The sequence below is a fragment of the Netta rufina genome (genome assembly GCF_964035555.1).
Source record: "Netta rufina genome assembly, chromosome: 1".
Classification (NCBI taxonomy): Eukaryota; Metazoa; Chordata; class Aves; order Anseriformes; family Anatidae; genus Netta; species Netta rufina.
The window spans coordinates 380,327-521,084 of record NC_140123.1 but is presented as its reverse complement, the minus strand read 5'-3'; the positions used below and the strand labels follow the sequence as shown (position 1 = coordinate 521,084).

The 140,758-nt window shown below is 49.2% G+C and overlaps 10 protein-coding genes across 10 annotated transcripts; 5 read left to right on the top strand and 5 right to left on the bottom strand.

The window, feature by feature from the left end:
- Nucleotides 1-11,941: 11,941 nt before the first annotated feature.
- Nucleotides 11,942-27,402, top strand: LOC311220421 (uncharacterized protein; the record flags this gene model as incomplete). The annotated part of the gene is made up of 2 exons (XM_084303941.1): nt 11,942-12,892; nt 26,434-27,402. The coding sequence occupies 2 exons, from the start codon at nt 11,942-11,944 to the stop codon at nt 27,400-27,402; spliced, it is 1,920 nt and encodes a 639-aa protein (XP_084160067.1).
- Nucleotides 27,403-34,023: 6,621 nt separating this feature from the next.
- LOC311220410 (uncharacterized protein) lies at nt 34,024-42,006 on the top strand (the record flags this gene model as incomplete). Its single annotated transcript, XM_084303928.1, has 3 exons — nt 34,024-34,976; nt 40,197-40,231; nt 41,039-42,006. The coding sequence occupies 3 exons, from the start codon at nt 34,024-34,026 to the stop codon at nt 42,004-42,006; spliced, it is 1,956 nt and encodes a 651-aa protein (XP_084160054.1).
- A 6,675-nt stretch (nt 42,007-48,681) lies between these two features.
- LOC311220404 (olfactory receptor OR51C1-like) lies at nt 48,682-49,641 on the bottom strand (the record flags this gene model as incomplete). Its single annotated transcript, XM_084303918.1, has 1 exon — nt 48,682-49,641. One exon carries the CDS (start codon nt 49,639-49,641, stop codon nt 48,682-48,684), a length of 960 nt encoding a protein of 319 aa, XP_084160044.1.
- A 7,755-nt stretch (nt 49,642-57,396) lies between these two features.
- On the bottom strand, nt 57,397-58,890 carry LOC311220497 (hemoglobin subunit epsilon; the record flags this gene model as incomplete). The annotated part of the gene is made up of 3 exons (XM_084304045.1): nt 58,770-58,890; nt 58,436-58,658; nt 57,397-57,525 (listed from the first exon to the last, which is right to left on the bottom strand). Exons 1-3 carry the CDS (start codon nt 58,859-58,861, stop codon nt 57,397-57,399), a joined length of 444 nt encoding a protein of 147 aa, XP_084160171.1. The 5' UTR covers nt 58,862-58,890.
- Nucleotides 58,891-61,447: 2,557 nt separating this feature from the next.
- On the bottom strand, nt 61,448-63,241 carry LOC311220470 (hemoglobin subunit beta). Its single transcript, XM_084304013.1, has 3 exons — nt 63,055-63,241; nt 62,720-62,942; nt 61,448-61,688 (listed from the first exon to the last, which is right to left on the bottom strand). Exons 1-3 carry the CDS (start codon nt 63,144-63,146, stop codon nt 61,560-61,562), a joined length of 444 nt encoding a protein of 147 aa, XP_084160139.1. The 5' UTR covers nt 63,147-63,241; the 3' UTR covers nt 61,448-61,559.
- A 1,792-nt stretch (nt 63,242-65,033) lies between these two features.
- LOC311220479 (hemoglobin subunit beta-like) lies at nt 65,034-66,502 on the bottom strand. Its single transcript, XM_084304024.1, has 3 exons — nt 66,320-66,502; nt 66,008-66,230; nt 65,034-65,260 (listed from the first exon to the last, which is right to left on the bottom strand). Exons 1-3 carry the CDS (start codon nt 66,409-66,411, stop codon nt 65,132-65,134), a joined length of 444 nt encoding a protein of 147 aa, XP_084160150.1. The 5' UTR covers nt 66,412-66,502; the 3' UTR covers nt 65,034-65,131.
- A 5,696-nt stretch (nt 66,503-72,198) lies between these two features.
- LOC311220490 (hemoglobin subunit rho) lies at nt 72,199-73,858 on the bottom strand (the record flags this gene model as incomplete). Its single annotated transcript, XM_084304032.1, has 3 exons — nt 73,740-73,858; nt 73,402-73,624; nt 72,199-72,327 (listed from the first exon to the last, which is right to left on the bottom strand). Exons 1-3 carry the CDS (start codon nt 73,829-73,831, stop codon nt 72,199-72,201), a joined length of 444 nt encoding a protein of 147 aa, XP_084160158.1. The 5' UTR covers nt 73,832-73,858.
- A 5,360-nt stretch (nt 73,859-79,218) lies between these two features.
- Nucleotides 79,219-87,508, top strand: LOC311220395 (olfactory receptor 51L1-like; the record flags this gene model as incomplete). The annotated part of the gene is made up of 2 exons (XM_084303903.1): nt 79,219-79,375; nt 86,496-87,508. The coding sequence occupies 2 exons, from the start codon at nt 79,219-79,221 to the stop codon at nt 87,506-87,508; spliced, it is 1,170 nt and encodes a 389-aa protein (XP_084160029.1).
- An 8,791-nt stretch (nt 87,509-96,299) lies between these two features.
- LOC311220453 (olfactory receptor 52B2-like) lies at nt 96,300-97,250 on the top strand (the record flags this gene model as incomplete). The annotated part of the gene is made up of 1 exon (XM_084303989.1): nt 96,300-97,250. One exon carries the CDS (start codon nt 96,300-96,302, stop codon nt 97,248-97,250), a length of 951 nt encoding a protein of 316 aa, XP_084160115.1.
- A 24,282-nt stretch (nt 97,251-121,532) lies between these two features.
- Nucleotides 121,533-124,215, top strand: LOC311220460 (folate receptor gamma-like; the record flags this gene model as incomplete). Its single annotated transcript, XM_084304002.1, has 4 exons — nt 121,533-121,670; nt 122,298-122,486; nt 123,435-123,570; nt 123,857-124,215. 4 exons carry the CDS (start codon nt 121,533-121,535, stop codon nt 124,213-124,215), a joined length of 822 nt encoding a protein of 273 aa, XP_084160128.1.
- Between the last annotated feature and the right edge of the window lie 16,543 nt (nt 124,216-140,758).

The following is a 140,758-nucleotide window of genomic DNA, read 5'->3' as shown; positions in this document are numbered from 1 at the left end:
CTTCTCTCCTCTCCTTGTTATCACCATAGCTTGCACTCAATCTCCTCAGCAAGGCAATGAGTGGTGCAGGTCAGGGTCAGTACAAGGTGGTTTCTCTCTGCTATTCCTTCTTTCTCACTCTTTTCCTCTGCTCCAGAGTGGGCTGATCCTTTCTGCAGTGTACCTGCTCCAACATGGGCTTACCCACAGGCTGCAGTCCCTTTGGGGGAATACCTGCTTCACCATGGGCTTACCTGCAGCCCATGGCTCCTCGGGGAAGCACCTGCTCTGACATGGTTTTACTCACAGCTTGCAGTCCCCTCAGGGCACACTTGCTCTGCTGTGGCTCCTCCACAGGCCACAGCCCGTTCTACTACCATGGAGCATCTCCTGTTTCTCTCACCTGGGTGTTCTCCGTGCTGTTCCTCACCCTTTTTGTTCTCATCTACCTGTCTCTGACATTTTCTGCCCTTTCTTAAGTATGTTTTCACAGAGGTGTGACAAACTCCTCCAATGGGCTCAGCTTTGGTGCAGGATGGGGCTGTTAGTGTCTTGCTGGACCCACCTGTGTCCAGCACAGGGAAGTCCCTGACATTCCCCTCACAGGGGCCATGCCTGCAGCCCCTTCCACCTCCCCTCTACCAAAACTTTACCACTTATACCCAGTACACCTCCCTGTAGTTATCTTGAGCTGGTATTTACAAGTATTGTTTGTGCTGTGTGGGTAAAAAAAGGAGACACAATGAAAAAACAGTATTAGGCAAAAGTGTTTTGTAACATCTGTCTGTTCTGGTGCTGTTCTAAGATGCACTGGGATGTACTGCAAGGAAGGGAACAAGTTCCAGCTAAATGTTACCTCCTGAAGGACTCTGGCTATAGCCATAAAGCCATCCACCTGATGGTCTGCATAGCCTTTTACTACAGTGCTAGCACTTATTGCACAAAGTATATTTGCTCTACAATTTCCAATCATAAATTATTATCTGTGTTATGATAGCGACTGAGAGCCAGCCAAGGGCTAAGGCAGCATGCTGCTTAGGAAAAAAGAGAAGCACATTCCTCATCCCCAAAGCTACCAACTTAAATCAAGAAAGATCAACAGCTGGGTGAAGTTCAATGGGCAGTTCTGTCATTGGAAATATTCATTAAAATTAGGAATCTCCTCTTTATCTGTTTGGTCAACAGATGATAGGGCACCAGGATGTACATGGGGACAGAGACCAGCTGAGCCAGGTCCTCCCCAAGCTTGTGCACCACAAACAGCCCAATCAGCAGCACACAAAAGGCCAGGACCACACAGATATGGGTAACGTAGGTGCTGGACACCTTGAGCCTCTCCTTCCATGATGACAACCACAAGACAGACTCGAGGATCAGGAGTTAGGAAAGGCAGATGAGGAGGGTGTCCACCCCATGACCAGCAGGATGGCGGTGGGACCAGTTACAGTCCTTTGCATTGCCCTGCAACGAGGGGGTAGTTCATACAGACTTCCTGCAATAATCCTGCTTTTGAGCAAAAGCCAAACATCACAGACGTGCTCTAATGCACACATTTTGTATGCAGATCAAGAAATGCAGACTGTGCTCCGAAATTCTGAAGAGGTTACAGCTCCATCATCCCTCTCTGGAGGTGTTCAAGGAAAGGTTGGACGTGGTGCTTAGGGACATGGTTTGGTGGGTGACATTCGTAGTAGGGGGGTGGTTGGACCAGATGATCTTTAAGGTCCAACCTTAATGATGCACCAGCTCCCAGCTTCTCTTGCCAGTGAGGATCCCCCTCTAGCCACCCCCCACTCCCCTGCACCTCTGACTTGGCTGCCATCACTCCCTGTCCCCCCTGCAGAGCATCCTGCACATTCACCTCCCCCTGGTGTCCCAGCCTGGGTCTGTGGCCCAGGGTAAGGACAAGCCCCCATGGAAGTGCTCTGTCATCACCAGTGCACATCACAGTGGGAATACAGTAAGGGGCTGAAGCTAATGTAGAGTAAATCAATCAATCAATCAATCAATCAATAAATAAAGCTGCTTCCCAGTTTTTGCTGCTTTGCCTCTTTGCAGTGTTTTAAGTATCCAGCCCAGGATACTTAAGTATCCAGGACTTTCAGGCAACTTTCCCTTCTGAAACAACAAGGACAGAAACACCAGTCCTGCCACTGTCACCCCTCAAGTAGTTAAAACTGATTTGTACTGCAGGAGGCTCTGTTTTGCCACAAAGCCACCTACATCCATCAGCAAGAGCGTAGGCATCTCCATGAGAAATGGTGAGGGGATGAGGAAAGTATGAGGGAAACAAGAACTGCAACTGATTTCTCTGTATTTAAACCAGAATATGCCCAGAACAGAGTCAGAGTCATGGACAAATGGCCAGGAAATAGCATTGGGCTTCAGTCCTGTCAGGTTGCATAAAGGATGAGGAGGTGTTGCCAAGAGTCACAGTGAAACAGATGGAGCAGAGGTGAGAAGTACCAACTCTGGGAAACCTGTCAGGGGGGAAAATGCAACCCCGGAGCTGATGTTCCTGAACACTGACATGAGCTCCATGCAGATTGGCTTGAGCTCCTAAGCCTTGAAGCAAAGAAAGATATTTATCAAATATGCTATTGCAACTGGCAACAAGAATTTCTGGGCTCCGTTGAAGCACAGAGAAGCATCACAATCCTGCTCTGAATTCCTGTGTTCAGACCCTGGTTGGCTCAGATGCGGCCCTACCTCACTGAATAAAAGTGGAAATATTTGCACTGACTTTTGCAAGAAAGAAAAACGACCTCTGTATTTCAAAATCCCAGTGCAACCCTTGAGAAACTTAGGCTGTTACCACTTGCAAGACTATTCACAGACTCATACTCCACTGTGCTGGGCAGTGAACAGCTTCCACTGCTGAAAACATCTGCGCTCCTGAAGGGCTCCTGATATGGTCTATCACAGACACAAACAGATGGTGTTTGTGGAGGAAGGAAGTGGCAATAAATAACTTTGTCCCATTGCAAGCAAAAGTTATCTTACACAGAACAGAAGTCTCAGGAAAGGATAAGGACCATAAATTTAAGTTCCATGGGGCTATGTAGGTAAGGATAAAAAATTGCCTTGCCAAGTCCAAAGTGAGCATGTTCCTGATTAGTCTAAATTTTGCAATTTTTCTGTTCGTAGTACAGCTTCTGCATTTGGACATCTCCACCCCCATGCTCTACAGCTACAGTACAAGTGTGTTATGCCACCAACAAGAAAATCTTAAACAGAAAATATATTCACAAAATGCTGTCTGGGAATAGCTTCTTTCCTCCCTGCTGAAGGCCCTTCCTCATGAGCAAAGTGGTCAGAGCCCTTCTCATACTATTATGCATCATCTGAGCTGCAGAAAATGTTGGAGAGCCTGCTCTAACCCCCAGAAAACACCAGGAACTTCTGCTCAGCTTCAGCTTTGCTTGCTGTGAGCTGAGCTACGTCATGTCTGTAAGGTGACACAACCCCTGAGGCACGGCCGTGCCCGTCTGACATCTCCGGCTTGTTAAGCTGCAGCAGCTCAATGCCTGAGCTCAGGCTCCTGCTGTTCAGAGACACTTCAGGGCAAGTCTGGGACAAAACCTGACAATGACAAGTAAAGTGCTGCAGGCAGCCGAGGGAATCACAGATAAAAACAGATTTCAGGAGCAGACAGCGGTCATGTGCTGGTGCTGGAGGAAATCCTGGACACCAAAACCCAACAGCTTCTCAAGGCACTGATAGACCTGCGCTGCCCAGGGTCAGCTCTGGCCACAGGATGGTGTCTTGGTGTATTCGGTTTACATGGCAAGGTTTTGGTAGCGGGGGGGCTGAGTCTGTTGTCATTTACACATGATGATAACCAGTGAGTGATCTCCTTGTTCTTATCTCAACCCTTTAGCCCTTTCCATCGTATTTTCTCCCTTTTTTGATTTGAGGAGGGGAAGTGAGATAGCAGCCGTGGTGGGTAAAACCCCTACACCTGGGTAGTCTCAGTGCTGCAGACATGGGACATGCCTCAGGCTGGCCTCTTTTATAGGACACCCCTACCTGTCCTCCAGGGCACCGCACCAAGCTGGAATAACTCTGCTGCTGCAGGTGATTTTATTCGTGTGCACAGCTCTGCAGTGTGCTCACCCCACCAAAATATTCACCTCCTGCACAGGATCCTTGAGTCCCAGGAGCGAGAAGTGGCTGAGCTGCCCAGCTCAAATGGCCAGGATCAGTGGCACAAGGTCCAGCTTGAACTCATTTAAGTAATTTGGATCTACAGAAACCTTCAGGAAGGAGTTCCTCTGGTTTACCAGACACTGTGCAAAGGCCTTGTTTGGTGTGAGCCTCCTTGTCACCATCTCAGACCCTAAAGGGTCACAGTAGCAGCAGTGGGTAGGAGGATTGGAAGGAATGAAACAGTAGATAGAAAGGGTTGGAAATATGAGAAATAATTATTCTTTGTGCTTCTAAAAAGGAATAGAGACTGTACAGCTGGAGGACAAGAAATTCTGTGGTAGCTAGTGGCATAGTTAGGGTTCGATGTGCAATAGCCCAGGGTAGGATGGAAAGGAGATGTTCTACCTTGGTAAATTAGACGACAAGCAGGGCCTTGGCAGCTGGGTCTTGGCCCAGCCAGCTATCGTGATGTGTGGTACTGTCACCATCATGCCAGTATGTTAAACCTGGGAAACCATGGAAAGCAGTAAGAGGAGTTCCTGGTGATGGGAGGATGGTTTCCACGCCCTCCTGGGCAAGAAGAGGACATAATTCCTCTCTTCTGAGCCACCTCGTTAAACAAGCACTCATAAAGATGTGTACAGAGCCTGGGAGCATGGAGCCCTCCCACTGCTATGCTATTCCCTCTTGTCCCCATCTATCTGGGGTTGAGGTAGAGATGTGAGAAGGTGGCTGGGTCCTGATGTTCATGCTGAGATGTGCTCAGCACCACCAGGCACTCATGGATGCAGGGGTTTGTCTATTTATCCTTCAGTTGCTCTCACGGAGGAAGGTGGAAGGCAGCAGCCGTGTCGCGGTGAGGTACCAGCCCTGATTTGTGGTGGCCACATCTCAGCGGGCGGCCACCAGCTCCTGTCACAGCCGTGTCACTGTGGGCAGGACTGGTGACACGCAGCCTGGGACGGTTATAAAAAGGGCGATGCTGGCCCAAGCTGGCAGTCGGGAAGGTGGGTAAACGAGGGCTGGGTTTGAGCAGGGAGGGAGCAGCAGACCTTGGTGGTGGACGGTGGCTGCTCCTTCCTCCCTTGGTTCTCCTCTGCCTTGCAGCCAGACAGGGACACCGCAGGACTGCGGGATGCTCCTGCCCTCACCCTGCTCCACCTCTCCACCAGGGAACGGTCAGTGCTTTACAGAACTGGTAAGACATTGCGAAGCACAGTCCTGTGGGACACTGGCAGCTCCCCACAGTTCCTTACCCTTTTCCCCTGCTTAGCTGAGCCCTGGCGATGCAGTGGCCGTGTCAGTGGGGTGGTGACAGGCACTGAAGGGACTGTGCCAGCCCATGCCAGCAGGGGAGCAGCTCAGTGAGCAGAGCCATGCAGAGAAGAGCAGGAGGAGGAACCAGGGAAGGCGGCTGCTCCTGGTTGCTTCCTCTGTGCATTACAGATGGGATGTCCAGACATGGATGGGACCAGACCACCGAGCACCCCCGTCCTCTGCCCCAGACAGTGGTCACTCTACAGGACAGATAAGAGCCGGGGAAGAGGGCTCCGTGCTTCCCTGGTGGCCCCACATGAGCTGGCACTGTCCCCAGGGATGCCGTGCCTGTGTCACCATCAGAATGCCAAGGGTCTGGGGGACATGGGGGGGCCCTGGGTGGCCAGCCTTGGCATGAGGCTGCTCCAGTGGTCAATTCCCCCTGTGCTTGGCAGACACAACCACACCACAGCCCTGCCAGTCAGCCGGAGTGTTGGACTTTGTGCGGCCGGCCTCAGGAGGAAGCCTGAGTGCACAGCCCCGGTCTGCACCGCACCGTACTTCTGCAGGATCCACACAACCACGGACAAAGGGAGCTCTGTGCCACCCACCACCTCCGTGTGAAACCTATCAGAGAATCTAAAAAATAAAAACGTTTCTTAAAGTTTCTGATTATGCATGCGTTGGCTGGCTCTTTGGGCTAGTGCTGTCTTTCTTGGGGATCTTTCGGGGATTTTGCTTATTGTCTATTTTCTTACTGTATCTGTCTAAATGTGCTATAACACACCTATAAAAATACATGCATAATGTGTGTCTTTGTACAAATGAGTGAGCTGCATGGAGCCAAGGGCTGAGCACTGCAGGGCTCCCCCAGGACCAGCTGCACGGGCCAGCAGAGAAGCCACCTCCTTTGCATTGCCCCAGCTGTTGATTTCCCCGTTGGCAGCAGGATTTCTTCCTGGCATCACAGGAGAAAACTATGTAAAGATCTGTAGCTTTTATAAGATCTGTAGCTTTTATAAACTCCTGCTGGATCAAAAGCAGCAGCCCTGACTTCAGGCTGCTCACCCCCCACGGGATGGCACCCACCCAGCAAACCCACTGCAAACATCCCGGGCTTTCCCACACGCGTACACCCCAGAGCGGGGCTTGTCGGGCCCCAGCCCCACGTCACGCTGCCGGGCTGCAAGGAGGCAATGTCCCCAGCATCCCTCTGAGCCTCCAGCTGCAGCACAGCTGCAGGAAGCAGGGCTTTCCTTTCTGTTTTAGTAAGCCTTGATCTAGCAAAAGGCAGGGAGCTATGCGCAGCTCGGTTGCCTGTAGATGAGGATGGGGAAGATGAAGATGTTACTTCCTCTGTCCCCAGACCTCTTGGGCTCATTCCAGGATCTCCAGAGCTCGTGGCCTGGCTGCCAGCAGCCCAGCAGCCAGCCCTGGTGTCTCAGGGCGCAGTGCCATGCCGTGCATGGCTACTTTCTGTAGGTTTCTGAGGGGTAATGCTGCCTCCTGAAACACAAGCAAGATCTTCAGGGCTTTGACGGCAGGATTTGTCTCCTTGTGGTCACATTCATTCCCCTTTAGCTTCTTTCTGTGAAGACTGCATTGCACAGAGAAGTTTTGAGGTGTGCTCTGTGCAATTGGGGAAGGGCTGGGAACATTTTATTTTTGGAAGCATGAGTTCATGCCTCATGTTGTGGTCTGCCACCCTTGAGCTGGTGCTGCTTTGCTGTTCTTGGGGCACAGAAATATGCAGGTATCAGAGTGGGGAAAGAGCCTCGGGGTCTTCTGGGCTCTGCTGCAGCATGTGGTAGGTAGGTGGAAGCTCAGGGTTGGGTGAGGAGCTTTGTGGTGGAGCTGAATCACACCGACGCTGTTCTTCATGTGCCGATGTGTGAAATAATGAGCTCTGTGCTAAAGCCATCAGGAGATTCAGGATGGTTGGCATGTTTTTGGACAGGCTGCGGTCTCCCTGAGAGGTTCTGGCCCCTCTCTGTGGGTGCTGTCCTTGCCTGGGTGCTTCATCCAGCGCAAAATACAGGCTGGCACTTTAGCACGTAGTTCTGCAAGAAGATGTTCCTAAGAGAAAGATCGTGCTTCCTCCCACCCGGGCTCTCCTCCTGCCACACCACGTGCCTGTTACAGAAACTTGGCTGCGTACCGGCACTTTTGGGTTTGGGCCCAGCTGGCAAGGAGCCAACAGGCTTGTTCAATTTGGAGATCTGGGCTCTGCACAGCGGGTCAGACACCTCCAATTTGTGGCAGCTCCGTGCACATCGGTGAAGCTCAGCTCTGAGCCCTGCAGAACAGCGTGAGGTGTAAGCCTGATGTTCTCTGCCTTGGAGGGTTGCCCAGGGTTAGCTCCAGTCTGGCTCCATCTGCTAGAAACCAGCCATTAGATCGGGATAAAGAAGATGTAAAAATATTTTATTGCTATGAAGCACATCTCTGCCCTCACCGACATCTTGGATAGGCTACTGTAAAATTGGCAGCCACAAATAATGCCCTACATACGAGGATTATCTGATCTCTCCGTCTTTTTAGACGATTGTTTTCTCTGAGTCTGGGAATAATCCTCCCAAAAGCGCAGTCCTGCAACTGTTAACCCAGCGCATGGCAATGCTGCCGGCCAGGAAAGGACGAAACGCCACACACCCTGCTGACATGAAGCAGCAGGGCTGTTAAAGGCAGGCTTCATCAAGGAGATGTTCGTGCTGGGGTGTCGCTTGAGACCTGAAGCTGGTGCCTGGTTTTGCTTGTCACTCCTCCGCCAGCAGTAGCAGGCTGTCCTTGCTCAGCGAAGTGTCAGGGTGGCAGGGTGTGCGGGTACACCTGTCTCCAAAGAAAACAATTGTGATCCAAATATTTAAAATCATGCAAAAAAAAAAAAAAATCCCCTAGAAATGGGGAATAGGTTAGGAAAAACTTTGTGCTTTGCAATACTTTTCATGTGCTTTCTCTGTTCCAGGTATTTCAGGATCCTGATATTTGAGTCTCTCTACAATGAAGACAAATAAAAGGATTTGTTTAATTGTCAACACTGAGGCAGAAAGGGATTGAAGGGAACCATCAGTTACAGCAGCTAATTGGCAAAATCATGATCTGGCCGGAGGGAACGTGTGTGCTGCTGGACCATTGAACAGCTCTATCATTTACCAGTGTGGAACAAAACTGATGCTCAAGCCCCAAATATTCAGGTGGGAGTGTTGTAAATGACTGTTAAAAATGACTGCTTTCCACACTGGCTGTGCCAGCGTGAGTGATGATGACTTTCTTTAAGTGGCTGCACTTGTTTGATTATGCATGTGCCTGCCCAGCCCTCCTCCCTTCCCTTAACTTTTGAACCATCGGCCAGATCTGTCCAGACTGGGCTGGAGGAGATGGGGCTGAGCCACTGCATTTCTAAAGGCTTCACGAGAGTCAGCAGCCAGGGGAAATCAGGCCTCCTGTTTGGTTTCCTTAACGGAGGGAACAGCTAACAAACTGTGGTCAATTGGAGGGCAGAGGGGCTGCGCCGACAAGGTGCATGGCAGGGGGTGACATCCCTGGGCCATTTGCTGCCGTTGGTTTGCTGATCAACCCCAGGCTGCTGGCAGCAGCTGGAGGGGTCAGCCCCAGCCAGAATTAAATGTGCCTTTATCTTCTCATGTGCAGGTTTCACCTGGTGTGGTGCAGGGGGCTGTCGTAGGGGAGCGATGCGTGGGACTGCTGAGGACTGATATGCTTACGGATGTGCATGGGCCACTGTGGGCTTCCACCAGGCAATGTCCCCAAGGGTCCCACAGACACAGCTGTGCCTTGCCCTCCACCATGAGCTGAGCTCCTGCTCCTGCTGGGGCACTGGGACATCGCTGCCTCCTGCGGCAAATGACGGGCAGGTGGTTGAGTCAGCCAGGGCAGCAGGAGGTCTCATCGCCCCTGCTCCGGGATTGCTCAAAGGACTTGAAGATGCTCATGTGGGCACAGTAGGGCATCCCAAATGTACAGAATGTGCTTGAAGTGATTTTTGCTAATGGGGGCACTGGTCACTTTGCAGAATGCACCAGGATGAAAATTTAGGGGAACATTTTATTTGTTCCTCAACGTGCTGGTAGATGGCCCTGTGCCACCCCCCAGCACATCTACGGACAAAGGGGGCGTCCATTCCCGTCCCTTTCACAGCACCTTGGCTCCCATTTTTCTAACATCCCTAGCTTCCATCCTCTATCACAACCAGAAGATGAGTCTCAGAAAGCTCTGCTTTTTGCTACCCCTCCCTGTGCCTGAAGACACAGATTTTCTCAAGGTAACCCAACTGGTGCAATTTCTGCTCACAGAAGAGGGACTGAAGCTATTCTATAGGGAGGAATACTTCAGAAAGGTTTCAGTGGACAAATACCCCTGGAAAACTGCTCATGCATGTACACACCTGAAGACAATTTTGCCTTCAACCTGCCTTTTTTACACTTCCTTTTCTTATATGAAGTGTGATACTTTTCCCAATTCAGAACCCCTGTTCTGATCCACACCAAGTGTCACCCTCTGGACCTGGTGCCCTTCCCTCCCCTTCACAGGGAGATTTGTCCATTGTTTTGCCTAGATAGTGGTGCTGACAGCCCCTGAAGGCAAGGAAACCATCTGGGAGTGTGTGGTGGGACCCATGGGGTTTGCTCCAGCTGGGCTAAGTACTCCTCACCTGCCTAAGTACCTGCCTGCAGCTGCTGCGTCTGCTCCTGGTGCCCACCCCACGTCCTCTGCTGTGTCTGGGGTAAGTGCGGGTGGGCAGCCTGCAGGGGAGTGGGACAGAGGCATTCCTCCCATGCAGGGCAGTGGGTTTGAGGGCTCGAGCCAAAGCAAGAAGTTACACAAGTCTCTGCTGGAAGAAACAAGCCAGCATATTAGAGAAGTGCAAAGACTTTGCTTTACCTGCTAAGCAATTGTTTTACTAAGCATTAGTTTTTTTTTTTTTTGTTTGTTTGTTTTGTTTTGTTTTTGTTTGCTTTGTTTTTTTCACCATGTATTCAGATGGGCTTGGTCTGAAAACCCGCTGTAAAAATTGGCTTTGGTGAATAGCTATAAATTTCCCTAATTTTCTCAGGTGTTATGTGACTAGGACAGGTAAGTTTATTTCCACAATGACTTTGCTCCCACCAGGGGCCAAGAAGGGGCTTCAGCTCCATGGCTTTAGGCCCTTTATGCCCTCAGCTGCCCTCACCCCCCCAGTTCTCCCTCTCCCGCACTGCTCAGTTTGGTTTCTGTCAGCTTTTTTCCTTCTTTCTGTGGGCAGCCAGCACTGACATCTGTCCCCGTGTCTCCACCTTAGCCAGGGTGGTTGAACAGCTCCTTTGGGGCTGCCCTTGTGCTGCTGGACGCCACCAGCACTGTGGTGTGCGGAGCTGTTTGCAGGCACAGCAGCTGTTCTTCAGGCCTGACCCTTTGTCCATGTGAAATCTTGATTTTTTTAAATTTTGTTTTTCTAATAGCAGATGAAGTCTCAGAGTGTGCTGGTGTGTGTGCAGACAAATTCTGGAATAAGTATTAATCATCAGCTCCTCGGTTACACAAAATGTATTTATTTCCAGCTGAATAGATGTGCATGGGTGAGGCTGTGCTGCTATGACCGCTGGCTGCTCAGCTGGTGCTTTTAAGATGCACTAAATTTAACTGCATTTGCTGAGAAGCCTGCTTGGAATTTTTCTCTGGAAATTTCCCCCACCTGGCCTTGCTTCATGCTGCTGAGCATCACCCGTGCCCCCGGGCTGTGACGCTGCCCCAGAAGGCAGGCTGCCTGGAGTGCTAAATGGGAACACAGTGTTTGCTGTCTGGTTTTGCACTGTTTGCCGTTGGGTTTCCTAATGGCCTCAGGCAGATGAAACACCACTTAGGGTTCTCGGTCAAAGCTGAGCCCCCGAATCTCTTCCTTTCCATTTAACCTTTTTGTCAGCTGTAAAGCACAAATTCATTTTCCTTCCATCAGGGTTAGTTTGGTTAATTGACCTGCAGGTTTAGCTGATAAAGCTCCCTAAAACATCATACATTTTGCCGTGATTAAACAAAAAGGGAAGAAATCAATACAGAGTCAATTATAATGGGGCTACTTCTCGTCTCAGAGTGAGATGTTATCTCTGGTGGCCTGGCTGCCTTCGGACCAGAACAAATGTTGGCTGCAGAGCCCTGCCCCAGCTGCCCCCAACACCCAGCTCTCACCCTGCCTGTGCTGTTGGGCAGCATCTGGGCACTTCTCAAAGGTCTGAGCACCTCCCAAAACCTGAGGTACTTAAAGGGTGGGGGCCACAACTGGGGTGGTGGTGGTGTGTGGGGTATGACACGCAGTAAATGCTGCGCTGCTCTCTCCTCACTTGCTGCTGTGCACAGCCCAGACAGCAGTCCTGTGGCTGGCCCACTGTGGCTCTGGTTGATGTGATGGATACGCACAAGGGCAACTGTGCAGATGTTTCTTGGCTTTTGGGGGCCCGTCTCCACTACACTGTTATAGCTGGGGAGTGTGGGCTGTCCCATAGCAGGGCTGTCATTCCAGAATGATCTGTTATTTCAGACCCGTGGACCCTCGGAGCACGAGATGTCGGCTTCCAATAGGACTGGGCCCAGTCCCCTGACCTTCATCCTCACTGGGATTCCTGGTCTGCCAATGAGCAGCTACTGGATGGCATTGCCTCTCTGCTGTCTGTATCTCCTCATGCTCCTGGGGAACTGCACCTTGCTCTGGATGATAAAGACCGACCACAGCCTCCACACACCCATGTACTACTTCCTCTCCATGCTGGCCATGGCAGACCTGGGCTTATCTCTCACCACCCTGCCCACCATGTTGGCTGTTTTCTGTTTTAAGTCCACCTCCTTCCACTTTGAGGCATGCATTGTCCAGATGTACTTCATCCACTCCTTCTCTGAAATCGAGTCTGGGGTCCTGGTGGCCATGGCCTTCGACCGCTTCATTGCTATTTGCTACCCTTTGCGCTATGCCTCTGTCCTGACCAGCACCCTGATAATGAAGGCAGGAGCAGCGATCTTCGTGCGGGGCATCTGTGTGGTGCTCCCTGTTGCTGTCCTCATAAAGAAGATGCCTTTTTGCAGGTCCCATGTCCTGTCTCACTCCTTCTGCCTGCACCAGGACCTGCTGAGGCTGGTTTGTGGGGATGTCAGGGTCAACAGCGTGTATGGGCTGACCATGGTGATGCTCACCAAGGGCCTGGACTCCCTGACTATCCTCCTGTCTTACACGATGATCATCAGGGCCATCTTGAGCATCATCTCCCAGGAAGCACGAGCCAAAGCCTTTAGCACGTGCATCTCCCACCTCTGCGCCATCCTGATCTTCTACATCCCACTCCTTGGCCTGTCTGTCATGCACAGGTTTGGGAAGCACCTGCCCCCCCTCACTCACGCACTCATGGCCGATGCCTATCTCCTGGTGCCGCCGGTCCTGAACCCCCTTGTGTACAGCTGGAAAACCAAGCAGATCCGCAGGAGGATCCTCATCCTCCTCTGTCAGAGAAGGAGCCAGCAGCATGCCTAGCCCTGGAGAGACAACGTGCCCAGGTCAGTCTCCCCCTCCCTTTCCTCTCCAGGTAGGTTGCTCTCAGGCAATTCCCTGTCTCAGAGAAAAGTCACTCACGTCGTGTCGCTCCCCAGGAGAAATCAGTTACCCTGTCTGCAGTACAGCTCTTTTCCTTCTCATGGAGGGATGGATTATGGCAATTCACTGTATTCCACCTCCCGTTTCGGGAGGCTCCACTTCTCAGCAGCTCTGCAAGAGGGCAGAGCTGGGGCGGACATGCGATGAAGCTGTCCCTGCTCTGCAGGCGGGGAGAGGGGACTGCTGAGAGCAGGCTCTGGTCAAGGCACTCGCTGCTAATGGCACCTTTGGTCCCTGAAGAAATACAGTGTTACCAGACTTGTGCTTTTAATTACAAACATCCCCACATCCTTCGATTGTATTAAACTCTCAGTTCCCAGGGTTGTGTGATCACACGAGACTCCTCAGCTTTTGCTATACAAATAACGTGATTCACTTCTTCACAGTAATGAAGTTTTAACTCCAACTGCTGCTTGTACGTCTGCTGGTGCGAGAATTACCAGGAGATAGAGCCTTCAGCTCTGGGAAGGTGGCCATGAGCATCAGCCAAGTTCTACCTTTCCTTTTTTCGCTTTGGTGCATCCCATTACTCACATGCAGCTTCTCTCCTCTTGGAGCCAGCAGTTCCAGCACAGCATGCAGCAGGGCCACGATACTGCACAATGGTCTGGTTAGCTTCAGCTCTGATGGCCAGGATTTGGGTGTCAAAAGAAGGTCAAGCCTTCACAATCAGTGTTCCCAAAGGGTTGACTGGCATCACCCAGACAAAACTATGAGCTGTAGATAGCGTGTTCCCACGTTCCTGCTGAAATAGGCAAGCTGCTTTGATCTGCCAGCAAGAGGTTGGAAGCTGGGGACCTAACCACAGAAACCTGAACTCTCAGCAGTGTTACACTGTGCAAACATCCCATGCAAGTTGTTTTGTGGCCACTAGAACAAGCACTTTAATGTGTGTTTGGGTGTTTTGCTGATTGCAGTGAGTGAGTCAGGCTGGGGATGCTGTGGGGAAGAGCAAACACTGCTGTAAGCAGCTTGTGGATGGTGCAGAGCAGTTCCTGTAGGTGCAGAATAATTCCCTAGGCTGCTTTGAGGTGAATGCATTTGATGCTTGTCAGCTGTCAACAAATCTGGTGGCTGTTTTGAACCTTTCACCGCACAGGGAAAATCCACAACTGGGCTAAACTAAGAGCACCTCATTTGTTTCAACCAAGCCGTGCTGACTGACACTGGGGCTCTGAGCCCAAAGCAGCGCACGCCTCTCCTTCCAAGGACAGGCGTGATACAGCAATTTGTCTGTCCTGTGTTAAATGGGACTTCCCAGCCCTCCTGGAGATGGCTTTTCACTCACGAACAGAGTGCAGCTAATGTACGGCAGTTCCGAAAGGTCTGTGTGCTGAGTACTGGGATTTGTAGTAATATTCATTCGTATTTATTCCATGTTTGTATTTATTCAAAAATCATCTCACTCACTTTCCGGAGTATCTGGGCCAGGTACCTTGCTACCCTGAGGCTTGCATTAGCAAAACAAGCAGCTCCCCTATGCCTGCTTGTTCTCCAGCTGGCTGTGAGTCACGGCGGTTTGCTGGCTTCATTTAATAATTGACAGGACCACGCGTCTTCCCTGCGTTCGCTGTTTGCTTTTCTCTGTTTGACTTTCCACTAATGGCGCCAAAAGTAATAATGTACATTCCATTTTTTCTACAAGTGCTTTCCACCTGTCGATCCCTTTCTCTTATCTGCATTTGCTCAGCCCTGTACTTACATATTTGTGAATATATATTATTCACAAAATTCTCTCCTGCCAGCAGAAGGTGTAAACTGTCATCTTCACACCAGCACCTCCAATGCCAGGTAAGTACAGTAGCTTTGATAATGCTATAAAGGGATGTGAAAATAAATCATGTCCAATTGCTGCCTCACTTGCTTCTTATTCTGGTCAACATCTGTGTTTTTTCCAGTCTCACATTTTAATTGGGTCAGCAAATTTCCTACAGAAACAGCTAACCACGCACAACCATTGCAGTGGATTCAGCTGGTTTTGTACCAACAAATTTCACAGAGGATTTCTTCCAGGAAAGGGTGAAGACTCTACAGCAGCACCCCTTTCTTGCTGGTACAACTTCATCTGCTCTGCAGGACACAAAAACAGGCCCCAGCTGAACTCAAAGGGGGCCATAAACAACCTCTGAAACTGGGGCAGTTCTGGGATACTCTAAAGCATACCAGTGAGACATTTGGGACATCGTTCATTTTATTATTTTTCGTAACAGCCATATAACTCTTCTGTTTATGTGTCAAGGGATTTCATGGTTCTGAGGTCCTGTTTAGTTTCAGGGAACATTGTAGTAAATCATGAATGGAGTGATCTTGAGAAGGGTTACATGTTCACTGGGAAGAAGTTTGGTTTTTCTTTGGAACTGGACATGGGCTCATCTTCTGATCTAGTTTTAAGCCACAAAGTCCTCTGTTTACACCTCTATATCCGTATGTTTGCACATTGCCAGACAGAGCAGCTTTTAGCTCCAGTAAACAGATTTCATACATCAATCCCAGCCTTGAGAATGAAGTACATCATGGTTGAAGCTAAAATGAATGGAACATTTTAAGTATACGACACAGGAGCACCATAAAAGGAAATGCAGATTTTCAAAGTGCTCAGGAAAAATTCTAAAAATCCAGTGAAGTTCCCCTAGATGCAGCTCTGCGTTCAGCGTCCCAGTGGTGCTGGGTGAGTCAATGCAGTCCGTGGAGCTGCAGAGTATCTCTGCTGTAAGGTGAGCTGAGCTGCTCAGTAAGGTCAGGCAAGAAAACCTCAAAGTAAATCTCACCCTTGAATCCACATCTGACACAGGGAACCCTTCATCTTATATTTCACCCTGTGCATCCGACCCACTGGGGTGCTGAGGAGCTCTCTAGGTCACGTATCAGCCCTCGATCCGCAGGTATCCCTCAAGAAGCTGAAGTCTGTTAGCTGCTGGTGGGCTGTGCTGGGCAAGCTTCAGGATTTGCAGAATAATCCTAATCTCCAGCTGTGGGAGGAGGTGAGGCAGCGTGGCTGCCAGTGTCCCTGGTTGTTACAGCCCTGGGCAGCCCGTGTCTGCTGCCTCCTCCTCCTCCTCTCGGCACCTCGTCTGCGTCTCTTGGCCGTACCACTGGGACAGGCTCTTGCAGAGAAAGGGAGTCAATCCCTCTCAAAGTTGATCGATTTTAAAAATCCTGCCTCAGTGACTAGACAGCCTCTACAAGTCCCTTTTGACCAAATTGTCTGTGACTTTTGTGACCAGCAGAGGATGGGCAGCGTAAAACTGGAGCATCGTGGCTTTGATGATCTTTAGAGCAGTTGATAGGTGTTCGTCTCTGCTTCAGCTGCAGGGCACTGCATTCCTGGCTCGGGGCTGTAGAAACGAGAGTCCAGAAAACAGCATATTTTTAATCATCAGACATCCATCCTGATGGGCAGGAAAAATAATTGCAAATGCATGACCAGCAACAAGATTCTGACTTCACTCAGCCTCAATAACTCAGATTTCAATTACGAAATCTGCTTGATTCTTATCCCAGTGCCTTTGGACAGCAGAGCCACCTGATAACATCTCTCACTTGCCAGACTGAATTTCCACTGGCTCGGTGATGTCACAGTGATTTAATTTGAGAAGTGATAGCAGTTAGCAACGTAACCTCGTTACTATCTCACCTCATAGCTCTGCTTTCATTTCCTCAGTGCTGTTACTGAGATACCAGTGGTGGTATCTTCTTAAAATCATGGCATAAATCTGACAGCTCTGCTTTTTAAGAGACAGTGTTAACCCAGCTGACCAGGTGCAGCCTTCCCCCCAGCACAGACACTGGGAGACACAACATTTTAGCATGAACCAGAAGACCCTGCTGTTGCTGTTGTGGTGCAGCCCAGTGCCCTGCTCTGTAATGCAGAGAAATTACAGCAGACTGATAAAGGTGAATCAACATATTCGACCTTATCAGAGTGGAACTCTTTCAACCTACAGAATACAAAATATGTCAGTGAGATCAGAACCTGAAAAATGTTCAACCTTTGGAAAATGGTATCAGAGAATTTTGGCCTATCTAAACCTTGCAAGACAAAGACAAATGGGAAATACCTGTGGCACACATGCACCTTGATCCAGATGGGGCCAGACAACCTGGAAACCTTCTGTGTTGATTAATTCGCACAACTCTTCTTTTTCACTCTTCTTTTTCTTCCTGAGAAGGAAGTGTTCATGCAGGGCAGGCCATGGCTGCTTCTGCCTCCAGCAAGCACTTGGATTTATTTAACCCCATTTTAGACACTTGGTAAAAGTTTCCCATAAGAGTGCAGGTGCCTGAGCCTCCCACTGTCACCTCTAGCAAGAGATGGGCAGCTCATACCTATGGGCAGGGGACGTTTTTTCTCTGCTGGTGACACCGGGGAAAAGGAAAGCTGCTCTTCTAATACAGGTGATGCTGCTATGTGTAACAAGCCTTTCTTTCCACACTGGTGTTTTCCCCTGGTTCTTTGAATTTTGCTGTCTGTAGGTGCTTTCTGGCAATCGAATGGTCTCTCATGCAGTGCCTCTCCTGCTGGCCATTCCTGCTGGAGCAGTGCTGCAGAAGAGGAGCATGAGAAAGTGGGAACTGTGCCTGTAAGGAGACCTCTAAGGAGCAACACTTGTCTGACAGCCGCAGCATGCACCGCTAAGATTTGGGAGCAGGCAATGCTGCTCTCTCTGGGGCAGCAAGTTTCTCAGTTTTGCCTCAAGATTCCTTCCAATCAGGGGAAACTCATTGCATCCCAGCTCTTATTTACAGCCCTCAGATATGTCAGTCTGCCGGTGGAGGTTTGCTGTCCACGATGCTGCTTTAGTTTGTCTTTCACCAAATTGTATGCAGGTCATGTTGGCCTACATTCACATCTCAGTTGCCTGTGAGTCACGTCTGTCCACCAGCTTCACTTAATATGGGAAAATGAGATACAGGGCTCTGCAGTGTTTGCAGATTTCTCTCAGACTGTTTGATTTTCCACCCCACACATTAAAAGCAGAGAGTTTGCCGTCTTTGTGACAGAACTCCCTGTCCTTTTCTGCATTTTCTGAATCCCCTCATTGTATTATTTACCTGATGTACCTAGTCAGGCATTAAATATGTCAATGTTTGCCCATACAAGAGCTCATTCATTTCTGCAGGATTGAGCACCAGTGACCAAGGATCTCTTGTGTGTCACTCGTGGCAGCACAGGAAATTGGTTTACACAACTCCAGTTTATCCAGGGCTTTTGTGATTATTTCAATTAAAAACACTGGTTTTGTGCTGAAACAGTCCAGGTGGTTTGGCCTCTGAAAAAATTGCAGTTGTACAGACTTAAAAGCACTTTGTGCAGGTTTAACTGCTCTGTTTCCTGTGTAAGACCCTGTTGGAAAGGCACCGTGTGCCTCTGTAATTCCTTCCAGGCTCTGTGTTGAGGTCACCCAGCTGCTCATAAGGCAGTGAAGTTAAAGGGGGCCAGGTTTAGGATGGATAATAGAGCTAGAGACTGTGATGCTCCAGCAGATAGCTGACTTTTATTAGCAGCTACTGAATGAGGATTTTCTTTGCATATATCTCAGGATTTCGCAGACACCAGCATGGCTTTCACTGCTTCCCAGAATTTATATTGTGGGTGCAAATTCACAGAAACCTATCAGTGTTTTGGAAAACTGTATGATCAACATGATAATGAACACTAAATACAGAAACACAGCTGTATTACAGACCCTGGGAGAGGTTGGGAGGTCTTTAATCACAGCTACTGCACAATGCTTTTCTGGCAGGGTATTCAGCACAGGGCCAGAGCCAGTAAGGGTTTCTGCAGTTCTGGAAGTTGCCCAGAAGCCCTGTGCTGAAATACCTGAACAGAGCCACAACTGTGCTTCACCTTCCCTCAATCCTGTATTTTGCAGTTCAGACTGCAAGAAGTCTTGCAGTCAGCTCAGGTATCTCAAACATAGCTTGCAGGAGACCCGCTGTGTGGAGCCCTTTGCATCGTATTTTCTCCCCCTTTCCCTTTGAGGAGGGGGAGTGAGAGAGTGGCTGTGGTGGAGCTCAGCTGCCCACCCGAGTAAAACCACCACAGCCTTTTAAGCCAGGACTGTAGTCCTGAGCCCACCAGTTCCACCACCTCCAGCCCTCAACATGCACACAGCAGGGACCAGCAACAACTGCTGGCTGCAAGGAGCTGCTGGATCCCCGGTGTTTAACCCACTGCACCTGCCCTGGATGGTTACCTGACCCTACCTGGTCATCCGCAGGGCTCAGCAGCAGAGGGATTCCCCCCTAGCACTATGGCCCAGGAGAGCTGCCAGGTCCTTTGGGGGATCCTTCTTTAGAGCAGTTGGGCTGAGTCCAGGTCCTGCCGAGCTCTTCTCTTCAGTGCTATCTTTGGGCCCCAGTAGATGTCTGACTTCAAAAAACGTTGCGTCACTGCTTGGAGCTGCTGGTGTGAGAGCAGTCAGCTGCTCCTTTTGGTGGCAAGCGAGAGGACAGCCTGCCAACAAGGAGAAGACATCCCTCTTGTGCCGCAATCATCCCTCCTTCCAGGCAGCTGGGATATTTTTGTCCAGCTCAACACAGCCGCTGTTGCCAAAGAAAGCAGTGTATGATCAAACAGACTGTATTTTTGAAGGTTTCCAAAGCAGAGAAGGTTGAAGGACATGCCCTGTCTTCCTTTCTCCCCCTCTGCAAGGGGATTTCCAAGGTCCGGAGCCACATTTGGGGACACTGCTGGTTTGGAGGGACAAGAAACCTCCACAGTAGCATAATTTTCTCTGGGTTTGAGCACTGCAGCCTCAGCTATCAGTTCAGATCTGTGCATGGGCAGGGCTCCCTCTCAGTTTGTGGCCGAGAAAATCACCATGGAAATCACCATGCTAACATGGTGATTTCAGGTAGCAATGGTGATTCTGTTCTCCTGGATCTTATTAAACCCTTTCCTTATTTTTTCTTTGCATATCTCCAATGAGCATTAGCTTCCCGAGTGTTACGAGTGTTAATCCTATGTTGAACAGGGTCTTCTAAAGGCTTTTGTGTGGGAGGGCCAAGCCCCCTCCTTTCCCTTCCCTCCTTGCCATCCCTTCTCAGAGTCCATCACTAATCAAAGACTGAACTCTGGCCTATACAGTAAATATGATTAGGGCTGGCTGAGGCTCAAACTGTAAACATTTCCAGCAAATAGATTGATGCTGTGCCAAGTGGTGGCTGTGTTCCCCCTCATCAGTGGTTCTGGGAAAGCTTTTTTTTGTTCTTGTTTTTAATGGGAAAATAGAAGAACATATCTTTACATCCTTTCCTATACACATTCAGTACCTATGCCGCTGGGAAAAGGAATTAAGCAGCAAACTGGCAAATACAGCTGGGTGATAGCACACTATACAAAGATCTTCAGGAAGCTTGGGGCACATGGGTGATTCTTGAGACACAAATCAGAGGGAATCAAGATTTTGAGTATATCTAGTGCAAGATGAATCAATCTTACACTGCACAATAAGCATGTGGTGGAGTTACTTCAAGTCTGGTGATTCAAACAATATCAGTGTTGGGTGTTTTACTGTGGCTGCTGTAAGCCTGAGCGCTTTTCCTCATTCAGCCCTGGGTCTGCTGGATAACCCTGAGCAGTCATTTTCAACTCCAAGCCATCTCCAGAAGACCCCGTGCAACCCTTCTTATTGTGCCAATGCTACCAAGCTGCCTGGCATGCAGGTCCTGAGAGGACTTTCAAGCCCTAAATTCATGTCAGAAGTAGGTCATCTATCAATATATGCAGGGTAGGCAACGAGGGGAAATTTTCTCCTTGGCAGTTCCTAGGGGTGATGCTGAAGCTTGCAAACTGGATCATTGCTTCCTCCTGCAAAGGAGGGCCTGCTCAACACAGTTTGTCTGCATCCTCCCAGTGAGGGAGGCTGAACTAACAGCACTGAAAATGGCCTGGCATGTACAGTAAATGATGGTAGAGTCCAGGGGAAAGAAACTAAAGGTGCTAAGGTGCATGAAAGACGAGTGTGTGCATGCAGCTGGGCTATAGGGAGAGAAGGGAAAGACATACCATGTCATTTCCACAGATTGGGTCAGTCCAAAGAGAGTCAAGGTCATGCTTTGTCTTGAGAGCTGTGGAGAAAAATTCTGGAAGGGCCCTTGTGAGAGTAGCTCATCTGCACCTTTGCCCAGAGACAGGATCAGCTCAGCTGAAACCATTACTGAAATGTATTCATGAAAACCTTTGTGGTGGTGACTCCATGCCCATGCCCACCTGTTTCAATGTCCACTCCTTGCCTAGCCTCGGGTTTTCCTGCCAGCTCAGCCCGTGACACTTTGCCCTGCAGGCATGGTTGTTCCCATCTCTTTGCAGCATCTTTTTCCACTGCTGCAGGACACTCTCCTCTCCCTGCTGCTCCAGGGTAGCCTCCTGCTTCCACTCTGCACGGTGGCATCTCAGCTGCTCTGAATCCCTCACACCATGTTTGAGTTTTGTGTTTGTTATGGCTGGCACCCATGCAGCTGTCATTTTCCAGTGTAAAGATGTTCTCTGGCTATAGCTGGTTTGCACTGCAAAATAAGAACTATTCTACTGGATGAAACTAAAGGTCCCTGCAGCCTTTATCCTGCCTTGAAGAATGGCCATTAATGGGCATTTAGGGAGGTTTTTTGCAGTTGGTCCTTCCCTTGGCACATAACGCAGTGTCTAGTAATCAGCGTAGAAGCTTCCCAGGAAGGCCCATCATGGTTAATAGAAATGAATGAATCTCTCATGCATTAATACTTTTAATACTTTTTTGAACACATCATCCAGTGTCAATGAATGGAATCATTCCAGATTTATTTTCTCTCCCCTTTTCATTATCTCATGGACCTTTCTTGTATTGCCTTGTTGTCTCTTCTCAAGGCTGAAGTGTCCTTGTCCAATAATCCTGTTTCTGGAGGGATCTATTCCACACCTCTAATCATGCTCATTCTAAGATGTGTTTAGCTTTCATAGCTCCTCTTCCTCTCTCTCTCTTTTTTTGAGATGCCAGAACCAGCTGGATGAGTGTCATGAAGACTCAGTGTATTCAGCCACAAGTCTGGCTGTGAGGTTTAACAACCAGATAGGAGCAGACAAGTGCCTTAAGCCTGTGCTTGTAAATTATCTGCTCTTTGGTGCTGGAGACAGCTGGCACCAGGAGGTCTGTGATCAGGCTAGCAAACCCCCCGGCCTCTAAAAAGAGGTGGCCACATGCAAACTGCCCATGGAGGTGCCTGAACCCCTGCCTGGGAGTTGCTGAAGTGCAGTTGGCTCAGGTCAGCACCATACCAGGGAGCACTACAAAAATTTACTGGTGTTGATAGTGGGCAGTGCCCCAGTATGGTCTAATTTCCTACTACAGAAGTATCTCCTAGGTCCAGTGACTGGATTTACCATAGAGAAGAATGGGGAAGACCACTAGGTTTGCCCTTGTATGCCTTGGTCTGGCAGCCACAGAAATAGGGGTTAATAGCAATTTCCACCTCACAGCTGAGGTGGTAAAGATAAATTTATTACCACGAGACATCTAGATACAACAGACTTCTGGGACATCTGAGAGGATATCTGCTAATGTGTCTGTGTTTGGCTTTGTAATATTGAGTTTATTTTTATTGTGCAACATATTATGATTTTAATTAAACATTTCATGTCTCACTGGTTATAAAGAGAGGACAGCCAGCACCATTTCACCTCTGTTATTCCCTTGGAGAAATGCTGCAAACACACTCCTTGCAAAATTTATTATTATTTGCATTACAGATCCATTCTCACAATAAAAATTGTGTGTATTGCCAGCATGCTGCAGCATTGCCAGCCATAAATCACAGGAGGCTATAAACCCGTCGCCCAATAAACCATCAGGAGAAAATCATGCCTGCTGGGAGAGCATCATAAATGGAAAAGATCATTTACTTCACACACTATTTTCACTCGTACGTCTCATGCTGTTTACGCACGGGGAGCTCGGGCTCCGGCGGCTCCCGATTGATTGGCTGCGAGGCCAGGACGGGCCAGTCCTCGGGGCGCCTTATAAGCGCTGCCCTCCCCACGCTGCGTGGACACGGGCTCTTCCTCTGCATCGCAGGTCGTAAGGCACACGGGCCTCGCCACCGCACCTGGTAAGTTCCCTGGGCAATTAGCATCCTCTTCATCACCAGCACATCGCGCTCCCTCTTTTCCTAGTGCAGCGGCTGTGGTTTATGGGGCAGGACCCCTCGTGGGTGGGGATGTGCGCCCCCAAAGCACTGCTGGGGATGTCCACAGCACTGCAGGGGTCCTGTGGGGCTGGGAGTGCTGAGTGGGGTGGGTGGCTGCAATGTCAGCACTGCCAGGGAGTGCTGGCATGCAGCAGAGCTGAGATACCACTGGGGATGACCCAGCCATTGTGGCACTGCTCACTGCTGCGTGATGGGCTTCGTGCACAGGTCAGGCTGTGCTCCCCCTGTCTGATGGCCCAGCTCAGCCGGTGGGAATGGCATGTTCCTGTTCTTGCCTTTAAAGTCAACAGGAATTTGGCTTTGTGGGTGCTGTGTCCCCAGAGTCCCTTTGCTAAGCGTCCTCTGCTGAGCGACTGACCCTCCATTCCATTCAGATGCTCAAAACCAGATGTCTTGGTCTCATCCTTCCCCAGCCCCCGCGCTTGCCTAGGCTGAGGAGATGTCCTTAAAACACCAAGACTTTGCTGAAGCTCCTGCATGAAAATCAAGGTCAGACACAGGCAAGAAGGTGGCCTTTGAGTGACGGAGAGTGAAGGAGGGTGGTGCAGCTGAATTGTGCCTTGAGCAGGAGTACAGTTTTCTGTTGCGCCTAGGCTGGCTACTAATGCTGCTCAGGTGCTGCCATTAATCTTTAAATTCATACCCTCTTGTATGGGCATAGGCTTCCTTGTTAGGGCTGCAGTGTGAAAAGTGTAATTGCCCCTGCAATAGTCAGCTGGGACATGTAACATATGTGTGTGTTATATGGTATCTATACAAGTAATATACATATTATATATGTAAATGTACATAAACATGCATATGTGCTTTTATATTTTACGTATTATAAGTATTTTATACATTTATACATATTTATTTACTTGTATACATACATATATACACACATAAGACATGGAGGGGAAAAAATGCTTGGAATGAGATTCCTCTCTGTAACCCGTAGGAGCACACAGCAAAGCAGACACAGCTCAGAGAATAGCAGAGCTGGTGAAGCCAATTTCTTTTAGTGTTGTGTAGCATGGTAGGAGTTTCCAGTATCAAAGTCAGTTCTGCATGGAGGCTTTCTTGCAGAAGAATCCCTGACAGGCCCATTTGGTCATGACCAAACCTGGTTGGCAACCCTGCCCAGAGCAGGGGGGTTGAAATTAGATGATCTTTAAGGTCCTTTTCAACCCAGACCGTTCTATGATTCAATGATTCATTCTATGATCAGTCCTTTCTTTCCCAGTGTGCACTGTCTCTCCTTTTTATCTACTTCCATAACCCTGGAAAACTGTTGAATTTCAGTATCTCTGAGAGTCCTGGATATCTACCATATGCTGCTGCAAAGGACACAGTTAGACAGACATAGATGCACGCGTACACTTTTATTTTTGATTTTTTTTTAACCTGGTCTCCAAATGAGACCGAATTGCACGAGTCTGCAGATTAATTCTCACTGATCGGATGCTGTGGCATCAGCAGAAAGAGACAGGTCTTACCTCAGGGGAGGGCAAAGCTGCCAACTGGGACCCGAGGTTCCTCTGCACAGCTTCCTTTGCCAACCTATACCACTGTCGATGTGGAAGGGAAAGCACCAGCTGCCCTGTGGCGGGCAGCTTCATCCAGCTCTGTGCTGCCTCTTGCTCTGACAAGGCCCTCCTGTGCCTTGTCCCTTTGGCAACGGGCGGCAGGGCTGTGTGCCAGCTGAGGGAATTCGTGATGCTGATGTGTGACTTTGCAGTGATGACCGAGTGGAAAGGAAATGGCTATGGGACTCTCCCGCACTTGCCATCAGCTGCATTCTGCTTTTGACCCAGAGCAGGAAGATGTTTGTCCTTGCCAAGCTTTGGGATTTATTTGAGGTTTGAATCAGATTACAGGCTGAGAATCTAATGGAGCAAAATTATATTAGAAACATAATAAATATGTTGTGGAGGATATGTGTGTTTATTCAAAAATGAAATGTGTTGTGGTAAATCCTCTTGCTCATAATTCAGGTACTTTTTGACTCGCTTTTTTCATATCCTACAGAAAGTACAGTAAGTCTGAAGCCACAAATACTTATTTTCCTTTAAATGGCTCTTGTTTTCCACATCTGCTGCTTTTCCACATCCACCCAAAGAGCCTTTCAGTCACAGAAGGCCCAGAGAGGGTTCAGGAAACCCATTAGCCTCTCAAGCATCCTAGGGTGCATTGTTGTTCATGCAGTATAGGTATCAGGATAGTGTTGAGAAGGTTGAATCCTACAAGAGGACTGAAACCTATGGTAAGAGCACATGCTCATAAGCTGGTAGGAAAATTCAGGTTGGAGTGACTTCAGATCTTTAGTCCAATATCCTGTTCAGAGCAGGGCCAGCTAGAAGGTCAGATGAGGCTGCTCAAGGCTTTATCCAGTTAGGTCTTCAAAACTTCTAAGATCATATCACCTCCCTGGGTGACCTGTTCCAATGCTTGACCATTCTCACAGAGGAACAATTCTCCTTATATCCAGTCTAAACTTCACTTGTTTCAACTTATATATATATATATATATATATGAATTTGTATCCTCCTGTCACACACTATGCAGAACATTCTTGATAGCTTCCCTGTAGGTAGGGGAAAGTTGATTTCACATCTCTGAGAGGTCTTCTACAGGCCGAACAAACCTCTTTCCTTGACCTCTCAGTCTGGATCCTTGCTCTTCTGAATTGAGATCAGTGATGTCTAATTGCCTAATTCTCTGTCATATCTAGTCATCCATTTCCAAACTTGATATCTCAACTTAACACCAAGATGTAATTTTCATGATTTTCAGGTCCTTCAGTCTCCAGCGAGAACCAAAACCAAACCAGTTTCTTAGCAGCTTAGTCTTGGTTGGGGTGACAGTAGAAAAAACATTTGTTTACTCAGCAGAGCAATTCAACCTGTGGAATTTGTGGACAAAAGTAAAGTAGTAGCACTCAACCAAAAGATTTTAACTTTCTTTTTAAGAAAAACAAAATCTCTTTATTTTGAAGAATAAATGTTCATTCTTTTCCTTCATTTTATAGTTTAATGGACAGCTGAGAGTGTAGTCATATGTGACACTATGATAATTCTAATGATGGCTTAAACAGCACAGAGGCATTTTCACAGGTTGGTGGGGAGGTGGAGGGATGTGGGGCTTGTCATTACCCAGTTCTGTATTCAGTGGAGAGTCCAACTATGCGGAGTTTCTGTTGTTGATTTGTTTTAGGTATAGGTCATGTGAGATCTGAGCTGGGATGGAGCATGACTCACATACCACGTGGGAATTCAATGGCTCCTTCTATCAGCCTTCAGCTTTCCTCATGATGGGCATCCCAGGCCTGGAAGCCCTTCACCACTGGATCTCCATCCCTTTCTGTGCACTCTACTTTATTGCTCTCTTGGGAAACTGCCTGATCCTATTCATCGTAAAGAAGACCCAAAGTCTTCATGAACCAATGTACTACTTCCTCTCCATGCTGGCAATCACTGACCTGGGCTTGGTTTTATGTACATTGCCTACTACTCTGGGCATTTTTTGGTTTAATATCCGAAGGATTGGGTTTGATGCTTGCCTCACTCAGATGTACTTCATCCATATACTGTCCTTCATCGAATCCTCTGTGCTGCTGGCAATGGCTTTTGACCGCTTCATTGCCATCTCCCATCCACTGAGATATCCATCCATACTGACCAAGGCAACTGTCATAAAAATAGGTCTAGCAATTATATTGAGAGGCATGGTCTCCCTCCTTCCCATACCCTTCTTGCTCAAAAGATTAACCTATTGTGGTAAGACTGAGCTTTCTCATTCATTTTGCTTCCATCCTGATATCATGAACCTAGCATGTGCAGATATAAAGGTCAATGTCTTCTATGGTATGATTATTCTCTTATCAACTGTGGGGATGGACTTAATCTTCATTGTGCTGTCCTACATCCTGATCATTAAAACTGTTATCAGCCTTGCAACTAAGGAGGAGTGTCTCAAGGCTTTGAATACATGTGTCTCCCACATCTGTGCTGTCCTAATATTCTTCATCCCAATGATCGGACTGTCCATGATTCATCGCTTTGGAAAGAATATTCCTCCTCTAGTTAAAACTTTGGTGGCCTACACTTACCTTATAATTCCCCCTGCTCTCAACCCCATTATCTACAGTATAAAATCTAGCCACATCCGTGAGGCTTTGTTCAGGGCACTGTGGAGGAAGAGTGAATCTGACTGGTAGCTTCTTCCACCAGTTCTGCCAGACAGTGCTAGTGGACTTGTTTCTTGGTCAGAGTTAGTGGACCGGTTTCTTTCCCCATGCTGCATCCATGGGGATCACTGCCAGACAAAGGAACCGCAGATCCACTCAGACAATGTCCCTCAACCCAGAGCTGTGATCTTCATGTTTTGTCCTAGCATGATCTTTCATCCATTCCAACAGCCTGTAAGCACCCCAAGTATTTATGATAGTGATATACACAAATGGAAGCCCCAGTTTGAGGGAGACAATTACAGGAAAATGGTCTTCTCTTTCAAGCTACACAGTGGGGTGGATCAAGGAATATCTGCAAAGCATGTTATGCGTGTTATGCAAACTCTAGTAGACAGCGTGTAAACTCGACTTGAACTCCCTTGAATGGGCTGATTGCGCCCTCACCAAATGTCACCAGATAGCTAAAGACACCAAACTCCACTGGAGCTCCACTTGGCTTGAGCCAAGAGCTTGAAGCCACTCTGAATATCTCAGCCATTTTGTTCAGCTGGGAACACTCCACAAGATGGAGCTCAGTTCCAAAGTTTGGAAAAGTTCACTACAGAAAATTTTCTGAAGGTCATGTTAAGTGAGCCCTCAACACTCTCTTATTTTTAATTCCTAAAAATAAGCTCAATCTTCATCTTCATCTGTGTCTCTAAACTGCCATACACATCTACAGTGTTAAAAACCATGCTGCTTTTGCACCTTGTTTTTATTTCACTGGACCTTACTGTCTTACCAAGTCTAATGTTCCAGCCATTGTCTTGCATTGAGTGTAATGTATGTGTACAATATCTTCAATAAAAGACATGTATTCATTGTAGAACCTCAAAAGATGAGATGAAGTCTTTTTTTTTTTTTTCCCCTTCTTTATTTCTGTTTATATGATGCAGAAATTATAGGTTGGAGTTGCTTACAATCTTCAGGATTAGCTATTATTCTAGAGCATAGGATTGTATTAGATATGCTTCAAGATGGTACCTTGGGGCTCTTGGTGAAAAAGAGGGGTTTCAAAACTGTAATAGGAATGGTTAATCTTCCTGGCATGACGGATCATGTACTACAGCTACACATCTGAGAGCCACCAGGCACCAAATGTACCCCTCAGAGAGATGGGAAGTGAAGGCCCCTAGGGGAAGGTCACAGATAGGAGCTAACAGCATCTCCCAGCATTTTTTTCCCTCTGCTATGGGATGGGTCTCAGCCAGCAGAACAGAAAGATTTCACAACCCTCCTGGCTTGCTTCCTCCCACAGACAGAGCAGAAATACCCCAAACCTTTCATGCCTCCAAAAGATGGAGCTGTATTTTCATTGGTCTTAAGCCATATTGTTGGTCTTAAGCCATATTGCACCACAATATGATAAGGACATAAAACTATTAGAGAGTGTCCAAAGGAGGGCTGCAAAGATGGGGAAGGGTCTCGAGGGCAAGATGCACAAGGAGGAGCTGAAGTCACTTTGTTTGTTCAGCCCACAGAAGAGGAGGCTGGGGGGAGGCCTCATGGCGGCCTGCAGCTCCTCCACTTACGAGGGGAGTGGAGGGGCAGGTGCTGAGCTCTGCTCTCTGGGGACAGTGACAGGACCCGAGGGGACAGCATGGAGCTGGGGCAGGGGAGGGTCAGGCTGGAGGTTAGGGAAAGGTTCTGCACCCACAGGTGGTCGGGCACTGGGACAGGCTGCCCAGGTCACGGCACCGAGCTGCTGGAGTTCAGGGAGCATGTGGACAATGCTCTCAGACATCGAGTTTGATTTTGGGGTAGTCCTCTGGGGAGCCAGGAGTCGGACTCGATGATCCTTGTGGGTCCCTTCCAACTCTATGATTCCATGATATTTTGGGTAGCTTGAAAGAAGAAATGTTCAGTATTCACCTTGGAAGAGTGAAGCAGCAAAGGGTTTAGGGACAGGATTGAACACTGGAGCTGGGCCATCTCTGCCTGTTGCTAAGCACTTCATATTTCAGATGAATATTCATATTTCAGGGTTGGTGTCTTTCTTTGTTCTGCTTTACTCAACACTGCATCTAGAATAAAAAGAGAAAAGAATAATGAGGGCAACTCTCCGTAAATAAATAAATAAATAGAAAGAAGAAGGGAAGATTCCGAAGTGGAGTATTCCCAGGACACTCTTTGCTTTGTGTTGAGCTAATTATTTTGCTGAGGATCCCTTTGGGATTTTTGCTGAGGATCCCTTTGGGCCCTTGCACAAGGTGAAATATTTTTCAGTAGAACACCATCATAACCTCTGCCTGGACAGTAGGCACAGCAGCTCCTGCTTGCACTGAGACTCTTTGCTCAAAGTATATAAGGTCCAGCACCTAAGGCATGGTGCTGGTAGCCAGCTGTTATCAGAGGACTAAGGGAACAAAGAAAGCTCTCAGCAGAAAAGCCTAGAAAAGAGCTTTGCTGGGGAGATGCTCAGCTCACAGGATCCTTGCACAGTACTGCTCCCAGGCTGAAAACTTCCAGAGAGTTTCTCCCTGGACTGTTGTGTTTCTTGGCTACAACTGTTCTCAGAAGCAGCAAATCTGCCACGGCAAGCAAACATGTATTTGGGTGGCACTGAAGAGCCTGAGGAAAACATGTAGGAGATGTATTAGCACAGCTGGAGACCGCAGCAGAGTGAATCTTGCAGTGTATTTGGTGCACTTTCATCACCCAGTTCATCAGAGCTTCATCTGTCTCCCTGTTTGCTTCCCAGCTGGTGCAGCTGAAGGGTACCAAGCAGATGTTCAGGATCTGAGAACCTTTATAAGGTACTGTCTTTTAGGAACATATGTTCAAAGATCTTTGTGGCTGCCTCTAGGAATGTGAAAGTTAATTGTGGTTTAAAAACTGTTGTGAGAAAAAAGATAGATGAGCCACTTAAACCTGCTAATTCCTATTCTGTGATGCCCTGAGCTCTGCACTTCGTTCCATGCTTATAGTACTTGCCAACAGATCTATTTCCTAGGAGGCAGAGGAAGAGCCATGTGAGATATATCACAGGTATGTCTTAATGAAGAGAGGGATAGGGAAAGGGAGAGGGAGAGGGAGAGGGAGAAGGAGAGGGAGAGGGAGAGGGAGAGAGGGGGGAGTGGGAGAGGAAGGTTTAAGAGAAGGAGGGTAAAGAAAGAAGGGAAGGAAAGCCATATACATGTATAGTTGTGGAGCCTTGCTGCACACCCTGCCGTGCTCTAAGCCTTTGTCTACACCATAACTGGAAAAGGAGTAAGGACAGTTCTCTGTCCTGGGGACACCTCAGACACATCCACATATGTCCTTTCTCCCTCCCTAGGCAGGGTGGCTGTACTCCACCGCCTGGTGGGCATCAGCCCTGGCCAGTGCTGTCCCCTTACCTGAGCCAGGGCATGGCCTGGGGCAGGGCCAGCAGCCAGCAGCCGGGGCTGTCCCTGGAGGCAAGAAACAGGCTGGTGGTATGGCTGGCAGGGGGATGAGGATCAAGCCGTGTTCTGCTTATTGTAGCGCATGTTGGTCTGACTCTGAGCAGAGCAAGTGCCTGCCCAGAGCAACTGATTTAGCCAGGACCTGTGTGCATTTGTAAACAGAAAGCAGCTGAGTTACAAGCAGGTACAGCTGCTTGCAAGTGACGACAATCAGCTAGGAAAAAAAAATATCCACAAACCATCGGTTAAGATGAAATATTATTATTATTATTATTATTTTTAAAAGCTTAATGCTTCTTTTCTCGTTTCCCTCTCAAGTAATATTTTGGCTTGATGTGTACTTTTTTTGGGGAGTGGGATGAAAAGGAAAACCAAATGCAGTCAATATGACTTTCTAGGGTTTTAAAGAGGAACAGTTCAAATGAAAAATTCTAATCAGCTCTAGTAACTGGAGAAGACAAGCATCAACAACACTGGGCTCTGTATTAAGAATATTGGCACATTTCCCAGAAGTACTCATCTTTTGAAATCTGGACACACGGATCAAAATCCTTGGGAGACATCATTCCAGAGGTAAAAAGCTCCAAGACACTGAATCAGAGGGTTGTGAGGGAGGTCATGGTGCAGCTGCCGAAATGCAGCAATTCACAACAAGGAGTTGCAATTACTAACATTAATTAAAATATAGAAGAGGTAAAAAATCTTGCAAGTTGGGTTTTATACAGTCTGTTAGGGTGCTGGAATAGGTTCCATATCCACACTTTGAGTCTCCAGGGGCATCTGGTACAGTACCTGCAACCATCCAGAGCAGGCTTCACTCAGCCTGGTAGCCCTCTGTAGGTGGCCCCTCCTGATTAGGTTTTGCACCCAAATGAAACCCCTTTCCTTTTGTTCAGGAGAACACATTGTACCACAGGAGTGTCATGGGGCTGCAGGCTGCTCTGGAGGAGAACACAAACAGAAAAGTTCATCTCTGAGCTCATCTTCTTCCTTAATTCTTTTGACCCTACTGGCAGGCGTCCCCACAGATCTTGCAGCACCTATGTTTAGAAAGCAGCATATTTCCTTGAAGTCATCAGGCCAAATCCATCAGAAGTGTCCTTATGTGTAACCCTTTGGGACAGTTTACATAGATATCATCTGGTGGAAAAGAGTGGAGTTCACCTCTGCAGTAAACTGGTCCCAGCTCATTAAGAAAACAGGTATCATTAAGATAGCCTTTCATGAGTGTTTCTTTTCAGAACATTTGAAATCATTGGAGACTTTGAAAAATAAGGAAATGGCTCAAAGGGCTTTTGAGGAGGTACATGTATGTATTCCCCTCTCACTGCCACATTAGAGGTGGGAGCAGTGGAGAGGATTATTCAGTGGAGAAGACTGTTGCATTGCCTGGGAATGCCAGCTTCATCCTGGGAAGTTGGTCTCAGACAAATTTTGGCTCAGTGGGACAAGTTTGGTCAATGTTTATGAATATTTATTGAGATGAAGTAAATAAATAGCAGCAACTCTGGCTGCTGCTACTAGTCCTCTGGCTTGGATGGTTCTACTGTCTCCATGTACCCACTCCTTGCCAAATGCCAACTGGGGCTTGCTAGTGGGAGTATCAGCCAGGAAAAATAAATCTGCATTCACCGGTGTTTGTAAAGGTACAGATCCAGTTTTCATCCCTACAAAAAGCAAACTCCTTATGTACCTGGTCTTCATTACACAAGGTGTTCAAAATTGTTGGTTGCTTCTGAAAACCTCGGTGCATCTATCAATGCCAAAGAACTAATGATGAATTGAAACATCCAGGAATTATTTACTTTGTGTGTGTGTCTCTCCCAGTCACATTCTCTCAAAAGAAATGAATAGGATGGCAGATTTTTCGCAATGAGATTCATACTATAATTACACTTCAGTGGCTGGCAGGTAAGTTGGCTCAGATATTTGTTGGCAATTACTGAAGCAGTTTGTTCATTCCACTTGCATCTTAACATAAGTGGTTTGCTGAAAAAATCATTTCTAGAATAGCTTTCAGGCAACTTGATGGTAACAGTCTGCCTACGTTGTTTTTAAAATGTGTATAAAAAGCTAGTGTATGAGCTTTATTTATCAAAGATTCAAGATGGAAAAACCCCACATCAGGGAAATAAACTATGATTGCTATTTTAGGGCAAGTGCTTCATCACAGATGTGCAGCAAAAAAAAATTTTATTGCAACCAAATGTTACTTTTAAAATCATTAGTATTAATAGCCTGTATTAAAATATTCTGCATCCATGTTTTACACAGATAGTACATGAAGTCCATTATCAGAAAGTCAGTAATGCTGCAGATAGCAGTTCTGTAGGAGTCAGGCAGGGTCTGTGCCTCTGTCCCTGGTCCTCTGGGGCTGCCCCAGGCAGGCTGTGATGTGCGGCTCTGGGGCTGTAACACCGATGTTGCTTCAGCAATTGGCGCTCTCTCCCAACACTTTTAAATCCTAGTATTTTTTAAAATCTAATCCCTGAGAATAAAAGGGCACCTAAAGCAAATGCTTTTGCATATCTCCCTGATCCCTGATCATTCTACTTGTGCCACAACACTACTGGAAAGTTTATAGATACAGAATAAGGTGAATAATCATCAGATTTTTCTCTCTGCAGTTGTTCTGATATTTCCATCTGTGTTTTCAGACACAAAAGGATGAATCCCCAATTTATGTGCACAAACAAACAAATACGTGCATCTCGGTGTTTGTGCTGCAGTACTTGGGAGTTGGAGGACCGTGGGAGGCAGCACAGGCAGTTTTACAGGGTACGTTTCTGACAGGGCAGAACAGCACATATGGAAAAACTCAAGCAGAACCGAAGTTTAACAGGAAGCACTAAAAAAGTTTTTTTTTTTTTTTAACGTTGCCAAAAAAAAAGAAAAAAAAAAAAAAAAAAAAGAAAACAAGTTCAGCTGTTGGGTTTATCATTTAAAATGTTGATTTAGCAGTGTTTTGTATTTAAAAGAATTCAAGCAATTCCTGTTCAGGGCTGCTCAGTATGCATTGCTGTATATAGCCATACTGGGCTAAAGAAGAAAGAAAAGAGCTCTCCGTATTAGTACGGCAACTATAAGATACCACTGCATTTCGCAGTCACAGCCCCGTGGGATTCATGGCCATGGGAAAGGATTTATAATGCTGCTGTTTCTTTTTCCCTTGCAGTGGAGGACGTGCCATGGCATAGCATGACTACACTTCACACTGTGTGCCATGCCCTTCCCCAACAGCTCTGACCTCAGCCCAGCCTCCTTCATCTTGGCCAGCATCCCAGGGCTGGAGGCTGCCCATTTCTGGGTGGCGATCCCTCTGTGCTCCGTGTACATCATGGCTGTAGCAGGCAACTGTGCAGTGCTGTTCATTGTGAAGACGGAGCCCAGCCTGCATGTTCCCATGTATTTCTTCCTCTGCATGCTGGCTGCCATCGACCTGGCCTTGTCCACGTCCACAGTGCCACGTGTCCTTGCCTTCTACTGGTTCAACACCAGGGAGATCAGTTTCAGTGCCTGCCTCATCCAGATGTTCTTCATACACACCCTCTCAGCCATTGAGTCCACCATCCTCCTGGCCATGGCTGTGGACCGGTATGTGGCAATCTGCCACCCACTGAGACATGCTGCCATCCTCACCAATGCCACAACAGTGAAAATAGGGCTGGCAGCCATGGCCAGAGGAGTCCTCTTCTTCTTGCCCTTGCCTTTGCTCCTCCTGCCCCTTCCCTTCTGCGGCTCGCGGGAGCTGTCACACTCCTTCTGCCTGCACCAGGACGTGATGAACCTGGCCTGCGCCAACACTACCCCCAGTGTGGTGTATGGCCTCACTGCCATCCTGCTGGTCATGGGATTGGATGCCCTCCTCATCTGCCTCTCCTACCTCCTGATCCTCAAGTCTGTCTTGCGGCTGGCTTCATGGAGGGAGAGGCTCAAGGTGTTCAGCACCTGCATCGCCCATATCTGTGTAGTCCTGGCCTTCTACGTGCCGCTGATCGGGCTGTCCGTGGTGCACAGGTTTGGGAAGGACCTGGTTCCACTCGTCCATATCATCATGGGGAACATGTACATTCTGGTGCCTGCCGTGCTCAACCCCATCATCTATGGGGTGAGGACCAAACAGATACAAAGGAGGATCCTGAATTTAATTAACATCTCCAACAATAGAACTGCCCAGTGACTTCTGTGCAGCTGTCATCTCCTGTTTCCTCACAAAGCCTCAACTTGTTTTACACTCAGGGTCTTTGGAGCAGGGGCTGTCCTCTGTGCAGCACCCAGCACGTGGTAGGAGACTCAAAGGTGCTACCACAAGGTAAAAGGTAAATAGCAATTGTAAACTCCTTCCAAGAGTGCTTATCCCACCAAGCCTAGAGTGAATCTATTACAATGATCTGAATCCAACCCTGATCCAGGAGGTAATGTAATGGGAAGTCTTTAAAAGATGTTTAGATGTAGAGCTTAGGGATATGGTTTAGTGGGGACTGTTAGTGTTAGGTCAGAGGTTGGACTCGATGATCTTGAGGTCTCTTCCAACCTAGAAATTCTGTGATTCTGTGATTCTGTGGGAAAGAAAAATGGATGAGCAAACTAATAAAAAGTCTTGATGTTGCACTTTGTACCCTTCTCTCCCATTGAATTTGCAGAGCTGAGTGAATATTACAGGTGTTGTGTTTTTTTTGGAATTATTTAGTTACTTCATGGTTTGTGTTTGTAACATGTTCATTTTCCAATAATATTTTGGCAACATTTTTGGCCAAACCTTTATCTGTCGGAACTATCTTTAAATAAAATAATTATAGTCATTAACATTATAGATGCAGATGTACAATTAAGAAATCCTCCACCTATGGTCTTGTTCTGACATTCTGGGCATCCAGTTAAGGCAGCTCAGCCACCTTTTAGCAGACACTCTGGAAAAACTTCAGGCACAGAGTTATTGGAAGTGATTTTGAACATAATTTCCATTAACAATTACATTTAAGAAAATGACAGTCTCACAAGAGAAAAAATAACAAGTTATAAATATAAGTGATATTACCCAGCCTAAGGAAGCACTGTTTCCAAGCTGAAGGTTGTTCTGTACTTTTGACATGTACCTTTTGACTCCATGCATACATATTTCATTTTTTTTTCTTTTATTTCCAAGGTATTCCACATGAAATTAAGATACCTCACAGCCCTTTCTCCCTAAAGGAGAAAAGACTTCTCATGACTTTTCTACCAGAGGGACACTACTACAAAAATCTCCTAATGCTATGGAAGCCAACAAGTCTTAGGGCCAATGAAAATGGGCCCTAAGGTGTGAAAGATAGCCTAGATGATTCTGTGATTCAAAATGCATTTGTTTTGACAGGCCTTCATCAACCCATGGGCTCATACATCAAAAAGTAAAATTCCAAAAATGTTTTTCTGGGGAATGAAGAAGGAAAAAACATTATATCTAACATTTTTCAGTGACACCATTTCATATTTTGTAAAAAGGTTAAAGATCCTGGGAAGGGATGTTAGAATCATAGAATCATTTAGGTTGGAAAAAATTTCTAAGACCATCAAGTCCAACTGTTAAGCCAGCCCTGCCAAGTCTACCGCTAAACCATGTCCCTAAGCACCGCATCTATGTGTCTTTTGGAAACCTCCAGGGATGGTGACTCAATCACTTCCCTGGGCAGCCGGTTCCAATGCCTCACAACCCTTTCAGTGAAGAATTTTTTCCTAATATACAACCTAAACCTCCCCTGGTGCAACTTGAGGCCGTTTCCTCTTGTCCTATTACTTGCTGCTTGGGAGAAGAGACTGATCCCTACCCTGTCACAACCTCCTTTGAGGCAGTTGTAGAGAGTGATAAAGGTCTCCCCTCAGTCTCTTTTTCTCTAGGCTAAATAACCCTGGTTCTCTCAGCGATTCCTCATAAGACTTGTTCTCTAGACCCTTCACCAGCTTTCTTGCCCTAGATATGTTGTGTAATAGGATTATGTTTTATAATAGGATTATGCTGTATATATGTTATATAATAGGATTTTGCAATGAAACATACAGATTTAAAGGTGTTCTCATCTCTTTTTTTCCTAATACATTGAAAATGTTCATGATCTTTGTCTTCCCTTCTTTCTATTTATGAAGCTGAAAAAAAAAATAGGAAGAAAAAACCCAACAACAACAAAACAACAACAAACAAGCAATCTCTTCTTTTTCCTCTTGGTTTCAACACTTGTCTTGTTATTGACTATTGTAAACAGTGTTCTTCATCCTTGAGGTAGCTGTGGAGTCTACCTCCTTGGAGAGCTTCAAAAGCCATCTGGGATGCATTGCTGTGGGCAGGGACGTGTTTGCTGCTCCCACACACCGACCCTGCAGCAGCCCCTGGAATTCCTCCGGTGAGAGGGCTGTGTGATCTCTAGTTTGAACACACTGGCTGTCGGCACGCAACTGAGTTACAGAGAGCAAGTCATTTGTGCACAAAACCCTGCACGTGAGGATGACCAGAGCAGCACCGGGTACTTTTCAGAATGCTGATCCACACTCCATCAGGAGGCCCAGGTGCTCTTGAACGCAGATGTCTCTATCAGTGGGAGCTTATCACAGAATCACAGGGTAACTCAGGTTGGAAGGGACCTCGGGATAGCTCTAATCCAAACTGCTGCTCAAAGCAGGGGCAGCTCTGGGGTCAGACAGCTTAGGACAGGGCTTTATCCAGCTGGCTATTGAAAGCTTCCAAGAACGGATGTTGCACAACCACCCTGGACCTCTATTACAGTGCTTGACTGTCCTTACTGTGGAGAAGTTTCTCTGTATATCCAATTTGACCCTCTCTTGTTTCAACTTATGCTTGTTGTCTCCCATCCTTTTGCCATGCCACATTGTGAGGAGCCTGGGTCCATATTTCTGACAGCCTCTTCATGGGTAGAAGAAGGCTGCTCTTCTGCTCTTGGGTTGTGCGAAAGCCTTTTTTTTCTCCAAACTGAACAACCACATTTTCCCAAGCCTCTCCTCATGGAGCATTGCTCCAGCCTCAGCCATCCTGATAGCCATCAGATGAACACAGTCCCCTTTGTCAATGTTCTTGTTTTTATGTTGGGGCCCAAAACTAGATGCATTATCTACATACGGCTTAGCAAGTGCTGACTAGATGAGTGGGTAATCCCTTGAGGGCATGGCATATCACTCTTTGGAAAGGTCAGTCCAGAGCCCAAAACAATGAACACTGGACTATTAGAGAAGGAGAAAAGAACAAAACAAAAATTACAGAGCATGTTGTGGTGGTTTTACCTTGGTAGGCAGCTGAACTCCACCACAACCGCTCTATCACTCCCCCTCCTCAGAAGAGGAGGGGACGAAGAAAAGGAAAGAAACAACTCACGGGTTGAGATAAGGATAGTTTAAAGGAAAAACATAATTATTAAGGAAAAATTATTAATAATTAAATAATTTAACTGAAGGGGAAAAAAAGGAAAGTGGAAAAGAGGAAAAAACAGCAAGCAAAGGCTGTGTGGAAGTGCAGAGGAAGGAAATTACTCTCTGCTTCCCACCACTGAGTGATGCTTGACCACGTCCTTGCAGCAGGGCCTTGCAGCTACACATGCAGAGCACAGCACTGCATGGGCTGCTGCAGGGAAACATAACTCCTTCCCAGCCAGACCCAGCACACATGTAAATCTATACTGATTCACAAAATGCAGTGGAAGTGTGCTTGATAGCCAAGCAAAAGTTCAAGTGCTCTCCTGCCTCAGAGTAAGTGTGCAGATGTGGCCGTGGTTCTTGCTTGGAGCAGCAGGACAGGGAGCCCTGCACACCTGAGAGCTTTGTCACTGTGCTGTCTGTGGTGTGTGGCATGGGTTTATCGCTGTGGTACCTGGTACATTCACCAGCACCCATTCAGATTACACACGGGAAGTTTGTGGGGTGGTGCTTTGGGGGATATTAAATCCAGGATAATCCAGGACGGACCTTTATGCCTACCTGTCCAGCACAGTTCTGTGTGCTGCACCAAGGGGGTCATGCATCTTATCCCTAACATCTGGGTGTGCTAAAAGAGGTGTCTAACCAAAAACACATGCTGTTTTGCTCTAGGGCCTTCAACTGACAGATAATACACTGCTGTCTGGTGCAGTTTCTTCCAATTGCCATCTATCCCTGAGGTAAAATGGACATCCTTTTTGCATTCTGTATTTCTGTAGCTTCAGGCTCCATGAAAAAACATCTTGTTGTAACCTTTTCTGATAAATGAAAACACATTTTATTTCAAAATAAACACTTCATTTAAGCAAGTTACAAGTAGTTGGCAGCTGGGACTTAAAGCCAATTTTGACCCCTGCCACTTTCGTCATATTTTGTTTTATTAGGTCTTAGAAGGCTTAGAAGGTCAACAAATTTTCATAAAAATGAAAACTATTTGTACCTGCCTAATACGATTTGGGAAGTATGAATGAGTTTTTCAGACACACTATGGATCTAAAGTCTTTTCAGATAGCTGTGGCATAGAGAAATGGTTCCTGCTCATTCCCCATATGTTCCTTATTTTGTTTCCTTTTGTGTTGAGAGAAAAATTAATAAAGAAAAATGAATGAACCATCCTGAAAATGCTGTATTTTATTTCCTAGCCATCCATTTCCCAGAAAGACTTTTAACAGAGCCTCAGAGCAGGGAAGCATGATTAATTTCTGCTGGGTACAGATGAAAACTATGTAGGGTTCTCACTTTCCATCTTGTTTTTCAAACTGCAGGCTCAGTGTTGCTTTCCTGGGGAAGAGAGAGGATATGACTTCTTCCTTAACACATGTTTTTGTGATGACACTGACAACCATTTTCCAGCTGAATCATCCTTTGTCAACACTGCCCTGAAACATTAGAAGAACCCAGCCAGAGCACGAGGTGTTGGACCCAGGTCTCCTCCACAAGCAGGGCCACGAGCCAGAGGTGGTGATGGACCAGCTTGGCTGGGCTTTCTGCTGGCCCTGCTGGCTCCTGGAGGGAGAGGAAAGCACCCAATCTAGTTGTTTCACCATTCTTCAGCTATGTGATGGGGAAGATGGCACTGACTTCCCTCTCTAAGCCTGTATTAGAGTTATGGATGAAATATAATACAGCAAGGATAGATTGCTGTTCTTTTGAAAATATTTCATAGTTCCTGCAGCTGCAATTTTAATTACAAACCCAGGTCTGTGGTTTAACCTTGAATTACACCAGCACTCCTGAGTCTCCTCCAAATAAACCCATTGTAAGAAAACAGACATAAAACTGGGCAAAATATAGCTGTGTCTGTGAGGTAATCTGCACTGAGGGGGTTAAAAACTGCCTTTTCCTTTCTCTCTCTAACTACGTGTTAATTAGCAGGGGAAATGCCGGGCTGCCTACTAGGAGTTCTCTGACAGACAAATAAATATCTCCTGGTCTCTGCAGTGCGGAGTGCCTGCATGGAGACCTGCAGAAGGCAGGTAAGTCTTTAACGTTAGGGCAGAAATGTGTTGCTCTGCAATAAGGCTTTTCATGCCTCCAATCGTCATGGGCATCCTTCTTTCTGCTGCCTGCAACTCTCCAGCACAAGTGGTCTTGGCCCCAGGAAGATTTCTGAAGAGTCTTCCCACATCAGGAACATTGGCCTTATCTGTACTGCAAGGGCTTTTCATGGGATCCTTTTCCCAGGTATTAGGAAAAACCCATGAGCTGAGCAACAGCAAGCTGCAGCCTTTGCAGAAGAGGAATAGACATTGCTGGAGCACTGCATCTGTAGGGGGATTCACCTACTGGGAATTTACTGTGGCACTGGCTCAGGGTTTTGATCTGAAATCGGCCGTCTCACCCATGGCAAGCACTCAGTGCCTCTGCTTACACAGGCAGGCAGGGTGGTGCAAAACAAAGTTTCTGTGGAGACGTAGGGCTGGTGCTAATGACTTCATATTTCCACTGTGCACATTTCAAGGTTTACTTGAAACTAGCTCTTATCTGGTCCCCTGGCCTGCGCAGCCTTTGGAGATGGGGGAGTATCAGGTGAGCCCTCTTCTAGCTCAGTTTGATGCAGGCAGAATGCCCAAGCCCACTCCATGAAGTGGGACAGAGAATTTAAGTGGAAACTGGCAGGACACTTGTGTTGAGTTGTTCTGAGCCAGTGCAAGCAGCTGTCATAGGGCTGGCTCTCTAGTGACTCTAGACCACATCTCACTGCAGTCTGTATTTTGTACCAACCAAATCAGCTTGAGGGTGTTCGATGCTTTTTTACAGGATGTAAGAACCCTCACTGTAAGCAAGAGACAAGAGGGGTTTCATGTCTTCCCTGAACTTTACCACCCCCTTCCATCCTCCTACTTTCCTCCTGGCTGGCATTCCTGGGCTGGAGAAGGAGCAGTTCTGGATTGCCTTTCCCTTCTGCATCATGTATACCATCGCTGTGCTGGGGAACATCACCCTTCTCATCATTATAAAGACAGAGCCAAGCCTGCATGAGCCCATGTACCTCTTCCTGGCCATGCTGGCCTTCACTGACTTGGTCCTCTCTACATCCACGCTTCCCAAAATGCTTGGCATCTTCTGGCTTGGCTCCAGGGAGATTGGGTTTCTCTCTTGTCTTGCTCAGTTGTTCTTCATCCACACCTTCTCATCGGTGGAGTCAGGCGTGCTCATGGCCATGGCCTTGGATCGCTATTTCGCCATTTGCTACCCCCTGCGGCACTCCAGCATCCTCTCCATGCCGGTGGTGGTGGCCCTTGGGATCCTGGTGCTGGTGCACGGGGTGCTTCTGGTGAGTCCCTTCTGCTTCCTGCTCCACAGGCTGTCCTTCTGCCAGCATCATGTTATCTCCCATTCCTACTGCGAGCATATGGCTGTGGTGAAGCTGGCATGCGGGGACACCAGAGTCAATGTCATTTACGGCCTCTTTGTGGCTTTTGTAGTGACAGGATTTGATATAGTCCTGATCTTTGTGTCCTACACGATGATCCTGCGGGTGGTAATGAGACTGTCATCCACGGACACACAGCTCAAGGCCGTTAGCACTTGTGCATCCCATGCCTGTGTCATCCTTGCGTTTTATGTCCCTGCCCTCTTCACGTTCCTCACCCACCGGTTTGGGCAGAGCGTCCCTCCCCATGTCCATATAATGGTGGCCAATCTCTACCTGCTGGTGCCCCCCATGTTAAACCCCATCATTTACGGTGTGCGAACCAAGCAGCTCTGTGAAAAGATGGTCCTCCTCTTCCAGCAGAAGGGAGCCTGAGCTGTATCTATGGTCTGGAAGCTGTGCTCATAATTTACTGATGACCCTGGTAAATTTAGCAAGTTAATGTTGTGGCTCTTTGTTCACAAAGTAACCTTCCTCGATGACAGAGCGCATTCTTGAAGAAATCACCAGGTTATCACTTCCATTAATGTTCTGCAGGAGGTTTCACTCACTGCCATGAAACTTGGCATAAAGGCATTCAGCCTGGCTTTTACCCTGCTGGGAAATGGAGAGTTCACCCCTCCCAGAAGTCAGACTAATTGCTGTTAAAACTCTCACTGTTCAGGAAAATATTCTTCTCACAATTAAAATACTTCCAGTCTGACTGCTAGCCTGAGTATCACTGAAAGACCTTCCTGCAGTAGTTCTCATTATATGAAAAGCATTCCCTGGACTGTGTGATGGGAATGTGCTCAGATGGGAATGATGACTGTCCTTGCAGAAGGAAATGGGTAGAATTTAATTTTAAGCACTATCCTTTTTTTTTTTTTTCTTTAAAGAAGGAAAAATTAAAAGAATTCTATACTAGCAAATTCCAAATGTTCTATGTAAACATAAACCCTTTAAAAAATATCAGAATTCCTCACTGATGCAATTATTTGGAGTGACTTTTCACAGGGAGATCATTGCTGACGGGATTGTACAAGACCAAGCACCCCAGTAAACAGCACAGCATGCTCCTTTACAAAATCACTGCCGTACAGGTGAGAAAGGTACAAAGCAGAATGCAGCGAAGGTCGGAAAGGGACCTAAACTCAAGTCACATGTTACAGACATTGGCTGTATGTTTAGTGCGAACTGAAGAGCACTGTTGGATGGAAAGGAGATCTCTGACCTGGCCTGGCATTTCTTGGGGCTCTCTACCATCCTCGGCAGTCCTGACTGTCGTGGCTGCCCCGCCATGGTCCCTGCTCTTTCTCTGTGAGCTGGTACCAGTGGAGAGGCAGGAGGAGGGTGCTAGGAAGGGAAAATACATTTTTGCTGAAGTGATGCAGATGTTAGGCTGCAGACAAGATGGGAAAGAAATATTGTGAACTTCAATTCAGTAAAATACATTGTAATACATGTAATTTCATGTAAAATACCTGTAAATTACATGTAAATTACATGTAAAATACATGTAATTTCAATTAAATTACAACTCAGTTCATTCTTTTCCTTCCGACCAAGCAGAAGCAGAGGTTCACAGACCAGAGGAAACAGGCAGGGCAAGGCAGTGGGGCAGAGACACGACTGCAGTTTGTCTATGAGCCAGTATTAGAGCACTTGTTATAAAGCAGGGCTGCACCATTTCTGGTGGACTGATCTCCACCCGCAACCACCCTGGTGAGGCAGAACCCCCATTTTTCTGCAGGACACAAAAAAAATGTGATTATTTTCATGTTCATGCCTCTATCTCAGATCAATGTCCATCCAGTTCACTGTACTGTCTCCTGTGGTGGCAGTGGGGGAGGTGTGAAATTACAACAGGGGACCTTTGTTGATCAGATACGTGTAAAGGTGGCTGGCCGACTTATCTAGCTCCTTGCACCCTACGAGATGTGTGCATACAAGCTGTCACCATCACATAATATCAGATAGCAGCAACAGCTTAGGCTACGACTCTAGGATTCCTTCTCTGTAAATAAGTAGAGCTGGCAGAGAAATCTGGATCACTGTGCAGTAGGGATGGGGCGAGAGGGGACAGGAGTGCCCTGCAGTCAGCACTAGCTCTTCCTGCAGACTCTCTGGAGAGAGTGGTGGGAGAGATCACAGATGTGGGGGGCTGTACCAAAACCAGGGACCCAAGCACACTTTCGTGGGACAGCATGGCTCTGGGGTGGTGCTTTGAAACCCAAAGGTGGAAAATGGTCCCACTTCTGAAGAAGGCCAAACCGGAACATGTGGGATGGCAGCTCAGGGCTTTCAGGAGGCTGACCTCCTGTTGGTGGTGCCTGAGGGCACAGCTGCCCAGGGAGGGAGGTTTTCCCACCTTCACTCTCCCCTCTTGTTTTCACACCTCCATACTCGCACAGAGGGGATTCCAGAAACATTTCCTCCTGAATCTTGAACACCACATTCAAGTCCTGCTTTAATTGCATACCTAGTTTCTAGTCCTGTTTAGCTGCTGGTGTTAACCCAAGGCAGTTCTGCGGTAGCCTCTGACCTGACACTGGTTTTCACTGTTACCAGCATGTTGCATCATTTCCTTTGGGACAGTGGACCAGAAAATCAAACAATCAATCAATCAAACAAAAAAAAACAGATGTGCCCAATGAATCTGTGAGAGTCCCATGGGATTTTGGAAAGCAGCAGTATAAATATTCATTCATTGGAAGCCTGGAGGCAAGATGCTCAGAGAGGTCACGTTTGGGGATTGCTCCATATTTAAGGCAAAAGTTATCTGCTTTTTCTGGGCTGCTTTTCCTATGTCATCTGTTAGATAATTCCTCATAAATTTGTTAGTGCTGCTGTAGTATGCGTTATAGTGGATGTTACTTCGATGGGAAGATGCACATGTAATGAATTCGTGGTTACTGGGGCAGACTGGGGCAGACATTGGGGTAAGGTGAACAGCCTTCTAGCAGTGCCTGTCCCCCTGGTGGCTGTGGGGTCCAGACAACCAGCTGAGATGCTGAGAGCTGCACTGCAGACACCTGTGCCCAGGTGAGGGAAAATGACCTGTAGGGAAGAACAATCCTTGCCTGCGTTACAGCTTGGCAAGATGGGCATATGGGACTGAAATCTTCTTCTCCCAGCACCCAGAAATGTTTCCTGTGCACCACAGGGCTACCAGCTCATGGTTTGTTCATTGTTTACTTCATTTATACCATAAAATAGCATTTGCACTTCTACATGTAAGAACATCCATGTCCAAAACCTTTTGCTCTCAGGCTAGCAGATGTTCACAGCTGGTGAATGCCTGGATCCTGCCAAATGTTGCAGCACAATCTGGTGCAAAGGCACGCATATCGAGTCTTTGCTGCCAAATTAACTTTTAGGGAAGGGAAAGATCACCAAATCTGCATATTTGTTCAGGGAAGGGAAGGGAAGGGAAGGGAAGGGAAGGGAAGGGAAGGGAAGGGAAGGGAAGGGAAGGGAAGGGAAGGGAAGGGAAGGGAAGGGAAGGGAAGGGAAGGGAAGGGAAGGGAAGGGAAGGGAAGGGAAGGGAAGGGAAGGGAAGGGAAGGGAAGGGAAGGGAAGGGAAGGGAATACGTTTCATCTCAGAAAGAGCGGTCAGGCATTGGGACGGGTTGCCCAGTGAAGTGGTAGCATCACCCTCATTGGGGGTGTTTAAGGACAGGCTGGATGTGGTGCTTATGATCATTAAGACTACAGTGAGTATTGCATCAAAGGAAGAGAATGTCAAGGCCCTGAACAACTGTGTCTCTCATATCTGTGCTGTTTTGATTTATTATATCCTGATGATTGGCTTGTCTGCTGTGTGGAGGTTTGGGAACCACGCCTCTCCTCTGGTTCATGTGTTCATGGCCAATATCTACTCCTTATAGTATTCCTTGTACTTCCCGTACTAGATCTCATTATTTACAGTGTAAAAACTAAACTGTTTCTTAGAGATACACACAAATTTCTCACTACAAGAAGGCACTGATGTCATACAGAGAAGACACAAGGTTTTGTGCATGTTAGAGCACCTGGTGAATAATAGTTTTGGTACCTCCATTGTGCTGGGCCTGACTGGGCTGGAGTTATGCTCCCTGCAGCAGCCACGCAGCGCTGTGCCCTGCACGTGCAGTTGCACAGCCCTGGTGTCCCAGCGCTGCTGTGCCTGCTGCTGAGCAGTGCTGGCACCGCACCAGGGCTCCTCCGACCCCCAGAGCCAGCAGGGCCGGGGAGGGGACATCACCAGGCAGCCGACCTAAACCACCAAAGGGATGTCCCATGCCCTGTGGTGTCACACTCGGCAATAAGAGGTGGGAAAAAGAAGAAGGGGGGTGTGGGGGGGTGCTCTTGTTGTGAAAATGTCTGTCCTCCCGACACAGGCTGCGTGCCTTGAGGCCCTGCTGCAAGGACAGGGTCAAGCATCGCTTGGTGGGGGGAAGGAGAGAGGAATTTCTTTCCTCTGTGCTTCCTCGTCATCTTTGCTTATTGTTTTTTTTTCCCATTTTCCCCTTTTCCTCTTCCTTTTAGTATTATTATTAATAATAATTTTCCTCATATAATTATTTGTCTTTTAATTAAATTATCCTTATCTCGACCCATGAGTTGTTTCTTTCCTTTTCTTCTTCCCCTCCTCTTCCGAGGAGGGGCAGTGAGAGAGTGGTTGTGGTGGAGCTCAGCTGTCTAGCAAGGTAAAACCACCACATGCATCCTGTCACCTGTTTGTCTGTTGAGAATTTTGAACTCTTTATGTAGCAGGGGAGGTACACCCTGTTTGTAGGCCCCCACCACTCTCCCTGCTTCACAGAGGAGTGCTGCTGTATCTACAGCCTTCCATGTATTTATCCCACTCCTGGTCAACAATGCAGGAGCTGTGACTGCCTGAGGCTCCTAAGCTAATGGGACTTCCCTTTAGACAAGCAGGACGTAGCAAGGGAGGTGTGGGGTGAGGGTTTCTCGTGTTGTCTATGACACTGGGTCAGCTGCAGCTGTCCTGAAGCACATGTGGGTAGCTTCTAATGCTTCCCAGGTGTGCTCAGCCATCTCTGTGTGCACTAGAGAATAGATCTACATGTGTACAATAGTGGTTTATGCAAGATTTTTACACCTGTGGCCAGACCTGCTAGGATGGGGCTGTGAAGATCTAAGGACCTGGGTGTATGGCCAAGCCCTCAGCTCCAGCCAGGTGATACTTCCAGCAGGGCCAGGATGTGTCCAACAGCTGTGACTCGTGCTGCTGGAGCTGGAAATCAGCAGACGCTTCCCTTCCCCATACCCAGCCCACACTGGGGTGCTGCACCATCCCATCTGCATTACTGCAGCAGGAGAGCCAGATCCTGAGTCCCTGGGTGCCTCTATGTGCACTGTTACACAGGAGGGAAACTAATCAAGACAAGCCTGGTCAGTAACTCAGATCACCCTAAGGCAGACAGTTGGGGTGGGTTTCACCCCAGAAGATCCTGCTGCTCCCCATGCCTCCCTCTGCTTTGATTTCCATTGATCTGACTGGGATTGCTGTGGTGTATGGTTGGAGAGCAGGAAGGCAGAGCAGTGCCGTGAGTTTAGGACAGAACAGAATGCCAGTGGCAGTGCTGGTTGCAGTCCTGCTGTGCACAGGGCCCATCAGCAGAAGCAGGATGCTTCCTCACAGGGGCTGGAGCACACGCTGGCCCAGGCAGGGCTAAGAAGGGCCAAGAAAACGCCTGCCTTCTTTTTTCCCTTCCATAAACCTGTCATTCCTGAGAACAATACAGGAACACTGATATTTACTGAAGCATAAATGGGGACATGAATACTTTAGTGAAATCACAGGAAAATAACCAAACATACTCTATGTATTCCAAGTTGGACTGAGAACTGAGTGGCCATCGGTGCTTTACAGGTTACCCTCTGATGTTTTGCTGCTGTGACCCTAACAGCACAAAGCTCCCTTCCGTAGGCTGAGCCCCCCTCCTTGGTTGGGGCAGGGTAGAGCATTGGGTTTAAGAAGGTCACATGGGGATTCCTCATCTCTTGTGGCTGACCCAGAATAAAATAACTCACCACACAGAGGTGATAACAAGTCTCCCACTGTGCTGGGGCTGTGGTACACTCAAAAGCTTGTTACAGTAAGAGGAAGCACACCTACATGGAGCCCCAAATTTATTGCTATTGCAATGAAAGTCTAAACAATATTATAAAAACACAGAAAACTGTATCAGTGCAGTGGCTGACCTTGTGTCATTGGCAAGCTTTGAGCATTTGCTGTGCACTCCTTTGTCCAGGATGATGAAAATGTGGAATAAAATGAGCCCTAGGAGGCATCCTTTGGGAAAGCCACTGCTGACTCTTCTCTGGGCTGAAAATAATGAACCTTTAATTTAATCAGCTTCCCATAGAAGAGGGTTTCTTCCACTTCCCTTACAAAGTAATTTTATTTAGTCAAAGTTTTTGGAGACATCCAGGTGCATTACATCCACGAGATCCCTCCAGCTGGAGCAACCCTCACAGAAGCCTAGATGCTGTGGTAGGATTTCCCATTGTAGTAGCCTGGCTGATTCTGCAAGCATTTCACTCAGTTGTATTTACCAATATGCTTAATGACCTTATTCTTTATCTCAGCCAGGAACAGAAATTGCCCCCCCTGGTCAGTAGGTCTCAGGAACCCAGTGAAGCCCCTTTATGCAGGTAGAGTAAAAGGGATCACTGCCCGTTCTCCAGCATCATGGCCATTTGAAATAGTCACGCATCCTGCCTGGCAGTTCTGCAGTTTCACATCCAAGTTCCTTCCGGATTCAGGTGAGCAACACCTGGTCCTGGGAGGATAATTCACTGATACTTATTTGGTGTAATCTCTCCTCCATGCCACTTTCAAACTAATCTAGAGCTTCTAAGCTGCCTGCTATGAAGCCCACCTTGGTCACCAAGCAGTCCACCCACTTCCCGGCTGAATTCCTGCTGTGGATGCATTCGGCATTCAGCTGTCAGCATTATTTGCAAGGTGCTCTTCCTGTTACATTTAAGTTCTCTTAAATCCTTCTTATGTTTGACCTGGCATTTTTTCTGGGCATTTTGTGTGGGCAAATGTCCCTCTTAATGCCTCCAGCCATGGCCAGGCCAGGCCGCTCTTCGACACAGGAGCCTGAGGAGGCCCCTGCGAATGGCCTTGTTTTTCATGCTGTAGAGAATGGGGTTCAACACGGGAGGGACAAAAAGGTAGACATTGGCCATGAGAGTGTGGCTAATGGGTGCAGCGTTCTTCCCGTACCGGTGTATAATGGAGAGGCCAGCCAAAGGGATGTAGAAGATGAGGACAGCACAGAAGTGAGAGACACAAGTGTTGAGGGCTCTGGCCTGCTCCTCTCTGGAGGTGATGCCCAGCACGGCCCTAATGATCATGGCGTAGGAGAAGGCGATGAGCAGCGAGTCTAGGATCACCATCGACACCAGGGTTAAGCCATAGAGGCTGTTCAAGGTGGCATCTGTGCATGCCAGCTGTATCATGTCCTGGTGCAGGCAATAGGGGTGAGAAAGCACATGGGACCTGCAGAAAGGCAGCCGTGTAAGAAGGCAGATTAATGGAAGCAGTGCCAGAGTGCATCGGGCAATGATCCCCACCCCAATCTTCGCAATCCTGGCCCCAGTGAGGATGGAGGAGTACCTCAGCGGGAAGCAGACGGCCACGTAGCGATCAAAGGCCATGGCCAGAAGCACTGAGGACTCCATGAAGGAGAAGGCGTGGATGAAGAACATCTGGGTGAGGCAGACAGGGAAGCTGATCTCTCTGGCGTGGAACCAAAAGACACACAGCACGGTGGGCAGGGTGGACAGAGTCAGGCCCAGGTCTGTGGTGGCCAGCATCGAAAGGAAATAGTACATGGGCTCGTGGAGGCTGTGATGGGCTCTCACAACCAGCAGGATGATGCCATTTCCCAGCATTGCAATCAGATACATCAGACCAAAAGGAATGAAAACCCAGCGGTGGAAACGAGCCATCCCAGGGATGCCTGCCAGCAGGAAAGCCAGGACATGGCTGCTGTTCCCCGGGGACATGCTCGCCCTGGGCATGGGCCACGGGACCCTTTCCCATAAACGACTCAAAGGTGGAGCAGGTTTAAATTTCACAGAGCAATGAGGACAAACCACTGGCCAGACACAGTGTGAGGGATTGTCGTGAAGATCTCATTTCTTCTCTCTTCCTTGAAGATGTGCAAGAGCAGCGATTAGCATGTGGCAGTGCTGGTACAGCCCTTGTTCCTGTTTCCCCCAGGCTCCTCACCTGTACAGGAGATAATGACATTTATTTGTCACACCAGGGCTGCATCCCTCCCAGGACATTGCTGCAGCCTCTCCTCCCAGTCTCCAGGCCACACAGGGCACACAAGCCCCACTCTCCAGCTCCACCAGGTCCCTCTGGGGCTCTCTGTGTGGGGTCAGAGACCCCACTGCTGAGCTTTCACCATGGCAGAGCTCGTGGCAGTCGCAGTTTGCTTGTCCTCCTGTCCTCCACCTGCACCCTTCATGATCCTCATCCCACCTGTAAGCTGAAGGGGAAGGGGAAAGGCTGCAATTTCCTCCGTTTTATGGCTGTACGGCACTTGACAGGATGGGGATGGGCTCCTGCATTAAGTTCAAGGCCAGGCTGGATGGAGTTTGGGCAGCCTGGGCAGGCAGGAGGGGCCCCTGCCCATGGGGGGGACTGGGTGGGCTGTAAGGCCACTTCCAACCCAAAGCATTCGGTGCTTCTGTGAGTCCTTCACCCCCGTTTCTGGGAGGTACAGAAATGGGAGCAATTACTGAAATTCATCTGTCACCCGCTCTGACCCCCAAGGGGACATGGTCACTCCCTTAAGTCTAACTTTGTTACAGCACTGGTGAATTTAAAACATCACCATTTCCCTTCGCTTCAGAGATTATTTACTATTCTAGTCTTTGTTGTCATTACTGCAGCTCTCAGTGACAGCCCATCAAACTACTCAGAGTGATGGGTATTTCAGCTGATGTGTGTGTTAGTAATATATACAGAAACTGTAGTTCTTAGCAGGAATGTTGTTTTTACAGCTAGTTATGGGTAGGATTAAGCAATGCTCCCTCAAAGAGAGCTCTCTTCTGCTGCAGAGCTGTCAGCACAGTGCTTCCGAGCCACAGCCCACAGATTCCTCGGGGAAATGCAGAGCTCTGTGAAGCACAACTCACAAAAGCAGTGCAGTGCTGAAAGGGCTTAAACTCAGGCTACAGGGTCTGCACCTTTTGGAGCTGCAGGTAAAACAAAACGCTGTAAAACATTCCTCCAGCCTATGCAGATGCTTTGATTGGTTTGTCTGCTGCTCTTTTCAGGGGCTGCAACAGCTGACAAGGAAGTCAAACTTTTCCAGCACTCAGCACTAAAGGAATTCACACTCCATGTGCCTATGTAAACAAGGAACATGGCATTGTTTAATTGGAGGGCATGTGGCTAAATTCATTAATGTGCCATGAAAAATGGAATTAATCTATTGCCAACTGCCCCACTTCTCAGACAAAGCTCCAGACATCTGTGCCTCCACTCTTTACTTTGCCAGCTAAATAATTAGCTTGATAAGCTCAATTAGCAGACAGCTTTCCAGGGTGCTCTAGTTATCTTCAACATGAAAATACAGATTTAGGTACTTGAATTTTGGTTTTCAGACCTGAACAAGTTCCTCATCTTCATAATCTGTAAATGTGCTTCAGACTATCAGGAAAAAAAAAAAAAAGGTTATGCTTCTCACTCCGTGTATCATCAAGTGCTCTTGCCTGAAAGAATATTAATAAAACTGCAAAAAGAATGGCTTTCCTTACCAGCTAGCATCACAGCACAGAGGGGGACTTCTGTGCTGTGGATCATTCCTCCATCCACAGAGGTGCAGACCACCCCGGAGCCTGGGCATCCCATCCTCTCCCCCCCCCCCATGTCCCTCCAGCTTCACCCTGTTCAGCCTGACTACTCCATGCTGAGGCTGAGGAAGGAATATCCCTCCTCTGCTCCTCCCACCCTCCTTTTATTTCTGTTCTTGGTGAGACACACGAGCCATGCCTCTGCACTGGAATGAATTTCCACCACGCAGCTCGGTGCTGTGCCATGGGGGAGGCGTGGGTGCTCTGGCTCTGGTGGATGCTCAGCCCCTGCCCAGGAGGATGAACGTGGAGCCTGTCGACAGCGAGTAATCCTTGCCCAGCCGTGCCTCGAGCAGAGAAGCTGTTTCACTTGCTGCCTTGCTCCATCTCCAAGCGTGCTCAGCACCAGCCGCTTCAGGGGCAGGACCAAGACATTGTCCCATCAGCAGATGGGACATAATCCGTGGTTTGTGCAAGACCCGTGAAAAAGCAGTTCTCAGCATTTGGTTTCATAGCCTCAAGTCCTGTCTGAAATATGCAATTATATTACTGGATACTCTCTGCAGAAATGTTTGCTCCCTCTTCTAGTGGATATCTTGCCCCTGCAGTGTCCCTGTGACATGGCAAGAGGCACATGAACAGTGGAGAACACAGAGAGAAGACACTGCAGTGGGAAGAGGTGATGAAAATGTGTGTGAATGGATGGAGAGGCAGTCAAGGCTGTGCTGGCAATAGCTGCCTGGGTGGTTTGGTGATGGGTTTGAAGGGGGTTGATGGATGGATGGATGGATGGATGGATGGATGGATGGATGGATGGACGGACGGACGGACGGACGGAAAGCATTAAACAGCTGCAGGAAAGTGCAATGAGAGATAAGCAAGCCAACTGTGAAACAAAGTTATCTCTGATAGCTTTGTTTCCCTGATTACAAAATCTGAACAGAAAATGACGCTGACAAAATTAAAACATTGGTAATGAGCTGAGATTGACATGGAAACACATGTCAGCCTCAGATGCCCTTACCTCTGCTTGGCCGAAGTCCTTAGGCACAAGAGACAGAGGGAGAGGGAATCACACTCCTGCCTGAATACTGCACATGCGGAAGAAGCTGTCTGTTTTTATAAATACCCATGTGGAATCTCAGCAGCAGTGGGAGTCACCTGGGACCTACTACAGGGGCTGAGGCCATAAAATGCAGTCCAGGATGGTGATGGTACTCCCTTAAGTACCTCGGGCTGCTACCACCTGAGGAGCAGCACAGGGATAAATGCTGCAAGAGCAAACACAAGGATCCTAATTGCTTAGGAAATGCTGGTCAAAACAATAACTTATAATAAAAAAGCTATTTTTTCACTATTTTTTCTTCCTATTTAAGATGACTTTTTAAAACCCTAAACATTGAAAAAAGTCATTTATTTGCCCCAAGTGTAAGTGTGGCTCTAGGGTGAAACTGCTGCTCTGCACCTGCCAACCAGGTCTGGTTGGCAGACCAGATAGGGGCATGACTCTCTGGGAACACTGCTTAGATTTCTTCACTGAATTTGGGGTAAAAGAGGGCATCTTTAGATTTTCGTTCCCCTGGAAAAACGTACGCATACCTGCCAAGACTTTTAGTGCAAATATGGTGTCTCATTCTTCTTTCTTTCTTGAGAAAGTCCTTTCACGGTTTCTTCTCTCCAATGCTGTCAGACACTGAAAAATTCATGTACGTAAAATGAAAAATATTAACAAAATAAACAGAAACTTCCCTAATAAAACTGTTGCAAATTGAACCATTCCCTTCTGTGGAAGAAGGTTGTTCCTTGGAAGAATCTGTGGGATAGAGATGGGGCAAAGCAGGAGCAAGAGCTGTTTGGTAGGGTGTTTGGGACACAACCAGGCAGCACGTGGCTGCTTTATGGAGAATGTGGTACGAGTGCACATCTGCAAAAGGTCTCCATCCAAGGAGGTGCTCCACAGCCCTGCCATGAGGCCAGGCAGTATCCAGGAGATTCTTGTCCCATCTGCACGTTCTCAGGTAGCAGAGGATTGTGCTGTGTGGTGAGATGGGGCTGCACTTCCTGGGGACTGGGCTTTCCTCATCTCATTCTCATGTCTCTGCTGCATGGACAAAGGAGGTGCTTCTCCAGCCCCTGTCAGCTGCTCAAGTTTGATGGTGTGGGGACATCAAAATCACATTAACTTCCCAGTGTTTTTTCACTGCATAGTGAATATGTGTCCCTAGTGCAGGAGTTCTTCATTTCTGTGGGGTGGAGCACAGGGGCCTTTCTGCACAACAGCAGTTACATAGCCTGGACAAATGCTAATAGGCTGCCAAAAGGAGTAGAAGTTAAAAACAAAATAATAATAATAATAACAACAAAAACATTAAAGAATTAAAAAAAAAATAGTTTGTGAGTTTGCTTTTTACCAGCTACTAAAAACCTGTGCCCTTCTGGCCCTAGGAATCCTTGGGATATGGAAGAGAAACTCCTGCTTCATCATCTCAGAAGCTTTATCCACATCAGTTCAGGTCTGGAATGGAAAATGAGCATGTGTCTAATTCTCTTACAGAAGAGAATTTGGGCTGGAAGGGCACTGAACAGAGGTGGGAGGAGAGAGGGTAGAAAAAAAAAAAAAAGGAAAGATGAGGCAGAGCAGCCAAGATAAGTCATTCTGGAGTTTCAAACCTTCATTTCTCCAAAGTTACCAAGGGAATCGATCAAAAATCTCTTCATATATAAATCATATTTCTCAAATATCAGATTTTGCTGGTGATACAGGAAAAAAAGTTGTGGTCCTGCTTCCAGCCAGCCCTTGCACAACCTGGCAGCAAAGCCAGCCTGCTCCCTCCAGACTCACCCACAGCACTTGCTGGGGGCCCCATCGATTCCAGCCCTCTCCTATGGGCTGGGCACTCTGAAAACAATCCCCCTTGATTTACAGACAGATATTCTCTGCCATAATATCTCTGTGCCAAAAATTCAGTGTACAAAACTAGCAGAAACAGCTTCTGCAGGAGCACAGAGCCATCAGGTAGCTCGGGTGTTCCCGTGCTGTTGCTTAGAGAGAACAACATCTTTATTTACTACTCAAAAGCAATAAGCATCTTTTGCAAAATAAGAACGAGTACTTCACCATTCATCCTCGTTTCAAGTTGTGTGGGAAAACACAACAAATATGCCACAGGGATGGCTGAATTTTGTTAAGATTATATTCAAATCTTGACAGCTGTGAGACCTGTCTGCTGAAATGCTCTGTTATGCTAATGCTCCTGACAGAGAATTCCCTCCGGAGGCATAAAATCGTGCTTCACTATATATATAACCCCAGCAGGGGCAGCATAGAGTCACTTTAAGAGTATTTTTGGCTTATGCCAAAAGATAATTTTTTTTCCCTGCTCCTGTTATAGTGGTGAGTGTAGGCATCATAACAGATAAACATAATTATACCTGATAATCCTCTGCTGATAGTCCTCTGGTATCCTGCTCCGTAGACTGACACAAACTTTGAATAAGGATTCCATAAAATGCTCTGGTGTTTGATTAGTTTCATATATCTTCAAGCACAAATTTGTAGGAGTTTATTACAAGTATACAAGCAATATGTCACAGCTGTTAGCAGGAATATCCCTGTAGATAAAAAACAAATGCTTCTCTCATAAGCATAAAACCCACCACCACCACATTTTTCATTGCAGTGACTCTATTAATTATCCTAGCATGGATATTTGACTAATTATTTCCCTTAGAACCTGAAAAAACTGCACATGAGATCTATTATGAGCTAAATAAGAAGCTTTATCTTCCATCCACCCATGTGCAAACCTGTGTGACCTTTTTTCACAGTGGGTCTGCAGGAGGGCAGCTCCAGGAGAGGTGACATCTTCTGATGGCTGAGGAAAAGCAGAGATTGCAACCTCTGTTCAGAACTGTTTTCTGATTTATATAGTTTAACATTATTTCCTAATCCCTTTTCCAACCAATTTTAACATTCCTCTCATGCAATCTATTCAGTTGTTAATCTGTGCTGTCATTGTGGAAATTCCCTCACTTTCTGTCCAAAGCAACATGGTGTGCCCATTCATCAAAGGTCTGCAGTGCTGTCTCAGGTTTGAGGGAAGCTGCTATGATAGAGGAGAACAATCCATCAACCTGCTGGTGAGGACAAGAAGAATTTCCCATCAATTCAGTGCTGCATGGTGTAATTCTTAGGGATTCGGGGGTTTTCCATCACTTAAAACAAGACTTGTACCAAATCTGGGCTGTGCAGATTGCTGTTCCTGTGGTCCTAGGAGGCTCATGTAGATTAAGCTATGCCCTGCATGGCTCAGCTCCTCCTTACCTGCTCCCTCGCCTTCCTGGGGTCAGCAGCACTCTTTGCCATGTCCCTGGAGAGGCCGATGGCTGACAGCCCTCTGCCCCCACTGACCCACCTCCCGTGCGTTCATCCCTCCATGACCTGGCTGCCCTCCACAGAGCACTCAGCAGCATCGATGCTTGTCTTGTCCGTCCTGCACAGTTTTGGGAAAGAGGTACCCTCATCTTTCACACTGTGATGAGCAACACCTACATCCTCCACCCACTCCTCGTGAATCCTGTCCTTTACAGCATCTGGACAAAACAGATTTGCAAAGGCACCTTCAGCTCATTTCTTTATGGAACCCTTCAAAGCAATCCAGAGGTGAGAAAAGGGAAGCAAGCATCCTGCACACTCCAAGTGCAGAACCACAGGACAATGCAAGTGGGGAGGGTCTCTGGGGGTCTCTGGTCCAGTCTCTGGGCCAGTTCAGGGCTCAGACCAGGGTGGTGCAGAGCCCATGCTGCCACAGAGGCATGTTATTGTCTGCACAGAAATCTGCAGGTCAAGTGCAGAGGAGAAGCCTGCTGAATCCAGGTGATGGTAAGTCATGCCTTTGAGAGATAATGACCCAAACCAACCATATCCTCCCTGCTAATTCCAGAAATGTCTATCACAGCCATGACTCAGCTGTGTTAGAATCTGTGAACAACTCTGGGTATCAGCCCCTGTATTCAAGGAGTTTCCAGTCTTGGTTTAAGGCAAGATGTAGGAGTGAGATAAACAGAGCCCTGGACACTTTTATTTTTTTTTTCCCCACTTTGGGTAACAAAATAGCTTATGAAAATTGATCTTTTCGCCCTCATCCCAATGAGCAAACCACCTAGCCTGACCCACAGTCCAGCTCCAAACACCACGGGGGGCCCAGTGGATGGGGGAAGGAGAGCCAGGCAAAGCCTGGGCACCCTTCATGCAGTGGGTTTTGTTTGCAGGGTGCTGGTGGGGACTGAACTCCCTCCATCTGGAGAGGGGACTGGGAGCCCCTGGGAATGAGTGTCTGCCTTGTGCCTTGGCATTACAAATCCCCTGTGGGGGACCAGTGTCTCCTGTGGGGACAGACAACATGAGCCTCCCAGCAGTCTGAGTCCAGAGGTTTCCCCACTTGCATTGCACCATCTGCTCCGCAGGGGGGTGGCAAATTCCAGCCAGGGGGAGCAGGCAAGGCAGCACCAGTACCCCAAAAAGGGGACAGCAGGTGCTGAACAGCCACAGCTCGGCTGGGAGCTGTGTGCTCCATGTGGCTTCACCTCATTTCCCACGAACCTGGTGTCGGGAGAACAGGCACGGATTCCTTGCAATCCCCAGATATTCCTGCAGCCCTCTCTGACACACTGCCAGTGCCAGGGCCCCTTGCCAGCAGTGGGTTTTCCCCTCCCAGCCCATGTGCACTGGCAGGGCGCGCACATCAGGGTGCACTCCAGAGTTATGGAAACGCGTCTGCAGCAGCCCTGAGCTGCAAGAAGCACACCCCCGCGGCAGCCGTGCGTTTGGCAGCCCTCCCAGCACAGACAGGCAGACTGCAGACATTTGAGGTGTTTATTGGGGGTTACAGCCGGCTGGCACCCAGGGGTGCTGGGTGCAGCGGGGTCCTTCCCCGGCCGGTGCCGGCAGGCTCAGTGGTACTTGCGGGCCAGCGCGTGAGCCACGACGCTGACCAGCTTTTGCCAGGCAAACTGGCAAGCGGGGGTGAAATCCCTGGCGAAGTGGGTGGCCAGGACGATGATCAGGATGTCTCCGAGGAGCTGGAGGAGAAAGTGGAGGACAGGCAGGGTTAGTGCTGCTTGAATCGCAGCGGGCCATGGAGCATCCCCACACCAGCCCAGGGGTCTCGTCTGACTTCTCCCCGAGGCTGAAGCCCCCCTGCAAGGTCAGCCGCTGCTGCACGCCCCCTCTTCCCACCCTGAACAGCCTCTGGGCTGTGTGGTGTGGCTCAGTGCCTGCTCCCTGGGGCTGCAGGGACAAAATTCTGTCTTTTCCACAAAAAAAAATCTGGGTTTGGAGAAAGAAATTGCTTCATTCTAAAAAGAAAAGGGAGGTGGGTGGGGAAAAAGCCCTGAAACTGTTTTCCTCCTGCCTTGGGATGCTAAAGCAGCTTGGCCTGACACCCACCCTGCCAAGTGCTGCTTGTATTTTTTTTTTCTTTACATGTAAATGAATAAATTAATCTATTTTTATTTATAAGTGTTAGGGGAGGAGAGAGTGCCCATCCCAATCGGAGCCCATGCTGGACAAGCCAGAGATCTGCTCTATTATTTTAGGGCAGATTAGCTGCTTATCTTGCTATAGGACCTACGATTTCCTTAAACACTCTGTTCAGCATCTCTCCGCCTCTAATTCCACCACCTATACTGCACCTTCCTTTGGGTTTGCTTTTTTATATCCTCAGCCCAAGTGCTTCCTTTAGGTTACAATCTCTCAATCCTTTATCCTCCCCATTCCTGCACTGACACAAAAAATGGGACTATTGCGCCTGAAAGTCACCCACTGTCTTGCAAACAGTTCAACACGTGTTGTCTTGCTTGGACACTACGCGGGGACTCTGCCTTCACCAGCCACAGAACGTAACCCAGGCAGCATTGTGGGGAGCAATTCTCCCCAGCCTTGAACCAAAGCACCATGCAGGGAAGGGTTCAGGCTGCAAACACATCTCACCCTGAAGTTTTCGGGGTCCACGTGCAGCTTCTCACAGTGCAGCTCGGACAGCTTGGCGTAGGTGTTCTTGATGTTGTCCAGGTTCTTCACGGCTTCCCCAAAGGAGCTGAGCACCTTCCTGCCATGAGCACGGACCTTGGGGTTACCGATGATGGCAGTGGGGCTGGACAGGTTCCCGAAGGAAGAGAAGAACCTCTGGGTCCAGGGGTAGACGATCAGCAGCCTGCAGAGAGAACAGGAGACATGAGCACACACATACACCCTCCGTGAGCTGTGCCTGCAGTGGTTTCTCCATGCAGATGCAGCCGAGCCGATGCCCAGGAGCCGAACCTACCTGGCCAGAGCCTCAGCTCCACATTCCTCCACGTTGACCTTGCTCCAGATGCTGGTGATGAGCTGCTTCTCCTCAGCTGTCCAGTGCACCATGGTGTCGGGCGGAGGGTAGCGTGTGGCTGCAGGAGGACACGGACCTTGTAGCGGAGCTGCAGACCCCTGGGGGCTTTTATCCGCTACCGGCAGCTCCTCCCCACCCCGCGCTGTGGGGCCATTGGCTGGGGATGGGTGGGGGTCCGCGCTGGAGGGGAGCAGGAGGGGACAGCCAGGGTGTGGCACACGGAGAAGGGGCCTCGGGTTATCCCCAGTGCAAGGGCTTTATCCCTTCCCCCCCCTGCTGTCAGGTCACCGGTTCCCATCCCAGATCTGGGCCCTTTTGCAGAAAAAGGGCTGCACAAGTCACTGCGCAGGAGTCCATCTCCATTTAAAACATGTGCATGGGACTCATGGAGCACAAGCTTTGTGCTTTGCCAGTATTGGCCTCTGTCCTGCCTTAGTTTTCATCAGCCAAACGAAGAATGCCCCTGCCAAAACGCAGCCAGTATCAGAGCAGCCCCCCAGCAGGAGTAGGGATGCCTGCACTGCAGGACTCCAGTCCCTGCACTCCACCAGGAGTGCTGGAGCTGCTCGGAGGGCTCGGGGGGTGCTGGGGCTTTGCAGCTGAAATCTGCTTTAACCCCACTGTCCTCCTCCTGTAGCAGAACTCAACCTTTCAGTTTTAGCTTTCCTGTTGGAGCTGGTAGAAGCTCACCCCCGTGCTCTCCCCTCGGCTGTAAGGCGACCAGCCAGGTACTATGTGGTGGTGCAGGGAGCAGAGATCAAACAGGATTTTTATTTTCAGCCGAGTTCTGTTTTAGTTCTCGCCCATAAAGATCAGGTGAAATGTTCTCTGAACACCAGGTTTGCCACCAAGGGATCTGCCGCAGGCTCAAAAGGCAGCAAAAGTTCAGCTCAGGGATGCCCAGCCAGGGGCTTTCCCTTTGGATCCTGCCCTGATGAGGCTGGTGTGCACCACATTTTCCTGCCAGTTCAGGAATTTGGATTTCATGAGCATTGTTCCCTTGTGACACCCTTGAGCACTAGGGGTGATGCACCCTCCCCAGGAGCAATGCCCCTCCACTGGGGGGCTCTCCTGATTTGCTTTCTGGGCAAAACCCCCAAAAGCAGAGTCTCTGCTGAAAGTACAGGGTCTGTGAGCCTGGTCCCAAGGCACCTGGAACAATCTGCCCCCTTCCTGCTGTTTTTCATGGGATGTGGATTGTGCTAAGGGATCTGTCTGGTGGGGGCACCGGGACCAGAGAGTGAAGCCACCGGTGGTCACTGTCCCTGTGCTGCCGTGTGGCTGCATGCAGGGATGGGGACCCCAGGTAGGGGACCCCAGCAGCAGGAGGTGTCCCCCTTTGCTCTCCTGCAGTGTCCAGCCTGGGGCCCCAGTGGCTCATGTCCAGCCCCAGACACCGCGTGTGCCAGGCAGGAGGAGACCTACTTGTGGAAACAACTCAGTCATTTCTTCCTGGAGTCTGAAGAATCATGTTTGTATGAATGTCTGTGAAAATCTACTGTGACATTTGTGAAAAAAATCACGAGTGTTTTTTTTTGTTTGTTTTTGTTTTTGTGTCACCTGAACAAGGCACATACTCTTTGCCTCCCCAGACACCCTGCAAGGAAGTTTGCACTTTTTGACTAAATACAAGAATCTCCTCATGCTCTCAGTGTAAGCCCTGGCACCAGCAACAACACTCCCCTTTGTCAGAGCAGTGTGTATGAGAAGGGGATTTATGGTCACCGAGGGCTTTGAAACCCACCGGGTCAGGGGCAGGAGAGGGGGATGAAGCCATGAGGAAGTAGGGCACGGTGCAGACGGGGTGTCAGAGATGCAGGGATATACAGCTATGGGCTCTTTTTCCCCTTTTAAAAGCAATCGCATCCTTCCAGCTAGTGGGTGCTTTTGCTGCCTCCTGCTCAGCTCCAGCAGGACGGACAGTGCTTCCCGTGCAAAGAACAATCTCTACCCTGGATTCCTGCTCTGCGCACGCTTAAACACTCAAACGGCTTTGCACATACAAGGCATCGATTGATTTTCACTAACAGAAAATTATTAATAGTCCCCACTATCCACTACTAGCAGGATTCTCCACCCTCAGCCCCCACCCACATGGCAGAATGGGCAGCATGGGGTGAAAAAGAAGTGCATAAACAAGGTCTGGACAGGTCTTGATAGCAAAATGTTTATCTCAAACCTGTCCCCACCCAGCTGGCTGCTAGGCCAGTATGAGTCAGCTCATTTCTGGTAGGCTTTATGCCAGAAATGGGCTGGGGAGGATTAAAGTCTTCATTTTGTTTAGCCTCCCTAAAAAAATACTGTTCCTCTGCATTCCCCTGGGCTCGTGAGAAACCCCCCTGGTTTCACAGTGAACTACAGACATCTCCCCCAGTGCAACCTCCCCAGCGGACAAGCCCAGGCCAGCAGGGCTGTGCCCACCCAGAATGCAGGTTTCTAAGTCTGATTTCCAGAGGCAGACCCCACACAACCACCCAGAAGACCACCGAGAGCCAAGGGAGCCAGCACGTCCCAACACCCAAGCCCTGCCCTGCCCCCGAGCCCCCAGCCCCGTCCTGCAGGCGCCCAGGCCCCCAGCCCCCAGCCCCTTCAGCCACCCAGGGACACACAGACAGAGGGGCCTTCACAGGATGAGCTTTATTGGGCTGTTACAAGCTGACGGCTCCAGAGCATTTCCACGGGTGCATGACATGAGCTGGAGGATGTTCTGGGAGCGTTGCTGCCAGCGCTTTAGTGGTACTTGCGGGCCAGAGCGTGGGCCACCACGCGGACCAGCTTCTGCCAGGCGGCCTGGCAGTCAGGAGTGAAATCCTTGGCGAAGTGGGCGGCCAGGACGATGATGAGGATGTCACCCAGGAGCTGTGGGAACATGAGCACCCTTGGTTAACAGTGCCCGGGAGACTGCCGATCCCCACACCAACACTTGCACCAGCCCCAGGGAAACCTACAGGCGTTTGTAGGCTTAAAAATCTCCCCGCAAACTGAAGTCCTTTTAAAGACATATCTTAAACTCATTAATCCTCCTGTTCAGTCTAAATCGCAGAATATACAACATACGAAATGCACCAGCCCCTGTTTAGTCTGGGCCACTGACTCCAAAGCTTTTCATCTCAGCCACTGATCCCAGGCCATATTTCTTCCCTTTCCTACTGGTATGGGATGAGTAACCAAAAATTCTCCAACAATTCTGTTGATTATTTTTTTCTCCCTTCTGTCTTCATTTGGGAGTTCTCCCGAGCAGGAGGCAGAGCTCAGCGTCTGCTGAGCAGCAGGGAGCTGGCACGTGCAAAGCACCCTGGCACCAAGGGCAAGCTCCCACTGGCATGGGGGGATCCCAGCCAGCCCCAGTGACAAGTGCCGGGTTTCCTACCCCACTGGGAGACTCTCATCTGCAGAGATGCGGGAACAAAACTTCTCTCTCCCTCTATGCCCCACTCCTCTTTGGCTGTTGGCATCTAGCCACTGTCTCTTGCTCATCACTCATCTCTCCTTTCTCCTCCATGCAAGGTTTCACTCTTGCTCCTTTGCTTTCCCCTTAGCTCAGACCTCTTCCTGCTCCAACAACTGCTTTCACTTTACGCTCCCCCTCCCTTTCTGCACTGCAGCCACCTCCTCACTGCCTTTCCTGCCCCCTTGTATCCTTGCTTTCACCCTCCCTATGGCCCCTTCAGCCCCTTTGGTCCTTTCCCCCCAAGCTCCATGTAGGTCCCTTCCCTGCCTCTCCTCCCGGTTCTGCCCCTCATCTCGACCACCAGCTTCTCTTCCTCCAGCACTGGCATAACTACAGGGAGTCCCCACCTGTGGGACTGGGGCCATAGCTTGGGGGCACGGGGAGAAACTCCCCACGGAGATGCATGGGGATGGGTGCCCTGGCCAGGAGTGTGGCTCACCCTGAAGTTCTCGGGGTCCACGTGCAGCTTGTCGCAGTGCAGCTCGGACAGCTGGGCGAAGGTGTTCTTGATGTTGTCCAGGTTCTTCACGGCATCTCCGAAGGAGGTGAGCACTTTCTTGCCATGGGCGCGGACCATGGGGTTGCCAAGGATGGCGGTGGGGCTGGACAGGTTGCCGAAGGAAGAGAAGAACCTCTGGGTCCAGGGGTAGACGATCAGCAGCCTGCAGAGAGAAGGGGGGAGAAGCGTGCACACCCCGTTAATGCTCCCTCCTGTGACTGCAGCAGTTTCTCCATGCAGATGCAGCCGAGCCGATGCCCGGGAGCCGAACCTACCTGGCCAGGGCCTCAGCACCACAGTCGGCCACATTGACCTTGCCCCAGAGGCCGGTGATGAGCTGCTTCTCCTCGGCTGTCCAGTGCACCATGGTGTCGGGCGGAGGGTAGCGTGTGGCTGCAGGTACGGAGGAGGTCTCGGCTCTTGCTCCCGCGGGGATCGCACGCTGGCGAGCGGCTGTCCCGACCCCACTTTTATACGCTCCGCAGGGCCCCTCCTCTTCCCCCTGCACCCCTCCATTGGCTGGGTCCCGGGAGGGGCCCCCCCAGCCCTGGCACCCCAAGGGAGGGGACGCGGTGTCAGGGTGGGGCCCCAGGGCACGGTGCCCAGATCCGCCACCACCCTGCCCCCCGTCTTTGATTTCCAGCGCTGCAGCTCCCTGCAGGAGGGCAGTATTTATCTCCACGCAAAGTCTGAGATCAGCACCATGCGAGTCCCCCCGAAGCCCTGGGAGGAAGGTGTGTGCCAGGCTCGGTGTCCCTTGGATGGTGCAACCACAGTGGTGTGTGCCACGGCAAGGCAGAAGAGCAGGACCTGGGGCTGCTGGGTCCTGGCTCTGAAGGTACCAGCTCTGTGCAAGCAGTTTGTCCTCTTCTTGCAGGGCCTAATATCCTTGGGTTCTCCTTGTTCTTTTCAATCTGTTCTTAGCAATCGGCTATTTATCATTTTGCTAGCGTTAGGGTAGCAATAAGGGAATCACAGGCAGTTGGTTGCAGAAGCTCCTGCCTCAAAGAGCCTTCTAGCAGAGGCCAAGTATGGCAGCATGGAAGGGAAGGAATGTAATGCAGTGCCCAGGAACTGCCTGCACAATGTTGGCTTGCAGAGGTGGCCCTGGGTGAGGTGAGGGAGACTGGGTGTACTGCTGGCAGTGCAGATCTGCAGCAGCAGGCAGCGGTAAACCCATGAGTTCTGGGAGAAGCAGTGGGGTCCCCTCGGACTGCTCCCAGCAAACAGGAGCTGGAGGAGGTGGGATGGGGGCAGGATCTGGGGCTGGACCTCATCCAGCCAGAGCTGGTAGCTCAAAGGAACACCAGCTGGCCCAGGGTGGCTGCATGACCATGGAGCAATGCCTTTATGTTGGCCATGGGCAACGTCTGCCACTGTTAGCTGCTGCACCAGTTCTGCTCTGTATGCTTGCTTTGGAAGGTGTTTGGTCAAAGGACCCTGCTCCAGACAACCCCCAGCCCTCCATGCTGAAAAGTGCAATGTTTTCAGCAAACCTGCTCCACAGCCATGCCTGCTGCCTTCTCTCTGATAAAGGGGTGGGAGGGCGCAGGCAGAGGAGTTCACTGCACCGAAACTGCAGGCGTGTCCCTGAGATGCTTGCCATGCTGTGGGGATGCTGTGACTCTCACCACCAGGCTGAAAGGGGGACAGGAGAGCAACGAGGGACATGACCCTCTGCATGGCATGGAGACTTCAGGGAACTTTCTTTTCCTTGTGAAAAATTACATGTAGCAGCCATTGAAACCAAGTACTCTGTCCTTCCTGTACATGAAATTAACTCTTTTGTCACAGTTTTTTTCCATAATAGATATTTGTGAATGTTACAGTCTACCTTTAGTAATCCGAGAATGATAATAATTTAAACAAGGACCAAAAAAATAATATGCTTCCTTCTGTGAAAGAAGCTACAAGCAGACCTAATCTCACTGGCATTTCTCCCATTGCACATTTTTGTGCAAAGATTTGTTGCACTTTATCTGTGAAAGGCTTAAAACGTGAAACCCAGTGCTGTTGCCTGATGTCTCAATAAACCATCAGCTTTATTGTATGTGTTTAGTAGTGTCTTTATGTGTTCTAGTCTTGAATGTTTTCCTGGGTTCTCCAGCTTAGACAAGTCTCACTAGCATGAATTCATAGGAACAAGGCATGGCTTGTGGTACCCCATGCGTGTCAGCACCTCATTCCTGTTCCCAGCACCCTGCCGTGGTTCCCCCTCCCATTCCCACAGAGAGGCAGACGCCCTGTGTGATGAAGCAGTAGGTGTTTATTTGGCAGTTACAGACCAGCAGCCCCAGAGGATGCTTCCCCGTGATCTGGGAGCATCTCCTGGTGCAAATGGTTGCAGGAAGCTCAGTGGTACTCATGAGCCAGAGCATGGGCCACCACACGGACCATCTTCTGCCAGGCAGACTGGCAGGCTGGGGTGAAATCCTTGCCAAAGTGTGAAGCCAGGACGATGATGAGGATGTCACCGAGGAGCTGGTGGTGGAGGGAGGAGAAGCTGTCAGCCCGGGGTTCTGCCCCACCGCCCGCCCAGCACTCAGGACACACCACCTGGGCTGCGGCAGTGGTCACAATGCACCGATCGAGGATCCATCGCAAGGCAAGGAGCTGATTTATCACAGCCCCATGCAGAGCACCATGCCCACATCTCTGGCCCTGACCAGGATGCCTGAGTATGCTGGGTCCCCCTCCCCAGACACCTTCCCTACACCTGCTGTGCTAGTGTCCTTGCTCTGGCTGGGCTTATTCTCTCCTTTCACTTCCCTCCCTCTCCTTGCTTTTCCTTGGCTCAGATCCCTTCCTTCTGCTGAAATGGCTGTGTTTATTTTCTGTCTTGGAGTAGCTATTCCCTCGTGCCCAGGCTTATCTCTTTCCTTCAATCCTGCCTCAGTTTCTTCTCTTCTGGTCTCTGGGTGCTCCAAGCTCATGTTGCTTCCTCCCTGCTCACTCCGCAGCCTGCACGTATTTGACTGCATTTCATGCCCATGCACCTCACCTGCTTGGGTCCCTCCTCTCTCATATCTCAGCCCCAGAACTCCTGCCTGTTATCCTCAAATATGCCTGTGCACTCCTCCCTCCACTGCCCCTGCCCTCAGCAGGTGCCTATGTTCAGGCAGCCCCAAGGATTTGCTTCTGGCTCTCACTGGCTGCCAGACCCCCAGAGCCCTCTCCAGGGGACAGAAACCTCTGTTCCACTGAGGCTGGGGTCTGAGCACAGCTCACCCTGAAGTTCTCGGGGTCCACGTGCAGCTTGTCGCAGTGAAGTTTGCTCAGCTGAGCAAAACACTTCTTGATGTTGTCCAGGTTCTTCACGGCATCTCCGAAGGAGGTGAGCACTTTCTTGCCATGGGCGCGGACCATGGGGTTGCCAATGATGGCAGTGGGGCTGGACAGGTTGCCGAAGGAAGAGAAGAACCTCTGGGTCCAGGGGTAGACAATCAGCAGCCTGCAGAGAGAAGGGGGAAGACGATTGCACACAGACACTGTTAATGTTCCCTCTGATGAGCTGGGCTGATGCCCGGGAGCCGTTCCTACCTGGCCAGGGCCTCAGCACCACAATCAGCCACATTGACCTTGCCCCAGAGGCCGGTGATGAGCTGCTTCTCCTCGGCTGTCCAGTGCACCATGGTGCTGAGCAAAAGGGCTTGCTTGAGACTTCTCTGAACAATTACTAGGAAGTGGAGTCAAAGTCTGCTTCAGGGATTTTTATACACTAGTAACAGCTTGTCCTAATCTCAGTTGACATTGCCATTGGTTAGGGCTGGGGAGGGAGCTGGGCTGCGCTAAGAAAGATAGCAATTTTGGATCCTGTCCAGGGGGAAAAGAGGCCCTTTCCCCCCTCTGTCTTTGAGTGGACAAGCTGCATCTTGCACCCATGAGCTTGTAGACGCAGCCCCGAGCGCAGGTGGAGCTCCTCCACGGCCATGGGTTACCAGTGCTGCAGCAGGAGCCGGAGACCTGAAGGTGCAGAGGAGATCCAACGGGACAGGCAGCGACATTCAAAGAGCTTTCAGTCTCTGTCTTGGCCTTGCTTTCAGACTCCTGATGGTGCACTGTGCTGCTGGAATCCATCCTGAACAGCTCGAGGCACATCAGCCCCTGCTTGAAGGATCGGAGGCTTTCTGGGAAATGGGAGCACAATGATTACTCCCAAATGTAGGCCTTGTGCCTTAAATGCAAGATCCTCCTTTCTTCTCAGTCCTAACAAAGAGCTTCACAGCTGTTGTCCATTGCTTTTACCCACTGCAGTTGTCCACAGCCGTTGTCTGTGCTGTTCTGCTGTTGACCATCTCGAGCACAAGTTCCTTGTCAGAGAAAATGAACCCACCTGGAAAGCGTGATTCTGAGCGGGCCTCAAGAGCCGGGTGTGAGCCCTAGCCTTCATCCCGTGAGCAGTGTGAGCCAGACCCACCACCCACAAGGACAGTCAGTCCCACCCCACACCGGTGGGAAGCTAGGGCCGGGCTGTGCTGTGCACAGTCTGATGCCAATTTCCTCTGCCTGCCCTCCAGGAAGCGGAAAATACAACATCAACTTTATGTCAGATTTTAAATGCCTTGTTACTGCATGGCACTGATGACATTCCCTTCATCTAATGATTGGGTAGCTTTGGGGCACACTTCTGAGACTGCCAAAACTGGAAATGGGGTGTACACCATGTAAAAGTCTGAACTGAATAGGTAACCATGCTTTTTTTTTTTTCTTTTTTTTTTTTTCTTTTTTCTTTTTTTTTAGGCTTTTAGCAGAAATATGTGCTGAAACCTTGCCTGCATCACAAAAGTTGGATGGTTTGCTATATCAGACACCAGCACTGACAAAACCTTTGAGCCCCTCTGATAACTAGGATATCCCATATCCCCAAAGAAATACGATGTCCTGGCAAAGCAGCATTCCTGCTATTGGTAGAGCTGTCTCGATCAGATTGATTGTTCACATAAAATAACTTAGCCCTATGAAATAGCCTTGCAGGGATGCTCTCTCACTGCCTGCAGGCTGAAGTCTGTCCTCTTGTCTTCCCCTTGGCAGCAGTCTTTACAAATCTTGCCTCTTATCAGCCTGCTCCAAATTAAACTGTCAGTAAGTTCCTCCAGCCTTTCCTCTGGTCAACACCAGTCCTTTCGGCAGCTGGCACACCTTTGAAAGTTGTCACTTTTTTCCCACCCTCCTACTTGGCAGAGCATCTTGATCCAAGGTGCTTCGTACTAATAGATGAGGCCGTCAAAGAATAAGAAAAGTGCAAGTAGCATCATTTTGAGAACAGAGTCCTGATGTACTCTAGGCTATGAAATGAGGAGGCTGTAATGCCAAGACATCGCTCTGCAGACATGGCTCCAGATTCTTTATTAGCAGGGTGGGCTGGTGAATTAGTGGCACGCACCCTGTGATACCTCAGCACCAGACCAGCTCAGGTGCACCATCCCACAAGGGCAGTTTCAAATGCCCATCCAAGGTACAAGGTGAGCTGCTAAACCAAGAGATGAAGCAAAGGATGAGCAACTCCTGGGGCTTGCTGAGCTTTGCCTTACGTCTCTTTCTTTCCTCCTCCTTCAGCCCTGTCCCTTCCCAGCCCACGTGGCTCCTCACTCACTGCAGTGGGCAGCAGCATCTGTTGTGCTCCTGCTGGAGAATGTCTCTTCCTAGTGAGTGACTTCTTCAAAGCACTTTTCACATGATCTCCAGCATTAGATCTGCAGGGCAGTTATCGGCTGTTAGCTGAGAGAAGAAAAAGCATGAGATGGAACTCCCTGTTTCATCTCCTGACTTCCAAGGGCTTTTTAGTCGTAATTTGTCAGCCACAAAGACTTTTTAAGGAAACATGTTATGCACAATGACCTGGGCAGGCTCAGAGGCTGTGTGCACCCATTTACAGCCGTTGGGCACTGGTCCATATTGTCATCAGAGGCAAAAGCTCACAGCGAAGTGGACACAGCCTTGAAAGTGTATGTGAGAATGACAAGTATTTTCAGGCAGGACACTGCAAGCATTCTCTGTAAGCAGCACTGCGTGCCCAAGGTTTCTGCCAAACAGTGAGGCAACAGAGAAACACTTGACAAAAAGCAAAGGAAGAACAGCCCAGACAGTCCCTGCCCTATGCTTGGATTTTGGGGGTCTTCTTCAGGGATCCCTCCATGGCATACATTTCTATAGGACAGAGTTAATTTTAAATACATTTTAAAATCACCTGGTTTATGATTTGAGAGCAGAGGCCTGACAAGCAGTCAGTGTTTGCATGCTCAGAGCTGCCAGCCAGGGGATGTCTCTTGAGGGGGCAGTTCAGTGGCACAGACTGGGGGAGAGGGGGAGAAGAAATTGTCATGATGTGCCAAGTGGAGGCAGTTTCTGTAGCTGTCTCTGATGTGGGTGGAAGAGCCCCCTATGTGGTTCATCATCGCTTGGCCCCACACTGGGTCATGCCCACTTCCATGGACAGGAGCTGTCCCGTTTTGTACATAAAGTGTCCCACTAGCTGCAAAAGGCTCCAGGCCTTTATAAGGGAAGCAGAGGTTATTGGTCACTCTGATTGCAGCAGGCAGTGTCCCGCGCCAAGCTTTACCCGTGCCCTTATCAGCTGGAGCGGCAGATGTACCCAGCCTCTGGATCCAGGCCAGCCTCTTCTCTCTCCTTCAGAACACGCAATTTCTGAAGCCTAGAGCCAGTCTGCCTTGTGGGTGTCTTTGCTCCCACTTTATTTGCTGTGATCTTCCTTCCGCATCTGAACAGCCCTGTCAAGGCTCCTTCCATCCTGTGCCAGCAGCTCCTGGTCTCCCAGCTGAGGGCAGGACCTGGCTGCTTCCTCCTGGCGTGGACGCAGCAGGCAGCACGATGGGAATGTGAATTCGCCCTGCAGCAGCCAGCACTGCCTTGGCAGGGCTGGGGAGGGCTGGAACTGCTTCTAGGTGGCTTTGGGCTCCAAAAGCTCCTTGCATCGTACAGAGCTCCTGGGACTCGGGGAGCAGACAGGGCTCACTCAAATGGTGTAACAGAGGGCGAGGCAGAAGTGAGGTCCTGAACACAAGCCAACTGCCATAAACCCAGCAAAGGAGCAAGCTGATGGCTTGTTGTCACCAGGGCCTTTTGCGGCTCCTGGCGTCTGTCATGGGCAAGATTTAAACTGTCTATAGAATCACTGCCAAATGTAATAGCAAAAACAGTTTATTGAAGTAAAATATTGCAAAGGTGAGGTTTAACAAATGATGGCAAGGTTCAACTTATTACTTACTGCACAGAGTAATAATATATATATATAATAATAATTCAAAGTTTCCCATGGAAGATGTTAATTCCCTGTGGTACAAGTTATGCACGATACTGGTCACTTACCAAAGATTTGCAGTTGGTAAGGGACCTCTCAGCCTTGAAGAGTATCCTTGTGATGTGTGCCAGCTCAAAGGGGGATCACCGCTTTGCAGCCAGGTGCAGGGAGAACTCCAAAAAAGGCTCACCCAGACTGCCATGCTTATGAAATAATGTATTTGTTTTTTTTTTTGTCAGATTACGTAAGATGAAAAAGGTAAGCACATGACTCCTTGTGCCCACAACTTCTTTTGTTCCTCGATAAATTAGTCTTGGAAGCACCTACTGCTATTCAGGTGTTAATTGCACAGTGAATGTTCTGGTCTCCACGCTTATGAACGCCAAAGCACACCATGAAACCTGGTCCTGTGTGGGTTTCAAAGAACAGTTTGGAATTAACGAAGTTCATGACCTATTCAGGGTACAGGCCATTACTTCCTACAGATCCTAAACCAGACTGCTGCCAGTTTGCTCGAGGAGCTGAGTGCATCCACCAGAGCATCTCAGCACCGCGCTGCACTGCCGCTGCAGAAATGCCCTGAGCTCACGGCGAAGCACCAGCACTGCTCTTCCCCCTGCCACTGTGCTGCTGAACCTGGGCCTTCCTCCCCGGGGTAATGGTCTGTAGTGAATGCTGGCCTGCAAGGGTGCATTTGGTTCCCTGCTCTCCTGCCAGCTGATGGAAGGACTTTGGCAGGATAAGGCCAACCAGACCATCCCAGCCCTGGCTGCAGTGCACGGACAGGGAGCAGGACACACGAGGGCACTGCTGGTGCTGAACCCCTCCTGGGAGGGAGCTGCTTGGGTGAGAGGTTCCCACTGAGCCCAGCAGAGAATCAGGCCCCAGAGGAAGAGGGAAGCCATCAGAGTCTCTGCCCAACACAGGGTATGCGCTGCTGGCCCCTCAAGTGCAGGCAACCTTTTTTCTTTGGTGGCAACTACCGAAGGTCTGAACTTTAACTAGAGTGAACCAGGACACTGAGTACAGTCTTACCTCCTGAAATCACACTGACATGCCCATTTGCTGACTGAAGGGAGCATGACATGTAGGAAAGCTGGGCTGGTTTCTTTTTCCCCCCAGCCCAGGATGTGCTTGGCACTGCTGGCAGGGCTGGATCCACTGCCTCTCAGACTGGATGGCTGTCTGGCATAAGGTGGTCATGAGTGCAATTCCCTGCTTTATCTGCAGAAAAGCGGAATATTTGTTCCTAAATCTTGCAAAACAATGATTTCATCATTCTGAGACACAGACGTCTGTCCTTGTTGTTTTTTAAGTTACTCCTGAAAAAGCATTCCTGAAACTGATGTGTTTATGTTGAATCTTTCCGCTACAGTGAAAAATCATTGTTCGTTAAGCTAATCTGACATTAAAATGCTCTGATCAGTCCCATGTAAAAGCTGCCCTCAACCCCTCCTCTCCAGACCATCCACATCATCTTGCAGAGAGCGTATTCTGATCAAAATGCCCAAGGCTATTGGGAAGAGCATTTTCACTGCTGACATAGAAAATGCTTTTTATCATTTTCTTGAAGATACATTAGTACTACGAAAGCTCACATTTCTGTCTAAGCTGTCTTGAATGAATCTCTCCAAATTTATATCCTTGCACGCAGTGCAGGTGGAGAGGTTTAGGGCCAGAAGATTCCTGCTGGACCAGCAGCTTGGCTTTCTATGCAGAGTAGGTCAGAAAACCTCCCCAGCTATTTCAGCAAGCTTAGAGCGCTCGGTGGGCTAGGATGTGCCCACAGCTTGTTGACAGGCCAGTATCTCCAGATGTCCCCCTGGAGCTCTAAATGCCCCCAGCAGCCCTCTGGGCATGGGGCTCTGGGTGGCTGGTATGAGCCCAGCTGGGCAGGCAGCACTGAGTGGGCAGTGAGAGAGCCCAAATAGCCAGGAGGAGCATCCTCCCTTAGGCTAGTCTGACTTTTTTTTTTTTTTTTTGGACGATGATGCTCCCAGCAGCCCTGAGACCTTCTTTCCCCTTTTGTACCCCCTGTTTCCTCTCCCCCTCCCTCCCACAAGCAGCTACAGAGACACAGGAGCACACTGAGAAGCTCAGAAAATGTTTTGTTTCGTTTTATTTTTATTGACTGTTACAGCTGCATCCTCCTCTGGAGCATTCAGTGGTACTTGTAGGCCAGAGCGTGGGCCACCACGCCAACCAGCTTTTGCCAAGTGGCCTGGCAGGCAGGGGTGAAATCCTTGGTGAAGTGTGCAGCCAGCACAATGATGAGGATGTCTCCCAGGAGCTGGGGGGACAAGAAAGGAAATCAGGTCAGCATGGCACTGAGAACCCCTTCATCCCGTGTAGGACCCAGGTGCTGGAGGGCAAGCCCGTCTGCTATGTTGGGTGCTGGAGGCTGTCATGCAGAGAAGCTCTTTTAGCTGAATTCTCTGTGCGGGAATATGTCTTGTGCCAACCATATGCACCAGTATCCACCAGCTCTGCTCCTGCCTTTTCTCACACCTGCTTTTTCCAAACTCTAGAGTGTATTTCCAAACATTTTCTAACTTTTTTTTTCTTTTTTTTCCTGCTGTGAATCCCCATGCCTACTTTATCTGGGGCTCAGGTCCATGCCAGCTCTGCCTGCTACATTCCTGAGGTTAGGCTGAAGCAGGGGCTGAAATGGAGGCTATCAGCTGCATTGAGCCCTCCCAGTCCCCTCCAGCCTGAACTGCCTGCTCTCCACCCACAGACACTTTTTGCCCCCTAGCACCATGATGTCCATTCATTTACTCCCCTCCTGCTCCCCTCCCTCCTCTGCTGAACTTACCCCCACCCAGACATGTCCCCTCTGTTTTTAATTCCAGCCTACATCTCTAGGGCCTTTCTTCCCATCAGCATCCACACCATGGGCATCCCTGGGTCTCCATCCCATGCTGGCTTTTCGCCTCTCCTCCTACATCTGCCAGCCTTGGAAAAAGTGAGGGTGAAGTGGTCCCCATCCCTGGGGGCAGGAGGTGGCAGGGAGAGGCTGCACAGGGCACCAGCACAGCAGCAGCACTCTTCAGGCACTTTCCTGCTGTCCTCTCCACCCTCAGCATCATTGAGCCTATCCTCTTCCTCCTACTTTTCTCCAGCCATGCCTCCAGGCAGTGAGGGCATGTCCCTGGATCTGTCCCCAAATCTGTAACCACATGGAGCCCCTTCCCTGACAGTATCAAATACCCAACCTTCCCTCCCCCTCTTAAGGACACATCCAAGGCAGCCCCTTTCTCTTTAGCACCCAAAATCTCTGTTATTAATGCTCTTTAAACCCTCCAGGCACTGAGCTAATCTGTTAGGTGGAGGGAGAGATGGACAATCCCCACTCATGGCTCACCCTGAAGTTCTCGGGGTCCACGTGCAGCTTCTCACAGTGCAGCTCAGACAGCTTGGCGTAGGTTGCTTTGAGGTTTTCCAGGTTCTTCACGGCTTCCCCGAAGGAGGTGAGCACTTTCTTGCCATGGGCACGGACCTTGGGGTTGCCAATGATGGCGGTGGGGCTGGACAGGTTCCCGAAGTTATCAAAGAACCTCTGGGTCCAGGGGTAGACGATCAGCAGCCTGCAGAGAGAATGGGAGACATGAGCACACACACACACTGTTAGCATTCCCCCCATGCCTGCGGCATTTTCTCCATGCAGATGCAGCCGAGCCGATGCCCGGGAGCCGAACCTACCTGGCCAGAGCCTCAGCTCCGCATTCCTCCACGTTGACCTTGCCCCAGAGGCCGGTGATGAGCTGCTTCTCCTCGGCTGACCAGTGCACCATGGTGTTGGGTGGAGGGTAGCGTGTGGCTGCAGGAGGACACGGACCTTGTAGCGGAGCTGCAGACCCCTGGGGGCTTTTATCCGCTGCCGGCAGCCCCTCCCCGCCCCATGCTGTGGGGCCATTGGCTGGGGATGGGTGGGGGTCCGCCAGCAGAGTACCCTGTCCACGGGGTGGTCAGTCTGCAGCGAGGTGTGGCCTTCAAGGGAAAAGCCCTGAGACTCACTCAACAGGCAGGCTTGGGGCATAGCAGCCCTTATCTCCCTTTCTTCCCTTCCAACAGCTGACCCCTGTGCAAGGTGCTTTACACTGCCTTCATGCCTGCAGCACCCGAATTTGGCCCCTCTGCAGCATCTACAGGCTCTCTAAACCTGAGAGATATTCCTCTGCCATGGCAGGTGGCCTGGTTCATGAAGCTGGGCGCTGCACAGGCCTTTCTGCACAGCAACACCTTCCCAAGGATGCTGAGGGCTGTTGCCCTTGGCTGCACCTCTGCAGCTCTGGGTGCACAGACCTTCAGAGGAGCTGCTGCCCATTTATTAAATCGAGCACCTTTCATCAGGAGGAAGTGTGGAAAACGTCAGCCTGCCAGCCCAGAGCCTCACACCTGAACTGGGAATCCAAGTGCCCAGGGCTTGTGGCCACGACTGGTGTGAGCCCCAGGGAGAGGTCGCACCTCTCCGCTGCCTCGGGCTGCAGGACTGCAGTGGGGTGCTGGAGCTGGCAGGCACTGCCTGGGGCAGCTTCCTCTGCTCTTCTAATGGTCATACTGCACTAATGAGGCAGGCACTTCCCTGTCCTCTCCCTTCTGTGAAATTAAATTATTCTTCCTTGCACAAGAAGAGCAGGACCAGCCGTGTTACAGCCAGACCAGCAACATCCCCTTCCATCATTTCAGAGCCTTACAAAAGGTTTCTGCTTGGCTCTGGGTTTCACTCTCCACATGAAATGAATTTTTATTTTTCCTGAATGGAAAGACATGTTAAGCCCTTGGGCAAAACTGTGCTCCCATGCACAGGCATGCAAAGCCGGGATGCAGGAGGTGTGCAGTGTCCTGGCAAGCCTGTGGGACTTGGGTCTCTCTGCAGGCAGTCTAGGAGGTTTCATCCAGACCTCTGCTCCATTCCAGTTACAAACCCTTTGACATGAACAGAGCTGCACAGGGCAGTGACACAAGCATGGGCATCTCACTGTGCTCCAGCTGGGGTGGTCCAGGGATGTGGTCACATTTCAGACCCTTGCTGCAGCGTCCTAGGAGGCACTTTTTTTATTATTATTATTATTTTTTTTATTTTTTTTTTTTTAGGTTTTAGTTTTTCGTTTGTTTGTTTGTTTGTTGTTTGGTTTTTTAATTTCTGAATCCTGGGCAAGGCCCATAGGCCCCTTTCAGCTGCAAGGGAGTCACCAGGGAGCTCTGATAGCACAATGTGGAGCGGAGGCTGCTCAGCACAGATAAATGTATCATACAGGTGGCCAGCACTTGCTGTAATTTCTGACCCAAAGAACAGACAAAGTCACACACCCGTGTTCGTGAGGAGATCTGACGACTTCAGAAGTTGTCAGTTTTTATTAAGGCAAGACTCACAGCATTAAATCAAATATATGCAGCCCTAAATTCATACAGATATTCACATCATGTGAGTTGGTGCATACAGCAGAGCAAAGAGCTGGCCAAAACAGCTGTACGTGCAGCTGGGTGAGGACAATACATGGCCTAGCATGGACTTTTCATTAATCAATTCTCTCATCCTATAGCCTACATTTGGTGGGAAACCCACATTGAAGATAAAATCCAAGCTACATCTGGGTCTATTATTAGCAGTGCATTTGCCTCCTTGGTGATGGGAGTCTCATTTTCAGCTCTGTGAAGATGAACTTTAAAAGACAGAAGATAATGATGCTTTGCTGCTGCATTTGAACCAACAGAATGACAAAGCTCAGGGAGGGCTGGCAGATAGGCATGTGAAGCTGGGAGAAGCAGAACAACATCAAACACAGAGGGTTGGAGGAGAATATTAACTGAAGCATTGCTGTTAGCAAGAATCTGTGGTTTAAAAACGCTGATTTTCTGGACTCCATGGAAAACCAGGCAGAGACATAGCTTACAATGAGAAACCTCAGGTTCTGATCCCGCACCATGGACTGTTTTGAGTGTTTTTTGAGACCACTCAGATCTGGTTTTTGCTGGTGCAGTTGCAGGAGCAGGAACAGGTGTTCACGAGATGCTTAACAGTGGTCCCAAAGAGCCAAGGGGAGGGGAAGGGGAGCAGAGTAAACAGGAAAAAGTGGCAGAAATGTTTCAGCTGTTGCTCTGAGGCAAGCTCATTTGGCACCACTCTTCTGTATTGATCCCTTTTAATGGCTGGTTTTATACCTACAGCAATTCCTTATACTCTTTACATCCTGTAAGATGGGCACTCAAAAAATGAGTAACAGCAGGAGAATCAGACAGCTAATAAGGTTAGGGGCATACTGGGGACTTCTGGATGTGGAGAGTCCATAACAGCAACAACCCTTTACAGCCAGTCTGGGCTGTAAATTCACATATGGGCTGCTGCCTGCTTCTGCCCCACTGGCACTTTGGCTGTGTCCAGTCTATCCCTGGTGCCTCATTTTAACTTGCACCCCCACCACTCTGCTAATGCTGATACCCTCTGAAGAGCTGCTCCAGGGACAAAAGCAGGCTTCAGGTTACTGTCCAGGTGGACCCTGAATGTGGAACCAGAGCACAGCTCTACAAGATGGTCACAGACCCCGAGGAACAAGCAGGGCTCCTGCTCTAGACCCTTTCAGGACAGAATGACAGATTTGGGAAAATGCAGTGCAGCAGCAGGCTGGTCTGAATCACCATAATTTATACACCTTGCCCTGGCTGGGACAGTGTGGTTACTGGCCTGAACATGAAAGCCAAGAATCTCTGATGGTGTCATTTCTTTCCTCAGGAGGGAAGGGAAACAGAAAAGACCCCAGGCAGAAGAGATGTGGGCACGCCACGGTGGAGAGTCAGCGCAGATCAGAGTTTTACAGCTAGTAGGCAGTGAGCTTAATCTTATTACCACAAGGAGAGTTTTCTAATTTAGCTTTGGCTCATTGCCCTAAGCACTCTGCCGTCAACCCAAAGTCATTTCAAATGGCTTCTGTGCTGTAGCAATAAACTAGGGGGAAACATAACTGCAGGTTAAACGAGTGCTGCTCTGTCCCAGAGTCAGCCCCTAGGCACAGCAGATTCAGTCTGTGACCAGACTGAGAGGGCAGGGAGCAGAATGACAAGACCTGCATGAGACCCTGGACACCTGCAGCGAGTGCATGGCTGGCACTGGGCTGGCAGGGTGCTGCAGCAGCGCTGATTCTGTGCCACGCACCTTTTATTAGCCCGTTTTTTCCAGCTGCAGAGGTCAGGAACACAACAATTCTGCATTGCAGGGCATTAATAAACTATTGGCTGCACCAGTGGAAGAAACAACAGGAAAACATTGGTTCTGTCTGTCCACGTCTCATTCCTGTTAGGAGGCTAGCAAAATTCACTTGGGGGTCAGAGAGAGCCACTCATTCTCTAACATGGATATCTCATTTCAGGAGCCAGGCTTAACCCTTCGTGCCCTTTAGCCCTGATTCCAAGAGGAGCGGAGCACCCATTTGCCAGCTTGGGCCACTGTTCAGGTAGTCCAGCATCAGGCACTCACAGCCTGAATGTCATGCCATATAATGATCTACTTACTATCCAGACATGGTCCTCAGCATTTCAGCTGGCTTACAGCCTTCTACTGTGTTTCTTTAATATTGTCAGAAGTCTTGTGGGTTTGAAATGTGTGTCTTAGAGACACTATGTGCAGTCTGGGGCTAGTCACAACAGGAATACACAGAGGACCTCCAGGGCACCACAGGAGAGGGGACCTGACCATATTCATATATCGCTGTCCCTATATCCCTGTAAAGGGATTCAGCAGGCTCTGCTCAGCTCGAAAGCCAGTCCAGTGTCATGGGCTACAGGCGGTTCAGAGCAGAATGAGGTGAAGGGATGTGAGGCACAAGGTCAGGCATAAAAGCCAGGACACTCAGGGAAAAGCTAATGATTTAATTAAACAGCTTCTGAGTTATCCCTCAATGCAAGAACTCAGGCAAAAGCAATACAGAAATTGGCAAAAACAGCTTTTTTATTCATGGCAAGATGTCTCCAGGGCAGTATCCCTTAAGGCAGTGTTTTCCCTGCCTATAACTGGTTGAGTTATTTGCTCTTATCCCTCTTCCTCACTGGGGCTTTCATTTGCTCAACTCAAGACAGACACAGGCTCCTGGCCAAAGGTTCCAGCCTCTGGCCTCCTACCAGAGCCTGTGCACTGGGCTGGAGCAAACAGAGCCCAGGGGACACCAGGGGGACATTTGGGAGAGGGGCGCATTACAAGGGCCAACACAGCACTTCCCCGAGTGCAGTGGGACAGGGCTCAGGAGCCAGACAGGGGTTTCCATGACCAGGTTCGTGAGGTGTCTCCATCACAGCACCGTGCCTGTTTTGCACAACGGCTGCCCCAATTCTCCCAGCGTGGGCTCTGCCGTGCTCAGGCCGCTGCTGCATCCCGGAGGCCTGCAGCACAGGAGGCACCTATCGGCCGCTTCACACCCCGCTGCCCTGCTCTGCCGGCCCCTCTATCGCCCACCGGCAGCCCCCGGCCTCCCACACCCTGTGGCCCTGTACCAGATAGCTCCTCGCCACCCTGGCTGCAGTGCAAGATAAATGTCAGCACCCGGCTGTACACAGGGAGCCAGCTTTCTGCCCCTGCATTTAGCTGAGGTGGGCCACGCTATGGCCCCGCACACCTCTGCACACCTCTGCACACACCGGCTGCTGCCATTTCCCAGCCACGCTGGTGTGCAGCCACCGTATCCATGGGGAAACTACAATTTCCTCTCATTTTATTCTCTTAGTGGAGGTGAGAGGTGGTACAGAATGGGATTTCAGTCTTTTCATCACCACTACCCAAATGCAACATTCACAACAGTACAAAGTGAGTACAGTTACAGCTGATCAGGAGCTGAGCCCCCCAGCCCTGCTCCTTGAGCAATGTGGGGGTCCCTGATGGTGATCGTCAGGGCCCTGTGCATCGCCAGAGCAGCAGTGAGCACTGGAGGGAGGGAAACTGGTGAACCAGGCCCACAGAAAAGATCCCTTCCGGGGTCTTTTGCCCATTTCAGGTGAAATAAATGATTGTGATGCCACAGAATAAGCACTGCCAGTAATTATAGTGCCCTGGCCAGGAAACCAGCAATGCAAAAAAGTCCTCAAGTGTTACATGCTCACACACTAAAATCCTTCAGTGCAAACATGTTCCAGTCTCTTGCTGGTAACCCAGCCAAACCGTGGCTCATATCCCAAAGCCTTAATCTTCAGTGGCATGCCATGTCCTGGAGTGCCTGGAGTTTGGGGGCTGCCTTCCACTGGGAAGGTGCTGGGCCTCATCGAGCTGGGCAGTGCAGGAGGGCACAAATGCAGAGTGGAGATCACACACCTGCACACACACATGCACATACACCTGAACCTGAGTGCTCAGGGTAAGGGCACATGGCCCTGCTTTCCCTGCAGCCACTGCCATCCCTTCTTCCAAGGAGCAGCTCAGCTCCGAGGAACCTGGCCAGTGCCCCAGCACTGGGCCCACTGTGGCTCTGCCTGGCTCTGCCCACCACTGCTTTGGAAAAGCTGCCTTAACCAAAGACCCCAGCCAAAAAAGAGCCCCTTGCATAGAATCGTGGAATTATTGAATCATCAAGGTTGTAAAAGTTCACCAAGTCTGACCATCAGCCTGACCTACCAATTTCCACCTCTAGGTCATGTCCCTCAGCGTTACATCTACACATTCCTTAAATACCTCCAGGGATGGGGACTCCACCACCACCCTGGGCAGCCCACTCCAGTGCTTCACCACCCTCCCCATGAAGAAATTTTCCCTCATGTCCCGTCTCCCCTGGTGCAACTGGAGACTGGTGCATGACTCGAGCCCTTTCTCTCAGGGTGTTTGGGGCTGAGCTGAGCCAAGGCGGGGGAACAGCCCGCAGACCCTGGATCAACCCAGCCCCGAGGGACACTTGATTCTGCCTTCAGACATCCATCCGGGCAGAGAGGCAGCTCTGAAACCAGCACCGCTTCCAGGCACCCAGATGGGCTCTTGCTGGCATTCCCACAGTCAAGTCCAGTTGCTGCAGAAGGATGTTTTAGTGATTTCCATGGCACTGCTGCGGCTCTCCAGCCGTCAGTGGAGCACAGCGAGCTTGCACCGCAGCGGTGCTGAGTCACGGCCGCCCGTCCCAGCCCAGCCACCCGTGGCTGTGTGGGGGTGATAACGCTGCTGGTGCAAACAGAGCCCAGCCAGGCAGAGATAAGGCAGTCCTTGGCTCCCCTTTGTGCTGTGTCAGACTTCTGACGCAGCAGAAAATATTTTTGCTGAGGCAGTGTGGCAGCCAGCTGAAAAATATTTAGCTTTTTTTTTTTCTCTTTTCTTAGTAGAGCCGGGAGACCGTGTGGCCCCTGATTACCTGGCAAGGGCTGCCTGCGTGCCCCTGTGGCAGCAGGGCTTCTCGACTGCCCTCCAGCTCAGGGACAGGCACAGGTGATCTGTACTCCTAAGGGGACGGTGGGACGTGTCCTGATGGGCAGCCTCTTTTCTCCATCCTCTGCCTGTGTGTTGAGGAGGGGACTGAAATTTGCCACCGCTTTTGAAACCTCTTCTATCGCCAAAGCAGAGGGGAGCACAAAACCTCGCTGCCTCACCCAGAGAAAGTCTTTCGGGAATTCAGGGTGCCCCCTGGTTCCCTGTGCTGGCAGAGCTCGGGTCCAGCCCTGCCCAGCACACCCTCTCCTGGTGGATGGTGTTTAACTGTGGGAAAACTGAGGCTGGGCTGCTGCTCACCCCAAGTGTCCCAAAATGCTCCATGCAGGGTGAGATCCCCTTCAGGAAAGGAATCCCAGGATGAGTGCTGCAGTCCCACACCTGCCTCCAACAAAAGGGCTACAGCACAACACCATACTTCCTAAGCAGGCTTTCATTAGTGCTCAGGCTGGAAAGGAGTTTCAGATCCACTCCACTGCAGTGCAACGCCCTTGGGACTGTGCTAAGCATGGCTTCATGCAGGGGGGTGCTGAGTTGGCCACACACAGGCCCTAATGCTGGCCTCTTTCGCTGGGTTTGAGGAGCTTTGGGTAAGTGTGGTTCAATTCACAGCACAGAACATTTGCATGCAGAAGCTTTAGGCTGTCCAGAATGAACTCCTGCATATCGTAATGCACAAAGTTCACCAGGGAGCTCCAGGAGCTGCTGTTTTACACAAGCCAATTCCAAACAGGCATGGAGCCAGCATTTGAAGGCACCACTGCTGCCCTGGGACATGCCTGTTGGTCCATGTCTAAAAAGCAGCATTTGTTGGACAAGCCCTGCAGCATGGGGAAGAAGGAGATCAGACCTCAGGGCTGATGTGGGGAGCAGCCTGGGCAGCAGCTTTGTTTTCTGAATGCCTTCGTCAGCCTGATGCACTGATGAGGAGCATCTCAGTTGTAAGCCACAGAGCCCTGCAAATGAAAGTGAACCCTGTTCTTCAGGCAGGGAAACTGAGGTATGGCTTTTAAGGAAGGGGGGAATGGACCCGCTGCAGGGTCCATCCTCTCATGCAACAAGGCAGCACCAACTGGGGAGCAAGAGCAAAGCCCGGCAGGGAGCTCAGTGCTGCCTTTGCACACAGCAGCCCACCTGGCTGGGGTGAGTTTTGCTCCTGAGCTGCCCTCGGTGAAAAATGCTGCACCTTGGGCACGCTTGAGCAGCAGGGTGCAGGGCTCACAGCTGAGCAAAGCAGCAAAGATGTCACTCTCTGCCCGGACAAATGCCTTGTTCTGTGCCATTGCTGGCACAGCATGAGGCTGTTCTGCTCCAGTGAACCTCCCTCCCCAGTTTAGTAAATATCCCTGCCAGCAAACCCCTGCTCTGCCTCCCCAGCCTCTGATCCCTATGGGGAGGACAGCCTCCCCTCGTCTCCATCACAGAATCATAGAATGGCTCAGGTTGGAAGGGACCTCAAAGATCATCCAGTTCCAACCTCCCTACCATGGGCAGGGATGCCACCCACCAGACCAGGTTGCCCAGGGCCTCATCCAACCTGGTCTTGAACACCTCCAGGAATGGGGCATCAAGAACAGGACTGCAGCTTCTGAGCAGGCAGGCTGGGACCAAGTCCCTTCACACACCCTTCTGGGTCTGACACTTGTCTTTGTGGCTGAATTTCCAAGTTTCACCCTTTTCTTCCCCTGTACTCATTTCATCCTTTGCTGTGACCCCCACAACAGCACTCTGAGCCTCTCACGTGCACTCCTCTGTAACGGGAATTAGCCACAGGCACATGCACTTGGGAGGCTGGTGCTTTCTGGTTGCATGGCTGGGCACAGAGGCAGCAGACCCCACTGGAGCTGCTCTGGACTGGGAGGGCTCTGGCATTTCCTCTGGGTGCCCTGGTTTACAGAAACCAGCTGAGCTCCACTCTCCTGTGGGCCAGGCCCTGTGGCAGCCTATCCCTGGTGCAGAAAAAGCTGTACTGCAGAAGTTTACCCCCTCGCCCTGCATCTAACGTGGGGCCACGGGGAGCAAGGTCTGAGCACTGGGAGGGGACACCTGTGCAGGGGGACTTCCTGCAGGGACTGCCATGCTTTGAGCGAGGCCATGCAGCATTCACACCCAGGTGTCCTGGGCAGGGATAGGGTCTTCCCTCACTTCACGGTGAAATGAGGCACTGCCAGCACCCCTGGGACCCTGCCCTGGGCAGGACCCAGCACCACCACCACCCCTGCGGGCTCCCAGAGCTCAGCGTGGGGCTCAGCCTTGCTGCTGCTGCGGGGCCGCCCCCAGCCCCATTTTCTCCCTGCTGGCAGCCACAGGGCTGTGCTGGCTGCTGTAACAAACCTCCACTGGAACAATGGCAACAGTCTACATCTTTGTTAACATTGCCCCAACACAGTTTTTCCTTGCAGTAAAAATACCTTCACCACATCCCTGTGCACCATATTTTTCCATTTCACTGTTTTACCAGTGGGGAAGATAGGCCCCAAAGAGTACAGTAATAAATATAACTTTAGATACTGAACTCTGACCGTCTCCCTCCACTCTGAGGCTCTTGAGCTACAATGATCAGCACTAAACATTCAGTTTCTTCCTCTCACCAAAAATAGGCCATGGAAGCATTTTGTTCCTATTTCCTTTAGTCAGGTGAGATCCTCTCAGGGTGTCTATTTTATTATTATGCTGTTTTCAAAACACTTCATTCACCAGTGCACCAAGTGTTTCAGTAAAATCCATTCCAAGATTAAGGAAGCCCCCCATGACCCTCCTGCTTCTCGCATGGTCCTTTTTGAGTGCTGACAGGAGATTTAAATCATGCCTTGACATGCTGCTGACCTTCTGAATTAAAGTATAATTGCAACACTGCAATTACAAGATAAGGGTACAGCAAGGGGCCTGTGCAAAGAAGACCCAAGGAGAGCTGATGGGGTGCAGGTGGATGTTCCGGAGCATCTCTTCTGGCTCAGTGTGTTACACAGGCACATGCTCACCCCGAGGATCATCTCAGTGCCTACTGTGAGAACGGGCTTGAAGGATTAACAAGCCCACTTGCCCTGCTTTTACATTCTCCTCTAGGCATTCACCTAAGGCCACTTTTGGGGACAGGACACAGGGCCACATAGTTCTGGTCTGTTCCAGAGGCCTGTTCCAGGGCTGCCTTCAAACCCACAGAACTGCAGTGGGGCTGGGAACAACTCTGGGGACTCACCCGCCTGCCACCCTGACACAGAGCTCAGCTCTTTGGGGAGGGGAGGACAGCAGGAGGAGGCTGCCTCCGCAGGGGTCTCCAGGGTGTGTTCCCTGTCACCATGGGCAGGGACCAACGGCGCGGTGCAGAGCTGCGCGGTGTGCCAGGTTGGACCTGGTGCTGTGGGGGTTAATGCATCTGCTCCGAGTGCTGAGCAACAATCCCACTGCTCCAGGCCAGCCCTCTCCTGCAGCGGGGATCCGGGGATCGCTCGGGATCTGCTATAAATTCTCGGCTGCAGCGAGCCCTGTTGTCAGGAACAGGCTGCTGCATCGCTGCAGTGCCAGTGGGAAGCTCGGGCTGGTCACAAGCAAGGCAGGTGAGTGGGCTCCTGACCATGCTGAAGATTGCACTGTGCCACCCCCCGGGACTCAGCCAGCCCCAGCTCCTCGCAGCAGGGGACTGGGCCTGCTGCAGCCGCAGTCTCCCCGTCACCCTCCCGTGGCCGGCTCATTTCAGCTGCCCGAGGTGGGTGCTGCTCCAAGGAGCTGTGCTCTTCCCCACTGCAGAGAGATAGGAAAGCTCTCAGAGACACAAACTCTCATTTTCCACTGCCTGTGAAGGGGAATAGGTATCCCTGCATCTGCTTGGTGCCACTTTCTGTGCTGGAGCAGGGCGCAGCCCCTTTTCCTCTCACAGCATCGTGAGGACACTTGGTCTCAGTGAAATCCCGAGGTGCACGTGGGGGATCGGTCATTTTGTGGAGTCCATCAAGCTGTACCTGTTAAAATGAGCCATCACTGAGACAACCATCAGGATTCACTCTTACTTTTCCCTTCCGTAGTGCTCAGGCTCTTTCTGACAGGCTGTGACACGCGGGAGCTTCGTGTGGACTTGATCTCAAGCCCAAGAGGGCCTTGTATTCCTTGAAGGGGCTCCGAGGGCTCCCCTCTCGTCTCCCTGCCAGCCCACCCCAGCTCACTCTGCCAGCTCAGCACAGCTCCTGGCTCCACGGCAGTAGTAGTGGCGTGCTGTTGTCCTGCAGAAAGAGGGGATGAGACAGGGAAGTTCCCCAGGTTTTGGTGCAAGCAGCTGATGCAGCGTTGATCCAGCCTTCTGTGTGTGAAGCGCTGCCAGAGCTTTAGGTGAAGAGATGGGGCACAGCCGAAATTTGGGGCAATTATGCAACACCTCTGACAGATCCTGTGCTCCCAGGGTAGAGACTGAGCTGGGAATTGCCACTGCTTTAACTGCTCCTGACAGATGCTTGTGTCTGAAGATAACCTTGTCCTGTAACTCCTCCTCCTTCCCCTCCACACAATGTGGAGGTGATCTTTGATAAGCATCTCTAAAGGACCAGAGGGAACTCCCACACACTGAAGTCTGCATCTTCATGCAGGCCCAGGTCAAGCTACTGAACTCACTCCGTCCTTGCAGTTACTCAGGGATGCTGGATCGGGCATCAAACTGTGTACTGAGGCAGGAAGGGCAAAGAGAGGTCCTGGGGAATAGAGGATTTCAGCACAGAGTGGAAATAGTTCTGCAATTTTCTGAACAGATAGGTGGATCTAGGAATTTTTAAATGTAATGGTTTCACAAGGTGGTATTTATAAATGTAATGGTTTACATTTGTATAGGTATTTATAAATGTAATGGTTTCACAGGTGCTTACATTGTTTCAAACGCTTTCCTAGACTTACAGGTGGATGTTTCAGGTAAGGTGACATGGACCTCCATAACAGAGCTCACTCAGCTGTCAAAAACAGGCATTTCCAGAGCAGTTTCTTAAAAAAAAATCCAATGCATTATTTCATTCCCACAGGCCTCCACAGAACATCCTTGTAGGAGAGTAGGGTGGAAAGACCTCTCTGGAAGGTGCTAAAGATCCAATTTGGCGTGGGGCTGTGGGAAGCTCAGTGACCCTCAGTGATGTGTGCTGAGAGTGTGCTGCCTCTGCTCCCTACAGCCCCAAACCATGCCAGGGGGTGTGGGAGCCCTGTGGTGGATGATCCTTCAAAGACAGCTGAGGACCAGAGCCAGACATGTAGAGCAAGCCTGGGACTCCAGACACCACAGTCCTTGAGTACTGTCCCCATCCCTCCTGGCAGCATGAGACACTGCCTTCCCTCATTAGAAAACATCCCTTAGAAAATGTTCTGTAAAAGCAGTGCCATTTCTCCTCCCTATGTTTCTGGTAGGAGGATATTCAGAGACATCCCACCATAATACAGCTTCCTTGCAACTTCCATTTTACTTCTATCTGTGCCCAATTTTCACATGTTGCTTTGTGAGTAATTACTGTATTTCAGCTTAGGCAGAACTGTTTTCCGTCCAGGGGTTTGTACTTGGCCTGTGTTTTGTTGTGTTTTGTGTTGTGTTTTGTTACAAGGACTGAGCTCTACTGATCTTTGTTCCTAAGAAAGCTGCTATATTTGCACAAGCAGTTCAGCATCTCATCCATTGTCTTTCACTGGAAATTCCCAGCAAAAGCACAAAAATCAAGAACAGGATTCACCAGAGCTCTCTAATCATAATGACACTTCTCTTCCTCAGCTAGTATTTGCACAGTCACTCAGTCACTCATGGACTTTTTTTTTTTTTATATATGTTCCTTCCCCTGCTATACCAGGCAGCCGGAGCTACATCCTGACGACACTGGACATGCAATACATAGCACCTGCTTTCCACCAGTGTGTGTTTGGTGTCGGTGCATGCACACAGGGAGGTGACAAGTATCCTCAGACTGTTTCGGTACAGCTCCTGATAGGTTCTGCTGTGGCACGGCTTTGCTGGTCATGGTGATGCCTCTTACCCAAGTCTTCAGGCTGAAGGGATCCCGGAGTATTTCTCACTGCCTGTGTGTGTGTGACCCTGCTGGCTTACATTCCAGCTCAGCTATTCAAGGATGAGATGGAGCATCCCTGTTTCATCCCACCTGGGACCAACAGCAGCCAGACCAGCACTCTAACATTCTTTCTGGGTGGTTTTCCAGCATGGGAATCCACTCAGATGTGGTCTGCTGTTCTCCTCTGCTCTGTGTACCTCCTGGTGCTGCTGGGGAACTGGACTGTCCTTGCCATAATAAAGGCAGAGCAGAGTCTCCATGCACCCATGTATCTACTCCTTGCCATGCTAGCTGTGGCTGACCTGGGCTTGTCCACATCTGTGTTCCCAACCATGCTGAGGATGCTGTGGCTGGAGGGCAGAGAGATCAGCTCCAGCACCTGCTTTTCCCAAATGTTCTTCATTCACAGCTTCACAGATATGGAATCTGCCACCATTCTGGCAATGGCCTTTGATCGTTACATGGCCATCTGCCACCCCCTACGATATTCCTCCATCCTCACCAACTCAGTGATCACCAAGATATGTGTGGCAATTGTCACAAGAACCATCCTCTTCCAGTTCCCACTCCCGATCCTACTGACCCAGCTGTGCTTCTCCAGGGCCAGCAAGCTGTCCCATCCCTACTGCTTGCATCCAGATATCATCAAACATGCAGACTCTGACACAAAGATCAACAGTGCCTGTGGCCTTTTTGTGCTACTCTCCACACTGGGTTTGGACTTGCTCTTTGTGCTCCTGTCCTACCTTCTGATCCTTAAGACCATCCTGAACCTTCCAACTTGGAGAGAGCGTCTGAAAGCCCTCAACAACTGCATCTCCCATGTCTGTGCTGTCCTGCTCTTCTTTATCCCCATGATCTGCCTCTCCATGTTGCACCGGTTTGGCAAACACGTGTCTCCCCAGGTCTACACTTTCACAGCCAACCTCCATTTCCTTGCTCCACCCATCCTGAATCCCATCGTTTACAGCATGAAAACCAAAGTGATCCGGAGACGGATACTGAGGATGCTCTGCCAGCGAGGGGTCCACAAGTCCAGGGCTGCTATTTTCCAGTAAAGCCAATATGATGGCTACTGCCAGCTGTCCTATGTAAAATTCAACCCCCAGGAAGACCAGCTGGGAGAGGGGAACATACCAAGCACTTCTGCCAATGTAAGGATAGGGGGAAGGTAAAAGGTATATGGAAAGAGAAGGATAGGTGCAATGCATTACCTGCAATGCAAGACTATAAGGATATCTGGTTAAAGGTTTCTCAGCATATAAACAGAGGCAAACTACATCTAGATTCACAAACACCAAACCTCAGAGACAATACCAGGGACCACAATGTTGAAGTCAGGGACTAAGGGGCCACTGGAGGAGCCAGGAGGAAAAAGGTTCAAGCAGAACTACTGAGAAGGCAGAAAGAAAGTCATCATGGGTCCCCTGGGAAAGAGCAGACGGTGGGGGATAGTTGAGGGGGCTTGGGGGATTGTGTAAAACTTTATAGGGGACAACTTAGGGAGCTTGTGGGAAAGGTGAGATATTTTATGCAGTGCTCAGAAGGGCCAAAGGTGAGGAAAAGGATCCAGGGAGGAACCGGGATGGGAAGGTGGAGGGGGTGGTAAAGGGGCTGATCATGTGTAAGCAAGTTGCTAATAAATACACCCTCCAGGCCATGCACCTGGCCATCACAGCCTGTCTTGCCTTCTTTCCTGTGACTTTACTGTCTGTGGGGGGGGAATTTGTGTGGGACTTGGCAACAAACAACAGTCCAAAGATGGACTAACTGGTGAGCAGGAGGAGACTGGGGACTGGAAAGACTGAGGGCTGGAGCTGGAGAGTGGGCAAATGGGGTCTAGGGTCTGGACTTGGATCTGGATGGGCTTCTGGTCTGCTCCAGAGTTTGAGGTATCCACATGCACAAGGGTGACTGTGAATCAAGCGGGTGAGGGTCGGATCCTGTCCTGCCCAGCCATCCAAGGGGACTGGGACTGGGTAGTGCTGGTCACGTCTGCCTGAGTGCTGCTAGAGCACCAGGACAGGCACTGCTCTCTCTGGTCGTCCTTTTGGCCACCTGGCACCATGCATGGGTGCGGGAAGTCTGGGCTGGGCACTGGCCATTAGGACTTGATCCATTTTTGTGAGATGGAGGAAGAGGGTGGGCAGGAGCCGGGGGTTGGGGCTGGCAGGGTCACTGGGTCGGGCAGCTGCCCGCAGACAGCTGGAGTGGCCGGACCCACGGAGGGGCTGATCGTAGAAATGGCCCCAGGTCTGCTGGAGTCATTTCTCCCCGCAGGAGGAACGCTTTCTGTGCAGCAATGACTTCTGGACTCAAACATTAAGCAAAAGTTTTGTCTTGTTGTCTTCTCTGTAAAACATGAGTACTTTCCTTGCTAGGTTTGTTTTGTTCTGCCTGGAACATTTTGCCTGGGTTAGACTGCAGCACCAAGTTTCTTGACATGATTGTCATTCTTTGATTAAGCTGCGCTAATTAGTATGCTGGGGTTTCCATAAGGCTCTGCAGCACAACGCCTTCCTCAGGCTGGCTCATTTAGACCTCAGAGATGGATTTCTTCCCACTTCAGCTAATGGCTAGCACTCTTTCAAAGGAGCAGTTCTCTTCCAGCTGACCCAGAGGTGCAGGCACTGTATAAACTGACTACATTTGGAAGGACATTTTAAACCAATTTCAGCATTTAAGACCTGTTTTAATTTATTCTGTTGGTCTTTGTCATGGACTGCGCACACAGCACTGTAACAACTATGATCAATACGCCCTCGGGAGACACTGCCAGCTACAAAAATACTGAAAATCAGTGGTTCCAGCACATCCTGCCGTGCTTGGCTGATGTCTATAAAACCATGAGGATGTGTAAAAGCACCCCCTACGTACACCGAGGTGATAAGCCCCCCCAGAAGACCTCAGGGGGCAGCAATTCTGCGACTTCCAGTACCAAAGCTTTGGGGAGCTCTGCTGGGCACCCCGATCGGGCCCCGGAGCTGCAGGGCAGAGCCCCCCTCTCGGGCAGACCCCGCTGCCCCCTCTCGGCCCCGCTCCCCCCGCACAGCCCCGCAGCTCCCGGGGGGCCTTCGGCGAGCTCCAGCACAGCGAGATGCGGCCAGGGGCACGCAGCGCCCCGAGCTCCGGGAGCCCCCTGCGGAGGGAGCCCCCTCCTCGGGCTCGGAGCCCCCTCGGGCAGCTGCTGGTGGCCGGGCCCCGGGGTCGGGCAGGGCTCGGGGCTCGCCCCCGCGGCAGGGGGGTGGCAGCGGGACCCCAGCCCCCAGCCCCCGGCCCGGGGCAGCGCTCACCGGGAGCGGCCCCGCGGCGGGCGGTGCGCGGAGCTCGGCTTCCCCCTGCTGGGCGCGGGGATGGGAGCGGGGGGAGAGGGGGAATAGGGGATGGGGGGGGGGGGGAGAAGGGGGAATGGGGGTGGGATGGGGAGCGGGGAGGAGGGAGAGGGGCGAGTGGAGGGGATGGGGGGACATAGGGGGGTGAGGGAGGTGGAGAAGGGGGGATGGGGGGAGTGAGGGGGATAAAGGGTGAGGAGGGGGGATGGTGGGGATGGGGGGAGAAGGTGGGATGGGGAGGGGGGTTTGGGAGCGGGGAAGGGAAGGGGGATGGGTTAGGGGGATGGAAGGGAGGGGGAGCGGGGTAGGATGGAGGGGGGATGAGGGGGGAATGGGGAGAGGGGATGGGAAGTGGAGGGGGGGAGAGGAGTGAGTAGGGGGGTGGGGTGGATGGGGGAAGGGGAGGAGAAGGGGTATGGGAAGGGGGGATGGGGATAGAGTATGGGAGGGGGACGGGGAGAGGGATGGGCAGAGGTAATGGGGAGAGGGACTGGGGAGAGGGATTGGGAGAGGGGATTGAGAGGGGATGGGGAGAGAGATGGGGAGAGGGGATGGGGAGGGGGAAAGGGGATGAGGAGCAGGGTTAAGGAGAGTGATGGGGAGGGGATGGGAAGAGGGACAGGGAGAGGGATTGAGAGAGGGGCTGCCATCGTGCTGAGCTCCTCCTGTGGGGAGGGGAGGTGTGTGTGGCAGGGGCTATCTTTATTTTGCAGATCACAAACAAGACAGCAAGTCCATGGGGTCTCACAGGCTGTCTCATGCCAGACTAACCCTGTAGGCTTCATGTCCCATGCCAGAAACTTTGCAGAAAGTTTTTTCTCCTTTTCTTCTTCCTTTTCTCATTTTCTCCTTTTTCTGAAGCAGGGATAAAGCGTAATGTAAGTGAGGTCTCCATGAGGGGGTCCTTGCCTGAGCGGCTTCCTGAAGCGGAGATCCAGTGAAGCCATCATCAGTTAAAGGATGCTTGTGCACATAGACCTGACCCCACCCCACAAATACAGCTGCTGCACTCAGAACGTGTCCATGTCTTGATTTTGATACTTTTAGGCTGAAAATCCAAAAGCTGAGGAACTTGAAACCCATGCCTGCTTTTCAGGCTTGAGCTGTAGCTCATCACCAGTGTGGGAGAGGAGATGGGAACCCCGGAAAGCTGCTGGGCAATGCCACAAACAGCCCTGTTTGGGACTGTTCTAGGTCCCTGTGGGAAGGGTGAGAGAGAATTGAGCCAAAATAGCCCCTCACCCCTACACTGAGATCTGCGTGCCACTGGGTGACCGCAGGGTGGGGTACCCATGTCAGGCATGGGACAGACAATCCCAGCTTCAACAACACAATATTGATTTGTAGGTATTAAAAATCAGCGGTAGCCTGCCTAGGCCACATGTATGTCAAGTGGGTCAAGGGGGCTGTTGGACCTTATTTCATTAAAACCATGAATTCTTGCACTAGAGTCAGTGTGAGTCAGGGGTTGTGTGCTACAGTATACACGTACATGTTGGGGCTGGGTAGCCATAAGGCATGAACATGCTAGCAGCTGGAGACAGAGAATTTTTGCAAATATGCCAGTTTTGGGAGCTTGAAAATCTAATTTTGAAATGTGATGTCAGGTCACAATTTTCCTGACTCAAAGAATTAAAAAAGAAAGTATATTGGTGAAGACGATCTGTCTGTTTTTATTTCAGCAACTAAATCTAGATTTACTGCTTAATTTAAGGTACCCACGTTTGATTTCTTTCATACTTTTATTAGTTTCCATTCCGCCATGACCTGTTTCTGCTCACCCACCTGTTTCCCATTCCCACTCTTTGTTAATATTGTATTTTCTTTTTATGTCCTCAGAGAGAATCCTCACAAAGACAATGTTGAACACTCAGACCAGGAATTGCAATGCAAGCCTGTTGCAGAGAGCAGACACATTTACTGTATTAATCACCCTGGTGCTTGAAGCAGCAGCACTCAGATGCCCACGCAGGCAGGCAGAGGAAGGCTAAAGGCAGTGAGCACAGCAGATCCTGCAACGTCTCTGTAGGGCTGGCTGGAAGACGTCAGCATCACTCATCTGCGTGTCTTCAGCTACCTCATCCCATCCCAGTCCCTCCAGGTAGGAGCCGATACAGTGCTGTGATGGCTTTGTCCCATTTGTAGAGGCAACGGAAGGTAACATCTGCCCAGGCAGCCCACATTAAAGGAGTTCCAATCAAAATCCCCTTCATTTGGTGTGTTTTCCAACACGTTTGCTCAAGCAGCACGAACCAGAGCTCTGCCCCCGCCCAGCGGCATGAGCCCCGTGGGGATGCACAGGAGTGCTCAAACATCGCCGCCTCCCTGCTCTGCTTCACAGATGGCCCAAGAGGTCCAGAGGCGATGCCCTCGTTCCTGGCTGTCACGGAGCTGGTGAGTTGTTTGCAGCAGCTGCTGCTTGGTAGGTCGCTGTAGATGAGGTGCCTGATTTGAGCCAGAACGTGAAAAGCTCCCCCGGATCACTCTGAGCTGCAGATTTAGGCTCTGAGATGAGAAGCAGAATTGTCCCAGCAGGTTTGTGTAGTGGGTTTACGTGGCAAGGTTTTGGTAGCAGGGAGCCATAGGGGTGGTTTCTGTGAGAAAGATCTAGAAGCTGCCCCATGTTTGGGAAGGGCCCCATTGTTTTCCAGATCCGAGCCAATAAGCGATGTTGTTTTTCGCCTCTGTGAGAGCATATTTAAGACAGGGAAAAAACGCTGCGCCACACAGCAGCCGGGAGAGTGAGAGGAGCGAGGAACAGCCTTGCGCCAAGGTCAGTGTAGAAGGAGGGGGAGAGGTGCTCCAGGCGCCGGAGCAGAAGTCCCCTGCGGCCTGTGGTGAGGACCATGGTGAAGCAGGATGTCCCCCTGCAGCCCATGGAGTACCACGGTGGAGCAGGGTTCCACGCTGCAGCCCGTGGAGGAGACCACGGTGGAGCAGGTGGCCCTGCACCGATGGAGGCTGCCGCCTGTGGAAGACCCCTGCCGGAGCAGATTCTGGGCCGGACCTGTAGCCCGTGGAGAGGAGCCCACGCAGGAGCAGGTGATCTGGCAGGAGCTGCTGCCCGTAGGGGAGCCAGGTTGGAGCAGTTTTCTCCTGAGGGATGGACCCCGTGGTACAGACCCATATCTGGAGCAGTTCTGAAAGAGCTGCTGCCTGTGGGAAGCCCACGCCGGATCAGTTCATCAAGGACTGCATCCCGTGGGTGGGACCCCACAGCACAGGGGATGAGAGTGACCGAGAAGGAGCGGCAGAGAAGAAGTGCTGTAGACTGACCATAACCCCCATTCCCCATTCCCCTGCGCCGCTCGGGGGGAGGAGGTGGAAGAGGGTGGATGGGGGGAAGGTGCTTTTGTTTTTTTTTTTTTCTTTGTTTTCTCACTTCTCTCGCTTGTTAGTTGTAGGCAATAAATCTTACTATCTCCTTATGCCGAGTCTGTTTTGCCCGTTACAATAATTATTGCGTGATTTTCTCGTCCTTATCTCAATCCTTGAGTCCTTTTCACATATTTTCTCCCCATTCCTCTTTGAGGAGGGGGAGTGAGAGAGCGGCTGTGGTGGAGCTCGGCTGCCCACTCGAGCGGAACCACGACAGTCTTTTTTGGCGCCCAACGTGGGGCTCGAGGAATTTGAGATAAGGATGATAGTTAGTAGAAGTAACGGGCAAAAATATGTGCAGGATGATTGTTAGGAATGTAAAAGTTGTGAAGAATTTAAGAAAGCAGTAACTGTGATATGTTAGTGTGGTGAAGGGACGAGGGGTGGTGTGTGTGTAAAATGTCCACCTTGTCGGTGCTGTGATGATGTTATGTTTATTTTGGTGTGGTGAATTCTTTTTCTTTTTGATGTAAGTGAAGTTTGTGAAGGTTGTTGTGATAATTGTAAAGTAAGAGTATGTTGTGAGTAGTCTTAAATATGCTTTTAACAGAGGCGAGGGGTGGAATGTAGTGGGTTTACGTGGCAAGGTTTTGGTAGCAGGGAGCCATAGGGGTGGTTTCTGTGAGAAAGATCTAGAAGCTGCCCCATGTTTGGGAAGGGCCCCATTGTTTTCCAGATCCGAGCCAATAAGCGATGTTGTTTTTCGCCTCTGTGAGAGCATATTTAAGACAGGGAAAAAACGCTGCGCCACACAGCAGCCGGGAGAGTGAGAGGAGCGAGGAACAGCCTTGCGCCAAGGTCAGTGTAGAAGGAGGGGGAGAGGTGCTCCAGGCGCCGGAGCAGAAGTCCCCTGCGGCCTGTGGTGAGGACCATGGTGAAGCAGGATGTCCCCCTGCAGCCCATGGAGTACCACGGTGGAGCAGGGTTCCACGCTGCAGCCCGTGGAGGAGACCACGGTGGAGCAGGTGGCCCTGCACCGATGGAGGCTGCCGCCTGTGGAAGACCCCTGCCGGAGCAGATTCTGGGCCGGACCTGTAGCCCGTGGAGAGGAGCCCACGCAGGAGCAGGTGATCTGGCAGGAGCTGCTGCCCGTAGGGGAGCCAGGTTGGAGCAGTTTTCTCCTGAGGGATGGACCCCGTGGTACAGACCCATATCTGGAGCAGTTCTGAAAGAGCTGCTGCCTGTGGGAAGCCCACGCCGGATCAGTTCATCAAGGACTGCATCCCGTGGGTGGGACCCCACAGCACAGGGGATGAGAGTGACCGAGAAGGAGCGGCAGAGAAGAAGTGCTGTAGACTGACCATAACCCCCATTCCCCATTCCCCTGCGCCGCTCGGGGGGAGGAGGTGGAAGAGGGTGGATGGGGGGAAGGTGCTTTTGTTTTTTTTTTTTTCTTTGTTTTCTCACTTCTCTCGCTTGTTAGTTGTAGGCAATAAATCTTACTATCTCCTTATGCCGAGTCTGTTTTGCCCGTTACAATAATTATTGCGTGATTTTCTCGTCCTTATCTCAATCCTTGAGTCCTTTTCACATATTTTCTCCCCATTCCTCTTTGAGGAGGGGGAGTGAGAGAGCGGCTGTGGTGGAGCTCGGCTGCCCACTCGAGCGGAACCACGACAGTTTGTTAACAGATAGATAAAAAAAGATAGATAACCGGACCACCCCATGGTCCTATGAGCTGAGCAGTGGCTGCCTGCAGTGCCTGCCTGACTCCCCAGGCCTCATCAGAACCAGCTTGGCATGGAGCAGGCACAACCTGGCCCTACAGCTGATAGTTTGCCTGATGCCTTTCTGCTGCCTGCTGCATATAACTCCCAACAAGAGGACCGGGATGTGCATTCAGAGAAGCAGAGCAGTACCAGCAAGGGCCCATGCGATGGTCAGCAGCCAGCTGACTGCCAGGGAAGCGGCCAGAGACCTAGCGCTGACTGCCTGTTGTCCAGGAAGCATTCACGACTCTTTAAATTTTGACTAATTTGGATGATGCTGCCCTCGCTGGTGGCTTTGTCATTTCCATGCATATACTGCAAACCACCTTCTGGGTCTGGCTGAGCAACTTGCAGGGGAGGTGGGAGCACAGAAAAGTCCCAGGGTAACACCCAGGAGAAAAGCTGCAGCAGTGCAGAGAGGACTCGGCACACACAAGCCCTGTACAGTTTGATCACTGGGGGATTTGGGCTCGTTCAGGGCACTCCTGGTGGCAGGTGGGGCAGTGCGGGGCAGGATGCACCAGGGCAGCACTGCCCAGGCTCAGGGGCTGCGTTTCACCCTGCTGCAGAGTGAATGCCCCTCCACCTGGTTATGCAGTGGGCAATCCTTGGCCACTGACATGAGCAAACTCCGAGGATCCGGAGCATCTCCGTGCAAACTCCATGCCAGGGTGGCACAGCTTTTCTGTCTCTCAGTGCCGTGCTCTGCCTTAGACCTTTGCTTCTGAATTTGCTTTAAAATTCAGCAGCTGCTCTGCCTCCCAAGCACACAGCCATTCCCTGAGACCACGTACTCTGTGTGGTGCTGATCTTCCACTCCGCTTTGTTCTGCGCAGGTTGTTGGATCATCCTTTCATACTGATGTGAGGCAGCAATCAGTAAACAGCCTGGTTGCCCTGGGTGCTGTGAGAGCCATCCCTGCCTTGCAGAGATCATCGTCTGCTGTCACACAAAATGTGTAGTGAATGAGTGTGGAGAGAGGTGAGGTAGGTAGTGAAAGAAACAGCATACTGTGTAAAATCAGTGTCAGTCAGTCCCAGCTTGTCATGTGCCTCATGCTTTTGGGTGCTACAGAACACAAGCACAAGAAATAACAGCAACTAGAGCCAGGGGGGCTGGATTCCTGGGTGCCTGACCAAGCTTTTGCATTGACTTGTGACTTTTTGTGAGCACCTCTGCTGCATTTCAGCACCTGAGTCTATGAAACACTTGTTAATTTAATTTGTTGCTTGCTTTGGGGTCAGTATCTCAAGCACACTTCCCTAGTGCATGGGGGGAGTGATTTTTAACCCGCTTCAGAATTCATAGAAATAAAGTGCTCCAGAGAAATCCGAGCACGTTTTTTACATTTTATGAATGGTGCTTCCCATCTTCCCCCTGTTTCTGCTTACAGAGAAGGGAGTCCGAACTGACTCAGGCATCCTCCCACCATGGTGGCTACCAACCAAACCAGCTTGCAGCCTGCCTCCTTCCTTCTGCTGGGCATGGCAGGCCTGGAGGACCTGCAGACCTGGCTCTCCATCCCCTTCTGCCTGATGTACATCGCCACGCTCCTTGGCAACTTTGTCCTCTTATTTGTCATTGTGACAGAGCGAAGCCTCCATGAGCCGATGCACCTCTTCCTGGCCATGTTAGCAGTGGCAGATCTCATATTGTCTTCCTCCACAGTGCCCAAAGCCCTGAGCATATTCTGGTCCCTTTCCAATACGATGTCTTTCCATGCCTGCCTTACCCAGATGTTCTTCACACACTTCAGCTTCATTGCGGAGTCGACCATTCTGCTGGCCATGGCGTTTGACCGGTACGTTGCGATCTGCAATCCCCTGCGATACGCCACGGTGTTCACACACTCAGTGATAGCCAAGATAGGGGTGGCGGCAATAGCCAGGAGCTTTTGTGTGATGTTCCCAACAATATTCCTCCTTCAGAGGCTGCTGTACTGTGGACACAGCATCATGCCCCACACTTACTGCGAGCACATGGGCATCGCCCGGCTGGCCTGCAGCGACATCTCCATGAACATCTGGTACGGCTTTGCCACCACCCTCCTGTGCCCAGGGCTGGACGTTGTGCTCATTGGGGTGTCATACAGCCTCATTCTCAGGACTGTCTTCAGGCTCTCCTCCAAGGATGCCCAGGTGAAGGCAGTTGGCACCTGCAGCTCTCATGCCTGTGTTATATTGATGTTCTACACGCCAGCATTTTTCTCATTTTTCACTCTTCGGTTTGGCCACAACGTCCCCCACCATGTTCACATCCTCTTGGCCAATCTCTACGTGCTCCTACCACCCATGCTAAACCCCATTGTCTACTCAGTGAAAAACAAACTAATCAGAGAAAAGGTGTCCCAGATACTCTTTAGGACTGGGCAATTGCGGTGACAAGGATGTTATTCCCCCGAAAGGAAGAGAAATTGTCTACCAGGGAAGCAGAGTGCATGTGTGTGAAATAACACGGCTTCTTCCTTTTTTAGACTCAGCACAACACCATTACTGATCAATTTTCCTGCTTATGAGATGCTTCCTCAGAATAAATCCCATCACCACTACAAAAGGGGAAATTAGTTCTGAACCATATACCAAAATTTTATCTTATGTAATCTGGTGTTATCCCATAAACTCAGAGCTTTATTGGGGGGTTGGTTGCAGCAATTCACAAGGCCAGGAGAAGCAGCTGGAACAGAGGTGGCTTCTGTGTGTCCATCCACCTCTGCCTTTGGTGTCCAACGTGGCCAGATGAAGGAAATCCCACTGCACAACCAGAGCCTAAGGAATTCCTGCATGCAATTAGGAAACCACTGATCTTCAAGGACTGGTCTTGATCATGTATGTCTTGTCCTTATTACCATTTCTGGTGGTACACAATAAATTCATGGATTAATGATGCATGCATTACTAAGGAAAGGAAGCCCCCCATTTCTCCCTGCTCATGCACTGGCAGCCCATCCTGTGTCTGGGCACACAGGGCTCATGGTGCAGCCGTACACTTCTAGGTTTGTACATGAAACCCTGGGAAGACCTGTGGCCAGCGCATCCTTGTGGCAGGTGTCACAGCTCATCATGTTTGAGATGATACAATCAGCAGGAATCCCACCTTGAGAAACTCGCTTGTTAGCTCATCTGCAGACCAACAGACCTGGGTTTTAGAACTGTGTCTTTCTTGATAGCCTGCACATGCTTTTTCTGGCTCATCTTTAACTCTCCTTTGTATCCACTGAGAATAACTGTTCTTACTGATAACCCTTTTCAGGTCTTTGTGATTACTGTGCTCCCCAGTTAATTGATACAAAGGGATGATATTCACAGCATCATATTCATGAATATATCCAGTACTCTGTTTTTAACATTTCATAAAATCCCAGAATCATTAGGGTTGGAAAAGCCCTCCAAGATCATCTGGTCCAACCATCCCCCTACCACCAATATCACCCAACAAACCCTGTCCCCAAGCACCACGTCCAATCTTTCCTTGAACACCCCCAGGGACGGGGATTCCCCCACCTCCCTGGGCAACCCGTCCCAAGGCCTGACCGCTCTTGCTGAGCAGAAATGTCTCCTCATTTCCAACCTGAGCCTCCCCTGGCACAACTCGAGGCCGTTCCCTCTGCTCCTGGCCCTGGTTACCTGTGAGCAGAGGCTCCATGGCCTCGATGTCCTTCTGGGAGTGAGGGGCCCAAAGCTGAACCCAGCACTCGAGGGGCGGCCTCAGCAGAGCAGAGCCCAGGGGGACGAGCACCTCCCTGGCCCTGCTGCCTGCACTACTCCTGACACAACCAGGATGCCGTTGGCCTTCTTGGCCACCTGGGCACACTGCTGGCTCATGTTCAGGTGAGCATTAATCAGCACCCCCGGATCCTTTTCCTCTGCACAGCTCTCCAGCCACTCTGCCCCAAGCCTGTAGCGCTGCATGGGGTTGTTGTGGCCAAAGTGCAGGACCCGGCACTGAGCCATGTTGAACCTCATCCCTTGGCCTCTGCCTATTGACCCATCCTGTCCAGATCCCTCTGCAGGGCCTCCCTACCCTATGGCAGATCGACACTAACCCCCAGCTTGCAAACTTACTGAGGGTCCAGTCAATTCCCTCATCCAAATCATCCATAAAGGTAAAGAGGACCCCAACACCAACCACTGGGGAACACCACCGGTGACTGGTCGCCAGCTGCATTTCACTCCATTCACCACCACTCTCTGGGCCCAGCCTCCCTGCCAGTTAACTCAGTGGGCAGTGTACCTGTCTGAGACATGGGCTGCCAGCTTCACAGAATCACAGAATCACAGAATTTCTAGGTTGGAAGAGACCTCAAGATCATCGAGTCCAACCTCTGACCTAACGCTAGCGGTCCCCACTAAACCATATCCCTAAGCTCTTCTTTAAACTTTATTGAAGCGCTTACTCCTTTTTTTTTTTTTTTTTTCTTAACCAAGGAAAGCAGATAGAACATAATTCTCTATCAGACATCATTTAAAGAGGCAAATCAATAGAAGAAATTACATTTGGTTAAAATATTTATGCAGTTATATCACTCAGTGTCAAATGCATTTCTTCCAATTAATAGTATCTCCTATGCAATGTGGGAAGCCACACCTTTTGCACAGTTAAGCAACCTGATCTAGTGGGAGGTGTCCCTGCCCATGGCAGGGGGGTTGGAATGAGATTTTCTTTAAGGTCCCTTCCAATCCAAACCATGCGGTGATTCTATGATTCTATGACCTGACCATAAAGATGGCATACATTTAAGTCACAAGGCATGGCCAGCAGCACATCAGATTTGGTGATGGAGAAGGTGTGGAAGAAATACTTCTAGCTGAGGCACACACCAAGGGGGATGGCTCGGTAATAAAACCTGCGTGTCCCAGGCTCCAACCCCACAGCCTGGGGGCTGCACCGGGCTGGCTCCATCCTGCAGCACTGTGGGACATGACCTGGATCCAGGGCTCAGACATGGTCTCACCTGCGCCAAGCTGGGGGAACTGCTGCCGTGGCCATGTCAGCACTGCCCCAGCACCAACCGCCTTCACAGCAAGGTGTTCTGGTGGTGCAGAGCTAACTCGTGTCCACCAGAACCCCAGCCCCTTCCCCACGGGCCTCCTTTCTGTCCTGAGCCAGACAGTTCTCATCTAAAACAAAACCACCAGGTAACATGCCAAATCTGTGGGACAAATCTAGTTAGAACTAAGGCCATCTATGACAACAGCCCACTACTACATCCTGGACTGCTGCTTTAATTTGTGCTGATTGTAATTAATAGTAACAACTGACTGCTATGGCTCAGCTGTATATTTGAGGTCTGTGGGATCTAATTTGTAAGGAAGCTTGTATTTCATGATCCTTGAATTATCCTGATTTCGATAAAGTCATCAACACACAACCATTTTATATTTATAATCCTAATATTTCAGCTCTCCCCAATAGCTTTGATACCCACTGAAAGCCTCCTCTCCAGGATCTGGAATCAGTGTAAGGCACAGCTAGCAACCCTCCCACAGAAATACCTCCTCTTCTTCCGCTGGGAGTCCCTTTTTTTCATATGGTAATGCATTGTTTGTTGTTTTTTGTTTATTATGTTTTTTGTTGTTGTTGTTGTTTGTTTTTTGAATTCCTCCCCCAGATTCTCCTTCCAGGTTTGATTGTCTCATTTTCCATCAACTTTGAAAGCCTTTCCGGCAGAAGTGTGATACCCAAACTTCCCAGAGAGATAGACACATAGATAGTCACTCATAAAATACCTAGCATTTCTAGTAGAACTCAGAAAATTAATACAGTCAGCTTCTGTATTTCTCATCAAATCATACAGATTACTCCTTAGGTGGAGTTAGAACTAAATACTTGGCGTTCCAGTTATCTTATAAACCACGAAAAAGTAAAAATGGAAAAGCTCAGGAGGCTGGAGTGGAGACTAAATTACATCTTTTGTGGCAGTGATCATCCGCAGATGAGACTTTACCAAGCCAGGACAGCGCAGGCCAATTGAACACACTGTACAGGCAACGTTGCTCTGGATGCATCCCAGCACAATGTCCTTCTCTGTATCGTGACTCTGGTGTCTTCTGTTTCATTTATAAACACCACTGTCAACACTGTAGACTTTCCTGCTTTTCCCATCCTGACTGTGGATTTTATTCCTTTTTTTTTTTTTCTTTTTTTTTTTTTCAGGCCATTCCTCCAATTTTTCAAAATTACCCAGGGCACTAATATTTCTTCCTTTCGTGCTTCTGGCAAAGCTGTGGATTTAATAAATATTGTCTTTACTGTGCTGCCCACACTGACATCAGGCTCAGAAGGCTCATTTAGACTTGCATTTCATCCACAAAAGAAACAAGAAACAGGATTTGAAATGTCACTATCATGGTTCAAGCTCAGCAATATTCACTGACTTGTTTATGAAAATACGATGTGATATGTATGCTAATTCATCTCCATAATTAAGACAGATGATCTTTTTCCCTATGTGTGAACTATGCTACCTTACCACAGAAACGAAATGATCTGATTGATAAGATTTGTACTTTACAAATTTGTAAAAGCTCCTGTTCGTCTACTTTTCTCACACAAAGCTATCACCCAATCATTTGTTTATGTACAAATTTCGTAGGGATTGTGGCTAAAATTTACCCTAGAGTTTAAACACAAGAATATGAATATCTAAGGGAGCTCCTAAGCCACAAATTGCTGGAGGCTGGAAGGTTTTGGCGCAGTGCATGAAGCCAAGCAGCTCAAGGACCGGTCCTTTGTTCCCATGGCGAGCGGCAGAGCCCAGCCTCCTCCTCACTGCTCAGCCATGCGAGACCCCAGACAGCGACCACCAGCACCATCTCCAGCATCTTCTGGGCTGGGTGGCCCCAGCAAAGCTGTTCCTGGGCAGCCCTGGCAGTTCAGTGCCTTCCAAATATGACTCCAGCCTCAGCCCATGCCCAAGCAGTTTGCTCCTGTGGCCTCTGCCTGTGCTGGCCCCTTCTTACACTTTTCCTGCTGGTTGTGATCAGGTCAAGGCACTCAGCCTGCTGGAAGTATTTTTGGTGGCCCAAAGGGCTGTTCTCTTTGGAACACTCAGTACTCATTTTCTTCCAGTTTAAAGATATTTTTTTTCTCTGCCTTTTCCGGGCTTCTGATATTTCCTCCCTCCCTTGCCATGGTATCTGAATGGCAGCAAAGAGGTAAAATGTCTTTCTTTAGTAATACTTGAGGCTGAGATTAGATCAGTCATCAATCTCAGTACATTACTGCAAAATGGAAATAAAACCATTGCCTTTATTGGAGTTTCTCTGAATTTGCACTAGTTTCACTGAAAAATATCAGGTTCTGAACCCAAATGAGGGAGGACTTTGTGTCACTTCAGGTCCCACCACGCCTGAGCTTGCCCCCAACTCTGTAAGTCCTTAAGGAACTAAAAGAAGTTTCAAGTACAAAATATTAGTTAGTTTCCTACTGATGACCAAAACAAAGAACCCAAAAAATAATACTCATCAGCAGAGTGATTTTAAAGCAAACATCTGGATAGATGAATACCTTGACAGATGCTTTCTCATGTGAATAATGGGGCGTCTGCTGTGGCCAGTGCAGCAGAATCAAAGCCTTCTGTTTGTCATGCTCTAAAGATCCTTAGACTTGTTTTATATGAGAAGCGTATGGAGTCCTGAGCAAGGATTTATCATGTGGCCCTGCAGTCCCTGTAGTGACATCCTCAGCCAGGAGTCTCAGCTGATATTTATCACTTTAAACTGCAAATTGCCTTTAACGTTGCGCATGCAGGGAAGCACTCCCTGCTTATTAATTCAGTTTAGAGTGATCTTTGCCCGGTTCTTTCTCAGTGCTTAATTTCTTCTTAATCTCATTGATTGCAAAAGACAGAAGTGGATGACTCCACCTTACAATGAATTGGCAGTGAAGAACGAGGACATTGCAGCTGAATGGGGGAGGTTGTGGCAAGCCAGGCATGCCCCCACTTACACAGAATAACAGATCCTTATACACTTATGCATCTTGCTGTTGTAAATGTCCTGTCTTCACACTGCCAATAACACAATAAATCCAACCAGTACAGATTTCAGACCTTCTAAGTCTTTTATGTACATTTATGGAAACACAGCACTCAGAGCAGCAGCTAAAATTCTGTTCTTTACGGTATTTACAGGCACAGCCCTTCTGCTGGACCTTGAAGCACCACCAGAGGGGCCAGGTTCCACTCAGAGCCACAGATAAAAACCATCTGGTGCTGCAGCTCATGGCAAACAAACCACGCCTATGTGCTTATCAGGGGCTGCTTCGCTGTGTGCCTCTGCTCTGTCCTGCTGTACCCCCTCCGTCCCTTTGGGGACAGCTGCCAGCCTCCCTCCTCCTGTCTCTGGGGGAGACCAGCCATGTGCAGCGGGTACCAAATGCTGGGGTCTCTGCATGAGTTAAGATCACAGCAATCTTCAAAGCTAAACACAGGTTGAGAAGAACAACGCTGGGATGAGTGGCTGGGTTTATGGCTCCCTCCCTGCCCTGCGATGGGCTGTCAGCACCCCTCGGGCTGCACGCCTCGCCCCAGCTGGTCCCACTGACTGTGCTGCCCTCCCAACATGCGACAGGCAGCTGCAGTCCATCACCACTTATGGCACTAACAGCCAAAATGACCTGCAGAGAAGGAGGTGGGACAGAGGACAGCCTCAGTAGCCTACAAGGGAGAGGGATGGACACATCTGTGTCTGGGGATGGCCCAGAGACTGCAGATCCAGCTGCCAAGCGTTGACCACTTGCTGCAGCAGCTGTACAGGGATTTGCACAGTTGGCCCATGGGCCAGGAAGGTGTCTGATGTAGGAGGCTGGAGGGTGCTGGTCCCACAGCTCCTCTGCTGCAGGAGCCCCCATGGCACTGGAAGGAGGCAGAGGTCTCCCATGGCCCCACCACCTCTCCTCAGTGCAGTGCTCACCTTGGCCATGCCACGCTGACAGCCTGTGATGGGTACAGCAGTGTCCTGACTGCAGCCAGCCCCTGTTTCTGCCTGTCTTTGTGCAGCCTGCACTGAGAAGAGCAGAGGTAGGGAACTCGGTGCTGCACATCCATGGGGCAGAGAATGAACGGGTCTCGCAGCACAGCAGGTTTCCCCAGACCCTGCTCATCCCTGCCTTCCCTTGCTGAAGCTGAGGGGCAGTGGAGCAGGTGGACTCGCTCCTTTTTGTGCACGTTGGGGCATGGAGAGAAGACGAGGCAGAACCTACCCAGAAAGAGACAAATGTTCCAAACAAATGGAAAACCTCCAGCTCCAACACTTGTCCCGGTGACTGAGCGGAGGGATGTCCTCTGCAGTGCTTCTGTGCATGGCACCATGGCCATGCCAGTGACTGGAAGCCCAGTGTGGTCAGGGTGGAGAAGGAGCCAGGTTACATGTGAGGTTCAGGCCATGGGGCTGCACAGTCACATCTGGCTGCATGTGCAGCTCACTTGGATGCCTTGCTGGGCCTGAAAACCCAGTGTGGTAGCTTCTGATTTAGGCAGCTGCTGAGATGAAAACTTCTCCTACAGCTCCTGCCTTCTGGATGGCTGCTGAAGACACAACAGCTCTCCTGCACAGGCAATGCACATCACTCCCCCACGGCTATGAGCCCAGCTCTGGTCTCCACCAAAAGCCCTTCACAGCACCAAAGGTGAACAGAAAAAGCTGTAATAGGTCGGAGCTGGATGCACTGGGGAGGACACACCGTGGCACCCTGGGAGGGCTCCTTGGCTGCTCCTGGGACATGTCACACATGTCACACGTGTGTACTGGAGGGGACAGAGCCCTGTGGCAGCCAGGTTCCTACCCCGCTGTCCCAAAGGCAAACACAGGAAAGCACACGAAACCTCACCCTACCCTAGAGCTGGACTCCAAGGCAACCAGCAAAACACCCTAAAATGCAAACCCCTGATTTCACCAAATGCTAAAAATGTGCATTAAACAGAAATGTGAGATACATGCCATAAATCTGAGAGATGTTCTTCTCAGGCTATATTTAGCCATGAAGGTTGCTACCTTTCAGACTCAAAGAACAGCTTGCGAGTTTGAAAGATTTTTATAGTTTCTCTGACTGTAAGAACATCTAATAAAAGACAGCATCTCTCACCGTAAACTACATTTGTCTGACATATTTGCAGCTACATACTTACAGTATTTGCATATTTATAATTACAATTTTACCGCTCTAACCTCTGTTAGCTCTACCCTCAGCATTTTGGCAGTCTGCATGGTTTGACCACCAGCCGCTGTGCCCAGGGGCTCCGGTGTCCCCAAAGCCCTCCTGGGGGGACGCGTGCCACATGTGGTCAGGTGCTGCTCTGTGCAGGAGGATGGTCAGCCAGCATTTTGCTTCAAGCTTGTTGGTGCAGAAGGGTTTGGTGGGCATCGAGCATAAAGCACACTGACTGGTGCTCAGGAAGGAGTCAGAGGCATTTCACATTTATCACGTTTGTGCCTGGATCACAGCCCAGCTCCTGCTGAGGCTCAGGGGTGTGAGCCCTGTGTGGCTGAATCCCCACCCCTCGCCTTGCTGCTTTCTGCAAACCTTGGTTTTGCTTCTCCTTTGAGATGAGGACCAGCCCTGTGTTGGCACAGTGTGCACAGGACTAGGTGCAGGGAGAGGCACCATGCTTGGGATGGCAGAGTCCAGTCCCCATTTTCTGAGCTTTTCTGTGGGATCCTGCATTGCTCAGGTGGGAACTACCAGGAAGGGAGGCGATGTGTTTCCCCTGTGCTGCCCCAGGCTCAGCATGCCTGGCTGAATGTATGTCAGCTGTGGTGAGCTGAGCAGGACTGTAACAGGCCTGGAGGAGAGGAGTTTCAAATCTTGTTTTGCATTCTGTCCTGAAATGCAGGGTGTTCACTTTGCTTTAAAATGCTGTGCAGAAAAATACCATTAATTAGGATCCAGGCTTTCCTTGGTGCATATGTTTTCTAAAATGGCTGAGAATATCTAGCATAATGAGTTAGAGCTATTCCAAAAATTAAGTATTTGTGTAAAAAGCCGGTATGGCTGTAGGAGTCTGCAGTCAGGGCACGTGTCATGGCGGAAGCATTTCCAGCAGGCAGTGATGCTTTGCCTGAGTGAATGGTTTTTTCAGTAAAGCATCATGAAAAAGGCATATGTTAATGTTGCACAGCTGTTTAGGCATGGTTTTGATAGGCGAATGAAGTGTAGCGATCTGGTGTCTCTCCTGGAACGCAGACCTGTGACATGGCATGGTCCCTGGCAGCAGTGATGTGCTCATCTCCTCTTGGCTCCCAGGAGCAATGGTCTCTGTCTCTGGTTCAAACTCGGGACTGCAGGCTGGGAAAGAAGGGACCCCCCGAGCCTCAGTGAGGTGTTGAAGCCACAGCAACACTCAGGAGTGTTTAACACACAGCTTTAACACGCAGGTTTCCATTGCTCTTCACACTTGAGGTTTGAGAAGTTTTTACTCCTACAGCCGGTGCACATCTGTGTGTATGATGACATTTTGATTTTGCCTGTTGGCAAATTTTCAGATGAAACCAAACTGAGTGGTACAGTCAATACATCATAAAGAAGGGATGCCATCCAAAGGGACCTGGACAAGGTAGAGAAGTAGACCTATGTGAACCTAATAAGGTTCAACAAGACCAAGTGCAGGGTGCTGCACCTGGGTCAGGGAAATCCCAGACATGAACACAGACTGGGAGAAGAACTCATTGAGAGTAGCCCTGCAGAGAAGGACTTGGGGACTCTGGGGGACAAAAAGCTCAGCATGAGCCAGCAGTGCAGGCCTGCAGCCCAGAAGGGCAACCGCACCCTGGGCTGCACCAGAGAGGTGGCAGCAGGGGAAGGAAGGGATTGTGCCCCTCTGCTCTGCCCTTGTGAGGTGCCACCAGGAGTCTTGTCCCCCAGCACAAGAAGGGTGTGAACCTGTTAGAGCAGATCCAGAAGAGGGCCACAAAGATGAGCTGGAGCACCTCTCCTATGAAAGAAGGCTGAGAGAGCTGGCGATGTTCAGCCTACAGAAGAGAAGTCTCCAGGGTGACCTCATTGCAGCCTTTCAGTATTTAAAGGGGGCTTATAAAAAAGATGGAGAGCAACTTCTTACTCGGGCAAGTAATGACAGGACAAGGGGGAATGGTTTTAAACTAAAAGAAGAGAGATTTAGATTAGATATTAAGAGGAAATTCATCACTCAGAGGGTGGTGAGGCACTGGCACAGGTTACCCACAGAAGCTGTGGATGCCCCATCCCTGGAGGTGTTCAAAGGCAACCCTGGGCAACCTGATCTAGTGGGTGGTGTGCCTGCCCTGCAGGGGGATTGGAACTAGATGGTCTTTAAGGTCCTTTCCAATCCAAGCTTTTCTATGATTCCATTATTCTATGAAATCTCAAACAGTTTTTGGATTTAAGGTAAAGCAAGGTATGTTTCTTTAATTGTGTCTATGATTCACTGCTGGACAAAGTGACCATAGAGGGTGGTGAACTCCGTCTCTGAAGGTGCTTCATCCTGACTTTCTAAAACCTTTTTGTGCCACAAAGTAATTTGTGTGAAGCATAGAGGCATGAGGGAAACTTTAAAGCTAAGGTAACAGATGACTTCAGACCCATAGTCTCAGTTGTCTAAATCTGCCTCCTGCTAGCTGGAAGGAAAAAGTGTATCAAATAGTGACCTAAGGAAATGGAAATAGGGGATGTTGCTGAAAAATGCCTGCCCTGGACACCCAGGTCTTCCCTGCTAGCACCTCCACTCAAGCAGTTTTCCTGAACTTGGAGAATCAGTTGCCTGAATCTTGAAGTGGATGCATTATTGATAGGAAAAGCCTCCTGTCTGCATTCAGTGAATTTTAGAGATGTTGATACTGTTTGGCATCTGTCTGCACACAAACTACAATGGTGTGTCTGCTGCAGTTATTAAATATACATGATGATAAATAGAGTTGTCTCTTTTATTCAGAAATTTAATGTTTTTACAAGTCCTTCCTTCCAATTTTTATGTATCTAAACAGAAGTCCATGGGTAGACATTGTTTTGGCATGCAATATTTTGCCAGAAACATCTTTAACTATGGAATTAGTGCTTGAGTCCCTCCTGTAAAACAAACAGTGCCACAAAATGACTTACCAGCTTGCTGTCTTTCAGACAAACACCCTTCTCTTTCCCTGTTTTTCTGTTTGTTTGTTTGTTTGTTTGTTTGTTTGTTTTGTTTTGTTTTGTTTTGTTTTGTTTTTTGTCTGTTTCTCCTTCCTGGACCACCACAGATTTCCACTGAGATGCCCCAGTGACCATTCTCAGTGTTCTCCACAATATTCCCAATCATTTTCACTCCATCTCTCGAACAACTTGGTGTTTTGCTTCCTGTTTTTCCCATCACTAAACTCTCAAAATAGATTGCTACTCAACCCAACCCCAATAAAAGTGCTTTCTTATCCTAAGTATTTGCTGTTGTTTCAGGACATGGCACCGACTATGAACAGAAACCCTCTTGGTGTGTCCACTTCCTTTGCTTGCTAGTGCTCTCAGGAGTTCTTTATACTTGCTTCTCTTTCTAGGCCCCTCAGCAGACTAAACTCTTAAGAACTGGATTTTCCCAGGTGATGGAGCTGCCTTTGAACCACAGTCATTAAATAATTATTTTATTGGGTATCTATGGATAATACATGAATCAAGATATAAGCATACAAGTGAAGTGGCACAGAAGTCCAGCACTGATATTCATTTAGCTGAAAATTTACAGTTTAAAGTGTGATTTTCTTGTTATCTAGTGCCTTTTTAAAAATTATTATTTTTTAATACCATCTCAGTCACATAGGCCAGGAAGAGAAGCAAATAAAAAAAAAAGAAAATACCTGTTACCAAAAGCCTCAAATCTAAAGACAAGTCAGGAGAGAGAACTGAGGAGACAAAAAAATATATATATAATAATGGTATGGCCATCATGAGAGGTCACAGGAGCTGTATGTATGTATCACTGCATAACAGGCAAACAAGAGGCTGCATTGCAAATTATGGATTTCATGAGCAGAATCAGCTGGAAAATGGAGGGTGGTTGAGATTATTTAAATTTCCTTTCTCATGTTGCTCTTTTTATCAAAATCATCTGAAACAGATGAAACCTCACATGCAGTAAAACAGCAAGACAAATATCAAATAAACATGCATGACTATTGTACTGTCATTGAAATTGGCTTATGACTGATTGTGCAGCCTTTAAAGTGCTTAACTAAAGCACAAGGTAAGCCTGTAATTAGTGAACCAAAGACACAAACTAGAAATGATCCAGTATCACAACTCTGTGAAATCTATGCAAACAGATTTATGTTATGCACTCTGCCTCTCACAATGCTGCAGTATAAACTGCAATTTAAAGGAGAGCTTGAAAGTACAGGAGCATACCGTAAGACATCACCATTGCATTCAGCTATGGCAAGAATAAGTACCATATATGCATGAGCCCATTAACTTCTTTAATTAATGTTACTATAATAAATACCAACATGTAATGTTACATTTACTATAAACATTATTAATTTTAGGAAAAGGAAGTATAATTCACAATTGCCCGATAACGGATGAATTTGCAGTGCTGCCAGGTAGTTAGATTCCGTCCCAACTACTGCAGCCCTGCTCCAGGATGAGATGCCATTTCACGCCAGCTGTCCCTCCCTGCTCTTTTCTCCTGCTTCCCATCCAGTGCATGCTTTGGTGCCTGCCTGGCTTCAAGGACCTGAACTCAGCTGAAGAGTTACATCTCCAAGTGCCACTGCGTCACACGCTCATCACTCGCCTAATACTGCCAGGGGATGTCCTCCACATCTTCTTGGTGACTGCCCAAGCTTTACAACAGGCTCTTGGAGAAAGAGCCAGGAGAGCTGCATTGGTTTTGTAAACGCATTGTGCACCTAGAGTAATAAACCCCAGAAAGACTATGTGCTCTCTTTAATCCATGGAGAATTTTCTAAATACCTGGCAGGTACACAAAATTTCTAATCCAAATGTCATTTAAACAGCAATAAAGCATAGCAAAATGCAGCAATATGAATCAGAATAATTCATACTAGTCACTATGTTCTGATTTTATGCTGAGCAGGTAAAGCTGATTTAATATGTGGTGGATTTGCCGTTGTGGTGAGGAATTGGATTGACTACAGCCTACTGGGGCCTTCAGGAGAAAGAGGTTTCTGAAAACAGAGCCCATGTTAGCGTATGAGAAGTTTTAGCTGTTGAAGGCAGAAAGTTTTACCATTCTTAGCCATAGTTCTACATCATCTGGGGCTGGTTACAATGTGTTAACAAAAGACTCCAGCCTGTGGTCTCTTACCTGAGCTCTGAGCTCTATTCCTTGCAATGCTGCAGAGCACAGTAAGAGTCTGTAAACCAGAGACAGCATCCGTATGGTAATCCTTCTGTAATACTCCTTGCTGAGCAGCCCCATGGTTACTGTTCAGAAGGATTTAAGAGAAAAAAAAAAAAAAAAAAAAAAAACAAAAACTGAGTGCTAGGAGTGGACAGGAATCAGCATCAGGGAACTACCCTTACTCTGCAGCATGAATCTAACATTCACTCAGATCCTGTGCACTTCAGGTTCCTTCATCTTGACAAGGGCACACATAACTGGGAGGATTTAGGGAGGGCATCATGCACAATCAGAGGACTGGACCAGCTTTGTACCAGCAGGACTGAGTGGTCCAGGACTCCCCAGTCAGGAAAGGACCATGCCTGGGGAGGCCACGTTTGTAAAATCACATAATGGCTAAGGCTAGAGGCACCTCTGTGTCCATCTTTTTCCAAATCCAACCAAGTGCCAAATGCCAGCTGTAAGGTTGTTCTGCTGTGTCCGCACTGAGCTGTAGCTACAGCAACAGCCCCTCCATGAAGCACATGTGTCCTGCGCTGCCTGTCCTGTGTGCATGCTGGCGTGGCACCTGTGGCAGTGCGCAGAGCTCGTATCTGCTTGCACAGTGCCCTGCAGTGGCTGCCCTGGGGACCTTTCCTGCGCTTCCCCAGGCTGCCCCGGGGACTGGGCTGGCAGCAGGGGCTGCAGACTGGCTGGCTCTGAAAGTGCTGAGCCTCTGTGGTGCCTGTCACTGGGAGTAAGATTGACCGGAGTGTGCAGAAACACAGTGTGCAGAACCACAGCGTGGCTGAGGCTGGGGGCACCCCTAGGTGCTGCCCCAGCAGGGCCCCGCGGAGCCACTCGCCCAGCCCCACGTCCCGGCGGCTGCTGGAGACCCCGCGGAGGAGCCCCCAGCCCCTCTCTGGGCACCCGCCCGGCACAGCAGTGCTGCCTGGGGCCCAGAGGGCACCTCCCGGGCTCCAGGCTGGGCCCGGGGCCTCTGCTCCTGGCCCTGGGCACCCCTGGCGAGAGCCTCCCACAGAGCCAGCCCCAGCTCTCGCAGCCTCTCCTCACGGCAGAGGTGCTCCAGGCCCTCCCACACCTCGGGGCCCTGCTGCGCTCTCGCCACCAGCTCCAGGCCTCTCTGGCCCCAGGAGCACCCCAGGGGTGGCCTCCCCAGTGCAGAGCAGAGCAGAAGGATCACATCCTTTGACCTGCTGTTGACATACTTTGCCTAATGCAGCCAAGAATACCATTGGCCTTCTTAACAGCAAGGGCACATCACTGGCTCATGTTCAAAAAATGAAGGCAATCATGCAGGAAGCACACAGGGATGGGCTGCTCACCGTCTTTCCTCATACAAAAATCAGCCTTGTTTCCCGTGGTCTCCAATTGACCTAGACTGGGGATGTTCCTCACTGCGGGTCAGTTACCCTGGCTATGGCAACATGGCCTGGTGGGGACAGATAATTCTGACTTCATGAGGTTGTTCTCCTCCTATCTCTGATCAATCATTTACTTTCAAATGGACACAGACCATAATAGCAACTGAAAGCTGCACCCAGTCAGAGCAGAATGGACACCAGGTGACACTTGAAACACCTTGGCCAACTGTGGTTATACTTTTTCCTGTGGTTTGACCTTAGTTCTGGCTTCCTTTTGATCATATGCATCCCCATTTTCATCAAAATCACTCATTTTTCCACTAGCTGTCCAAGGCAATAATGGATTCATGTGCTCTTGTCCATTAGGGATCACTGGCTGCAAGAATGCCCCTTCACTCTGGAAGCTGACCCACAGGACAGCGCTAGTGTTGGTGGAGATCATAGAATCATAGAATGTCCCAGGTTGGAAGGGATCATAAAATCCAACTCCTGGCACCACACAAGTCTACCCAAAAATTCAGACCACATGACTAACAGCACAGTCCAAATGCTTCTTAAAATCCACCAGGCCTGGTGCCGTGACTATGTCCCTGGGGAGCTTGTTCCAGTGTGCGACCACCCTCTCAGTGAAGAACCTCTTCCTCATATCCAGCCTGAATATCCTCTGTCACAGCTTGACTCCATTCCCTTGGGTCCTATCACTGGTCACTAAAGAGAACAGATCGGCTCCTGCTGCTCCACTGCCCCTCGTAAGGAAGCTGTAAATGGCGATGAGGTCTCCCCTCAGCCTCCTCTTTTCCAGGCTGAACAGACCAAGTGACCTCAGCCACTCCTGGTATGTCTTCCCCTCTAGGCCCTTCCCCATCTTTGTAGTGATAAGATAAGATAAGATAAGATAAGATAAGATAAGATAAGATTAGATTAGATTAAGATGGGATTAAGATGGGATAAAATAAAACAGGTTGGATGGGGTTTTGAGCAACCTAACTTAGTGGGAGGTGTCCCTGCCTAACGCAGGGGGGTTGGAACTAGATGATCTTTAAGGTCCCTTCCAACCCAAAACATTCTATGGAACACACAACACCGCTGCCCTTGTGGAAGGGTGTCCAAGAAGTTGTCACGTGTCTCCATGCTTGCATAGTTTCATAACTGCAATAGTGTAATCAGCCATAAAGTAGCTGTTCACTGGTACTGCCTTGGTAACTGTTGTCACAATCGGTTATGTGTCAGGGAATTTAAAAAGGGATTAGACAAATTAATGAACAAGGGTCCGTAAACACGTATTCCAGTGACTGTGTAGGGACATGACCGCTATGATCACTAGTACAACAAAGCAGTTGGGACACTATATGGCAATGGCCTGTGGGAGCTGCCCAGGCTCAGGCACCCTTGGAGAAGATTTACTGCTGGCGCTGAGGAGCCAGGGGTGGCCCCACAGTCCAAACCCATAGGACAGCTTTCACCTTCTTTTTTTTTCCAACCTAGAAATTCTGTGATTCTGTGATTCTGATTCTTGCAGCAGAGAGGGGAGGCACTCACCAGCACAACACAAGGGCTCCGTGCTTCAGTTTCTGCTAGTGATCACACTCTGATCTTCTACTTGTGCCTCCCAAGTGTTCCGATCCCTGCATATGTCTCTGGGGAACTCTGCAATTTGGTAGCTGCTCTGCAGGGAGGGAGCAGAAGCACTGCCATGGGCTGCCACAGTACCAGCAGCAATCTCAGAGAGAACACAAGGCAAGGAGTGATGGCCTTGTTCTTCCACCTCGTAAGCCCAATGGTGCTGACCTGCCATGGCTCAAGTACAGGTGGTACAGGAGGCTGAAGGTGAAAGCTGCCTCTAAGCAGAAGAAACACAGTGGAGCTGAGAGCAGCAGAAGAGATACACACAAAGACCAAATGAGAAATTACAGAATTTGTTGCTGGCATTCAGGGATGATCTTGTGGGACCCAAACCTCACTTGTCCAATTTAAGCTCGCTCCCATGTTGCAGCATCTTCCTGCGCAGCAAGACGGCTTGCACCTGGGGAGTTTTGTGTGGTACAGAGAATGAGCACTGGGAAAAGGCACAGGGAGGCCCCTGTCTCTCATCCATGTGCATCCAGATGAGCTCATGCAAATGCACTGCAAGAGAGTTGAAATACAGAATTTAGTAATTAGGTGAACTTGGGGGTTTTCCTCAGCCTTTCATCTGAGCTGCCTCCTTCTTCATGTCGTGTGCACATGAGCCCATGAGTTTATTTTCCCAACCTGTGTTCAGAGGTCAATTTTAATCTTGTTTTGTGGCTCCCAGAGAGATTCTTCCCTTGTCATGGGTCTGAGATAACTGTGTCTATAACCACTGTGGCAGGTCCCTGAGGTTTTTGAGACATTCCAGTGTCAGGTAGGAATTGAAATGTTTCAGAAAGATCACTCTGTCCGTGGCTCTGTCTTCATTCACATATCTCTGATGTCATTTTCCTTTTTTTTTTTTCTTCTTTTTTTTTTTTTCTTTTTTTTCTTTTTAATCCTTCCTTGATTTCTGTTCTCAGTTTTTCTTCTTTCTTGGCTCACACATAACTTCAATATGTGTAGCATCTTCATTTAGGGATATTAAAGCACTTTATCAAAAATAAGCAGTTTCTATTACTAACTTTGCAGAAAGCAGAACATGTGAGTGAAATACTGAAATAAATAATTGATTGTTGTTGCAGGGCACCAGCAGAAAGAAAAAAAAAAAAAGCATTTCCAGTCTCTCTACCTTCATCTACCACCTCTCCACCAACACCTCCTTTCCCCAAGGTACCTGAGTGTCCAGCATGCTTTTGAATAGCAGAGATAACATCTTTTCTCTGAGCTATCCACCTGGAGAGACCAGACCTGCCTTGCTTATTCTCTCTGAGCAACACTCACAACCTCCATTGACCTGCACAGCTTAACAAGCCCTGGTATGATGTGGACAGGAGAGTTGGGCCAAAAAAACTTTCTTCCTGTTTCAAACCAGAGCAATCCAAGAGTTGTGTCATGCAATCTCTGATTTCCATTTTAGCAACCACCTTCTAAATCCTAATTTTTTTAACAACAAAAAAATTTGATGGATGGAACAAGAAAGTATTTGAAATGAGAAGCCTGAAGTAACAATATCTGTCCAACGTAAAATATATCTCTTCCTTATCCCATTACTTTTATGTTCATCGAGATATCCCCTGCTTGCAGTCTTTTATGGGGCATTTTAAACAATTTTTGCAGGGAAAGGAAGAAAAGATTAGATTAGGCCCCTCAGGGCCCCTAGGGTTGTCTGCTCTTCTTGTAGCCAAGTGCTGATTCACTTCTGAAGGACTCCAGCTCCAGTGTGAGGTGGTCAAACACAGGTGACTCTGTGAGGTGTCTCCTTGTGCTGGTGGTGGGTGTCCCTCTGCAAGGTCCCCATCTGCACCGGGCATCCCAGACCCCAGAAGCTGGTGGCAATCCAGGGCTCAGCTCAGTTGCTGTCCCCATGGTGCTGAGTCCAAGCGGAGATGCCCTCAGTTTCCATCTGTGGCACAAGTCCAGCACACTGCCCTGTAGCCCTGTGCCATGGGCTTTGTATGGAGTTTACAAGGTATCAGGAGTGAGGCTGGTCAGGTTTTCTCTCTCCGAGTGTTTTTGTTGTTGTTGTTGTTGTTGTTGTGTTTTTGTTGTTGTTGTTGTTGTTTATTAGATTAAGCAATAACAGCAACCAGTACGCTGACCAAGTGACTATGACTTTTTTTGCTCGCTGTTATATGGTACACCCAGTTTCAGCTTTACGCAGATAGTAGCAACAAGTAGCTATTCTGAGCTGAATGAGATATTTATGGCTAACATAATGCTGTAGTGCTGAGAAATACAGATCTGGCATGATGTCAGGGGCCTTGAGAAGTGGGGACAGAAGATGCAATGTAGGGGAGTGCAGGCATGGGATGATAAAAGCTTGGGTACAGGCTGGCACTGGAAGTCCCTTGGCTACAAGTAACTGGAGAGGACCTTTAGATCATCTAGATCCAATCCCCACCATGGGCAGGGACACCTCCCACCAGATCAGGTTGTTCAGGGCCTCGTCCAACCTGGTCTTGAACACCTCCAGGGATGGGGCATCCACAGCTTCTCTGGGCAACCTGTGCCAGTGCCTCACCACCCTCTCAGTGAAGAATTTCCTCCTAATATCTAATCTAAATCTCTCCTCTTTTAGTTTAAAACCATTCCCCCTTGTCCTATCATTATCTGATTCAGCAAAAAGTTGTTCTCCATGCTTTTTATAAGCCCCCTTTAGGTATTTAAAAGCTGCAACGAGGTCATCCCTGAGCCTTCTCTTCTCCAGATGAACATCCCCAGCTCTCAGCCTTTCTTCGTAGGAGAAGTGCTCCAGTCCTCTGATCATCTTCATGGCTTTCTCTCACTTTTTTTTTTTTTTTTTTAAATCTGTAATAGCTACATCAAGATGGTGATTCTTGTATTAGACTCTTTAGATTTCAATTATACTAACAATAAATTCTTCACTTTATACATCAAATGGGCTTCCATTTTGCCAATAAATATGACTCTGAGCATAATAACACCCACAGCCCTTCGTAGCAGCAGCTGCAGGAAGCCATGTGGGCCACCACCAGGCATCTCCGATGACACCTGTGGTCTCCAGTGGCACTAAGAACCAACATGCAGGCAGGTGCCTCAAGCTCCTGTCCAACACAGGCCCTGAATCACCCAGAACACACCTTAAAGTGTTTACTCAGCAGCTGCTTATCCAAATCTGATCCAGAGAAAAAGCATCCAGAGCAACTCTATCTCAAACTGGAGATAGGTTGCATCAGACAAGTCAGCTGGATGGAGCAAATGCAGGTACCCCACTCACCCATGAAGTGAACAGATATATCTAGGACCACAGTGAGAGGGAATTTCCCCATTTTCTACACCGTCAGGTGTACAAGTACCCCCTGCTAGGAGAGTGTGGAATAATTGCCAGAGGTAACTTAGAAATTAAACTTATATTCATATTTTAAAGAAAAGGTACAGCACTGAAGAAGCTTCCAAGGTGGAGTGTAGCTGCCTTCTGCAGAAGTTCCCTAGGCCTCCAACCTTAGCTGTTGACCACACCAGGGGAACTTGGTGTGCTGAGTCTAAGAGGAAGTGTACAAGGGGTGGAGTGGAATGGAGACAGCGCAGCCAGGCTCTGTGATAAGATGGGAATTTGAAGGTACATTGGAACCAGTAAGCTACATCTTTGCTACCCCGGACCAATGGCCTGCCATGTTTTTGACAAAATGCTGTCCTTTTGGTGAACTTTGCTCTTTATATTACCATTATAATAGCAAAACACATCTCCATCCCAAAGGCTACCCGCCTCCAATGTGTAACCGTGCCTCACTGAGTGTATGCTTTTATTTTTTTTTCTACTCTATACCTTTGTGGCGCAATTGCCTGAAGTAACTAGGAAAACAAAACTAACATTCACATTTTAAAGAAAATGTACAGCATTGAAGAGGCTTTCAGGGTTGGGTGTAGCTGCATTACCTGAGCGTTCACTAGGCTTCCAACCTTAGGTGCTGTCATGCTGGGGGAACCTGGTGTGCTAGCCCTAAGGAACAGTACGGAGCGTAGAGTGGAGTGGAGACACCACAGCTAGGCTCTGTACCAGGTGGGGACTTGATTGTTCTTGTGCACACCGAGACCAATAAGCTGCACTTTTTGCTACCATGAGCCAATGACCTGTCATGCTTTGACAAATGCTGTACCCTAGTGTACTTTTGCTCATCATAATATCATTATAATACCAAAACACACCTCCATCCCAAAAGCTACCCGCCTCCAAGGTGCAACCACCCCTCACTGAGCATGCGCTCTGAATTTCTTGGAGCTTATTACTTTAAATGGAGACGGGAGAACTTTTTACCAATCATAACTAAGATATGCTTGACTAGAGTCACTCAAGCTCCACCTAAAAAATAGAAAATAATATAAATTGGCCTAAGAGAGAGGGAATGTTAAGGAAGATACCACTGTCAGGGGAGATACCTTCCCAAGGGAATATAACATCCTGAGGGACCTCCTGACTCCGGGGATCAGTTGATGGGCTGAGCCTCTCTTCCACCCCATTGGGACGCCTTTGGGTGAGATTTGAACGCTTGGTTATATCGTGTGTCTCCGCGGACTCAGGAATCTCTATAGAGTCTTTGTGCCTTTTAATGCATTAATTTCCAGGCTGCGCACCTGTAACACCTGTATTTCATGCATGCTAGCTTGCTTTTGCAGACAGTCACTATCGCCGGCAATCCAAAGAACCTGTGTACCTGTTGCTGTAATAAATCGCACTTGATTGCATTGTTCCTAGTTGTGATAGCCCTCATTAAACGTGACAAGAGTAAGGGTGGTTATACGTTATTGGTGAATCCGTGACAGTGGTAGTTCAGTGCTCTGAATCCAACCAGACCCTTAACAGTTAATGAGTTATTGGTGAATCCGACCGGACCACTAACGGTTAATGCGCTGTTGGTGAATCTGTGATTGTGATAGTTCAGTACCTGGAATCTGACCAGGCCCATAACAGTTAATCAGCTACATCCCTTAATGCGACAACCTTTAAAAGCAAGGGGAGAAAATTTAGCACCAATCATAACAAAGGTATGTATGACTAGAGTCATTCAAGCTCCATCTGATAGACAAAAAGTGATATAAATTAGCTTAAGGGAGATAGGATGTTAGGGAAGATATCATTGCAAAAGATAAGATACCATCTCGAAAGATACCTTCTGACTTCTGGGATCAGTCGACAGGCTGAGCATCTTTTCCCACCCCTTTGGGATGCCTTTGGGTAAGATTCAGACACGTGGTTATACCAAGTGCCTCCCCAGGAAACTCAGACATCTGTAGAGTTGCTTTATACCTTTTAACACGTTTGTAGCCAGGCAGTGTTACTCATACTTCTGGTAATGGCACGTGCTTTGCAGACAGTGAATATATCTCCGGCATTCCAAAGAACCTGCGTATCTGTTGCTCTAATAAATTGCGCTACTCATTAATCTAGCCGTGGTAGTTCTCAAGGAATGAGACCGAACTCTTTTAGGTGTGGCCATAGTAGTTCACGGAACACGACTAAACTGAGGATGTATTACATTATTTGTGCATCCATAATCATGATAGTTCAATATGCTGACTGTGATCGGACTTACAATGAGTACTTGGGCATCACCCCAATTATTTTAACCTTTAATGCAACAGACGGTGCAGACATTCACACTGGACACATTGATGGGCCTTCTGGGGAGCCCTCGGGAACTGCGCAACCATGAGTGTGGTATATGTGGGAAAAGGTTGCAGAAAATGTGATAAAGAATTGCAACAACAGGCAACAGGTACATGAATAAATTCCATATATGTAAAGGGTTAGTATGGCTCTTTTAGCACGCAGGAAAGCATCCCTAATTTATTGCAGGTCTTCAAAGGATAGGAAAGTATTCTGGCTGGGGCAGATCCAAGCAATTGACTCTGCCTGGGTTCCCAAGAGCTTTGCATTCATCCAACAAGAAGCCATGAGATGAGAATGAGGTCCCACACACTAGTGAATAACTGAATCGGAAAGTAAAGGCACATGGCTGTCTTTACAGTGAGCCCCTACAGGAGTCTGTACTGGGACTTCTGCTTTTCAGCTGATTCTATCTGGGACAACAGCAAGGTGACCATGTTTGCTGATGAGATTGTTCCTTTGAGAACAGGAGGGCCAGCTGAGAAAATCTGCAGAAGATCCTGGTAGGACTGAGCCTCTGAACAATAAAACAACACATTAAAAAAAAATAATAATAAAATAAAAAAATCAGTTCAGACAAACATAAAGAGATGCACCTGGGGAAAAAAATAATCCACAGAAAGCTTTACATAGAAAATGACAGGCTCATGGCTAACAATTATCTCTCAGGAACAAGCTGTCACAGTTACGATAGTTTTACAACAACACAGTTCAGTGATCAGCAGTGTCCAAAAACAAACCAGATATTAGAAATTCCTAGGCAAGGAACAGAAAACAAGGCAAGCAGAGCGCTGTGCATCTGAAATACTGCTGCAGTCCTGGTGCCTTGGGGAGCAGAAACACTTGCTATGAGAGATGAGTGAGCAGACTGTGGCTGTGGTTTGAAAAGGGACAACTGAGGAGTCTTGACAGAGGTGGTAAAGGCATGAAAGAGATGAGTGTGGGACGATTGCTCATTGTCACCTCCAATATGACAGCTGAAAATGTGAGAAATGGAAATATCACAGGGCTTGTTCAGAAGGAACGCATAGAGGTCATTATTCATGCAACATGTCACTAGACCACAGAAATCACCAAAACAGGGTCTTGTGGAGTTCAAAGTGTTCATGAATTAAATTTAAGAAGATGAGCTCCTTAGGCAAGTGCATTCATCACCAAAAAGCCAGTCCTGTGATTGAAGAAAAGAGCAAAACAGCCCTAAAACCTGTGCTGTCCCAGCAGGAAGATCCCACATGTTTGCAGAGGGTGGACACTTCCCTTCTTGTGACCAGATCTTTACTCGTAGTTTCAATTACTGTTTTCAGGTTTTTGCAACAAGGTGCACTGTTTCCCTTCATCAGCTGGCATCTATTCTTTGTGTTAGGAGTTATTATTAGTTCCTCTGAGAAAACAGAGCTTATACTGTTTTTGTGATGAGAATTACCACTTCTGTATTTATTCTTGGTGCATCCTGGATCTGCACTTCCTTGCTTGTTTTATCTTATGCAATGGTGTACAGCAAATTAAAACTGCCTGCTGTAAGGCAAGTAGAGGAAAAAGGACTTGTTATGAATGGCTAAGGCTGATAAGAGACCTGTCCTTCAAAATAAGCAGCCAGATTGTTTCCCAGGCCAGACAGCATTGCCTGTGAAAGGGGCTGGGCAAGCTGGTTGTCACACCAACAAAACTGCTTCTAAGGTAACAAATTCTAGCAGAAGTTAAAGCTCGTTATGCATATTAAGAAAGTAATTTCAAGTGCCAGCACCTGTGTTAGAAGGCATTGCTATTAAATCTGACCCCAGGAAGCTCCTGCAGTGAGTGTTTTTAGGGTCTTACTGGGGACTTAAAGGCTACCTGGACTGGTAAGGTTGTTTTCTATGATTTTTTTTTTTATTTTTTTTTTTTTTTTTGGGTGGGGAGGGAAGAGGGAGTTAAGTTTATGCACATAGGTATGATGCAAGTTAGCTACTTTTTAGCTCTCAGGTTTATGTGTATGCTTTATCAGTTTTGTAATTGTTATCTTCTGTGTCACTTCATGTTCATTTAATGCTGTAAGTGGTTTGCCTTTCTCTTGTGCTCTGCAAAAAACTTTATGGAAGGTGGTTGGTTTGGACCTTTACCCTGTTTTCACAAGGGCTGTAAAACAGTGCTGTTTCTGCAGTAAGCTACTATAAGAGTCCTATTAACCTCTGGGTGGGTGGAGGAGGGTAAGGTATGGTAACACGAAATTAGAGACCCACAACTCTGAGATCAGACTTGATAGACATGAGACAAAGACCCAGATGAAGATAAAGCAAAGAAAAACTCTTTTTCTGTACTCCTGAAAGCAAGGTGGGTCTCCTGTAGTTCACTGTCCATGTGCATTTAACTATAACTCATAAACTACTAGCTGAAAAGATCCCTTAACTAGTTATGTCTATTTCTTAATAAATGCTCAGGATCTGAAAGCTCTGCTCTGAAACAGTGGTGTGGCTTAATGAAGTGAGTGGGTCTCATATAGCATCCTCTTTCTGGTCAGGGTGTTTTGTGGAATGCTTGAGGTTAAGTACAAAACAGTCCTTGGTGCTAAATGTGGCTGACCTTCCAGCCGTGCCTGGGGGAGCTGCACTTGTGTCCTTGGTGCTGTGAGCTGCTGGCAGTCTGCTTGTCTGTCCTCAGGAGCAGCTGGCCTGTGCAGCACATCAACTACTGCTGCTTGTGGCAGACCCCTTCCTGCACTATCCCTGTCCCACACAGCTCTGGCCTCCCATCCCCTGACCTGAACGGGGTGGCTGTGGAGATGAGAGCAGGGCAGGTGCTGCTCGTGCTGTTGGCTGCCTCGGCAGTGATGCCTGCAAAGGACCCGTTGCTGAATGTCTGTATGGATGCCAAACACCACAAAACCAAGCCTGGCCCAGAAGGGACGCTGCATGGCCAGGTATGATGCTGCTGTTGATGTTAGATGGGGTTGTCTGGGTCTGGGACCCCTGTACCTACCTCCCCAGGTGATATGGGCTCGCTTGTGCTTTGGGCTTAATGACCACCCACCTGAAGAGGGTGGCCTGTGCTGGGTAGGAGGCTTGTTTGATGCTTCCCTCCAGAAAATGGTGAGGGGAGGGGCAGTGCTGTGAGGAATTGTCATCTCACTGTTACCCCTGTTTCACTAGGGGGTATCCTTTCCAAAGCCTAGGTACCTAAGATAAGAACAGATAATGGATGGCATGGAAAGACGCTCTCTTTTGCTCCCTTTATCAATGCTAGAGCCTGTTATTACTGTGCAGCTCTGGCAGATCTTGGTAGGGATGGGACTAAGAGCAAGCCAGGGCACAGGAGGCAGCAGTTCTTCTATTCCTCTGCCTGGCACCAATTCCTGGTGAGGATCTGACCCTCAGGGTCCTCCTCATATTCTTCCTCTAACTCCATCTTGTTGCAGCCCTAAGCTCTTCAGCCTAAAGCGTCCAAGGGCTGGCTGAAGAAGAGAAACTGCTATTGCTAGTGATGGGTTTCTGCCTCCTTGGGCTCCCTCAAGACGTCCCCAGCTGGTCTATCTCCTGTTCTGTTGCAGTGTGCTCCCTGGAAGGACAATGCCTGCTGCACAGCCAACACAAGTTCAGAAGCCCACAGGGACCAGTCTTACCTGTACAACTTCAACTGGAACCATTGTGGGGTGATGCCACCCAAGTGCAAACGCCACTTCATCCAGGACACATGCTTGTATGAGTGCTCACCCAACCTGGGGCCCTGGATTGACCAGGTAAAGCTAAATCCCTTGTGATGAATGCAACAGGGCTTGTACCAGTCACTATATGTTATACGGTGGCCCTCTGTACGGTATGGTGTGGCATGTATGGGTGTGTGCTCCTCAGGGACACCTCACCTTTCCTACTGGGTTTGGATAGGCTGATGGAAGGACTGCCTGTTGTCAAGGTGTGCTGGGTCTGGCTGGGATGTTAACTTTCCCTGCAGCAGCCCACACAGTGCTGTGCTCTGCACTTGGAGCTGGAACAGCAGTGGGATCACACCAGGGTTGTGTCTGCTGCTGAGCAGTGCTGGCACAGCACCGGGCCTCTCTCTAACCCTCCTAGGAGGTGGGCAAAAAGTGAGAAGAGAAACATCCCCAGGGCAGCTGACCTAAACCAACCAAAGGGACATTCCATACCATATGGTGTCACACTCAGCAATAAAAGGTGGAAAAAGGAAGAAGAGGGGAGGGGTGGGCTCTCGTGAAAATGTCGGTCCTCCTCCCAAACACGGGCTATGTGTGTTGAGGCCCTGCTTCAAGGACGTGATCAAGCATTGCTCTCTTGTGGAAAGTAGAGAGTAGTTTCTTTCCTCTGTACTTCCACACAGCCTTTGTTTTGTGGTGTGTTTTTTTTTTTTTTCTTCCCTCCCCCCCCCCCCCCCCCCTTCTTTTTCTCTTTAGTTAAATTGCTTAATTAAAGGGGAAAAAATATTAAGTAAGTTATCTTTATCTCAACCCATGAGTTCTTTACTTCTTTCCCTCCTCATCTAAGGAGGGGGAGTGAGAGAGCAGTAGTGGTGTTTAGCTGCCTAGCACAGTAAAACCACCACACAAGGCATGTCTCCCTCGGGGCTGAAATTCTTCTAAGATCAGCTCTGGACCCTAGGGGAAGGTCCTGCAGATCCTGCTCCTTAGCTTTCGAGGACCACCACCAGTGTGTATGGTCCTGTTCCCTTGCAGGTTGACAGCAGCTGGCGTCGGGAGAGGATTCTTCATGTGCCACTCTGCAAAGAGGACTGTGAGGAGTGGTGGGAAGACTGCAAGGACTACGTCACATGCAAAGACAACTGGCACAAGGGCTGGAACTGGGCGACAGGTCAGTGACTCTGTGGGGAAAACCTTTCCTCCTCTCCACAGGCAAGACCCTGGGATCGTCCCTGCTCCTGCCTGTGCTTGGAGCCAAGACCCTCCCTGGCCTCATCTTCCTGTGGAGTTGCAGACCAGAAGGTGGTCAAGCCACCACCCATCACTGCTGCGATGCAGTGATCAGCTGTGGGCAGGCTGAAACAGGTGGCCTCCTCTCCCACATGAAAGGAAAGAGATGAATGCTAGCTCAAATTGTTTGCCTTTTTTCTTTTTTTTCTTTTTGGTGCTGTCTTCAGGAACAAACCGCTGTCCTTGGGGCTCCATATGCAGGCCCTTCGCCGAAGTCTTTCCTGAACCAAAAGACCTGTGTGAGAAGATCTGGTCCAACTCCTACAAATACACCACAGAGCGTCGGGGCAGCGGACGCTGCATCCAGATGTGGTTTGACCCTGCCAAGGGGAATCCCAATGTGGTTGTGGCGAAGTACTATGCTTGGAAGAAGAGATCCTCTCCTGTGGGGATGGAGAATGTGACTCCTGAGGCTGGTAAAGCTGTGTGTGCACTGCCGTGGCCTGTCCTGGTCCTGCTGCCTCTGGCCCTGGTGTTGCTCCCTGAGGGAGCAAGGTGTGGGCCCCCTGCATGGGGGTCCCTGTGACAGCTCCCCAAAGGTGTGTGGCTTTCATTGCTCTGAAGGAATGGGCTCCTGCAGCAGAAGCTGGTGTGGGTGGCACCTAGGTCTGGTCAAACTGGTGATGTGCCCCAGCGTGTGCTCAGCATGAATTGTTGGACCTTGACAACTGCTGCTGCTTTCAGCTGCCGATGAAGGCAGTTATTTCTGTTATTTATCCACAGTCCTAGGGAGAGCATTACCAGGCATCCTTCCTCTCATGTAGGAGCTCCTTCATGTCTGTTCTCATGCTGTACTTGCTGTCTCCTGTCCATAGGACAGGTGCTGATGGCTGTGCTCTGTATTGGCAGCATTTGTTCAGGGTCTTCAGCCGAGCTCTAGTGTTTGGTCCTTTCTTGATTCCCTGAAGTGTTGGTAATAAAAATATATTGCTCTGAATCAGCCTTTCTGTATGGAGGTTAAGTCCTGCAGAGGAGACAGAAGCACTCTGGGGGTGGAATGAGGCTGCTGGACTGGGTGGTGGCAGTGAGGTCTGTAAAAGTGAAGTCTGCCTGGGGGTAGGAAAGCTGTAGTCTTGTCTCCTGGCCTGTGGCAGCTCAGCTGCTGGGCTCTGCTCCATCTCCCTGGGGGAGGTGTGGAGATAGTTGTGGTCTGCAGCAGGTACACTAAGCATGATGGAAGCATTTATGTCTCCCCTGTAGTCACAATCACTCATGTTTATTCCCCTTCCACCTGAGCCAGGCCCTCCGAAGCTGGGTGCAGGAATAGCCTGACATTCTGGGCATGGATTGCCAGAGCCAAATTGCTGTTGCAGCCTGGTGAAAATAGTACCTGCTTTTTCAGCAAGTACCTCTGTGGAACATCTTAGAACAGCCTTCATCATGTAGCTGTCTACAGCCTGTATGTTGGAAGCTCCCTCTCCTGTACAGCTGTAGAAAAAGTCATGTTGGCTGGTACAGCTTGCATCCCCTGCATCGAGCCTGGCTTTGGCTCCATGTCTGGGTTGCTTCTGACCTTCTCTCCCCTGGAGGTGGCAGTTCCTAGCCTCCCACAAGGGATTTGCAGACTGCATAAGTAGCTCTGTGAAAGCTCACTGCTGTGCTCAATTTTTTGTTTAACTCTGAGGTGGGAACAAGCCTTTGGAAGGGGAAAAAAAAAAAGTAGCAACTCTTTAAAAAGGAATAGTGAGGAGAAGGGTAAGGAAGGAAACACATATAGCAGCTTAGGTTAAGCAAAATTCACGGGTGTCTAGTCTGCAGAGCCTTATTTGATTTAATGGGTCTTTACATCAAAGTATATCTTTCCAGAAGGCTTTCCTCTCTTAAAAATATTTTAATGATACAGTCTTTGCAGCTGATTACTTACTGCTTGCTTTTACATGAAACAGAAGCACTTTTTTCTCTTTTCCCCCTCTTCAATGTGTTGCTTCAACTTTTGCAGACTAGCCTAGGACCCTGGCTTGAGAAATGCCAGAAGATGTTTTTGGCCTGTATGCGGATTATGAGGTTTGCACGGTCTGACCAAGCTATGGATGGGGAAGAGGAAGCACCTGGACCTACTTTCTGTGACAGTGGCCCCCGTGAAGGGAGGGGGGGATTAAAACATCTTAGACACGAACAGGTTTGCTTTCCAAAGAAAAACTTATTTGGGCAGCTCCCTCCTATCTTCAGGGTTCTTGTCCATGCAAATTCTAGTCAAAACCTGTGTGTCAGAAAACCACTGGGTACCTGTCTCCCATAAGTGTACTGGAATCCCCTTCAGGGATTCTCTGGAGGGTGATCTGACCTCGCTGTTCCCAGCCACGTGCGCTTCTATCCGTTGACAATTTCTCTGGGCTCAGCTGCAAGTTGGCTGCAGTGTCACATCTCTGCTTTATGAGAAGCTTTGTTGGAGATACTTCCTCACTGGGCATTTTATCAGTTCTGTTGGTACTGTTCCTGTGCCTGACAATGGCAAGATAATTTTGCCTGCTCTATGGTATCTGGGCAAGTTGGTCTGCAGCTTGTTAGGGGGTTCTGTCTGTTCTTCTGTTGTCCCACCTTTCCTCTGTATCTTACATCTTGCTGGAAGAGGGTCTTGTTGCTGTGACTGCTGACAGCAGGAAATTTTTCTTGCTTTCCAGGCTAGGCTACTCCCCTTCATTTTTACTGTGTGAGGTGTAGGGAAGGGCTCTTCATTTAAACCCTCCTGTTGTGATGTAATGCAAAGCATCCATGCTGTCATGAAACAGCAGTGGTTTGCAAGCCCTTGTTAATCTTGATAGGCATTGCTGGGATGGAAAATGGCTGTAACTTGCTCTCCATCCCGTTTTCTTTTCCTTGTGCCAGTTATGAGGAACTGCATAATCCTGTCTGCTGCCAGGACTGATCTGAGCCTCTACGAGCTCATGTACAAATTCTTTTATGTTCAAGAATTTTTTTGTTGCCATCAGTTTGGGGTTTGTCTCTGTCTCACAATACTAGATGTGAGTATTTGGTAGTTTGAAGCAACCAGATCTTCTTTTTGTCCTCAAGAATAAGAATCATGAATTAGGGGAGGATCTATGTAACGTTTCTTTTGCAACCACATGAATTTGGATCAGTCCTACATCCTTTGGGCATGCTAGACTGACAACCCTAATGCTGGGGGCGGTCCACAGCTGCTCTCTGCAGCAGTGCATTGAAGCACTGTGCAGTCAGTGCCCCTGGGTGCTGCAATGGGGGGCTCTGCACAGCCAAACCCACAGCAACCCTGGGCTGGTAGGAATTGGATAGTGTTTTAACAGGGAGCCCAGGTGAAAAGGGGGGGCGGAGGGAGAACACTTCCACTCAAGGAGCTGAAGTGTTGAGCAGTTTGGTGGAAGAGGGCATCAGGTTGGGAAAACAGGTCTCTCTTGCATTCTGACTTACTTGGTAGTGGGAAATGTCAATGTGTGCAGGGAAATGCCAGTACAGTAGAGCTGTCAGAGGGGTTTTCTGAGAGCAACAGGAAGGCAAAAGGGCAGCCAGCTGAGCAGCAGGGGTGCCCACACCCCAGGTGTCCTCCTGCAGTGTGTGATGCTGTAGGTACAGAATGGGGCAGGCAACAGGCCTCTGGCTGTGGGTGGGCAATGGCTCTGTCCCTGGGGAAGATAGAGCTGGGCTTGAGCAGGTCCTGAGAAACAAGACAGGCTCTGCAGTACCAGAGACAGGTGGCTTACTGTGCTGGAAGGTATGCAGCTCTCTGAAAGGATGGGATAATGGTGGGAGACCTTGCAGGGAAGGGAATGGTTTAGCCGAGCAGGCTGGGCATTACAAAAATAACCTGGTCCAGCTGCCCGACCTCTTCAGGACTGATCAAAAGTTAAGCTACTATGTTGGTTTTACTCTGCTGAATTCCATCACACTGCTTTCTTACTACCCTTCCTCAAAGGAAAAGAGGGGGAAAACACAATGGAAAAAAGCTCATCCACCCTCTTTGCCCCCAAACAGTGCAGGGGAACAGGGAATGGGGGTTGCAGTCAGTCCATAACACTTTAACATCTGCTTCTCCTTAGTCTTTACTCTAATCATAGAATACCTTGAATTGGAAGGGACTTTAAAGCTCATCTAGTTCCAACCCCCCCTGATATGCACAAGGATTGCTTACACCAGCCCAGGCTGCCTGAAACCCCATCCAACCTGGTCTTGAACATCTCCAGGGATGAGGCACCCACAACTTCTCTGGGCAGCCTGTTCCAGTGCCTCACCACCCTCAGAGTAAAGATTTTTTTTGTATCTAACCTAAATCTATCCTCTTTCACAGCCATTCCCCCTTTTCCTATCACTATTTGCCCACATAAAATGTCTCTCTCAGTGTTCCAGTATAGAGACGTTCCCTCAGGATGCCATCCTTCCTGAATGGAGCCTGTGGGGGCTGCCTACAGGCAGCAGCTCTTCAAGAACTGCTCCCACATGGCTCTGTCCCATGCGGTCTCTCCCCCAGTCCCAAACTGCTCCAGCACGGGTCCCCCACGGGTGGGCGGCAGCTCCCCCCAGCCCCCTGCTCCATGTGGGCTCCTCTCCACGGGCTGCAGCTCCAGCCACGGGGCCTGCTCCTGCGGGGGCTCTCCATGGGCCGCGGCCTCCTCCAGGCCACATCCACCTGCTCCACTGGGGGCTCCTCCACCCATGGGGGGGCTGCAGCATGGAAATCTGCTCCACGGGGGACCCATGGGTGCAGGGGGACAGCCTGCTCCACCAGGGGCCTCTCCACAGGCTGCAGGGGAACTTGTGCTGTGTGCCTGGAGCACCTCCTGCTGCACTGACCTGGGGAGCTGCAGGGCTGCTTCTCTCAGTTACTTGCTTCTCTCCCCTGGCTGCTGTTGCACAGCATTTTTTTTAGCTGATCTTATATATGTTATCACAGAAGTGGCACCAGCATCTCTCAATGGCTCAGCTCTGGCCAGTAGTGGGTCTTTTGGCACCGGCTGGAACTGTCTTTTCTTTGACATGGGTCAGCTGCTGGGTTCTTCTCACAGCAGCCTCTTGCTACCTAAACCTTGCCACATAAACCCAACACAGTTATTGAGAACACTGTCTGAACATCTTTTGAACACTGACAGGAATGGGGCATCAACCATCTTTCTAGGAAGCTTGTTCTGCAGTTTGACCACACGTTCTGAGGGTTGACAATTTTCAGTAATTTCTTCCAGATCAGACTGGTTTTCATCCCAGAGATGATGGGGTTTTGTGCAGGTGGAAGCTACATGCACAACTGGGCAAGAAGCACATGAGCAGGATGGTGACTGCTGTGCCAAAGTGATGGGTGGAGCAGAAGGTAACTGGTTTGCAGAAGACGTACGAAGAACAGCTGAGGTCACTGGGCCTGTTCAGCCTGGAGAAGAGGAGGCTGAGGGGAGACCTCATCACAGTCTACAACATCCTCGTAAGGGGGTGTTGAGAGGCAGGAGACCTTTTCTCCATTAACACCAGTGACAGGACCCGCGGGAACAGGGTTAAGCTGAGGCAGGGGAAATTTAGGCTTGACGTCAGGAGGGGGTTCTTCACAGAGAGGGTGGTTGCACACTGGAACAGGCTCCCCAGGGAAGTGGTCACTGCACCGAGCCTGTCTGAGTTTAAGAAGAGATTGGGCTGTGCACTTAGTCACATGGTCTGAACTTTTGGGTAGACCTGTGCGGTGTCAAGAGTTGGACTTGATGATCCTTAAGGGTCCCTTCCAACTCAGGATATTCTATGATAAGACTGCTGTAAGCCAGGCCACAGGGTAAGCAACACTTTGGGGATGCTGCTGGAGCTGAGGCTGGGACCAGAGGTGGGTGTCTTGTTGCACTGTCTCATCTGGCTGTGCCCCACGAGGGTCACCAGGGGCTGTGGTGCCAGGCAGGACTGACCACAGCATGACGCAGAAGGGGACAGGGAGCAGGTCTGGGCCTCTGCAAGCAGAAAACCACTTGATCTCCCACAAAATATCTTCCTCATCCTGGCACTATTTGCCTTTTTGACCAGGGTTTATGGCTTTACCTGAACAAAAGTTCTATAGGTGTGAACAGAAACATTAAATTTCCCATGGAATCAGTGGTAATTATTTGAGGAAAAGAAGCAGTGACACTTTGTGGGACCATAACTTTTTTTTAATATACTTATTCTGTGGGGTTTTTTATTTTCTTTGCTTGTTTGTTTGTCTGTTTTTCTAGTTGAAGTTTCTAGATTTCATTAAGGTGAACTGGACAAAACTGAGAGCAATAGTTCATGTGGAAAATGTCTAGGAGAGTATTTCTCAGGAAAATATGCTGTTCCTTAGAGATGCAATATAAAGAACGTTTTTCCAAACTCCAGTGATAGAATGAATAAGCAAGAAGAACACTAAAAGTCACCATCTAAATCACTACCTTTGTAGTGATTCCTAGTTTAAAAATGAGCAAACTCATACACTTTTTTTTTTTAACTAGCAATGGTTTATAGAAAGGCCTAGCAAGAGCATGTAAAGCATAAAGGCAGAGAAAGGCAAAAAGTAATTTGAATTTAGTTACAGATCAACGTTAAGAGTTGCTTTGTTATTCAAATACTAGGGAAACAAATTGAATGATTAATTATATGGACATGCATGACGTTCATAAGGTGATTGTGGAACATATCTGCCCTGGAGCCAAAGGAGCAGGGGATCAAGGCAGGCAGGGCTCTTTTTCCAGCCTTGAGGCAGCCAAGGGAGCTGCCAGGGCCCAGCAGCCCTCGCGGGGGAGGCTGATGAGGTATAGTGGAGCTTGTTCACACAGGCACAGTGAGAAGAAAGGGTGCTCTCACTGCTGTTTTCCAGCAGTGATTGTAACTTGCTCGTGAAGAGCCCAGCCATGGTATCCACCCAGGAGAAAGCCATGGCCTCTGTGTCCCTTGCAGCCTCTCCAGCCACAGCTACCAATGTGGCTGCCCAGACAGAGGTCTTGGGGAAACAGGTCCCTGCTCGACATTGCAGGCGATGCCCTCCCCTTCTGGCCCTGCCTTCCCAGGTGCCCTTACGCAACAGGTTTGAGGCCCTGGAGCTTGAGAGATCAGTAGCTGAGGAAGAGGTGGCAAGTCTACCCAGGATGATGCCTAGGGCGAGGAAGTTGGCTCCACGCCTCAGGACTGCCTCCACCAAGAAAGAAAGAAGGGTAATTGTTGTGGGAGACTCTCTTCTCAGGGGAACAGAGGGCCCTATTTGTTGGCCTGACCCTACCCGTAGGGAAATCTACTGCCTCCATGGGACCAGGGTCAGGGACATTGCCAGAAAGCTTCCCAACCTGGTTCAACCCTCTGACTATTATCCTCTTTTGATAGTCCAGGCGGGCAGTGATGACATTGAAGAGAGAAGCCTCAAGGCTATCAAACGGGACTTTAGGGGGCTGTGGCAATTAGCGGAGGGAGTGGGAGTACAGGTGGTGTTTTCATCTATCCCTATGGTGGGAGGGAGGGGTACAGACAGGACACGAAAAGCCCACCTGATAAACACATGGCTCAGAGGCTGGTGCCAGCACAGAAATCTTGTTTTTTTTGACCATGGGGCGCTTTACTCGGCACCCAGCCTGATGGCCGTAGACAGATTCCTATCTCTAAGGGGAAGATGGATCCTGGGCCAGGAGCTGGCAGGGCTCATTGAGAGGGCTTTAAACTAGGTAAGAAGGGGGATGGGGCTGAAACAAGGATTGTTGGAGCTGTGCCAGGGGGAACAATGGCAAGGCCAGGGGATAAGGCAATGGCCCAGCTGAAGTGCATCTACACTAATGCACGCAGCATGGGTAACAAACAGGAGGAGCTGGAAGCCATCGTGCGGCAGGCAGGCTACGACTTGGTTGCCATCACGGAGACGTGGTGGGACCAGTCTCATGACTGGAGTGCTGCAATGCCTGGCTATAAGCTCTTCAGAAGGGGTGGTGGTGTGGCTCTATATATTAGAGAATCGTTCGATGTTGTGGAACTTGAGGCTGGGAATGACAAGGTTGAGTCCCTATGGGTTAGGATCAGCGGGAAGGCCAACAAGGCTAGCGTCCTGGTTGGCGTCTGTTATAGACCGCCGAACCAGGATGAGGGGATGGATGAGGAGTTCTACAGGCAGCTGACAGAAGTTGCAAAATCGTCAGCACTTGTCCTTGTGGGGGACTTCAGCTTCCCTGACATATCCTGGAAGCACAACACAGCCCAGAGAAAGCAGTCTAGGAGGTTTCTGGAGAGCGTTTCAGGAAGATAGCTTCCTGATGCAGATGGTTAGTGAGCCCACCAGGGGTGGTGCCCCGCTAGACCTTCTCTTCACAAACAGAGAAGGACTGGTGGAGGATGTGATTGTCAGGAGCTGTCTTGGGCAGAGTGACCATGAAATGGTGGAGTTCTCTATTCTTGGCGAGGCCAGGAAGGGGACCAGTAAAACCACTGTATTGGACTTCCGGAGGGCTGACTTTGAGCTGCTCAGGACACGGGTTGGTGGAGTCCCTTGGGAGGCGGCTCTGAAGGGCACAGGAGTCCAGGAAGGCTGGGCGCTCCTCAAGAGGGAAATCTTAATGGCTCAGGAGCTGTCTGTCCCCACGTGCCCAAAGACGAGCCAGCGTGGAAGAAGACCGGCCTGGTTCATCAGAGAGTTGCAGCTTGAGTTTAGGAGAAAAAAGAGGGTTTATAATCTTTGGAAAAAAGGGCGGGCCACTGAGGAGGACTATAAGGATGTTGCGAGGCTGTGCACAGACAAAATTAGAAAGTCCAAAGCTCATCTGGAGCTCAATCTGGCTACTAGGAATCTGGATATTAGGAAGAACTTCTTTACCGAAAGGGTTGTTAGGCATTGGAACGGGCTGCCCAGGGAAGTGGTGGAGTCACCATCCCTGAAAGTCTTTAAAAGACATTTAGATGTAGAGCTCAGTGATATGGTTTGGTGGAGGACTTGTTACTGTGTTAGTCACAGGTTGGACTGGTGATCTTGGAGGTCTCTTCCAACCTAGACTATTCTGTGATTAAATCTGCCTTGACTTTAGTTATGCTTTTGACTCATTTCACATAATATATTCAGCAATGAGAAAAGGGAGAATAATCTCAGTGAAACTACTACAAAATGAGGGAAGAACTCTGGGGGGGGGGAAAAAGTCAAAGTCAAGTTTTCTTGAATGCCCCCAGGGATGGTGACCCATTCTAACACCTGGCTACTCTTTCTGAGAAAAAATGTCTTCTAATTTCCAATGTAAACCTCCCCTTGTGAGGGGAGGTTTAATCCACAGATTTTAGTTTAGTATGTTTCTTTTTCTTTTTTTTTTTAATTTTATTTCTAAATAGAAATAAGGCAGGTAGTATATCTACAATAAAACTTTGGGAAATACCAAAGATGACAAGAAATATCAGAGTTGGGAAGTAAGCATTAGTCAGCAATGTCATGGGCTTTAAAAATAGACATGAAAACAAAATCCAAAGCGAACACCATGCCAGAAAGAATGAATACGAGTTTTGCACCCAGATCACATGGAGTAACCAGCCCTTTTCAGCCCCAAAAGTGCATTTGGGGCACCTTATGTAAGGAATTGTGAAGACCTGCTAGTAAAAGTAGAGCATAAAATAATCAAAAGGGCACCGAACATAAACTGTGAGGGCTCCTTTTATGTACAAGATCTTTCTGAGAGATATGGAGGTGCCATCCAGCAGCGTTAGAACAGATTAACTTAATATCCTTCTGGGATGGTTTGGGTAAGCTGCTGTCTTTTAGTGTGGCAGGTGGACTACAAAATTTCTTGTGGTTCCTTCCATTCCTACTTCTTGTGTTTCTATCTAAACTTTCACATCAAACATATTTTGTATCAATGTCCTGCACATTTCATTTGTTATAAATGTATTTTGATATTTCTTATGTGTGAATAGAATGTCTTTTGTCTAGTGATGTAATGATCTTTACTAACCAATAATATGAGGTTTGAACTCATTGGTATTATTTTAGTAATAATAAATACTGGGATTTTGGCAAAGACCTACCATCATTCTTGGCCTTCCTGTACTTTCATCAAAAAATTGTAGTGTAGACTGCATTTCTCAGGTACTAAAAATAAAGGTTTATTTATTTTTCTTGAACATCCTGGTTTGAAGCCAGGTGTTGGGTCCTACAAGGCTCAGGTCTGAGGATCACCCTGACTGTGAGCAGAAGTGTTCTTGCTGTGCACCTCCTTGGAGCTTGGATGCACACAGAGGATGTTACTGTGAAGGTCATGTCTCTCCTGGTCCCTGGAGTTATGAGGACCCCTGGAAGCTCAAATGGTAAGGCAGAAATGGGTGGTAGTCACGTGTGATCAGAGGCTGTTATTTAAATCAGCACATTTTATAGAAAGAAGGCTCTTCTGAAAGCTTGTCCTCCAACTACATCCTTTGGGCTCATAAAAGAAATTAGCTCTCTTCTCAAATAAAAGGCAGGGTCAGCAAGCTAACATCTGATAAAAACACATTTTTCAGAAAATGCGTCATTAATGGTTGTTGTTTGCTGGAGGTAAAAATGGCCTGGCATTAAAGTGATTAGCTTTTCAAAAAATAAGTGATCATTTTATAATACTTAATACTTTGCTCCCAATAGCAAAACTGTGTCCTTCTGATGAATGAAGATGAAATAATTACTGATGTGGAAGCTATCTCTTTCTAATGCGTGAGTCACCTTGATCTGGTGGCTGCAGGGTCAGGGGCACTGTGGAGGTCAGCAATAAATTTCTGTGGGGACCTGTAAGGGTTTACTTCCCAGAACCTGGGTAATTATGGGATAAGTTGTATAATAAAACCCAACATCATGCTGACCGTTTAGAAATGGATCATCCTTCAGCTGTATATTGTGCCTGGAAAGAGAGGCAAAAACACTTAAGCATTCAATTTGAAACATGGTCAAAAGCAGGTTTTCTGTACTCAAGGAAATTTTTCAGAAAACTGACCTCACTTCTCTTAGACATGATCTCACTATCTAGTGTTCCTTCTATTTTTCTCATCAGATTAGTTTGCTTCAGTACTGCTTGTTTCTTGATGGCTGTAATGCCTAGCAGGGAAAGTTTCCCCTGGTTCTGGCAACCAGCATTGGCAGCCCACAGTCTGGCTGTCACAGCCAATTATGCTGAGTGCTCAGGTTATTGCATATGACCCAAATCTCAGTATTCCATATGCAAAACAATTGGGCTTCATTGCTCCAGGAGGAGCAATACGGTCTGTAACTGCCGTGTTCGCTTTGGGTCACAGAGCAATCTTGAAGGGCAAAATGCATTAATTCCAGCTCAGTGAAAGTGAAGGTCTCAATTTTTAGAATGGGAATGTGGTTAGAAAGATAAACCTAGGAACAATGCAAATATGCTCTCTTTTTGAGACTTTTTTTCTCTTGCACCATGTGCCATCTCATCTTCCCCTGGAAGTTTCCCTTGCCCTGGGATGCTGAGAGTCCGACCCAGCTGTACTCAGCTTCTGATTTCTAGAGTGGCTCTTCCTCTGGTTTACTGTGGGGACTAACTTACACAGTGGCAGCTGAATGCACCTTCAGCAGGCCCTAAAACTTACCAGCTTGAAAAAACAGCTGAAAAAAGGAACAAACACGGCTGTAGTAGATAGATCCACCAACATCTATGAACTGGACTTGGGATGACTCTACCCAGGGGAGAGTCAGGCACTGTCAGGAGCTTACCAGGTCAATGCTATGGATGTTAAGATGGGACAAAAAAAACACCTTGGTGATGCCTATTTCTCCCCCATAACTATGAAAGGAGGCAGCTAGCCCCCATGCCAAAAAAAGTGATGTGCATGATGCTGTGTCTTTAATAGAGAGACATCATTTATTCAAAAGAACCCATATATGATGTTAATACCCTTCCTGCTTTGGTCAGAAGAAAATAATTTAATTTGAAATAGTTCCTAAATATGATGGATATGTTTAAAAAAAAAAAAAAAAAAAAAAAAAACACAAACAGATCTGCACTAACACACCCACATCCTGAATCACCCCATCTCTGCTGCGAGATGGCTGCCACAAGGACACGACCTGGAGCTGCACCTGCTGGACATGCTTCAGATGTTCAGTGGGGTGTCCAGCAGAGACCCCATCCTGGCCACTGATCCCATTCTCAAAGCCACCCCATCTACCTCTGCTCCATCAGCTTGAAGATGGGTTTGTCACTGGTGTCTGCATGTTCATGCCCGTCTGGATCACAGATACAGACTAGATTGTCCGTGCAGCCTGGAAATCACCTTGGCTCACCTGAGATCCTTGGTGTCCAGTGGCTGAGCTACTGCCTGGGCACCACCACCTCTGTGGGTCTCCACTGGATTCAGTGCAGGCACCGTGTACTCCTAGGCACCACAGCTGGGTTTCTTGCCAACCTCTCAGCTGGGAAGCAACTCTACAGAAGTAGAATTGTCCACTAGGCCTGGGTTCCTAGTAGACATCAAGTTGAACATGGGCCAGTGATGTGCCTTTGCTGCTAAGAAGGCTAACAGTATTCTTGGTGGCATTAGGCAAAGTATGTCAACAGGAGGTTGAAGGATGTGATCCTTCTGCTCTGCTCCATGGTGGAGAGGCTGCCCCTGGGGTGCTCCTGAGGCCAGAGAGGCCTGCGTTAGGGAGGGTACAGGAGGAGTGCAGGTTCTGGAGAGAGACAGCACTGAACTACATCTCCCCAGAGCTGAACTGAAGCCCCCATTAGCTGCTTGGCAGGCATCAGACCTTGTCCCCGGTTTAGAGTTGTTGCAGATGGTCTAGACACAGTGTCTGCAAACACCAGCTTCAGCCCGAGTATTTACTAGGTTTGTAGATCACACATTGAGCGTTTTCTTCCATTGCTCTTGCAAATGCCTTCTTTTATGATCGTGTAAGGAATGTTTCAGCAATTTCTGTCAATAGAGGGCTTGAAGGGTAAACCTTGAATCTCTGATATCTGAGGGGGGTTCAGAACAACTGCTAACTATTGTGACTATTGCATGGGACACTATGCAAGTCTCTGATATCTGGTCAAGAGATTAAGGAGAAGGGGAAAGCTGAAGGACGACTAAAAGACAAAGCTTGCATGGGACACTGCGCAAGTCTCTCACATCCAGCCAAGATGGACAAAGGAGAAGGACAAAGCCTGGGAGGAAGACTATGAGCCTTCAGCACGAGAGACCCCCAGAGGGACCACAGGAGACTGATACGCATGTGCCAGAGGGTTTGGATTCCAGGAACTAATAATAACCATGCCTCTTCTAGAAGTAGTAATGAATATGTATTAGCCTAGGAGCATAAAAACCATGTGTGTGCGTGTTGGAGGAGCCTAGAGTCCCCACTTACCCAGCGCTGTTTATTTCTCTTTTATTGACCCCATAAATAAATCTTATAAAGCTAAATTGACTTGGAATTTATAACAATCAGTTTCTGCTAATATTGGTTTCCTATTAATAAAGGGAACCCAACATCCTTCCTTTACAAAATATCCCATGAGGGGTTTTCTACCCGTTTCTTTTTCCTCCTCCTCCCCCTCTATGGCTCTGCAGCCAGTAACAAACTTAGACTTTGTGTTTTATCCCTGCTTGCTATTTTGCATCTTGTTTCTCCTTTCTCCTCTCTTCACCTTTCCGGAGGTGGTTGGAGAATCGGTCGGGGGAGACGGGCTGGGTGCTTGATCGGCTGTGGCTGGAAAATGTCCTCCCTGTGGCAGACCCCATGCTGATGGTGCCGGTGCCAGCAGCTGTGCCTCGTCTGACCTGCCCTGATAAAGCCAATCCCCTGCAGCAGCAGCTGCCTCTGGTGGTGGTTGGCAGGCTGTGTGTCTGCTGGTGGGCTTCAGCTCTTCCCTCCCTCAAGAGGCCTGTTCTCCCACGTGCCTGGTGACAGGACGAGGGGGAATGGGCTTAAGTTGAGCCAGGGGAGTTTTAGGTTAGATGTTAGGAAGAATTTCTTCACTGAAAGGGTTGTTAGACATTGGAACAGGCTGCCCAGGGAAGTGGTGGAGTCACCATCCCTGGAAGTCTTCAAAAGACGTTTAGATGTAGAGCTTAGGGATATGGTTTAGTGGAGGGCTGTTAGCGTTAGGTTGGAGGTTGGACTCGATGACCTTGAGGTCTCTTCCAACCTAGAAATTCTGTGATTCTGTGATTCTGTGAAGCCAGTCTCTTTGTTTTCTTATAACTACTTTGGTAAACCTGGAAGGAACTCATGGCACATGAAGATGTCACCAAATGCAATGTTGTTTTGTGTTGTTTTTTTTCCCCCAACAAAAACGTCCCCCTGGCTTTGCTCAGCTTCTGAGTGGGATGTCTGGTGTGAGCTGGGAGGTGCTGGAGGAGTGTGATCCCTTGTAGTCTGCGTGGCAGGGAGCATAGGAACCATCTGTGCTTGCAGGACAGCAAGGACTCCACCATTGCTTCTGCATCTCTCCTTGTTCTCAGAGGCAGCCAGGCTGATAAACATCAGCTCTCTGCCTTGTTAGCAAGCTGGTCCTCATCCCGAGACCCGGGCTTCTTGAAAGGTTCCTGGTCACCAGAAGATACGGGCGGTAGGGTTTGTGACACGAGGTGGCACCAGCACTGAAGGGGCTCCTGCAGCCCACTCCCAGATCTGCTCCTGTCCCCCCCACAGTGACCGTGCTCTGGTTGCTGGCCCCTCTGGAGCCAAAATGTAACTCCAGGTGTGGGTGTGCTGCTGGGTCTGTGACATTCACAGCTGCCCCTGCCTGTTGGCTTCTATGTACTGAAATGATTCATCCTGCAGAAAACAGTTCCTACAGACTAATGCAGTGCTCACCGTGTGTGTGGTGAAGTTCCTGAGGGTCTGCACTGACCTAGGAGATGGGACAGAGTCCAGTCACTCGTGCAAGCCCACAGGAGTGCAGCCCACAACTGTCTCTCATTGCTTTGTGGAACTTTTCCAAATTCCTTTATTGCCATATCCACTGAGGGCATTACGTATCGTGCCCAATAAGCTATTCAAAAAGCAGGACGCTATTTATAAATAGATGTTAAACTATTTGCAGAAGCAACTGCCCCCACTTTGTATGTCTGGCTGCTTTGGAGAAGTTACAGCACTCTTTTAGAACTCCTCGTGCCTGCTTTTCCACAGACTGCGCCTTGCTGCTGCCTGCAGTGACATTGTGAGGCCAGCCAGGGCCCTGGGGACAGGCTGTGCAAATGGCACAGGTATAATTGTGCAGGTGCCGGTCTGGGCGCTGGGGACCTGTCTGCACTGAGCGATGTGCTCGTAATGCGCGTGGTGCATGAGGGACCTGGGGAAGATCCCTGTGCTGCTGGTGGCTGCAGTGCACCTTTGGCGTGACGCAGTGGGTGCAGTGCCTCCACCCGGGCCCCGTGCAGCCGGTACAAGGGCTCCACGCTGCAGCCCTGCCTGGCCGCTGCCACGGACCCGCGCTGCTGCGGGGTCGAGGATCTGGTGAGCTGCTTGCGCTGCATGCTTGGGGCCGGGGGATCGCTAGGACAGAGGAGCCACATCCGCAGTGTGCAATAAGCTGGTGAAGCACCTTCCAGCATTGGACAGCCAGATCGGCTGATCTTCAGCTGAGATAACACGATTTTGAAAGTGGAGCTGAGGTGGCAGGGCAGGAGCAAGCCCCATGCAGGGTGATGTCCGTGGGGCACCACAGTGTGCTCTGACCTGGGGCAGCACTGAGCGTCTCCCTGCCGCGGGAGAGCTGTGGATGTGCTCAGGCCATGAGGGAAAACACCGGTGTTATCTTCATTCTCTCACCTGGGGACAGCAAGTCGCTAGCAGACTGTTTTCCCCTGCCCAGTTCTGTGTCCCCAGCTCCCTTCCAAAGGCTGTCGTATTGTGAAGGCTGCCCCTGGGGTGGGGGCTCCATCCACTGCCCCTCTGCAGCTCTGTGAAGCTGCTGCTGTGGTGTAACTGGGCAGGCAGCTCATCACCTTGTAGCTGTCTGCTCTCCTCTGCAGTGCCTGGGGGAGGGACTCAAAAAACGGTAAAAGTGCGAGAACTCGTGGGTTGAGTTATGAACAGTTTAATAAGAAGGAGAAGGAAATAATACAAAGCCAAGAATAAGCAAAGCACGCGATGCACAATGCAATTGCTCAGCACCCACTGAACCACGACCAGTGGCTGCCCCCCACCTCAGCCAACCCCACAGTTTTATATTGCCCTGTGATGCCACGTGGCATGGGATATCCCTTTGGCCAGCTGGGGTCAGCTTTCCTAGTTCTGTCCTCTTCCAGCTCCCTGTGCACCGCCAGCCCCCTCACTGGCAGGCAGTGTGAGAAGCACAGAAGTGCTTGGCTCTGCTTAAGCACTGCTCAGCAACAACTGAAGCATTGGTGTGTTATCAGCACTGTTCTCATCCTAAATCCAAAACACAGTACGAACAGTGACTCTGAAGAAAATTAACTCTAGCCCAGATGAAACTAGGACAGCTGTGTCCTTGATCAGAGCCCTTGCTTCTGCCACAATGACAAGAGATCAGACCTCTTTGTAATCCTCAGGCAGCTCTGTGGGAATGTCAATATTTCAAGTTACTGCATTTAGTTAAGCTAAAAAGATTTTTAGGAATAAAAGGTTCCAAGGAACTGCCTGGAGGTAGTTGTAGAAGACGCATCCTTTGTGCTGTATTGTGTTAGTGCAGCTTCACGGCGGTGACTAGGCTAGGAAGGGTCTGCTGCTGAGAGGTCCCTCTGGCACAGAGCTGCTGGCTGCGCTGTCATCCCAACCTGCAGATGCAACGGGCCCTTGTTTGTCTGCAGTTCAACATCCGGAGCTTGGCAAGAGCTGACTAGCTTTTAGTATAACAGCACAGAGTATACATGCTATTTGCATGAGTAGTGTTTTCCATCTGTTAACATGCCACATCTATTTTTATTTCATACAATATTTACAATGAATTGCTTTAATTCATTTACAGCATTAGATAGTTTTTTGTCTTCACTATTTTTTAAAGACTGTCCACTGTTATGTTTTTTCTATGGAGCAGGTTCCTTGGACATGAAACTGTGTGCCTCTCTGAGAACCAACTCCATCTTTAAAAATGCAATTGCTTTCTCATACATGGAGTCAGTATTTCGGTACGCAGTAACCTCACAGGTATGGTTTGAAGTACTTGCAATACTTGTTCATCTCAGTTGCGCTACGGGTGATTCCGATTTTGAGTCTTGGTATTTAAGAGCTG

Bases quoted from the DNA above. Each gene is read 5' to 3' on its own strand.
- LOC311220470 (XM_084304013.1), bottom strand. From the start codon at position 63,146: ATGGTGCACTGGACAGCCGAGGAGAAGCAGCTCATCACCGGCCTCTGG. The intron at 62,943-63,054 runs GTAGGTTCGGCT...TTCTCTCTGCAG, and splicing joins GGTGCTGAGGCCCTGGCCAG to GCTGCTGATCGTCTACCCCT. The intron at 61,689-62,719 runs GTGAGCCACACT...ATGTTCCCACAG, and splicing joins TGGACCCCGAGAACTTCAGG to CTCCTGGGTGACATCCTCAT.
- LOC311220479 (XM_084304024.1), bottom strand. From the start codon at position 66,411: ATGGTGCACTGGACAGCCGAGGAGAAGCAGCTCATCACCGGCCTCTGG. The intron at 66,231-66,319 runs GTAGGAACGGCT...TTCTCTCTGCAG, and splicing joins GGTGCTGAGGCCCTGGCCAG to GCTGCTGATTGTCTACCCCT. The intron at 65,261-66,007 runs GTGAGCTGTGCT...CTCCACCACCAG, and splicing joins TGGACCCCGAGAACTTCAGG to CTCCTCGGTGACATCCTCAT.